The 144,179-nt window shown below is 33.3% G+C and overlaps 3 protein-coding genes across 4 annotated transcripts; all 3 read left to right on the top strand.

Annotated features, from left to right (window-relative positions):
- Positions 1–63,711: 63,711 nt before the first annotated feature.
- Positions 63,712–75,811, top strand: LOC115710256 (probable serine/threonine-protein kinase PBL3). The gene is made up of 6 exons (XM_030638610.2): positions 63,712–64,113; positions 67,574–67,914; positions 68,040–68,175; positions 68,510–68,646; positions 74,420–74,543; positions 75,094–75,811. The coding sequence occupies exons 1-6, from the start codon at positions 64,047–64,049 to the stop codon at positions 75,585–75,587; spliced, it is 1,299 nt and encodes a 432-aa protein (XP_030494470.1). The 5' UTR covers positions 63,712–64,046; the 3' UTR covers positions 75,588–75,811.
- A 14,762-nt stretch (positions 75,812–90,573) lies between these two features.
- Positions 90,574–91,407, top strand: LOC133036181 (uncharacterized). Its single transcript, XM_061112689.1, has 2 exons — positions 90,574–90,941; positions 91,053–91,407. Exons 1-2 carry the CDS (start codon positions 90,574–90,576, stop codon positions 91,405–91,407), a joined length of 723 nt encoding a protein of 240 aa, XP_060968672.1.
- A 25,961-nt stretch (positions 91,408–117,368) lies between these two features.
- LOC115710138 (vacuolar protein sorting-associated protein 29) lies at positions 117,369–120,098 on the top strand. 2 transcript variants are annotated; one of them, XM_030638472.2, is made up of 4 exons: positions 117,369–117,659; positions 117,833–118,008; positions 118,537–118,674; positions 119,625–120,098. In XM_030638472.2, the coding sequence occupies exons 2-4, from the start codon at positions 117,877–117,879 to the stop codon at positions 119,931–119,933; spliced, it is 579 nt and encodes a 192-aa protein (XP_030494332.2). In that variant the 5' UTR covers positions 117,369–117,659; positions 117,833–117,876; the 3' UTR covers positions 119,934–120,098. The 2 variants fall into 2 exon arrangements, with proteins under 2 accessions (XP_030494332.2, XP_030494331.2); XM_030638471.2 differs by having other exon boundaries at positions 117,482–117,682.
- Positions 120,099–144,179: the final 24,081 nt, after the last annotated feature.

The following is a 144,179-nucleotide window of genomic DNA, read 5'->3' as shown; positions in this document are numbered from 1 at the left end:
AATTTCGCCCTTACTTAGTGAAAAATTCACAAATAGACATAGTCTAATTTGAGAATTATAATTGATTAATCAAAACCAATTACATGAGTCTTACAAGCAATATTATCTCAACTAGTGCGGGGACCATGGGTCTATATAACCGAGCTTCCAATAAGTAGATCAAGAATTTAGCACTAAAATTCACTAACTTATTAATTCTTCGTTGAATCCACGCATAGAACTTAGAATTGCACTCTTAGTTTATAGAATGCTCTATATGTTCCACCATATAGACACATCATTAGTTATCCATTGTTATAATCCTAATTTGATCAATGATCCTCTATATGAATGATCTACACTGTAAAGGGATTAAATTACCGTTACACCCTACAATGTATTTATTCCTTAAAACACTTGACCCTGTATAAATGATATTTCAGCTTATGCGAAATGAGTACTCCACCATTTATGTTCGTTTGGTCAAGCTCGAAGGAGATCATCCTTTGCTTACTATTCGCCAGATAGAAGCTATAGATTCCATGATTATGATAGCGCTCCCACTCAATTGCACTACCGTGTTCCCAAAATGTACGTATCACCCTGACCTAAAAGTAGGCTTAACTAACAAATCAAAGAACACGAATAGCCTTTCAAGATTGAGCCTAATCATAACAGTATTAAGAACATTTGATCTAGGATCAACTGGGCGATATTGACTTGAATAGATATTACGGTAAGTTTAATAAATCTAAGTCAAAGTTCAATATCGGTCCCTTCCGATGCATACTCCATGCATCCAACCTGAGCTTTACTTTAACCAATGCTCTGGAAAGAACATAGCACTTCTCCAAATGCAAGTAAACTCTGTTGTAGATTATCATATCAGTAAAACCCTGTGTCTGATAAATCTAGGAAACTTTATTCACATAGTCATGTTTACTTTCCAATGTGTTGACAGCACAATAAACAGGATCAAGTATGTGAAAAGGGTTTCAGATGAATTTATACATTATGTACATATAATCATGACATAAATCATGTGAACCATGCAACATTAAATGTTATTTCTGATCTATATTAATAAGTAAATCTGATTATATTGAAATGAGTTTTATTTAGGGCATAAAACCCAACAGTCAGTAGTCCCGTGATCTGTAAGGGGAAATACCGGGTAAGCTGTGCAATCCCACATAGCCTGGGGAAGGTCAAGTGGGATGATTCAGAGACTGTGTAGGTATGGGACTACACAGTTGAAGAGAGCTTAAATGGATTGATTGGTACTACTTATATCAACAAGGTGCATCTTGTTTTTCGGTAGCCCATCACGAAAGAACTCCACACTTAAGCGTGCTTGACCTGAAGCAATTTTAGGATGGGTGACCTCCTGGGAAGTTTTCCCAGGAAGCGTGTGAGTGAGGACAAAGCACGTTGGAAATACTTGTGTTGGTCTGTTGGGTCAGTCATTAGTCCGTGAAGCAGCTAGAGTGACGCACTCGTGTATAAGAGCCATTCATTCCGTGGGTGTAAGGACCCAATGGAGGCCTGAAGCGGGGACGTTACAATAGTGTTATTTTTGTTGTAATGTTAAGTACTTATGATTTTGGGAAATGTCATAGAAAGAAAGAAAATTCTGCCCAATTTTTTTAGAATTTTTTAAATGTTTCAACATTTAAATCCTATTGAAATCATAAAAGAAAAAATGATATATACTCATCTTTATTATAAATACAAACATATAAAAATACTTTCATTTTAATTAGTTTTAAATTTTTCATTTGACAGTTTGACGACCTATCCCAATGTTGTGAGGAAGAATATCTCGTAGCGCTTCGACAACAGTGGTTAAGGCAATTGCTTCCTTATTTATAAATATTGATCAGTAGTATTTTATTGTATTTTTTTATACACTAGCAATTTATTATGTGTAGTATTTTAGAGAGATTTGTATACAATGTAAAACATTATTTATTAATTTAAGTTGCTAATTATCATTGTTGTTTTTAATAATTATTTAATCATTTATTTTTTAGTAAATTTTTGTATACATATTCAATATAATTATAAATATAAACATTAGATTTATTAATTATTGCAACAATACAAGAATGAAATGCAATAAATTTAAAAGAAAAAAAAATGTGAAACACCTACATTGGATAAAAGGTCTCTTTTTGAGACCTTTTATCCTTTTTTTTTTAAAAAGTGGGATCAAAAGGGACCTTTTATCCTAGTTTTTTTATAAAAACTGGGATAAAGATCCTCTTTTATCCCGGTTCTTATGAGAAAATTGGGATAAAAGGGTACTTTTTATCCCGCTTTTCTCATAAGAACCGGGATAAAAGGGTACATTTTATCCCAGTTCTCTCATAAAAATCAGGATAAAAGGTATCTTTTTATCCCCATTTTTTTAAGGACTTTTTATCCCACTGGCATGTATCTTGGTTTTCATTTTAGCAAAAACCGGGATAAAAGGCCTTAAAAACTGAGATTAAATGCCTTTGTTTGTAGTAGCGAATGTAATTTTTCCACTTTTTTCCGTTCGTAATCTTTACTTTCAAGGTTGGGAATAGAATGATTGACGATAGCTATCGCGTTGAAATTCTAGCTAGGTCGGATTTTTTCATGATCGAAACTATTGGAATTATTTTACCAGGATCTAGACTAACAAGTATGTTTCATTAACATCCTAATATGAATTTCTAAAATAATGAAATAAACACATATAAAGTTTAAGAAACCTTACATTAAGTGCAGCGGAATATAATGAATCCTTCCGTTTAGATCTCTACCCCTTGATTCCTTTCTGTAGCAAAGCATTATCAAAATCTGAACCTGGATCTCTTTCTCTCCTTCTTGAGCCTGATTCTCCTTCTTGTTGATTGGATTCTTCACAGTCTTACACACTATGATTGAGATACAACTTGATGTGTGTGGGCACTCACTCTACCACTCAAGGTATGAAAATATTAAGAAGAAAAGAAGAGAATGTGGTTTCGGCCTAATAGGAATAAGGCTCAGGAAAGTTTTCTGAAAGTGAAATTTCATCAATCTTTTAACTGTGAGCCATCACTATCTATTTATAGGTAAACACCTAGGTTTAGGTTAGATTTATTTGGCATTAAAATAATGAAAAAATTAAATGGTAAAATCTACACTAAGTGGCCGGCCAAGGAATGGATAATGGGCCCCACTTTGCAATTTTGCTATTTTGTCATTTTTCCATCTCATTTTTTCAAAAACACCAATTTTCCAATTTAACCACTTAAATGCCAATTCTAATTATTTAATAACTAAAAATTAATTATTAAATAATATTTTCATTTAATATATTAATTAATTAGACTAATCAAAGTCTCTTAATTAATAAATAAGACCTAGAATTTCTTTTCTTCACATTTAAGCCATTGCTTAGTGAAAATTCAAAAACTAGACATAGTCTGATTTTAGAATTATAATTGATTAACTAAAATCAATTAATTGAGTCTTACAAGCAGTATGGTCTCAACTAGTATGGGGACCATGGGCCTATATAACCGAGCTTCCAATAAACTGATCTAGATTTACTAAGTAAATCCACTAACTTATTAATTCCTCATTGCATCCACTCATAGAATTTGGAATTGCACTCTCAGTCATATAGAACGCTCTATATGTTCCACGATATAGATACGCTATTAATTATCCATTGTTATAATCCCAATAATCAATGATCCTCTATAGATGATCTACATTGCATAGGGATAAAATTACTGTTACACCCGTTCAATGTATTTTATCCTTAAAACACTTGGCCACCTATAAATGATATTATAGTGAACTAATGTAGTCACTCAAATGAGCGCTCTATCATTTATCTCTATTTAGCAAGCTCAAAGGAAATCATCGTTTCACTTCTAAATACCTATAGAAGCTATAGATTCCATATCTATGATTAGCGCTCCCACTCAATTGCACTATCATGTTCCCAAAATGTACGTATCATGTAACACCCTAACTAGCATAGGCGTGTTAACGTGATTTTAAACATACTGTGCAGCTCGTTGCTAATCAACGAGGTTAATAAAAATCGTGGTTAATTAAAATTTTCTTATTTAATTAAATACTTATAGTATTACATACAAAATAATCTGGGATCCCATTTACAAAATACTTTTCAAAAGTATGCTATTCATATACAAAATATTTGTCGCCCAGCGACTAACAACCGAAACCATGATGTCCCGAGAATCGTACACTCTAGGCCTAACCATCCTGACATGTACAATTTCATCTGCTCGTCCTCACGGTTCCTCAGCCTTAGCCTTGCCCTTACCTACACATAAACATAGCAGTGTGAGTCGACAGACTCAGTAAGAAAAGCATAACATAAACATACAAATAACCCGGGTTATAACCTGGTGCCCATACACCCGATCATAAACCTAATCCCCGTGTCCGACACGGTACTGAGTCTATAACGTTCATAAGACAATACCATCGACCATAATGTCAGCCTATACACAATATGCTAGTCATACTCTAGCCATATTGATGTGACAGCATCGATCATTATTCTAGCCAACATACATTTATCAATAATCAGTACAATTCTATGTATACTATTATTGTTATCAATGTAATCTAACAGGCAATAACACATGTACGCTAAACATGTAATAGCATATGCATGATAATATACTAATCTTACCTCAATTCTGAATTCAGGTGTGCCGGTCAACCGAAGTGGAACAACTGCTCGGCGAGATATAGGATCCTAAATCACATCGATTCCAAAACATATAAGTGACCGGCTAAATCACAACCGGGACAAAGGCTTAAAACCAAAATTTAACCTACTGTAACTTAATACAAAAATATCCCAAAATTAGCAGGGAATAAACTGCCTGAAAACCTAAAACTAACACGAAATGACAAGCTGAAAAAACTGGTTTTCACCCCCTGCTGTAAAATCCGGGTAACCGGTTTTAGAGGCACTGAAAACCAACAAAACACAAAATCCTAACCAAATCGTTTCCAAACTCAACCAAATATTTCAGACCTGCATATTATACCCCAATAAACCATTTCCAAGCAATAAATCAACTACCCAAGCTCAAAATCCAAAATCACCATTAAAGCTCTAAGTTTGAGTTCTAAAACTCAAAACTTGATTAAATTTACTCACAACCCTTAACTCATTCTCAAATCAAGATAATCTAACATAAATTAACCTTAGGAAATAATTTCAAACAACCACAGCAAGAACAGCAGCAAAATCATCAATTCATGCAAAAATTCCATTTCTTAAAATTCAAGAAAACTAGAGAAGGGATTACTAGAAGCTTACCTTGGCTTGAATAACACTAAGAGCTGCTAGAAATCGCAGAATTGAAGTAGAAAAATCAAGAACCCTAGCTGGTTCTTGGTGAGTTCGAAGAGAGAGAGAGAGTTGAGAGAAAATGCTTCTTTTTCCAATTTTCTTATTTTGTGAAAAAAAAATGCATAAAAATCAATTTCCTTAAAGATAATATCAGCATGCTTAAATAATCAGAATTATCAACTTAAATAACTCACAAAATGACAAAAGGCTAATAGGGCAAATGACTATTTTGCCCCTCCCACACTAAAAGTCATAATGGGCACTTAGGGGTATTTAGGGAAATTCTAAAATCTCACATATTCCCGACATTCCCAATGTCTAACAATATTGTCCCGCTATACTAAAAATACTAAGATGTGATTCAAGAAGCGATACACCGCGTTCCAATGTTGCTGGGCACCAAAATATGCAAAATTATGAAATTTCTATATGTGACATACAAGTGCATTCTGAATTCAAATAAATCATCATAAATAATTAATTCAATAATAATAAATGATTTTCATAATAAAGCCCTAATTAACTGCTAATTTCTAAATTAAAGCTAAGCGGTCTTTACAATTATCCCCCCCTTAAAAGGATTTTGTCCTCGAAATCTATCCTGAACAACTCTGGATATTGAGCTTTCATGTCTGATTCTAACTCTCAGGTGGCTTCCTCCAGCTTGCTATTTCTCCAGAGTACTTTGACCAGAGCTATGGTCTTATTCCAAAGAACTTTATCGTTTCTGTCAAGGATCTGAACTGGTTGTTCCTCATAGGACATGTCTGGTTGCAGCTCAAGATTCTCATAACTAAGTACATGAGCTGGGTCTGAAACGTATTTTCTCAACATCAAGACATGAAATACGTTGTGAACTTCTGAATTAGCTGGAGGAAAAGCTAAAAGATATGCCACTTATAACCTTCTCGAGAATCTCGAAAGGTCCTGTAAACCTAGGGCATAACTTGGCTCTTTTCCCGAAACGCTTGATTCCTTTCATAGGAGACACCCGTAGGAACACATGATCCCCTACTTGAAATTCTACATTTCTACGTTTCGGATCTGCATAACTCTTCTGTCTGCTTTGAGAAGCAAGCATTCTAGCTTTAATCTTTTCAATTGCTTCATTGGTCCGTTGCACTGAATCCGAACCTAGGTATTTCCTCTCCCCTGACTCATCCCAATGGATGGGAGATCTACACGTTCTGTCGTACAACAGTTCATAGGGAGCCATCCCTATCGTACTCTGGTAACTGTTATTGTATGAAAATTCTATCAACGGTAGGTACTTACTCCAAGAGCCTTCAAAATCCATAACACAGGCTCGTAACATATCCTCCAATATTTGAATCGTCCCTTTCGGACTGCCCATCTGTTTGAGGATGGAATGTTGTACTAAATTTTAGTTTCGTACCCATGGCTTGTTGCAAACTCTGCCAAAACTTGGAGGTGAACTTCGGATAGGCGTGTAAACAACATAGCGGCTCTGATACCAAATTGTAACACCCTAACTAGCATAGGTGTGTTAACGTGATTTTAAACATACTGTGCAGCTCGTTGCTAATCAACGAGGTTAATGAAAATCGTGTTTAATTAAAATTTTCTTATTTAATTAAATACTTATAGTATTACATACAAAATAATCTGGGATCCCATTTACAAAATACTTTTCAAAAGTATGCTATTCATATACAAAATATTTGTCGCCCAGCAACTAACAACCGAAACCATGATGTCTTGAGAATCGTACACTCCAGGCCTAACCATCCCGACATGTACAATCTTCATCTGCTCGTCCTCACGGTTCCTCAGCCTTAGCCTTGCCCATACCTACACATAAACATAGCAGTTTGAGTCGACAAACTCAGTAAGAAAAGCATAACATAAACATACAAATAACCCGGGTTATAACCTGGCGCCCATACACCCGATCATAAACCTAATTCCCGTGTCCCACAGGGTACTGAGTCTAGAACGTTCATAAGATAATACCATCGACCATAATGTCAGCCTATACTCAATATGCTAGTCATACTCTAGCCATATTGATGTGACAACATCGATCAGTATTCTAGCCAACATACATTTATCAATAATTAGTACAATTCTATGTATACTATTATTGCTATCAATGTAATCTAGCAGGCAATAACACATGTACGCTAAACATGTAATAGCATATGCATGATAATATATTAATCTTACCTCAATTTTGAATTCAGGTGTGCCAGTCAACCGGAGTGGAACAGTTGATAGCAATAATTGACCCGCTAAATCCCATCGATTCCAAAACATATAAGTGATCCGCTAAATCACAACCGGGACAAAGGTTTAAAACCAAAATTTAACCTACTGTAACTTAATACAAAAATATCCCAAAACTAGCAGGGAATAAACTGCCTGAAAACCTAAAACTAACACGAAATGACAAGCTGAAAAAACTGGTTTTCACCCCCTGCTGTAAAATCTGGGTAACCGGTTTTAGAGGCACTGAAAACCAACAAAACACAAAATCCTAACCAAATCGTTTCCAAACTCAACCAAATATTTCAGACCTGCATATTATACCTCAATAAACCATTTCCAAGCAATAAATCAACTACCCAAGCTCAAAATCCAAAATCACCATTAAAGCTCTAAGTTTGAGTTCTAAAACTCAAAACTTGATTAAATCTACTAACAACCCTTAACTCATGCTCAAATCAAGATAATCTAACATAAATTAACCTCAGGAAATAATTTCAAACAACCACAGCAAGAACAGCAGCAAAATCATCAATTCATGCAAAAATTCCATTTCTTAAAATTCAAGAAAACTAGAGAAGGGATTACTAGAAGCCTACCTTGGCTTGAATAACACTAAGAGCTGCTAGAAATCGCAGAATTGAAGTAGAAAAATCAAGAACCCTAGCTTGTTCTAGGTGAGTTCGAAGAGAGAGAGAGAGAGAGAGAGAGAGAGAGAGAGAGAGAGAGAGAGAGAGAGAGAGAGAGAGAGAGAGAGAGAGAGAGTTGAGAGAAAATGCTTCTTTTTCCAATTTTCTTATTTTGTGAAAAAAAAAATGAATAAAATCTATTTCCTTAAAGATAATATCAGAATAATTGATTAAAAATAATTAGAATTATCAACTTAAATAACTCTCAAATATTGCCGGGCACCAAAATTTGCAAAATTATGAAATTTCTATATGTGACATAAAAATGCATCCTGAATTCAAAAAAATCATCGTAAATAATTAATTCAATATTAATAAATGATTTTCATAATAAAGCCCTAATTAACTGCTAATTTCCAAATTAAAGCTAAGCAGTCTTTACAATTATCCCCCCCTTAAAAGGATTTTATCCTCGAAATCTAACCTGAACAACTCTGGATATTGAGCTTTCATGTCTGATTCTAACTCCCAGGTTGCTTCCTCCACCTTGCTATTTCTCCATAGTACTTGGACCAAAGCTATGGTCTTATTCCGAAGAACTTTATCCTTTCTGTCAAGGATCTGAACTGGTTGTTCCTCATAGGACATGTCTGGTTGCAACTCAAGATTCTCATAACTAAGTACATGAGCTGAGTCTGAAACGTATTTTCTTAGCATCGAGACATGAAATACGTTGTGAACTACTGAAAGAGCTGGAGGCAAAGCTAAACGATATGCCACTTGTCCAACCTTCTCGAGAATCTCAAAAGGTCCTGTAAACCTAGGGCATAACTTGCCTCTTTTCCCGAAAGGCTTGATTCCTTTCATAGGAGACACCCGTAGGAACACATGATCGCCTACTTGAAATTCTACATTTCTACGTTTCGGATCTGCATAACTCTTATGTCTGCTTGGAGAAGCAAACATTCTGGATTTAATCTTTTCAATTTCTTCATTGGTCCGTTGCACTGAATCCGGACCTAGGTATTTCCTCTCCCCTGACTCATCCCAATGGATGGGAGATCTACACTTTCTGCCATAGAACAGTTCATAGGGAGCCATCCATTGTACTCTGGTAACTGTTATTGTATGAAAATTCTATCAACGGTAGGTACTTACTCCAAGAGCCTTCAAAATCCATGACACAGGCTCGTAACATATCCTCCAATATCTGAATCGTCCTTTTCGGACTGCCCATCTATTTGAGGATTGAATGTTGTACTAAATTTTAGTTTCGTACCCATGGCTCGTTGCAAACTCTGCCAAAACTTAGAGGTGAACTTCGGATCTCTATCCGAAACTATAGACTTTGGTACCCCATGAAGCATTACTATTTCTATATCGTACAACTCTGTTAACTGATCCACTGAATAGGTTGTTTAACTGGCAAAAAATGAGCAGACTTCGTCAATCGATCCACCACCACCCAAATAGAATCGAACAATCCTGTGGTTCTGGGTAACCCAGCCACAAATTCATCATGATGTCCTCCCACTTCCATTCAGGTAGGGTTAGAGGCTGCAACAATCATGCTGGTCTCTGATGCTTAGCCTTGATCTGCTGACAGGTTAGGCATCTCGATACGAATTCTACCAAATTCTTCTTCATTTCGCTCCACCAGAAGTAAGGTTTAAGATCCTGATACATTTTGGTGGTGTCGGGATGTAGGGAATATGGAGTGGTATGAGCCTTCTCGAGAATTTCATTTCTAAGTTCCCCACTATTTGGAACACACAGTCTAGCTTTAAACAATAGCATCCCATTGTTTGACACTGAAAAATCTCTGGCTTGACCACCTGAAACCTCTTCTTTGATTTTACTAACTCTGGATCAGTCATCTGAGCGATTTTAATTCTTTCTAACAGATCAGATTGCAGCGTCAAGTTGTGAAGCTTGCCTACAACAAACTCAATGTTAGATTTGACCATGTCCTCTGCTAACAGGGGTGAGATCATAATCATACTAGCTACCTGACTATGCCTCAAAGTTTTTTTGCCAAGCTACATGAAATAGATTTCCTGAACTCAACAAAAAAATTATTTCTAATTTCCCAAAATGAAAAGCAAAAATATTCTTATAAAGAAGTTCTTCAGTACTTTCATCATGACTCTCGAAGTCATGTGCAGTAGCAATACCGAACCAAATACGACGAGTAGTGGGGTGTTGAGCCCATGTTGTGGCAATTCCATCTAGAAGGTAATGGGTTACTCTTGCAGCACGTCTTTGAAAATGGCTAAGGCTCTTGGCTAAGTAGTAGGAGAAACCTTTAATTTATTATGAGCCCAAACGATGAATTTATTAAGTTCTTGCCAATAACCATGCTCGCTGAAGAGAAACAATAGACTAAAAATCCGTACAAAACGGGCACCTAGGCAAAAGGACCATACGCAAATCATGAAGGACCATAGGGCTGAATTACCTGGGATGCATGTGCCCATACGAAATTGTGAAGCCACTCATTAATAGTAGTGGAACTCTGCGTAAAGTTTTACGGTATTCATTACAATTACAATATCATACTTGATTTTTTTTGAAATATTTTAAATATTTTACCATGCCCAAAATAATTTTGAAATTTTATGAACACGCGTTGTAAATTGAAATATCATGAATTTTGTTGTCGTTACAGTATTCTCCCTTTTTTTAAAAATTAATAGGCTTAATATTGTAACTTTAATGAACATCGTCATCAAAACTAATTAGAAAAAAAAAACATTTGGTATGTGTTTTCAACGCTAAGGTTGAATATTAATTTAAAATAGGAGGTTGACGATAGCACTTATCATGTGTAAAGGATATCTATATTTTTACTTTGGGAAAATGACGGTTGTATTTATATAAAAGAAAAGGAACATTTTAACTTTTTTTTAACTATAAAGTACTAATTTTTTTAAAACAAAAATTAATAATTTATCCTATATTAACAAATATGATTTATAAAATTATAATAAATAAATACGAAAAAATTCTTTTAGATACTGAAATAGGTTGACCCTAAACATTTAGGGGCCTTAGACATATTTAAATTTTGGGTCCCTTTTAAAAAAATAATTAATATATATACATATATATTATATGAAAGCTAAAATTTTTTTGTGAGCTTAAATTAATATGTAATAAGATCAATTCGTTTCAAAAAATATACTACTTCATATGATTATTAACTTGATTTTATTGTATCATTTAAATATAACACGCCTTGCCTTTTTAGATGCAAAAGTACTAATAGAATTTGTATAATCAAGTTTTTCAACCATATCCTTTTCAATGGACAGCATCGCTAAACCACTCAATCTTTCTTGAGACATTGTTAAGCGGAGATATAATTGGATCAATCTCAATTTAGAAAAGCTTCTTTAAGCATTGACAAGAGTGACAGGTATAGTTAGCAAAATTCTATAAGCAATCCAGGCATTTGGATAACAACGATCCACTTCTTTTATATAGATTAAGACATCTATAGTTGTTTTGGTATCATTTGGTACACTTTGATGCATCATAAATAACTCTTGGTATAAGTCTTCATTGTTAAGATTAGAAATCTCACCGTACTTCATTAAATTTGTAACACTAATACAAAAAACTCTTCAAGCTATCCTTATTCGCATCTTTTAGTTTCTCAAAATCAAACTAAAGTCCAAGATTTTCTTCAAAATTCTAAAATTATTCAAACCTAGTTTAACAAGAATTATTTTATTAATAAGATAGGAATAGTAAAGATATTTTTTAATGAACAACATGAAAGTATTCATACCTGATTTTAAATGATGAAATTGTTAGGTTTTGTGCCCTAAATAAAACTCATTTCACTATAATCAGATTTACTAATTAATAAAAGATATGTTGCATGGTTCACATGATTTATTTCATGATTATGTTTAATGTATAAATTATATTAAGTCTAGAACATATGTAAATATGTATATATATATTTGTTCATGATTATAGTGTGGACAACACAGAGGGATATAATCATGATTATATGTTCAAAAAGTTTAATTCCCATGATTTGTCAGTTCACAAGAGTTAGACTGACATGATAATCAGCGATAAGGTATACTTATACCTTGGATAAGTGTTATGTCCTTTCCAGGGTATTGGCAAAGTTTACCAGTATCAGATGTATGGAGTATACATTGGAAGGGACCGATATTGATCTTGGATAAGATATCATAAACTTACCATTATATCTTTCTAAGTCAATATCAATGGTTGATCTTACGTCTATGGATCTTAATTCTGATATGGTTAAGTTCAGCTTAGTTGTATTATTTATATTCTTTGAGTTGTTCGTGGAAGCTAACTTTTGCTTTTGGTAGATACTTACATCTTGGGAACATGGTAGTTTAATTGAGTGGGAGCGCTGATAATATATATGGAATCTATAGCTTCTATAGGTATTTAGAAGTGAAACGATAATTTCCTTCGAGCTTGGCTGAATAGAGATAAATGATTGAGATCTCATTTTAATAATTATATTAGTTTACTGAAATATCATTTGTAGGTTGCTAAGTGTTTTAACGATAAAATACATTGAAGTGTAGAATGGTATATTTGTCCCTATTCAGTGTAGATCATCTATAGAGGATCCTTGACTATTAGGATTGTAACAATAGATAATCGTAACGTATCTATATCGTGGTAGATATAGAACGTTCTATATAACTGAGAGTGCTATTCAATTCCAAATTTATAGTGGGGCAAGGAGGAATTAATAAGTTGGGAATTTACTTGGTGAGTTCTAGATCTACTTATTGAAAGCTCAGTTATATAGGCCCATGGTCCCCTTACTAGTTGAGATAATACTGCTTGCAGACTCAGTTAATTGATTTTAGTTAATAAATTATAATTCTAAAATTAGACTATGTCTTATTTATGAATTTTCACTAAGCAATGACTTAATTGTGAAGAATAGAAATTTTGGGATCAATTTGTTAATTAAGAGACTTTGTATGGTCTAATTAATAAATTACATAAATGAAATTTTATTTAGTAATTAATTATAATTATAAAATAAATAGTTTTGGCATTTAAAGGATTGAATTGGAAAATATGGTATTATTGAGAAGAAGAATAAGTGGTTGAAATAAAGTGGCAAAAATCTAACTAGAAGTTGGTCCTACTAAGTGTACGGCCATAAAGTATTTTTTGCCCATTTTTTTATTCTTTTTTAATTCATGTAATTCAACCCTAAGCTCTAGTTGAAACACTATAAAAGAAACATGATGCTCTTATCTCATCCACTTGACACTTTGTCAAACTAATGTCAAACTTGACTATTCAACCAACCTAGATGAGAGAGTTCATTTCTTAGTGATTTCTCACCTCCTTCATTGTTCTTCCATATTCGAACCCTTAGTGATGACTGACGTACCCACACATAGCAAGTCAAGTACTCAATCATAGTGAATAAGACGGTGGTAACCAAACCCGAAGTAGAGAAAGAGATCCAGGTTTAGATCTTGATAATGCTCTACTACAGAAAGGAATCAAGGGCTAGAGATCTTGAATGGAAGGAGTCATTATATTCCGCTACAATCAATGTAAGGTTTTCTTAAACCCTTATGTGTTTATTTTCATTGTTTCAGAGAATTCATATCTAGGATGTTAATCAACATACTTGTTAGTAAATCTCAATCCTGGTAAAATATTCCCAACAACTGGTATCAGAGCCATGGTAATGATTTACTTTCATGAAATATAGATTTAAAACGATGAATATTATTTTTGTGTTGATTTGGATATGTTCATATTGGTTTATGTGTTATTTGATGATTATATGTGATTTACGAAATTTTTCCATGAAAATAATTTTATTTTCATTCTCAAAATAGTTTATTTGGATTCCTTGTGAAAAATTAAGCAACTTTAGTTTTTACAGAACTCGTAACTAATGAAAAACGACAAAGTTATGAACTTTTGAAAATTTTGGGTACATATGGTCGAGGACCATGCGTGCAGGGCTTCGGACAAGGTGATCCGTGCGCGGATCACTCAGACAGCCCTTTGTCTGATGCTCACGGACAGCTGCCCTTAGACACGATGTGAGGCACACGGATGCTGCATCTCGCCCACAGGAATGCTGCAAGCGCCGAGGTTTGTCGCACAGCTGAGGCTGCCAATCCACCATCCACGTGCGTAAGGAGGTTGCGTGCAGCCTCCTGGTCGGCACCCTTGGTGCTTTGCACCAAAAATTTGATTTTTCTGAGATTTTTCACAAATTTCGAATTTTTACAATTTTCAAACCCTAAAATTAAAATAAAATATTATTTTTAATACATTTAAACTTAAATATAAATTTTAAATTAATAATATTTAATTTTAATAGATTATTATTAATTTTTTGATATTTTTATGTTTAAATTTAAAAATTGATTATTTTATTTTTTAAATTATGGTCAGATTTTAAAAATTTATTAATTTCTTTAATATTCATATATTATTTAATTATAAGATCAGATATTTTAATATTAGTTATATTTTAAATTAAAAGATAACTTTATCCTTTTAATTTGAAATATTATATTAAAATTATCTTATATGATAAATTAAATAATTAATAAATTTAAAATTAACCTAGATATTTTTATAGATATTCTAACCATAATATTCAAATTCAAAATTGGTTATTTAGTTAAAGGCTTAATTTGAGATATTTTGACATATAATTTGGATAATTATTATTTGTTTATTATTTTATTCTTAAAATAATAACTGGCTAACCATATCTATTTTAAAATTGGCTTATTTTGTTATTTTAATTTTGTTTAATTATAAGATTAGAAAATGATATTGAAAATATCTATTTAGTTATTTTTAAATCATTTATCTTATTAGATATTTAATTGAATTTGATAAAATAATTCATATAAACCTAGATATTTTAAAATTTGTTTGAATTTTAAATTTTGAAAAGATATTTTAGGTTGTTTTAAATAACCCTAAATTTTCAAAATAATTGATTAGTTAAAATAATAATTTAATTATATTAATATCTTATTCACATATTGTTACATGGACATTGTTTGTTATATTTATATTGTTTATTCAAATTTTTTATAACACACGTATTATTTATTTGATCTAAATTGCTATGATTAACTTGTTGACAGATCCAATTATCTGATTTTAATCATAGTCTAATTGTCAATAGATCTTATAAATAATTTGTAACAGGTAAATTTTGTATTTTTTTTCATCTGTGTAAACCTAGAAACATGATAAGGCCCATCCAAATCAATTTGACCTGTATGAGCCTATATGTTTGCTTTTGAGCTTAGATGCATATAGGAAGCCCATTTATTTCTAGATATTTAAATGGACTTCAAAATAAAATGTCACCATATGATAGTTTTATTTAGGCCCAATTAGTATTGGGCTTATTCAATGAACAACAATTATTTAATGAATGGTTAAATTCATCTCTTTTGGACCTTGTGTGAGAGTTAAGGGGCCATTAGTAGTGGGTACGACATACTGAACCCAACCCTCCCTCACATGAACAACCCCTATTGTGAAGGCACATTTGCCTTATTTAAATAATTGTACTAGGCTAATTATACTATTTTAACCTAATTAAAATTGAAATAGCAACATAATTAATTTTAAAATAAATGAAGTTAAATTTTCATTGAATTATTTTAAAATTAATTTAGATAAATACACTTAGTTTAATGAAATATTCTAGATAGTGATTTCTAGTAACTAATTTATATTTTCTTATATTTAATTAAGTAGAAAAATATATTTAAGTTAAAAATTAATTTTTTAATTAATTTTAGACCAACTTAAAATAGGATATTTTTCTTAGAATTTAAATAGAATTATTAATTCAGTTGATTTTATTCAAGATACTTAATTATTTATTTTTATTTCATGAAATTTAATTAAATAAGCAAAATATTTTTAAGTTAAAAATTAATTTTTTTAATTAATTTTAGACCAACTTAAATTAGAATATTTTCTTAGATATTAAATTAGAATTAATAATTAAGTTGAATTTATTCTAGATACTTAATCATTTCTATTTTAATGAATTAATTAAATAGAAAATAATATTTAAGTGAGAAATTTTTCAATTTCAGATCAACTTAAATTAGAATAATTTTCAAAATATATTTTATTTTATTTTAAGGGTCATTTCCTACAATTTCGAAATATATTTTTTTTAATGTAGACATTTTGAAATTTTCAATTTTTGAAAATTAGATTAAGTTGAAAATTAATTTTAATTAATTTTAGATCAACTTAAATCAAGTAATTTTCATTAATGATTTAATTAAAATAAATAGACTAAAATATATTGTATTAGAAAATTAGTAATTAGTTTATGAATTATGTAGATAGATTATTTCTAGGTAGACTTTTGGTATTTTGCTAGATATATTTAATTAAATTAGAAAATTAATATTTAAGTTGATTTGTTGTAGAAACTTAAATATTTGATATTTTTCTTAAGAGATTTAATTAAATAGAAAAATTATATTTACGTTGAAAATTGATTTATTTAATTTTAGGCCAACATTAGATTTCGAATTTTGTCATATATATATGTTATACCCGAAAATTTGGTTGGAGGACACGTGTCAAGGTAAAGGAAATGTGAATCGGTGCAATATCTTTTTATGGAATAACTCATTAATTGCGTAAGTATCAGAGTATATTTGTAACCCGCTGACTAAAAGGTCTTAGGCAAGGGATCAATGTACTAACTGGTACTTAGTGTATTAACAAGAAACCATATGTCGCTGAAGGAGAATAGCGAGGCACCGAAGAAAAATAACACATACCTTAGCTTGCAATAAGCAAACTAAGTATAAAAGTCGGATCGACTCGAAGAATAAGAATGCAGGATGACCATCTCGCTACGAGGAAACTTCCTATAGTTTCATCCAACTAACAGGATCGAGGCTCCTAACCCTGACCAGTCTAAACATTTCTGTATACCCGCGATCGACGTAGGACATATCTTGTCGACCTTGGAAAGAAGAATAGTTCCAGCTCGCCATTGGGATCACTACAATCAAGTTTCTGTCGAGACACCTCCTGATTCAACAATTAAAGACGTATTTAATACACGATATTTTTGACCCAGTAAAAGCGGGAAAATCACAGCTATATGATTTTCAAAATCATACACTGGATTTACATTTTGTGATATGAATTATCATCGTGAGGCTCAAATTTAGTTAACGAAAATCTTCATTAACAGTTTGGTGCTTTCATTGAAAGCCTCTGTGAAAAAGCTCAAAAAAAGCCTTCCCTTATTTTAAAGAAAAACCTTCTCCTTTATGGCTAAAAATCCAGAGAATATTAACACTCCACATGAGGAAACTAACCATCGTTCTGGAAAAGAGCCCATAGGCTCTAGAAGATATACCAATCCGCACTCCAGAAGGACCACCCGTTCCAGGAGGGCTCAACCTGAGAAAGGCCCTAGTGCTCGAACCACACGTCCATGGAGAACTCAACCCGATGTTGGTCCTAGTACGCGGACAACGCTCGAGGAGAACTCATCGTGGGAATGGTTAGAATCTCGGGACGAGGGATGAAGAGCTCAACCGTGGAGGTGCCCAATCTGTGGGAGAAAGAACTTATAAAACGAAAAGTCGCCGACTGAGATGCCGTCTGGAAGAGGCGCAGCGTCGAAACGCTGAGTTAGAACGAGAGGCAGCTTCGGTCAGGGCAGCACAGGGGACGAACGCTCAATATCAATCTGAACCTGGAGTGAGAAGACCACGAGGCAGACCTCGTGGCTCATGAACCAGGAGACAGGAAAAGGCTCGGGAAGAACAACCCGGGGAAAATGAGACACCCCCAGAGAATTAGGACGAACAGCCAGAAAGGAGACAACCAGAAACTGATGAATGAGAAATCCCTCATGAAAATGAGGAGGATCTTGGAACTCAGCCGGGAGAATGGAGACGACCTGCTAGGAATCACCAACGTTCTTCCCAAACCCATAGAGCGAGGACTCGTATGTACCCTGATGGGGGAAATACGACAAACTGCTCTCGGGAGGAAAGAACAGAGCGTGAAGAAGCAAGTGTGACTTTGAGGCGATCCAGAACCCATAGCCGATCAACTTGAAGAGGAGAAAGTACTCAATGAGCCAATGATCGGGAAAGTATGGGGACAAGTAAATCCGCGAGCCACTTAAAGACAAAGTCTATGAGTAGGACGCGATCTATGAGTAAAATAAGATCTGCTAGCAATTACTCCCAACAAGATCTGTGAGAGCACTTGAATCGGAAGAAACCTGACCTTCGCCAATAGCTTGGTCCAAAGCAAGAGGATCCAATCCAATTACGGATAAACGAGCTAGAGGACAAGTTCAGGAGATATCAAGTGGGGCAATTAAGGAAATCATCTGGATACGACTCTGACGAGGAGCTTGAGCCGTATCACCCAGATATTATGAATACCCCTTTTCTTACGGGATTCAAAAATCCTCATGTCTCGTCCTATGATGGAACCACAGATCCGGTCTCGCATTTGAATAACTTTAACATGATAATGCGAGCGAGTAACATGACGAACAATTTACGCTGTATTTTGTTCCCCACCTCGCTTGTTAGAGCAGTGAGTAACTTGTTTAACAAGTTTACTCTTCATTCAATAACTTCCTGGGAGCAGCTGTCCAGGGATTTCAAGAAGCAATTTCAAGGCGCTAGGGATAGGCGACCCGAAGCGGCCTCACTAACCAATATAAAGCATCAGCCTGACGAAACACTTAAGGCATACTTAAGTAGTTTTAGCCTGGCCGCCGCTAGGGTTAGAAACTTGGATGACAGCACGCAACTTACAGCCCTTCAGGCGGGGATCTCCACTGATCCATTAACTGCCGGGGGCAAGTTGTGGGATGATTTACAAGGACATCCGGTGAGAAACATCACTGAGTTCAATGAGAGCACTACTACAAAATTCACTATTCACGTCGGTCAACGCGACTGTTCATCGTGTTGACCGACGTGAATAGTACCATATTCATTATATTCGTCATTTGAAAAATGACACAAAAAATAAACAAATTGCGTCGGTTCCATATCTCTCACTAATTACCCAACCGACGGTAAAAGCCAAAAAATTAAAAAAAAATGCAAATATTTCGCGACGTTTTTAAGGCCTCACGAATGCTTTGTGTGGCGTTTTTAAACCGACGGTAAAAAGATTGCAAGTGTGGGAAAACGACGCAAATTCTCCTATTATTCACTTACCCCCAATCCGACTTCATTTTCGAACAGAGGTGTCCTCAGCTCACAGTAGTGGATGCAATTTTACTCTGAAGGGCTCGCGCGTCCTCAGCTTTGAAGGGCTCGCGATTTCGTTCATCGGCGTAGGTCTCCTCTCCCACCTCCTTAGGTCTCTCTCTTTACCTCTCTTTCTCTCTTGCTTTCTCTCAACTAATCTCTCTCTCTCTCTCTCTCTCTCTCAATCTCCCTTTAATCCGAAAATATGGTTTGTAAACTAGGTTATATTAAGATTTGGAATATGATTTGTATTCAATAAATGTTTGTTTGTACGAATTATCAGTAACCATATCTTTCCTGCATTTGTATTTGTGTGGGAGATTTTTTTTATTGCTTTATTTTCTTATCTCAGTTATTATAATGGAAACCATTTTGCTTTAATCTAAAGTTATATTTCAAATAAATTGAGCTGCCATCAAATGTAGTAGATTCCTAATTGATTGTTCATTTTACTGTCTATAATTATATGCTTAAAATCTTGATAAACTGATTTCTTTCAATGCAGAGGTGCTGTTCGATTTTTCTCGAAGGATCCCTCATCGTGCATAGTAGAAGTAAGGTTGGTTTATACAATTCCCATAAAAAAAATTATTGTTTTCTATTAATAAAGTATATGATACCGTTCTCATATTTCTTTCTCGTCTCTTCCTCTTATCTCTTAATATTTCCCTTTCAGTTAATAGTGTCCTACGAAGTACCTCAAATTTTGACTCCAGTAGCATCAGTAAGCAATATTCTAACTCTATTTTTTAATGTGCTCAAATATTTTTTTTTTGGTTTCCTCTACTGGAAATTATAGGAGGAAAATTTACCATATGATGAATTTGTATGTACTGGTGGAGTTTCCTGCACTAACACCTGTTGGGTTTTATGCCCTAAATAAAACTCATTTCAATATAATCAGATTTACTTATTAATATAGATCAGAAATAACATTTAATGTTGCATGGTTCACATGATTTATTTCATGATTATATGTACATAATGTATAAATTCATCTGAAACCCTTTTCACATACTTGATCCTGTTTATTGTACCGTCAACACATTGGAAAGTAAACATGACTATGTGAATAAAGTTTCCTAGATTTATCAGACACAGGGTTTTGCTGATATGATAATCTACAACAGAGTTTACTTGCATTTGGAGAAGTGCTATGTTCTTTCCAGAACATTGGTTAAAGTAAAGCTCAGGTTGGATGCATGGAGTATGCATCGGAAGGGACCGATATTGAACTTTGACTTAGATTTAATTAAACTTACCGTAAAATCTATTCAAGTCAATATCGCCTAGTTGATCCTAGATCAAATGATCTTAATCATGTTATGATTAGGCTCAATCTTGAAAGGCTATTCGTGTTCCTTGAATTGTTAGTTAAGCCTACCTTTTGGTCAGGGTGATACGTACTTTTTGGGAACACGGTAGTGCAATTGAGTGGGAGCGCTATCATAAACATGGAATCTATAGCTTCTATCTGGCGAATAGTAAGCAAAGGATGATCTCCTTCGAGCTTGACCAAACGAACATAAATGGTGGAGTACTCATTTCACATAAGCTGAAATATCATTTATACGGGGTCAAGTGTTTTAAGGAATAAATACATTGTAGGGTGTAACGGTAATTTAATCCCTTTACAGTGTAGATCATTCATATAGAGGATCATTGATCACATTAGGATTATAACAATGGATAACTAATGATGTGTCTATATGGTGGAACATATAGAGCATTCTATATACTGAGAGTGCAATTCTAAGTTCTATGCGTGGATTCAACGAAGAATTAATAAGTTAGTGAATTTTAGTGCTAAATTCTTGATCTACTTATTGGAAGCTCGGTTATGTAGACCCATGGTCCCCCCACTAGTTGAGATAATATTGCTTGTAAGACTCACGTAATTGGTTTTGATTAATCAATTATAATTCACAAATTAGACTATGTCTATTTGTGAAATTTTCACTAAGTAAGGGCAAAATTGTAAGGAAAGAGTTTATAGGGGCATATTTGTTAATTATGATACTTTGTATGGTTCAATTAATAAATATGATAAATGAAAATATTATTTAATAATTATTTATAGTTATTAAATAGTTAGAATTGGCATTTAAATGGTTGAATTAGGAAATTGGCATTTTTGAGAAAATCAGATACAAAAGGTGTTAAAATTGCAAAATTGCAAAAAGCAAGGCCCAATCCACTAAGTGTATGGCCGGGCACCTTTATAGGTATTTTAAGTTGATTTTTTCATTATTTTAATGCCATATAATTCAAATCTAACCCTAGTGGAATGCTATAAATAGATAGTGAAGGCTTCAGGAAAAACACTTCTTCTGATTTCAGAAAACTGAGCTTTCTCTCTCCCTATCTTTAGCTACCACTTCTTCTTGCTTCTTCCTTTGAATTTCTAAATCCTTAGTGATTAGAGTAGTGCCCACACACATCAAGTGATACCTCAATCATAGTGAGGAAGATCGTGAAGAAAGATCATCAGCAAGAAGGAGTTTCAGCATCAAAGATTCAGAGAAAGAGATCCAGGTTCAGATATTGATAATGCTCTGCTACAGAAAGGAATCAAGGGCTAGATATCTGAACGGAAGGAGTCATATTATTCCGCTGCAACCAATGTAAGGTTTCCTAAACTTTATATGTGTTTATTTCATCGTTTTAGAAAGTTCATATTTAGGGTGTTAATAAACATACTTGTGAGTAGATCTAAGATCCGGGTAAAATAATTTCCAACAACTGGCCTCAGAGCCATGGTAATTGATTTACTTACAAGAAATTTGGACTTTAAAACGATTGTTTGTTTGTTTTTGGATGGTATCATGTTGTATTGAGTGTTATTTGATGATTGATTGATGTTTGTAAATTTTCGTGAAACATAATTGCGATTCTGTTTCTGGAATTATTTTTATTGGATAGTATGGAAAAAATTAAGCAAGTTACTTTTTTACAGAACTCAATTTCGATTTAATTTGAATTAGTTATGATTTTTTGAAGATTCGAAAAAATCGAAGCGGTGCTGAAATTTTCCTGCCATCGCGAAAACTGTCCGTACAGCTCACAATTTTTTCGTTTTTCTTCGATTTTTCATGCTTTTTCATGGAATTAACTTCCGATTTTTTGTGTAGTTCTATATTTATACTATTACTATTCCTAATTCAATTCTAATTATCATTATGAATTAATTTAATATTTTTTAAATTTAATTCAAGATATTAGTGTAATTTGAATTTGAAAATAGTTAGTATCTATCTTTTTACTTAATTATTTATCTTATTTTTAAATTAGATTATATCTTATCTTATTTTTAAATTTTAGGTCAGATTTTAAATTTTTAAATTAAACCTTTTCTTAAATAATTTGACCTTATTTAAATTTAAAATAAGATAACTATAATCATGTAATTTTAAATAGATATAAGATATTTTGCTAACTTTTAAATTTTGTTATTTTATTTATTTAAATTACATTTAAAATCTGAAAAAGATATTCATTTATCTTTTCTAATTTTTTATTTAATTTTTATTTATAAAATAACATTTAAATTTTAAAAGTAGTTAGCAAATTTTGAAATGATATTTAGGTTGGTTGAAACCTAATTTTTCAAAATTGTAGGTTTAATTTTAATTTAATTTCGAATTTTTTTTTATTTCAAATTTTTTCTAAATTTTTGAAATTTTTTTTAAATTAATTATTTAATTCGAAATTAATTATTTAATTTAAAATTAAATAAATCCTACATCCAACTATCCAGCTAACCTTGTTGCAGGAGTATGTGTTTTAGCTTGTTTGTAAGTTTTCAAAACCTATTATTACTTGATTGCAAATAGCCATGATTACTTTTTGCCAGATCTAATGATCTGATGGCTCCCTTGGTCAAGTTAATAATTTGTAACAGGTATATTTACAATCTTCTTTCATCTGTGTATGACCTAGCAACATGATAGGACCCATCCAAAGTGTGCCTGTGTGAGCCTATGTGTTTAATTTTATTATATATGCATATAGGTTGCTGTTGCTAAAATAAATTATCATAGTTCTTGATAGAATTTATTTAGGCCCATTTAGTTTTTGGGCCTATTCAATTAATAACAGTTGTTCTTATTAAGGTTAAATTCCTCTCTTTTGGGCCTTGTGTGAGAGTTGGGAGCCATAGTAGTGGGTACGACATACTGAACCCAGCACCCCCTCACATGAACTACCCCAATTGTGAAGGCCCATTTGCCTGATTTGAATAATTGTACTAGGTTAATTAAACTAGTTTAACCTAATAAAATTGATTAGCAACATAATTAATTTCATTTATTTTGAAATTAATTTAAGAAAATTATAGTTTAAAGAATTTTATATTCTAAGCTAAACTATATGTATTTTCTCGTATTTAATTAAATATAGAATTATAACCATCTAGATTCTTTCTGGAACTTAATTTAAATTTTTCATTAAATATTCCTATTTAAGTTGATATTTAGTTATCTTCAACTAACCAACTTAAATCTGAATATCTTTTGAATTCAAAATTTCAAAATTAAGTTGAGGAATTTTAGGCATTGGTTATTAAGATTCTTTAGATATTTTTTAAGTTAATATCTTTTCGAATATTAACTTAAAATGGAATATTTTCAAATTAAGTGGTTACAACTTAATTTTTGATATTTAATTAAATTTAAATTTGAAAAATATTTAAGTTCTAGATTTTTTCTAATACAACTTAAATTAGATATTTTTTCAAATTCTGTGGAAAAGATACTTAGTCAAATAAGATATTTTCTAGATAGCTATTTCTAGACTACTTATTATTTCTAATATTAAATAGGAAAATATTATAAATTGTGAAATTAATTATCTAATTAATTTTGGTACAATTTATTTTAAGTATATTTTTCCTAGTATTAAACTAGAAATTAATAATTAAGCCTTCCCTACACTTAATTATTTATTTCTTGAATTTAATACAATTAATTAATTTGAAAATTAAATATCTAAGTTGATTTTTTTCATCATACTTAAATATTTCTTTTTCATGACATTTAATTAAATAGAAAATTATTTTTAGTTGAAATTTATTTTTTCAACTAAATTTAAATAATTTTCAAAATATATTTTTTCTTTATTTTATTAATCAATTTTCGAAATTGCATTTCTTAAATGCTAGAATTTCGAATTTTATCTTGAAAAATAGATTAAGTTGTAAATTAGTTATTTATTTTAATTAATTCTTGGATCAACTTAAATCAATGATTTTTCCATTTATTGATTAATTTAAAATAAATTGAATTAAAGTATATTATTAGAAACTGAATTAATTAGTCAAAGGAAAATCTAGATAGATGATATTTTTGCTTGAAGTATTTTTCTTATGTATTTAATATTTAAGTTGATTTTCTTCATCATACTTAAATATTTGAAATTTTTATTATATATTAAATTAAATAGGGAAATTATATTTTTTTGTTGTAAATTAATTTTTTTAATTAATTTTGGGCCAACATTAAATTAGAATAATTTTTCCAGGATTTATTTTTTATTTTAATATGCATTTTTCAAAAATTGTATTCTTATATACTTTAATTTTTCGAAATGCAATATATATTTATAGAAAATTAAATTTGAGTTGAAAATTAATTTAAATTAATTTTGTAACAACTTAAATTGAATATTTTTCTAAATATTTATTGGAAATTATTACTATGATGGAAATAATTCATGTTATTTTCATATCCATCTAAGTAAAATTTATAAATATTAAATTAAAATTTATATTTGGAATTTTTCATTCTAAATTGGAAATTTTAATTAAATAAATATATATTTAAAATAAATAGAATAAATAAAGAGAATCAAAGAAAATACAACTCTCTTTAAATAATGAGTTTTATTATTAAGACATTCGATCTCCATTGTGGGTTTTACACCGCGTTTGTTTTAGTGAGTAATCCTCCCTAATGGAGGAACGTTCATTAGCAATTTCGCACCGTTTAACCTCGCATGATAAGTAGTTTGTAAGTGTTTTGTATGGTATGGATCACCCTAATGGTGGCGACCATACTTGACTTGCAAATTATGAAACAATGGTGGAAGCTCATAAGATAGATTGCCTTGACTCTCGCCTAAACGGGACAACGCTGAATTCCAATCTTGATCGAATAAAAGGTTGCTAGAATGTTTAACATTTTAGATGAGCTGACAACTCTATTCAATGGATGATGCTTTGACTCTCGCCTAAACGGGACACTGTATCAGTTTGTTGAAAAACCTTAGAAATTATTTAGGATTGTATGTTTTAGTATTTTCACTTGTCATTCCTACTTGCTATATGCTTATAATTTCTGAATTCGTGTATGAATTTATATTGAACCATGTTATTTTCTGATATTAAGTTGTAGTTTAATTTCGAATCTTCATTGTTGGTCTAACATGTTTGTTTTTCTAATGAGATAAATCCCTAATGGATTTTCACCATTAGACATACGTAATAGTGTTAGATCTCGAAAGATAAATATTGTATATGCGACATCTAGCTGTTCATCAATTGATGACACCTTAGACTAGTATTTTTACAATATGAAACAAGAAGATTACATAAATAAGATTACTTTGTCTTTCGCTAATCGAAGCATCGTTGGATTCTTATTTATAAACGAAATTATCCTAATTCCTCTTAGCTTATTCATTTCGAATTAGCTCAATAATATATCATTGGATGAATGGTCTATAAGTCATTTCATGTCATTATATTTTCTCTAAAGAAATTAAATGACGCATATGATTATAATCCCGAAATTCTATTCCCAATTGATATAAATCCTCAATCTTAGAAATCTCCTACTTGTATGGGAAAATCTGACTTAGAGTTTGTATTAGTAGTGGTGGTCCAAGATAGAATTACTCATTATATTTGGTATAAATTTAAGTCTTTGACTTTAATTTTAGATTCCAAATAGAAATTTTCTTATTTTTCAAATTCCAGAATACAATTCAGTTACACTTTCTCAAGTGTTTAATATCCATCTTCTATTAATGGATTAAAACTGTATGGACTATGAGTTAGGTATTCTGTGACCAGGATCCACTTGCAGTATTCTAAGAACTCTTTGATGTAACTAAACTTATGTCATCAAAAACACTACCACATTTTTTTAATATATGGCATTTGTATCTTGTTCATAGTGGATTTGACAAGATCAATCTCTGCAAAGAGTTAATATGCCTATATCCACTGAAAGTAGTTCATCTCATTCGCAGATGGATGTACATTCAGGGGTGGATCTGAGTTTTTCGTTGTATTCTTCAAACGATAACTCTAGATTCTACCTTTTTGCAAGAAATTTGAAATGTTTGAAAAATTTCATTAATTTCTAGCAATGGTTAAAACCATTAAGGTAAGTGGTTAAAGATCTTGCGAACTGATAGGGGTGGAGAAATAGTTAGTAGATATGCAGTTCAAAGATCATTAATTTGATTTTTGAATTATATCCAAACTTACCTCCCCAGAAATTTCGAGTTGCATGTTGATGATTAGTTACTAGTCGTTGCCTAATTCCTTCTATGGTAATACAATTTCAGAATGATGTAATGGTTGTATACTTAATATAAATCATTACTAGATTCATGGATGACCTAATCAAAATCTTAAGAAAAGCTAGAACTGTTAACCATGGTTTGTTAGCTATTCTAAGTGATTAGGGGTGGACTATCCCATTGTCAATAGATAAGAAAGTGTTTGTTCAAACAAATACTACTTTTCTAAGATAATGACTAAGTCTGAAAAACAAGTAGCAAATAAAGGAGATATTTAATTCTTGATTCCAAAAGTGTTCTATCATCTTACATATGATGATCCCACTGCCTCTGTTGTCTTGTCACAACCAAAGAGGTTAATACCATTTAGTTTTCTTCGACATAATTTTCCGTACCTTGTCGTAGTGGGAGAGTTTCTAGGAACTCACCTTCTTATGACTTGGGAGACACTAGTGATTAAAATCCATTGTGAGTTTAAACAAGTAATGGATTGTCAAGATAAGAAATTAAGACGAAAGCCAATAGAACTATGGTTTAATCCATTCACATGGAATAACCTAAAGTTTTCTATTACAAGGACATAAAAGGAAATTTTAGTTAATAAGTCTATTCTATGGACTTAACAAACTTCATGTTCCTAGTATTATAGGTTTGAGTTTATCTAAACCTATGGCTTGTGGTATACCTGGTAATTATTACTCTAATGCAAGCAACTTACTTTATTAAGATGCTGAAGCATTTTCTTTCTAACGGCAATCTATAGAAGCTTCACAACTTCTTAGACATAGATTTTATTTATCTAAGGAAAAGTCTCAACTATTCCAGAAAAGATAAAGCCATGAAAGAATTTCTTATATCAACAGTGAGAGGTCTTAGATATGCTTTTGTATGCCTTAGACCAGACACCTGCTGTTGAGTGAGAGTAATGAGTAGGTATCAGATTAATCCAGGAGAAGAACATTGGCAGACAATCAAGTAAATCCTAAGATTAAGAAGAGGAACTATATGTTAGTCTATAAGAGTGTGTTTAAAACTCTTAGACTACACCACATCAGATTTCGAAATTTGCCTTTGTGCTAGTAAATCTTTCTGATAAGATGGTGGTTACTCTGGGGGTGGAATAGTGATTTTGGAGAAGTGTAAAAACCTATCTGAAGTCTCTAGGTCCACCAGAGAGAGACTGAATGTTAAAGTTGCAGGAAAGGTACTTATTCAGTCTAAGGAAAGTTCTATACATTTTTGGCATCATTCCAAATTGCCTTAAACTACTAGTGTTAATTTCCTGATTAACCAAAAGTAGTTGCCAAAGATATAGAATCCAGTATCCCAAGAGAGTAGACATATAGAGAGGAATTTCACATTATCAATGATTTTGTGATTAAAGGAAGAGTAATGGTGGAGAAAAGGTTGTGTTTAATTCAACCTTTCAGGTCCTATTACGAGGAGTTTACTACTACTACACTTGATTTGTATATCAAGGTGTTGAGATTATTTGAAACGCACTTTTTGTTTTATATTAGTGCAAGTGGGAGTTTGTTGGGTTTTATGCCCTAAATAAAACTCATTTCAATATAATCAGATTTACTTATTAATATAGATCAGAAATAACATTTAATGTTGCATGGTTCACATGATTTATTTCATGATTATATCTACATAATGTATAAATTCATCTGAAACCCTTTTCACATACTTGATCCTGTTTATTGTGCCGTCAACACATTGGAAAGTAAACATGACTATGTGAATAAAGTTTCCTAGATTTATCAGACACAGGGTTTTGCTGATATGATAATCTACAACAGAGTTTACTTGCATTTGGAGAAGTGCTATGTTCTTTCCAGAACATTGGTTAAAGTAAAGCTCAGGTTGGATGCATGGAGTATGCATCGGAAGGGACCGATATTGAACTTTGACTTAGATTTAATTAAACTTACCGTAAAATCTATTCAAGTCAATATCGCCTAGTTGATCCTAGATCAAATGATCTTAATCCTGTTATGATTAGGCTCAATCTTGAAAGGCTATTCGTGTTCCTTGAATTGTTAGTTAAGCCTACCTTTTGGTCAGGGTGATACGTACTTTTTGGGAACACGGTAGTGCAATTGAGTGGGAGCGCTATCATAAACATGGAATCTATAGCTTCTATCTGGCGAATAGTAAGCAAAGGATGATCTCCTTCGAGCTTGACCAAACGAACATAAATGGTGGAGTACTCATTTCACATAAGCTGAAATATCATTTATACGGGGTCAAGTGTTTTAAGGAATAAATACATTGTAGGGTGTAACGGTAATTTAATCCCTTTACAGTGTAGATCATTCATATAGAGGATCATTGATCACATTAGGATTATAACAATGGATAACTAATGATGTGTCTATATGGTGGAACATATAGAGCATTCTATATACTGAGAGTGCAATTCTAAGTTCTATGCGTGGATTCAACGAAGAATTAATAAGTTAGTGAATTTTAGTGCTAAATTCTTGATCTACTTATTGGAAGCTCGGTTATGTAGACCCATGGTCCCCCCACTAGTTGAGATAATATTGCTTGTAAGACTCACGTAATTGGTTTTGATTAATCAATTATAATTCACAAATTAGACTATGTCTATTTGTGAAATTTTCACTAAGTAAGGGCGAAATTGTAAAGAAAGAGTTTATAGGGGCATATTTGTTAATTATGATACTTTGTATGGTTCAATTAATAAATATGATAAATGACAATATTATTTAATAATTATTTATAGTTATTAAATAGTTAGAATTGGCATTTAAATGGTTGAATTAGGAAATTGACATTTTTGAGAAAATCAGATACAAAAGGTGTTAAAATTGCAAAATTGCAAAAAGCAAGGCCCAATCCACTAAGTGTATGGCCGGCCACCTTTATAGGTATTTTAAGTTGATTTTTTCATTATTTTAATGCCATATAATTCAAATCTAACCCTAGTGGAATGCTATAAATAGATAGTGAAGGTTTCAGGAAAAACACTTCTTCTGATTTCAGAAAACTGAGGTTTCTCTCTCCCTATCTTTAGCTACCACTTCTTCTTGCTTCTTCCTTTGAATTTCTAAATCCTTAGTGATTAGAGTAGTGCCCACACACATCAAGTGATACCTCAATCATAGTGAGGAAGATCGTGAAGAAAGATCATCAGCAAGAAGGAGTTTCAGCATCAAAGATTCAGAGAAAGAGATCCAGGTTCAGATATTGATAATGCTCTGCTACAGAAAGGAATCAAGGGCTAGATATCTGAACGGAAGGAGTCATATTATTCCGCTGCAACCAATGTAAGGTTTCCTAAACTTTATATGTGTTTATTTCATCGTTTTAGAAAGTTCATATTTAGGGTGTTAATAAACATACTTGTGAGTAGATCTAAGATCCTGGTAACATAATTTCCAACAACACCTTATTTCTTGTTTTTCAGTTTCAATATTATCCATTCCTTCCATATCATCGACATCTACAATCTCGACGACGTTGTCACCGTCTCCCAGCTCCATTCCACCATCGCTTCTCAGATCCGCAAGAACTCTCACTCCACCAATCCCAAGGTCTTTCTCTTTCTCTTTCTCATTTCATTCACTCAAACTGTTTTTCTGGCTATTATTATGCTATATTTCTTGTTTGAGAATCATGCCTGTAAACTGTTTGATGGAGTGTTTGTTAGAAAAAATTATGGAAGAAGGCTGTGTTTGTGGGTATTTGTTCTTTCTATTGTCTATTAATGTTTATTGAGAATGTAGTGTAGGATTTGGTAATAGGAGGAGAAAGGTTTTTCAGTTCCTTGCTGTGTCTAAGTTTGAGTAAATCTTTAAATAAATTTAAAGTTCTCGTTTTTATAGAATTTCATTACTTGTAGCTTGTTCTAATTACTCTTAAAATTGCAATGATATATAACTTATTTCTACTTGTTATGACATATTTTCTCTTGGTAAAAAAGACTTGCAGTTGGGTGAGCCATTGTTATTATACCGAATAGTGTCTCTAAAGAGACTTTGAATTGGATTTTCTTAAAACAGAGGCTTCTTTCTTTACACATATATATAAATATATTTTGCTTGCCCAAAATCCCAAAAGAGGCATGTATCAGATTATCACATTGGGTCATTCTTTGTAATGTTTGTTGATAAACTGTGCAGCTTCATCATATATTAAATTCGTTTATGTTGATTGTTGCATTCCATTCTTTTTTCTATTTCTCAACTTGAAAATGTACTTTATTTTGATTATGTCTTTATGGATTTATATAAGGAGATGGCCCCTTTTTATTAACAGAAAATTAATGTATAAAAATTATTGCCAATATATAGAAAAAGAAAATATACTTTAGCAATAATGAGCCACTGATAGATTTTTCGATGAGCTCGCTTGGAACTGAACCGATGAAATTGTTTCCTCTCAAGTCTATGAAATGGAAAAAAAAAAAAAAGTGTTTCTTTGCTCTTCATCAAATAAAATTATATATTCATATCATTATATATTTAAATTTATATAGTAAAAAAACTTACAAAACTTTTAAGTTCTGCAGTTTTGAAAGAAATGTAGGCACCGATCCACTTAAGTTATTGTTTGATAAATCTCTAAATGATACATATATAATTAATGCTAATAAATCTCTTTACTAAAATTTTACTATATAAATTCATTATAATAATATATGAACTTATATAGATTGTATCATAGTAAGATTTGATATATGAACAAGGACATGTAAAATATTGATTCTAAGCCAGAAAAAAAAAACAATCATGCAAATATGAATAACTTGTTTATATTTTAATTATATATACTTTTAATATAATGATTAATATTTTTTTATCTATTGTTTTACAGTTCAAGTTAGACGCTCCCTATAGTAACGAGGAGATCAATGCCGTACGGGATGAGTGGGCCAAATTTGTGAAGCCTCTGATTATAGATTAAGTACTTAAGGTTACTACACTTTTGTTATAATACATGAGTAACATGTTTTATAATTATTGTTATCTTTTGCATATGTTATTAGTTTATATTTAGTTTACGATAAACATGGAATTTAAGTTTTAGAATCGATTTTATTAACAATTTTGGTATTGTGTGATTAGTTAATAGAATCGATTACTAATTTTATGTAAGTTTTAAAAATGTTATTTTATATTTTTTTGTATTATGTATTTAATAATATATAGAGTTATTATAAAATTTGATAATGCAGGTGGGAAAAATTGCATGAAAAATTTGCAATTTTCCCTTACTTATATTTGTGCTTCATTTTTAAGAGACGCAATAGGTTAAAAAAAAGTATTTTCGTAATAGATATGGCATTTTTAAACCGGCGTAATAAGTTTTTTGTGACAGTTTTAAAATGCCATGAAACATTTAGCATCATTTTTTAACCGACGCTTAAAATAAAATAGAAAAGTACGTATTTAGCGTCGGTTTATAAATGTCGAAAATTGTTTTTTGCGTCATTTTGAAAATGACGTTAAAAAAAACTATTTGCGACTACGGTATATACGTCGGTTTTATAAACTGACGTAGATTCTTTAAGTGACACTTAAAGACCGACATGAATTATACTTTTTGTAGTAGTGGAGGGCTCAGGTGTTTGTTCGGAAGGAAGAAGCCCAAAAGGAAATGAACTTGTTGAAAACAAGCTCGGGAGGTAAACCCACCAATGTTTCAACAGGGACTGCTTCCACGAGAATTGATAACTCAGGGGCTTCAGATTAAAAAAGAAAGGATGGAATTAGGGAACCGTCAAAGGATTGAAAGAAACAAACGAACCATGACAAATACGTGCCAGTGTATACTATTTATACCGAGGTTAATCAAACTCGGGAAAATATTTACCTCGCACATGAGCAGAAGGTAGCCTTCGGCAAACCCGAGCCTATGAGGAATTCGAGGAGCAAAAGAGATCCTATAAAATATTGTAAATTTCATAAAGATATTGGGCATACGACCGACGAATGTCGCCAATTGAAAGATGAGATAGAGCGTCTCGTCGCTCGAGGCCATTTTCAACAATATGTGAAAAGACAGGGCCAGAAATACGAAGGAGGCGACATCCTGGTTATTTCAGGAGGGCCAAATATTGCAGGGGAAAGCAATAACGCTCAGAAGAGATATGTGAAGGAGATAAAGAATGAGCAGTCGGTCTTTGCCCCAAAACCTTCCAAGAAGATGAAAACCGAATAACCCCCCATTACGTTCAAAGAGGAAGACGAAAAGAATGTGAGATACCCTCAAATCGATCCACTGGTCATAACCATTCAACTCACCAATAAGAGGATCAAGAGAGTGTTAATAAACAATGGGTGCTCGATAAATATCATTTATAAGAAGACTAAAGAAAATGGGGCTCGAAAAGGCCAAGTTAAGGCCTTGTATGGTGAATCTTTGCAGATTCACTGGGGATAGCATCGCTAGCCTTGGCATAATCGAGCTCGCATTAACTTTAGGTGAGGCACCTTTAACTGCTACTGTTATGCAAGACTTCTTGGTTGTCAACCTGCCTTCAGCTTACAACATATTGTTGGGTCGTCCAGCACTGATCGGACTATGGGCAGTCAGTTTGATCAAGAACCTATCTTTAATGTTCCAAACCCCAGATGGCGTGGGAGTGGTGCGTGGCGACCAGATGCTGGCTCGCGATTGCTATCGCATAGAGTTGCAGCATAGAAAGGTCGGTCATCAGTTGATGACTTTCTTGGCAGGAGAAAACGAGAAGAAAGAGGAAGACCTTGATCCTTGAGTTCAAGATGAAAGAAACCTACTAAAACCAATTGAAGAATTGGAGAAGGTTATTCTCAACCCAGGAAATCCCACCAAATGTGTGTACGTTGGGAAGAACCTGGACGAGCAGCTCAAATAGCAATTAATAAGCTTTTTGAAAGCGAACTAGGATTAATTCGCCTGGAGTCATGGGGATATGATAGGGATCGACCCTAGGATTATCTGCCATCACTTAAATGTTAATCCAAACTACCCGGCGAAGAGACAAAAAAGGAGGCCCTTGGATTCTGAGAGGCAAGGGGCACTAAAACAGGAAGTTGACAAGTTGTTAGTCAACGATTTTATACGCGAGGTATTTTATCCCTCGTGGATAGCCAATCCTGTTCTCGTCCCGAAACCTAACAAAACTTGGAGAACTTGTATTGACTTTTTCGATCTGAATAAGGCATGCCCAAAAGACTATTTTCCACTTCCCAAGATTGACCAGTTAGTGGATGAAACTTCTGGGCACGAGCTCATGTCGTTTATGGATGCATATTCTGGATATAACCAGATAAAAGTGTATGTCCCAGATTGAGAACATACAAGCTTCGTAACCAACATGGGACTCTATTGTTATAAAGTCATGTCGTTCGGACTGAAGAACGCTTGGGCAACGTATCGGCGACTAGTAAATGAAATGTTCACAAGCCAAATAGGGCGAAACATGGAAGTTTACGTCGATGATATGTTGGTGGAATCAATAAAGAGTACGGATCATACCTCAGACCTCGCGAAATTCTTTAAAATATTAAAAAAGTATAACATGAAGCTAAACCCTAAGAAATGTTCCCTTGGAGTCTCCTCGGGAAAGTTTTTAGGATTCATAGTTAACGCGAGGGGTATTGAGGCAAATCCTGAAAAAATCAAGGCATTAATAGACATGTGATCCCCGACAAAGCCTAAGGAAGTACAGGCCCTGACAGGAAGAATGGTGGCACTTAACTGATTCATTTCAAAGTCATCTGATAAATGTGTGTCGTTCTTCAACATATTGCGAGGAAACAAAAAGTTCGAGTGGACAAAAGAGTGCGAAGAGGCCTTTCAGAGCATAAAAAGGCATCTCCCAATGCCTCCACTTTTGGCGAAACCCATAACTGGAGAGACGTTATTTCTTTATTTAGCCATCTCAAAAGATGCGATTAGGGCAGCTATAGTGCGAGAAAAGGGTAAGCACCAGCAAACTATTTACTACGGGAGTAAAAGGTTACTAGGGGCAGAATCCAGGTATCTCCCTGTAGAAAAACTCGCGTTATGCCTAGTCCATGTGTCTCGCAAACTACGGCCATACTTACAGGCTCACCCCATAAAAGTGTTAACCGATCAGCCCTTGAGACAAGATTTATCAAAACCAGATGCTTTTGGAAGATTGATAAAATGGTCGATTGAACTGGGGCAGTTCGACATTGTTGGAAATATTTTACCAGGATCTAGATTTACTAACAAGTATATTGAATTAACATCCTAAATATGGATTCTCTAAAACAATGAAAGAAACACATAAGGGTTTAAGAAAACCTTACATTGATTGCAGCGGAATATAATGACTCCTTCCGTTTAAGATCTCTAGCCCTTGATTCCTATCTGTAGCAGAGCATTATTAAGATCTGAACCTAGATCTCTTTCTCTCCTTTGGGTTTTGTTACCACCGTCTTACTCACTATGATTGAGTACTTGACTTGCTATGTGTGGGCACGTCACTCATCACTAAGGGTTTCAAATATGGTGAAAACAATGAAGGAGGTGAAATCTCTATAGAAGGAACTCTCTCATCTAGGTTTGGTTGAATAGTCAAGTTGACATTAATTGGATGAGTGAGAGTATCATGTTTCTTTTATAGTGTTTCAACTAGGGCTTCGCGTTGAATTATATGGATAAAAGAAGAATAAAATATTGGGCAAAAATCCTTCTAGGTCGTGCACTTAAGTGGACCACTCTCTAGTTAGATTTTTGCCACTTTATTTCAACCACTTATTCTTCTTTTCAATAATACCATATTTTCCATTTCAAACCTATAAATGCCAAAACTATTAATTTAATAATTATAATTAATTACTAAATAAAATTACCATTTATGTAATTTATTAATTAGACCATGCAAAGTCTCTTAATTAATAAATGGACCCCATGAGGACTATGTTTATTTAATTATTCACAAATTAGTAACAAGAATTAGAAAAAAAGGGGTTTAAATGATTAGAATAAAAATAGCAATAATAAAAATTAAAGAAAAGAACAAATTTAAAGTGAGACTACAATATGAGAAACTAGTTAAAGGTTATTCTCCACCCTCAAAAATCATTCATAATTCCTCTTAAAGAACGTAATTTTTCAGTTTCCAATCAAACTATTAATCCCGCAGATAACGCTTAAGCAGTCAATTATCACAATCTATCTATTGTATGTAATCAAGGTGAAGGGCTCAATAATTAACTTTTTTTACCTAAAGCAGTAAATCTATGAAGCATGCAATTTATTTAACTTATATAAAGCATTGAGATTTATGAAGATAGACTAATCTAGGCAACAAATCAATGAAGTATATAATTCATTTAACCTAGTTTCTATTCTTCATCACAAATAAAAATTGTAATTGGTCACAAACACTTAGAATCTAGACTATTAGGTGAATAGTAATCCTAAGATGACGGTAGATTAAAGTAAAACTTAATTTAGTGGTCATCTAAACAAGATTAAAACAATAATCATGACTTTGAACATAGAAGAATAGAAGCAATTTGATATATAATGGAAACTAAAAATTAACATTCAATAATGAAATTAAGAATTCATGTCTCGAATTTTGAAATAACACTTAACTAAAAGAAAACTACTCAAAACTAAACATTATAATGAAAATCATAATAAATAGTAAGAGTAAAAGGAGAAGAAAAGAACTAGAATGAAGAACACTTCGAAGCCGCAATCTCCGTATCTTCCTTGCTCTCTCTCTCTCTTTGAGTTTTTCTCTCTAGTTTGTAGTTTTTGAATTCCTCCATTTGTAGTCTAAGAGGTCTTATTTATAGTAATGAGAAAGTTAGATGAATCCTATTAGAATTAGGATTTTATTCATAGTGGATAGATAAATTCCCTTAGAATTAGAATAGTATTAGGAAATATCTCATTAAAAGAAAAGATAACTCATCTTTTTAAAAAAAGATAAAAAAATCACAACTCTACTTGAAAAGCTATCTTTATTTTCGCTATCTTTTTTCTAGAAATTTCCTGCTGCAACGACTGATAGTATTTTGCTCATAACTCTCTCAATATTACTTGAAATTAAACAATTCAAGATGCTCTAAAAATCTAAGAACGAGATCTTAAACTTTTATGTTGAGCTCCAAGTCCAATTATGCCTCTAAGGTCGTCAGAATTTGCAATTAATTTCCGCCTAGTACAATCGAGCTCGCCGACTTCTACTATTTTTCACCAAAATATGCTAAAATCCCTCCAAAAGACTCTAAATACATGAATAGTCTCTAAAATAGCCTAACAAATTAAAATCACACTATTCAATAATTTAAAGAATCAATTTAAGAATGTTAATAAATAAATTAGCTATATTTATAAGACAAATATGGACTCATCACCTTAATGCTAGAAAGTCTACTGATGAGATGGTGATTATTCTGGGGGTGGAGCAGTGATTTTGGAGAAGTGTAAAACCAATCTGAAATCTCTAACTCTTCCAGAGAGACTGAATGCTAAAGTTGCAGGAAAGATACTTAATAAGCCTATTGAAAGTTCTATACATTTTTGGCATCGTACCAATATTTATCAACTACTAGTGTTACTTCCTGACTAACACAAAAGTAGTTGCCAAAAAGTAAAGAATCCAGTATCCCTAGAGGAGTAGACATATAGAAAGGAAATTCACAGTATCAAGGATTTTGTGATTAAGGAAATGTAATGGTGGAGGAAAGGTTGTATTGAATACAACTTGTCAGATCCTATTATGGAGAGAATACTACATACTACACTTGATCTGGATATCAAGGTGTTGAAATTGTTTGAAATACACTTTTTGTTTTCTATTAGTGCAAGTGGGAGTTTGTTGGATTTTGTGCCCTAAATAAAACCCATTTCAATATAATCAGATTTACTAATTAATAAAAGATCAGAAATCACTTTTGTGTTGCATGGTTCACATGATTTATTTCATAATTATGTTTAATGTATAAATTCTATTAAGTCCAGAACATATGTAAATATATATATATGTTCATGATTATAGTGTCATCAGCACAGTGGAATATAATCATGATTATATGTTCAAAAAGTTCAATTCCCATGATTTATCAGTTCACTGGATTTAGACTGGCATGATAATCAGCGATAAGGTATACTTACAACTTGGATAAGTGTTATGTCCTTTCTAGGGCATTGGCAAAGTTTACCAGTATCGGATGTATGGAGTATACATTGGAAGAAACCGATATTGATCTTGGATAAGAAATCATAAACTTATATCTTTCTAAGTCAATATCAATGGTTGATCTTAGGTATATGGATCTTAATCCTGAGTGGTTAGGTTCAGCTTAGTTGTATTATTTATGGTCTTTGAGTTATTAGTGGAAGCTAACTTTTAGTTCTGGTGGATACTTACATCTTGGGAACATGGTAGTTCAATTGAGTAGGAGCGGTGATCATAGATATGGAAGCTATAGCTTCTATAGGTATTTAGAAGTGAAACGATGATTTCCTTTGAGCTTGGCTGAATAGAGATAAATGATTGAGATCTCATTTCAGTAATTATATTAGTTTACTGAAATATCATTTATAGGTTGCTAAGTGTTTTAAGATAAAATACATTGAAGGGTAGAACGATAATTTTGTCCCTATTCAGTGTAGATCATCTATAGAGGATCCTTGACTATTAGGATTGTAACAATGGATAATCATAACGTATCTATATCGTGGTACATATAGAGCATTCTATATAACTAAGAGTGCTATTCAATTCCAAATATATAGTGGCGCAAGGATGAATTAATAAGTTGAGAATTTACTTGGTGAATTCTAGATCTACTTATTGAAATCTCGGTTATATAGGGCCATGGTCCCCTCAGTAATTGAGATAATACTGCTTGCAGACTCAGTTAATTGATTTTAGTTAATCAATTCTAATTCTAAAGTTAGACTGTGTCTTATTTATGAATTTTCATTAAGCAAGGGCTTAATTGTGAAGAATATAGGTTTTGGGGTAATTTGGTAATTAAGAGACTTTGTATGGTCTAATTAATAAATTACATAAATGATAATTTTATTTAGTAATTTATTATAATTATTACATAAATATTAATGCCTTCATTTTTTCAGGATTTGCCTCCATACCTCTCGCGTTAACTATGAATTCCAAAAACTTTCCCGATGAGACTCCAAAGGAATATTTTTTTGGGTTTAGCTTCATGTTATACTTTTTTAATATTTTAAAGCATTCTATGAGGTCTGAGGTATGATCCTTACTCTTTATCGATTTCACCAACATATTGTTGACATAAACCTCCATGTTTCACCCTATCTGATTTGCAAACATTTCATTTACTAGTCGCTGATACGTTGCCCCAGCATTCTTTAGTCTGAACGGCCTGACTTTATAACAATAGAGTCTCGTGTTGGTTACAAAGCGTGTATGCTCTTGATCTGGGGCATACATTTTTATCTGGTTATATCCAGAATATGAATCCATAAAAGACATTAGCTCGTGCCCCGCAGTTGAATCCACTAACTGGTCGATCCTGAGAAGTGGAAAATAATCTTTTGGGCATGCCTTATTCAGATCAGAAAAATCAATACAAGTTCTCCAAGTGTCGTTAGGTTTCAAGATGAGAATAGGATTGGCTATCCACAAGGGATAAAATACCTCGCGTATAAAATTGTTGACTAACAACTTGCCAACTTCCTGTTTTAGTGCCCCTTGCCTTTCAGAATCCAAGGGCCTCCTTTTTTGTCTCTTTGCCGGGTAGTTTGGATCAACATTTAAGTGATGGCAATTAATTCTAGGGTCGACTCTATCATATCCCCATGACTCCAGGCAAATTAGTCTTGGGTCGCCTTCAAAAAGCTTATTAATTGCTATTTGAGATGCTCGTCTAGGTTCTTCCCAACATACACACATTTGGTGGGATTTCCTGGGTCGAGAATAACCTTCTCCAATTCTTTAATTGGTTTTAGCAGGTTTCTTTCATCTTGAACTTGGAGATCAAGATCTTCTTCTTTCTTCTTGTTTTCTCCTGCCAGGATTGTCATCAGCTGATGACCGACCTTTCTATGCTGCAACTCTATGCGATAGCAATCGCTAGCCAGCATCTGGTCGCCACGCACCACTCCTACACCATCTGGTGTTTGGAACTTTAAAGATAGGTACTTGATCGAATTGACTGCCTCTAGTCCGATCAGTGCTTGAAGACCCAACAATATATTGCAAGCCGAGGGCAGGTCGACAACCAAGAAGTCTTGCATAAAGTAGCAGTTAAAGGTGCCTCGCCTACGGTTAATGCGAGCTCAATTATGCCAAGGCTAGCGATGCTATCCTCGGTGAACCTGCAAAGATTCACCATACAAGGCTTTAACTTGGCCTTTTCGAGCCCCATTTTCTTTAGAGTCTCCTTATAAATGATATTTACCGAGCTCCCATTATCTATTAACACTCTCTTAATCCTCTTATTTGCGAGTTGAATGGTTATGACCAGCGGATCGACGTGAGGGTGTCTCACGTTCTTCTCGTCTTCCTCAGTGAATGTAATGGGGGGTTCCTCGGTTTTGACCTTCTTGGAAGGTTCTGGGGCAAAGACCGACTGCTCATTTTTTATCTCCTTCACGTATCTCTTCTGAGCGTTATTGCTTTCTCCTACAATATACGGCCATGCTAAAATAACCAGGATGTCCTCTCCTTTCACAGGAATAGGTTGTAACCCCTGGTGATTTGGGTTATCAAGATGACGGGGCTGGTTGTATCCCTGGCCCTGTCTTCTCACATACTGCTTAAAATGGCCTTGAGTGATGAGACTCTCTATCTCATCTTTCAATTGGCGACATTCGTCGGTTTTATGCCCAATATCTTAATGAAATTTATAATATTTATTAGGATCTCTTTTGCTCCTCAAATTCCTCATAGGCTCGGGTTTACCGAAGGCTACCTTCTGCTCATGTGTGAGATAAATATTTTCTCGAGTTTCATTAAGCTCGGTATAAATAGTATACATTGGCACGTATTTTTCATGCTTCTTCTGTTTCTTTCTATTCTTTGACGATTCCCTAATTCTATCCTTTCTTTTCGGACAAGAAACCCTCGAGTTATTAATTCTCGCGGAAGCAGTCCCTGTTGAAACATTGTTGGGTTTACCTCCCGAGCTTATTTTCAACAAGTTCATTTCCTTTCGGGCTTCTTCCTTCCGGACAAACACCTAAGCTCTCTCATTGAACTCGGTGATGTTTCTTACCGGACGTCCTTGTAGATCATCCCACAACTTGCCCCCGGCAGTGGATCAGTGGAGATCCTCGCTTGAAGGGATATAAGTTGCGTGCTATCATCTAAGTTTCTAACCCTAGCGGCAGCCGTGCTAAAGCGACTTAAGTACGCCTTAAGTGTTTCGTCTGGCTGCTGCTTTATATTGGTTAGCGAGGTCGCTTCAGGTCACCTATCCCTAGCGGCTTGAAATTGCTTCTTGAAATCCCTGGACAACTGCTCCCAAGAAATTATTGAATGACAAGTGAACTTGTTAAACCAGCTACTCACTGCTCCAACAAGCGAGGTGGGGAACAAAATATAACGTAAATTGTTCATCACGTTACTCGCTCGCATTATCGTATTAAAGTTATTCAAATGTGAGACCAGATCTGTGGTTCCATCATAGGACGAGACATGCAGGTTTTTTAATCCCGAAGGAAAACCGGTATTCATAATATCTGGGTGATACGGTTCAAGCTCCTCATCAGAGTCGTATCCAGATGATTTCCCTAATTCCCCCACTTGATATCTCCTTAACTTATCCTCCAGCTCGTTTATCCGCAATTGGATTGGATCCTCTTGCTTCGGACCAAGCTGTGGGCGAAGGTCAGGTTTCTTCCAATTTAAGTGCTCTCGCAAATCTGATTGGGAGTAATTTCGTCTTACTCATTGACTGCATCCCACTTATAGACTTTGTTTTTAAGTGGCTCGCGAATTTACTTGTTCTCATACTCTCCCGATCATTAGCTCATTGAGTACTTTCTCCTCTTCGAGTTGATCGGCTATGAGTTCTAGATCGCCTCGAAGTCACACTTGCCTCTTCACGCTTTGTTCTTTCCTCCTGAGAGTGGTTTGTCGTATTTCCCCCATCAGGGTACGTACAAGTCCTCGCTCTATGGGTTTGGGAAGAACGTTGGTGATTCCTAGCGGGTGATCTCCGTTCTCCCGGCTGAGTTCCGAGATCCTCCTCATTTTCATGATAGATTTCTCATTCATCAGTTTCTGGTTGTCTCATTTCTAGTTGTTCATCCTGATTCCCAGGGGGTGTCTCAGTTTCCCTGGGTTGTTCTTTCCAAGCCTTTTCCTGTCTCCTGGTTTGTGAGCCACGAGGTCTGCCTCGTGGTCTTCTCACTCTAGGTTCAGGTTGATTTTAAGCGTTCATCCCCTGCGCCGCCTTGGCCGAGGCTGCCTCTCGTTCTAACTCAGCATGTTGACGTTGCGCCTCTTCTAGACGGCCTATCAGGCGGCGACTTTCCGTTTCATAAGTTCTTTTTCCCACAGATTGGGCACCTCCACGGTTGAGCTCTTCATCCCTCGTCCTGGGATTCTGACCATTCCCATGCCGAGTTCTCCTCGAGCGTGTTGTTCGCGTACTAGGACCAATGTCCGGTTGAGTTCTCCGAGGACGTGTGGTCTGAGCACTGGGACCATCTTCAGGTTGGGCCATCCTGGAACGGGTGGTCCTTTTGGACTGCGGATTAGTTGATCTTTTGGAGCCCATGGGTTCTTTTCGAGGACGATGGTTAGTTTCCTCATGTCGGGTGTTAATATTCTCTGGATTTTCAGCCATAAAGGAGAAGGTTTTTCTTTAAAAGAAGGGAAGGCTTTTTCTGAGCTTTTGCATAGAGGCTCTCAATGAAAGTACCAAACCGTTAACGCAGATTTTCGTTAACCAAATTTGAGCCTCACAATGATAATTCAACACCGAAATATTAAAAAACTACTACAAAATAGACTTTTGGTGTCGGTTCGATGGACGTTTTTTTAAAAAAACTGACACTAAAGAACACCTCAACTTTTTGGTCTCGATTTATAACTGACACATATAATGACTTTTAGTGTCAGTTAATAGACTGACACTAAAAGTATAACTGAGACCAAAAAAAATTTAAAAAAATATATATACATACAAATTGAGTAGAGTATAAGTGTCAGTTCATAACCGAGACGAAAAGATTCTTTAGTCTCGGTTATAAACTGAAACTTAAAACTCATATATCTTTAAAACAAAACCCCAAGCCCATCGTTCTAAACATCTCTCTCGCGCTTCACACAAAGTTTTAGAAAACCCAAACAAAACCCCATTTCTTCTCTCTTGTTCTCACGCAACCCAGACCGACAATCGGCGACCCGACCCCCTCTCTATCCTGCTTGGTGACCGAGCCCCCTATCTATCCCGCTCGGTGACCCGGACCCTCCTCTCGACCCTATGTCCTCTCTCATCTCTCTCTCGGTACAAGACCAAGACCCAGACCCCTCTTCTTGCCCTCTCCCCTCGGTTCTCTCTCCCTCTCTCCGTTTGATCAGGGACGCCACCAAATCGGCCGTCCAAGGCCAAACCTGCCCCCTTCTCCATTTCCGTTCAAGTATATATATATTTTTTAAAAGCTGCAAATGTACGTATATATAGGAGCTGGGTCCATCTTCCTGCTTAAGGATCCTTCTACAACAATGTTGTGGGAGTAAATTCTCATTTATTAATATTAGTTATAAAATTATGAAAATCTATTAGATGGCCATGATGTTTATAGATGCTTGTAAAGTTTTTAAAGATTCAAAATTAATTTTGATATGTTTAATAGAATCATCTGTTGGGGTTTGCGAGGAAATTACTTACTAATCTTGAAAGAATTTTGATCTTATAGCTTCTATATCTTCATTGTGAATATGTCTTAGATCGTTATAAATTTGACTATGATCCGTTTTAATCATTAAACATTTATCAGCTGAGTTTCAAATTTGACTATGATCTGTTTTAATCGTTAAACATTTATCAGCTGAGTTTTATATATATTTTTATTATGAGTTAGTCATAGTGTTGTTGACGAAAAAATAAAAAGAGAGAAATGTTTGCCTCCTTAATATTAGTTCCATAAGTTAGACAATCGATAATTTTTTTCCTCTGAAAATGGAGTTGTGTAATTATAATTGGTGCTTGTGGTATAGCCTATTCCTTGTGTAAGTGATTAATTGTCATGTAAAGAGTAAAGGGAATCTGTTTGTATTTCAAGCTTGAAATAATATGCCCTACTTAGTGGTAAGTATACTAGTAGCTTATTGTTGTTTGATGAATTAGATTGGCTATACTGTATTTAATTAGCCTCATTAACATTATCTTTTTCTATCCTTATTTCTTTCTTTTTTTTTTTTTTTTGATAATAATCAAAATGACCAATTTTGGTTCTGTATAATTGCATAACATAGAACAATTTTGATTTTGATAGTGGCCTTGCTAATGAATTATATGGGTCACTATAATATCACTCTATATAACATAAAATATGAGCTAATCTCATGTTAATAATGAAAACAATTTTTTTTTTTTTGTTTGTTGTGCTAAATTATGATATATGAATATATATATTATTAAACATTTATGGCTTGTGACTACAATTACTTTGAGAGAATTGCAGCTTTTAGTTCCTTTTATTTTACTTGATATTGATAAGGCGTTGTTGGCATATACTTATTTTAGAATATAGGAAAGGATAATAAAAGGGATCGAAGCGTGTTTGCTATCTGTTTAGTCTAATAGAAGTATAGTACAGGTAATGCCTCAAAGCACTCCTTATGGAAGAAGACCTCTTCTACCATTATATAACAAGAAAGATTAGCATCATTGTAGGCGAGCCAATTGAATTCAACCTTTCGGAAAATGAGGCAGATGGATACTACCCCTTAATCTCATAGTAGGCTAACCACTCCTGATGGTTTGGATGAGGCAACACAAACATGTCTCTACTCAACAATCTCAGGTCAAATCTGAATTAACCGCCATGGAATGATTACGAGTTCTTAATGGTAATGATGAAAAGGTTTATCTCTCGAATCATTTTATGGAATTGGAATGCATACAGCACTTGATGAAAGAACAGAAGTTCATCGAATGAATGGATTCAGGTGCACAAATGATCATGGGATCGGGATGAGAACAACAAATTTGTGCATGTGTAGTTCTTGATAATTTCTAATCTAAATTTGTGAATTTCAAAAGTTTAACTTGTTGTTTTTGTATAAACTATTTATAAATGGCTTTTATTTTTCCTCTTTGTAATTTATTTTGGTGTTATTTTCTTTAATAATGTTGCTTTTCATTTTTTTCTTCATTATGCTGTCAATATTGTTGTTTTACGCATCATTAATTGTTTTTTTTTATGTTTTAGTCATATGTATGTCGTGTTTAAAAATCCACAAATAAGTCTTTTGGTGTCGTTTTATAACTGACACTAAAGAATCTTTAAGTGTCGGTTATAAAATGACACCAAAATTTAATGGTTCGGTTTTAAATTGACACTAAAAGAAAAGTAGTTATGTATACTTTTAAGTGTCGGTTGTAAATCGACACCAAAAGTTAATAGTGTCTGTTTAGAACCGACACCAAAAATTGACTTTTTGTGACTGTGGAATAAGTATCGGTTCTATGAATTGACACTAAAAGTATTAGTGTCAGTTTAAAACCGACACTAAAAGTATAGTTTGTAGTAGTGAAAGCTATAGAAAAATAAAATATGAACACCAGGTTTTTTACGTAGTTTTGCAGTTAAAATTCTGCATAGTCCACGAGTCAATCTTATTCAAATTTCTGAGTATTTTTTCAGGGCCTCTTGCATAGGAGTTTTTCCGTCCCTTTTTTTGAGATTGTTTGCCACTATTTATAATTGCATAGTGGTAGTTAATTACAAGGTTGACCAAAATGTAATTACAGTCACTATCCCTTAAATCGTGGGATCTGATTACATATCATGAAATGTAAATGCGGTGTATGATTTTGAAACTCATTTAGCTGTGATTCTTCCGCTTTTACTGGGTCAAGAATATCGTGTATTAAACACGTCTTTAATTGTTGAATCTGGAGACGTCTCGACAAAAACTTGATTGTGGTGATCCCAATGGCGAGCTAGAACCATTCTTCTTTTCGAGGTCGACATGATATGTTTTACGTCGATTGCGGGTATATAGAAATCTTCAGACTTGCCAGGGTTATGAGTCTCGCTTCCGTTAGTTGGATGAAACTATAAGAAGTATCCTCGTAGCGAGATGGTCATCTCACATTCTTGTACTCCGAGCCGGTCCGACTTTGACACTTAATTTGTTTATAGTAAGCTAAGCTATGTGTTACTCTTCTCCGGTGCCTCGCTATTCTCCTTTAGCGATATATGGTTTCTCGTTAATACACTAAGTAGCAGTTCGTACATTGATTCCTCGCCTAAGACCTTACGGTCAGCGGGTTGTAAATATACTCTAGTACTTACGCAATTAATGAGTTATTCCATAAAATGATCTCACACTAATTCACATTCCCTTTATCTTAACACGTGTCCTCCAGCCGAATTTCGGGTATAACACATATTATAAGTGCAAATATTTAAAATTAAATATTTAAGAAAAGTATAAATATTAATATTAATTATAATTAATAATATATAAATTTTATTATACATAATTATAATAATATTTTACTGTAATATATATAACAATATATAATAATAATAATAAACTTATAAATAATAATAATTTACAAAAAGTTTTTTATTGTTTTTTTTTTAAAGTAACGTCAATTATATTTTTATTTAAATATATATAATAATTATTACTTATTATAATAATATGTAATATATATAGTTGTAATATTATAATAACTAGAAATAATAAAATTATAAAATATAACTACTAGAAGAATTGTACTAACTTGGATTAAAGTAGTTTTTCTTATTGGAGTTCCTCGACAATGGCGCCAAAAACTTGTTGTGATAAAAAATAGTATGTTTTACATTTATTAACTCGCAAGTGCACGAATCTTTATTGTAGTATAGAAATTGTGAAGGACAAGGTTGAACCCATGGAAATTGCGTGAGATAAAAAAAACATTACTTATTTAATTTAAACTGTTAAAACTCTAATCTAATTTTAAAAATGGTGAGGTTTTTGGTAATAAAATAAAAGAAAGTATTTTAACGATAAAAATGACAGTAACAGATATTTTTAATCATATTTAGGGATATTATTAAGGGTTCAGAATTCACTTAAGTGTATATAAAAATATTTATGTTTATATTAGTTCTCATAATTTAATTAGTAATCAAACCAATTATTTTCTAACAAAAAATAGATTTTCTTTTGCTTTTAAAATTATAATTTCTAAGCATTAAATGTGAAATAATTTAATGTAAATATAAAAAATTAAAGAATATTATTTTTAATAAAATGTAGAAGCAAGCATTAATAATTTTTAACTATCAAATATGTGATATTAAAGATAAAAGAAATTATTTTAAGAAACAAAAATTATAAGCATATATTGTGTTGAGAATCAAAATAAAAATAAATACTTAATTAAATACAGTATGTTTCATCTTTCACCTTAATAACAAGGGAAGTTAGAAACCCATAAAAAAATTAACTAAGAAAAGCGGTAAACTAACACTAAGCGCTTCGAGTATTTTCTCTAAATTTTTCTGTCTGAAACTGTTCTGAATTCTAGAATCCTAAGCTTCTATTTATAGGAAGGTAAAAGGACTAATGCACAATTAAATTTATTATAAATTGTATGTGGGTAAAAATGTAATTACCCAATAGTTGAATTCAGAGTGCCACAAGTCAAGCTTTGATTCGTGGCTTTGGTGTTCAACTTGACACGTGGCACCATTTAATTGGCTGAAAATAATGCAAGGAGACAAAAATGCAAAATGTGTTGCGTGCAGAATAAAAGGAAAAACTTCTTTCTTGAAGCATGGTGACCAAGTGGGGAGAAACCCCACTCGCGCACTTGGAAAGTGAGCCGCACGCATGGACCACACAGAAGAGTGAGGCCCACGCGCGCGTGGAGAGCAGCAGGGGGACAAGGGCACTTGTGCTTCTATTTGTTAGTGGGGACCGCATGGGTAGCACGCAAGGGCTCGACACGTGGTGCGCCAAGAGAGGGGGCTCGGGCATTTGGGCCGAGTATTGGGCTATTTTTTCTCTTTAAAAATATCATTTCCTCTTGATTTGGGCCACAATTTTATCACTTAATTTATTTTCTTTTTACAAATGCTATTTTTTCAATCAAGCACAAATAAAATTAAATTCAAACAAAATATTTTCAACACAAAAATATATCACATTAATTTAATAAAAATATTTATTTAAAGTCTAATTAATTTTTAATTCTTTTAATAAAAATAATGTATTTTTTTATTTCTTATTCTCAATTATGCTATAAATACTATTTATTATTTAAAAATAGAGATTAAATTAATCTAAAATAAAATATTTTCAATATTAAAATATATAACTTTAATTTCATGAAAATATTATTTAAAATTTAATTAACATTGTATTTTTATACCATGAAATATGTAATATTTTGAGATTTAACACCTCCACATGCCCCCAGCCGTTTTGCACTTGACAAGCATGTCGTCCACATACACCTCCATATTGAGACTGATGAGATCTTTGAACATCATATTCACTAGCCTTTGATATGTGGCCTTTACATTTTTCAGACCAAAGGGCATGACTTTGTAGCAGTACATGCCTACATCTGTCATGAAGCTAGTGTGCTCCTGATCTGATGGATGCATCTTTATTTCATTGTAACCTGAATATGCATCCATGAAACTCAGGATTTCATGGCCAGTTGTTACATCTACAAGCTGGTCCATTTTGGGAAGCGAGAAGCAGTCTTCAGGACATTCTTTGTTCAGGTTGGTGAAGCCGATGCATACTCTCCACTTTTTGTTGGGTTTGGGCACCAAGACTAGGTTGGATAGCCATAGTGGATAGAATGCCTCTGTTATAAAGTCATGGGCTCGTAGCCTCTCGACCTCATCGTTGAGCGCTTGGGCACGCTCCTTATCCAACAACCTCCTCTTTTGTTGCACAGATCAGATGCTTGGATCGATGTTGAGTGCATGGGTCATCACGGACGGGTCACTCCCGACCATGTATCTATGTGACCATGCAAAAAGGTCTACGTTTGTCTTCAGAAATCTAATCAGTATTGATTTAATATTTGGCGCTAAACTTTTCCTGATCTTTAGTCTTCTTGTTGGGAAAGTGGGATAAACCTCCACTTCTTCTAACTCTTCTACAAACCCAAATCTTCTTGAAGGATCCCTAAAGCAAGGATCTATGTCTATGTCCCAGCTTTGAGCTGGACTTCATTGCCCTTTGTTGGGCTCATCTTCTGGGCCCTTGGCAGGCATCTTCTCTTCCTTGGCTATGGATAGGGCCAAGTTGTAACACTGATGGGCAGACTGTTAATCTCCTCTCACACATGCCACCCATGCCTTATTTGAAATTTGAGGCATAGGTGGTAGATGGATGTGACTACCTTCAGGTCATTAAGGGTTGGTCAGCCTATCATAGCGTTGAAGGTCGAGGGAACGTTGATCACGAAGAACTACGCCATCAGAGTTCTGGTGGTTGGATTTTCTCCTATTGTGAGGGGTAATTTGATATACCTGACAGGTGCAATGCCTTCGCCAAAGAAGCCATACATCACTTGATTGCAGGGTGCCAGGTCAGTGAGTTGGAGCCCCATCTTTTCATATGTTGACTTGAAAAGAATGTTGGAGGAGGCTCCATCATCCACCATGCATCTTGCCACGATCATGTTCCTGGTTTGTGCAGTAATGACCAGGGGTCATTTTGTGGGAAACTGACCTGACCAGCATCTTCTTTGGTGAAAGAGATTGTGGGCTCTATAAGCTTTGGTTGCTTAGAGCCCATGTCTTCAACAGCTAGGATATCGCTTTTAGGCTTGGAGTGTCCGAGCATGCCGCTCCCTAGCTTTGCTGGTCTTGCTTGCAATGTGGGGTCTACCAATAATGACCCCTAGGTGTCCTGCCACTGATGGTGGCCTTGGATCTCCGTTCTGGGCACTTTGTGACTGATTTTGGTCATTCTACACATAATGATGTAAGTGAAGATTGTTACGCCTTATGAGGTATTAAATCTCCCTCTTCAAATTTTTACACTCATTGGTGTTATGGCCGAAGTCATTGTGATATCGTTAGAACTTCAACATGTCCCTCTTGCTCATCTCCCTTTTGATAAGAAAGGGCTTTCATTAGGGGACTGTTTCCTGAGTGGCCATGAAGATGGCCTCAGGTTTCTTTGTAAGGAGGGTGAAGCAGGTATAATTCTCCTCCTTGTTCTTTTATGGCATGGGAGAAGTGTTAAACTTCCCCTTTTTGTCGGTGTTCCTCCAAGAGTTGTTGGTGTTGCGCTTGTTTCTAGTGTTTTTACCACTAAAAGTTTGGGCAGAGTTGTTGGTATTTGCCTGTGTGCCTGGTAGGTCATGAGACTTTAGGATGTCTCATGACTACCTGATGTTGACGTGGCCCATCTAGGCCTGTCATATGGCTTTTTCAAGCTTGATAAAGCCATCAGCTCTATCAAAGAACTCCTTCATGTTATTGGTAGAGATCCTATGGATGTCTTTCTAGAAGTGACTCAATGGGAGTATGCCCCCCATTATGGTCGTATATCGGCCTTCTTCTGTAAGGCCTTTGACTTTCGTAGCCTTGGCCATGAACCTCTAGATATAATCCTTCAAAGGTTCTCCTTGTCGTTGTTTGACTTCAACAAGGTCTTCTAGTTACGATGGTATAAGCCTTGAGGACGAGAATTGTGTGTAGAATTATCAAGAGAACTCAGCCAAAGAGTTGAATCTTCCTGGGGTGAGTTTGAAGTACCATTGTTGACCTGTTTTTGACAAAGTGGCTGCCTTCTTGTCTGAACTTCGTTGCTCATCTCTTTGACTTCCGACGAAATCAATATGACGAATATGCAGCATCGCACCTCACTAGTAACCTTCTAGAGATCAAGTTGCATCTCAAAGTATTTGATGTGAGCCAACGGGTCTTCTCGCCTAGTATACATTTTCCATACTAGCATCTTAAACTTGGGCAAGGGCAAGGCATTTATGTATGCCAAAAATGGCGATCCCCTTGACCGATCTAATTCAAGATCTTAAGGCTTCAGGCCAGCTATGCCTTGAATCATGTCCCTGAGTTGATCCAACTGTGCTTGCATAGAAGGATCTGTTTCTGTGGGGACTTGATTGACTGGCCCTCCTTGGAGGGGTTGTAGATTCTAGTGAGATAGGGGATGGTCGGCCATACCGTGGGAGAGTGTATGGTAAAGGTCGGCCAGACTTGTGTTCAACTGCAGACCCTACCCGGCCATTCCCAGGTACGAGTGTTGGCTTTGGCCAGTCAGGCCTACACTCGGTTGTTGTCCTTGGCTGGCCACACTTGCATTGGGTAGGGTCTGGCCACCCATTGCTCTTTCATGGCCAGCCAGACCTACAAAGGGCAAGGTCTGGCCGCCCGTGACTCCTCAGTTGACTGATCTTGGTTGTGCGTTGATAAGAGGTAGATCATACCGATTGTTGGAGTTTGGTGGATCTAGGTATTTGAAGTGATCAATTTCACTTCTTAAATTGTTGTTTTGGGTGTTTCCACCCGCTCGCGATCCTTTTCGGTTGAAGATTGACCTTTGGGCGCCTCGCTCCCCTCTGGGAGGAAGTGTTATCCTCTGGCCGACTAAGGAGTCTTCTGTAGATGGTTGGCCAGCCAAAGGCTGTATGATGGGGGATGTTGTTGAGCCAGAGATCCCTGGCAGGCCCCCTATGCCATTGGTTGCTGAGATTTGGTTGTTGTTGCCGTTAGACCTTTGAGGAAAAGTATGTCCTCCCTCTGTCAAGGGAAGATCTATCCTAGTTCCCAAGGAACTAGGTTGGTCAAAATGTCAATAGACCCTCCCTGATCTATCAATCAGTCTTCCTTGAAGTGGATCTCTGATGAGATCCTGGCTCTTCCATCGATTCTCTGGTTGAACCGTCTTATCAGATCGCTAGCCTCTCAGTTGTGGCGATCCAATTTTTCTTGGTGAGATCAAAGAATGTACTCTTGGTCATTCATCCATCTCAAGAATTCACGTCTCTACTGAGCTAATACATTGCAATCAGCAGCGCGTGGTTCTTAAGTTAGGTCACCCTGGCCTACAGCTTCTTTGAGTCTAACTAACTTAAGATCTTCTCCCAAGTCCACATGGGGCTCACCAATCGTAAGCTCACCAACTCCTGGTCTTGTCTCTCCAACGCAATACCGGAGACGAGATCCGGTTGTTGTTCTTGAGGGTTGTCGCCCATGAGTCCTTCCTTCAGTGGGAGGCGCCAATGGTGGGTCTTCCCTTAGAGGCAAAGGCTTCCTATTTGGATCCACTAGGATGCTTGTATCAATTTGGCCAGATGTAGTGGCCAGGCTTGTGGTGCCTGTTGTGGTGATAGGATTTACCACATCTCCAGTGTTCATAGGAATTCTAGATATGGCTGGAACCTGAGGATTTAGATCTGCAGTCTGTGGGTCTTGAGGGAGACCCAAAGATGCAAACAGAGCAACTGGGGTTCTTCTCGTGTTAACCATTACGTTTGATCAGATACGATATCTACGCTCTCAATGAAAGTACTAAATTGTTAACCTCAAAAAGTGATCAACCGACAACGGGGTTGTATGGATCTGATGCTTGCCATGTGTTACACAAACAGAATTAAAAGGTAAGGAACACATGGATTTGTTATAAAGGTTCAACCCCTTTTGATAGTGGGTAATGACCTGATCCCCTTTTCGTTGTATTAATACCTGTTGGGTTTTATGCCCTAAATAAAACTCATTTCAATATAATCAGATTTACTTATTAATATAGATCAGAAATAACATTTAATGTTGCATGGTTCACATGATTTATTTCATGATTATATGTACATAATGTATAAATTCATCTGAAACCCTTTTCACATACTTGATCCTGTTTATTGTGCCGTCAACACATTGGAAAGTAAACATGACTATGTGAATAAAGTTTCCTAGATTTATCAGACACAGGGTTTTACTGATATGATAATCTACAACAAGAGTTTACTTGTATTTGGAGAAATACTATGTTCTTTCCAGAACATTGGTTAAAGTAAAGCTCAGGTTGGATGCATGGAGTATGCATCAGAAGGGACCGATATTGAACTTAGACTTAGATTTATTAAACTTACCGTAATATCTATTCAAGTCAATATCGCCTAGTTGATCCTAGATCAAATGATCTTAATCCTGTTATGATTAGGCTCAATCTTGAAAGGCTATTCGTGTTCTTTGATTTGTTAGTTAAGCCTACTTTTAGGTCAGGGTGATACGTACATTTTGGGAACACGGTAGTGCAATTGAGTGGGAGCGCTAGCATAAACATGGAATCTATAGCTTCTATCTGGCGAATAGTAAGCAAAGGATGATCTCCTTCGAGCTTGACCAAACGAACATAAATGGTGGAGTACTCATTTCACATTAGCTGAAATATCAATTATACGGGGTCAAGTGTTTTAAGGAATAAATACATTGTAGGGTGTGACGGTAATTTAATCCCTTTACAGTGTAGATCATTCATATAGAGGATCATTGATCACATTAGGATTATAACAATGGATAACTAATGATGTGTCTATATGGTGGAACATATAGAGCATTCTATATACTAAGAGTGCAATTCTAAGTTCTATGCGTGGATTCAACGAAGAATTAATAAGTTAGTGAATTTTAGTGCTAAATTCTTGATCTACTTATTGGAAGCTCGGTTATATAGACCCATGGTCCCCCCACTAGTTGAGATAATATTGCTTGTAAGACTCATGTAATTGGTTTTGATTAATCAATTATAATTCTCAAATTAGACTATGTCTATTTGTGAATTTTTCACTAAGTAAGGGCGAAATTGTAAAGAAAGAGTTTATAGGGGCATATTTGTTAATTATGATACTTTGTATGGTTCAATTAATAAATATGATAAATGACAATATTATTTAATAATTATTTATAGTTATTAAATAGTTAGAATTGACATTTAAATGGTTGAATTAGGAAATTGGCATTTTTGAGAAAATCAGATACAAAAGGTGTTAAAATTGCAAAATTGCAAAGCCCAAGGCCCAATCCACTAATGCTATGGCCGGCCACCTATGTAGCTATTTTAAGTTGATTTTTTCATTATTTTAATGCCATATAATTCAAATCTAACCCTAGTGGAATGCTATAAATAGATAGTGAAGGCTTCAGGAAAATTACACTTTTCTTCAAAGACTTTTCTTCTGACACTCTCTGAATCAGAAAACTGAGCCTTCTCTCTCCCTATCTTTAGCTACCACTTCTTCTTTCTTCTTCCTTTGAATTTCGAAATCCTTAGTGATTAGAGTAGTGCCCACACACATCAAGTGATACCTCAATCATAGTGAGGAAGATCGTGAAGAAAGATCATCAGCAAAGGAGATTCAACATCAAAGATTCAGAGAAAGAGATCCAGGTTCAGATATTGATAATGATCTGCTACAGAAAGGAATCAAGGGCTAGATATCTGAACGGAAGGAGTCATATTATTCCGTTGCACCCAATGTAAGGTTTCCTAAACTTTATATGTGTTTATTTCATCGTTTTAGAAAGTTCTTATTTAGGATGTTAATAAACATACTTGTGAGTAGATCTAAGATCCTGGTAAAATAATTTCCAACAATACCGAGGGTTAATACTATTCTAATCACTATAGGTGGGATCTGATAGCACCTTTAAGGATACAAAGTAGGAATCGAAATTGGCAAATCTTAAGTGATGAGAGTGCTTCTATGGGCATGTGAGAGAGAGTGAAGAAGATTTATCAGACTTAGGCTTAGAGCTTGGAGGCTAATATTAGACTTAGAGACTTAGAGCTTGGAGGCTAGTATTAGACTTAGAGACTTAGAGCTTGGAGGCTAGTATAAGGCTTAAGATGAACTTATGTTTCTATGTTAGAGTTAAGGCCTTTATATAGGAAGCCTAAAACCCTAATTTACACTTAAAACCCTAAATATTTGTATATTTAATTAATTAATTACAAAAGACCAAAATGCCCTTGTACATAGATATTATTTAGCTTTATATTGGGCTTTTAGGGCCAAATTTGTAGCCCAAACTACGCAGTCCACGTGTAAAAGTGCACAGGAAACCCTACAGAGCTTCTCTTGGTCGGCCAGACACCTGTAGGGAGTAGGCTGGCCGGCAAAAGTGCAGTTCAGAGGCTGGCCGGCCATAGGGCCAGCCAAGAGTGGTCGACCAGCTTCTGTGAGGAAGCTGGTCTGTCATTTGTTATCCGTTTGAGTGTCAGGGTCCTCGTTTGTTTAGGTACTAACTTGGTCTTCTTATGGGTGAGTTGTACTGCCACGTGATATTGATTTTATCCACGTAAGCACTACTACGTCAGGTGGACAAAAATCAGGATAACAAATTGCATGCTTCATAAGTCTATTGCTTAGTAAAAAGATTTAAGTATTTAGCGTTTTGCTGTAATTAATTATAATAATGAGATCTGAGAAAAGTGATTATTTGCGGAGTGAATAGTTTAATTTTAAAATAAAATATAATAGAAAATTTTACCTTATGACACATTAATAACAATTTATTTACTTAAATCTTGTGGTCCAATTTAATATAAAATATTACATTTTTATTATACTGTTTGGATTTTAATTGTTTTGCTTTTAATACAGCATGTGCTGACATCATCATGTATGTCAAAATTTTGATGGCTTTTATTTATTTATTTTTTATTTTTAAGTAGGAATTATATAATATAGTCTTACTTGAGATAATTTTCTCTAATTGAATCTTTAAAAGATAATTTTGGCCACACCGTAAGTCGTTTGGGCTAAAGAGTGATATTATCACAATTGACATTTTAAGGTGATTATTTTGATATGTAGGAAACATATATTTTATCGTCATCATAACAATTTAAATAAACTATTTAGTTACTTATTATAATAATTACATATGTATTGTTTACCTTTCTACAAAAAAAAAAAAAAATTATTTTAATTAATTAACTCAAGTTAATGTTTAGAAGAAAAAAATTTATTTTAATTAATTAATTGACTCAAGTTTATTTTCATAATTGATTGATTGGTTTATGTTATATGTGAGACATAAATTTGTAATTTTTTTTTAATTTATGGGTGGAATTTAAATTAACTAGTCCAAAAATGTAAATTAAAAATGTAAATTACTTGCTGTTTTGTAAATTTCTTTTCTTATTGGTTAATCAGAATACATTTATATATAATTCACATTTTATGATCATAAATGACTAAAATGTGTATTATATATTTTTTATATAAAAAATTACTATGCAATATATTAAATAGAACCATTTACTATACATGTAAGCTTTATATAATTTATATAACTCATCAGTACTTTAAATAAACTTGAAAGTTAGCAAAATGTATCTTAAATATTAAATAAACTATTTAGTCACTTACGGTACTAATTGGATATTGATTGATTATCTCTCTAAAAAAAATATTTTAATTAATTAACTTAAATTTATGTTTATGTTATGTATATTAAATACAACAATTTATTATGTATGTAAACTTTTTATATTATATTATAACTCATTAGTTTTTAAAATAAATTTAAAATTACAAAAATATATTTTAATTCCAACCTATATCTCAATAAAATAAACTACATGAATAACTAAAAAAATCTACTAATATACAATATGCTTAATAGTTACCTTCTAATAAGCTCTCTCTATATCTTTTAACTTTTAGTAATTAACAAGATTATATTTTTTCTAACTTTTAATATTTTAATTGGTTATAGTTTATTTTAGTGGTAATGTAATAATTCATTAATGCCTCTTTAATTTTAGTAGCTTCTTTGTTAGTTTATTGTTGTGGTTTATATTTGTGAGTTTATTGTAGTAGTGATTTCAGTAGTTTATTTGTTAGTTTACCAAGGTAGTAATTTTAAGGCACAAAATTATCAACCAACCAACTACTTTAATGCTTAGTATCTTAAAAATTAATATCAAGTAACAAAAAACATGTAGCAAGATTAAGATTAACATGCATATTGTAATATATAATGAATAATTACGGTAATTATAGTTTACAGTATATGTTAAGTGTGATTATATTGTTAATGTTAGTTTTCTGATACATTTGATAGTTTATTTTCTGTGAAGATAACGTAAAAAGTTATAACATTAATAACAACAATAAACATGTAGCAAGATTATAGAATTACTATACAAATTCTACTATACTAATGAATTAATTACACTAATGGTAGTTTACTTTACAATGTATGTTAAATGTACATATTGCCAGTATTAGTTTACTGAAGCTATTTATTGTCTGTGAAGATAACATAAAAAATTGGATGTAATTTTTGTAAAATATTTGTATATTTTTATTTGATTGTTTTCTGAGAATTTTATTTGATCAACATTAATTTGATGTGTGTTGTATACTTTAGGGTTTTTTATTTTTTTATTTTTTATTTTTAAAAAATGTGTTTGTATAGTTAAATATATATGTATTTTTCATATAATTAGGATTGTTGGTTGATTACATATTGCTTATTTTTCATATGATGTATACTTTAGTTTTTTTTTTTTTTTTTTTTTTTAATTTTTAGAACAGAGAAATTTTTTGGTTAATTTTTGAATTGTCAATTGTGTTGTTATTTTTCGAGCAATGATTTTGTCACTGTTTTGTTGTTGAGAAATGATTTTCAATTGTTGAGAAATAAATTCGATTCTGAATTCTTGATCGTTCTTGTGGCAATTGTGATCGAAGCTTTTTTTTTTTCGTTAATGGAGTTTTCCTTGGTGAGAATGGTTTCGAATTGTAACTTTAATCTCTTTTGCAAAGTAGCGAATCAATTTTGTAGACCTTGTTAGTTGTTTGAGAAATGACTTTGATTATGAATGCTTGATTTGTATTTTGTATTTGTTTGTGAACAAGGCTTTTTTGTTCGTTATTAATGGTTTTTTTTATTATTATTTTTTAAGAAATATTGGAGTTGTGATTTTGAATCCTAGAGAAGTAAATTTATAGTTTCGTTTTGGTGTTTGTGTTTCACGCGTTGTCGAGATCAAACTCCGTAATTTGTTGAACGATATAGCGTGTTCATAGATCGAGATGGCATGTTTCATTTTTAGACTATGTTATGCAATTTTTTCTTTATTAGGGTAGGAATGTTGATGTGTCACAATATTAAATGCCTATTTAATTAATTAACATCTTTCATGTAATTTTTATATGTTATACATATAATAATAAAAATTTTCCAATGTAATATTCATCATTGTTGTTCTTAATTAATTGTTTGAGGTAGAGAATAATTTTTAGGAAAATTATAGTAAATGGCCCCAAATCATAGGAGTATGTTAGTTTATGTAGGGGTGTACGTCGGTCGGTTTAGTCGGGTTATAACATATTTTTATTAACCCAATATAAATATTGGGTTACAAATATTTAATCGTAACCCGCCCAATTAAAAATTAGAAAAAGTTGAACCCGCCCAATGATTTCGTCGGTTTGGTCGGGTTAACCCGTCTAAACCGTTCTTAACTTTTTTTTTACAATAATTATTCTTAGTTTCTACTATTGAAATAATTTTATTTAAAAAAATAAAAATATATTATTTATATTTTAAGCTAAAAAATACTATAGTTTAAATTAATTCTAAGAACTTTAATATAAGATAAATATAATTGAGTAAACATAAAATAATAAAATAATAAAAAAAAAAAGTAATAATATAGTATAAATTTTAAACTTCAACTTCAATGTTCAAATACAATAAAAATTATTACCTATAATATTTAAGTTTTAAGTTAAACACTAAAATATCCAAACTTTAAATACAAAATAGTTTAACTAATAAATGTAATTTATGTAATATAATATATACACTTTCATTAAAAAAATATATAAGTCGGTTTAATTCGGGTTTATTGGGCGGTTTATAATAATTTGTAAACTACCCAATATATTCATTGGGCGGTTTGAATTTTCATTATATTATTTCGGGTTGTATTTTTTGTCGGTTTATTCGGTTTAGTTTGGGCGGTTTATTCGGATTAGGCGGTTTGTAAATTTTGTTGAACACCCCTAAGTTTATGTCCTCATTTCAAAAAAATATAGCAATGACCCTAAATCATAAGACTATGTTAGTAAATGTCCTCATTTCAATTTTTTTTTCTTTTATTTTTTTAGAATTAGAAGCAAATTATTTAAACATTATGATATATCTATATTAGTTTTGTTAAAATCTTTTTTATTTTAAAGTTATGTCAATTTTTTTAAATTTTTTATGAGTTGTTTTGAGTTGTTGGTATATAGATTTTGTTGTACGGTATATTTCTATTTTGTTGTATGATATATTATTATTTTTAGATGATATTTATTTTTTATTATGATATGTATAATAGTGATATATAATTTTATTAGCATAATACAAATATTTTAATGTATGTATATAATTTTGAAATTTTTACATGAAAAATCCATTTTGTACAATTTATTACCTAAATACCTCTACACGCCTATGTCTACATTTTTACTTACAAAGTTGGTTTTATTACACAAATACCACTTAGTCATCATTCCATCCATCATCAATCAAATCCTACTCTCTTCCCTCTCTTTTTTCATTTTCTATCAATCAATCCATCATTTCACTCTCTTTTTTTCTTCTTTTCTTTTTATTTTTAATTTTATTTCAGTTTTTAATTTTTTATTTTTAATTTTATTTCAGTTTTTAATTTTTTATTTTTAATTTTATTTTCAGTTTTTAATTTTTAATTTATTTTCCATAACAATTCTTCTTTTCTTTTTATTTTTAATTTTTAATTGTAAAGCTAGTTTCTTATATATTGTTGCTTAGGTCTAGGATTGACTTTTATCAATCAATCCATCATTTCACTCTCTTTTTTTCTTCTTCTTTTTATTTTTAATTTTATTTCAGTTTTTAATTTTTAATTTTTAATTTTATTTCAGTTTTTAATTTTTTATTTTTAATTTTATTTTCAGTTTTTAATTTTTAATTTTTTTTCCATAACAATTCTTCTTTTCTTTTTATTTTTAATTTTTAATTGTAAAGCTAGTTTCTTATATATTGTTGCTTAGGTCTAGGATTGACTTTTATCAATCAATCCATCATTTCACTCTCTTTTTTTCTTCTTTTCTTTTTATTTTTAATTTTATGTAAGTTTTTAATTTTTAATTTTTTAATTTTATTTCAGTTTTTAATTTTTTATTTATAATTGGTTATATAAATTTATATATCTATATATTGGTCTGACAATTATTTGCAATGCTCGTCGGTATATTGTTCTCTACTATTACCCCCAAATTTTATTGGCCTCTGCTATTTATGAACTTCTGTCACAAAGAATTACATTATCGCTTAAAAAAATCTTCAAAACTATATATAGTGGTGTTAGAGAGTATTTCACCAAAGTTAACCATTCAGCAGTCATTCCTTAAAATGAGGCAATTGGGTGAAATGAGCCAATACTGATTGAAAACAATTACATTATTACTTAAGAAAAAATTGTTCCCATATAGAGATTTCATTGTCAACGTTTCTGGGAAAAAAGCTAATGTTGGTGCTGATCTTCGAACCGAGGTTTGTTTTCGGTTTCTTTTTGGTTTTCTCCCATATTTGAAATTTTACACCTTCTGTATGTATTTTTTCAATATGTTTTTTATCTAGTTGTTTCCTGTCTATTTTTATATCATCAATGGGTAACAATGAGATTTATCATGGATGTTGATGTTCAAAGAGTTTTTCCTGTATTTTAGTTTGTATACAGTTGTTTTGTAGTTTTATTATAGTTTTGCTACTTGCATATGTTATTTCACTATAAAATTAATATGCAACTATTTGCACAAAACTTACTATGTATAACTACTATTTCTTAGTCCCCATCAAATTAAATTCTTGCATAATATATAAACTATCATAAAACGATAATGCAACTATAAGGCAACTATTTGCACTTGCATATAGTTGTTTTGTAGTTTTATTATAGTTTTGCTACTTGCATATGTTATTTCACTATAAAATTAATATGCAACTATTTGCACAAAACTTACTATGTATAACTGCTATTTCTTAGTCCTCATCAAATTAAATTCTTGCATAATATATAAACTATCATAAAACGATAATGCAACTATAAGGCAACCAAAACAAAAAATAAATCAAAATGTAACTGTATATAACGTAGATGTGTTATTCATGAGGTTTTTTTAAAAATTTTCACATCATACATTGTTTTGAATTTGGTGGGAGGTCCAGATCTGTTTGTTACAGATCTACATTTCATGAATCTGGATTTCGATATTAGGGGGAGTTGTTTTGATCGAATAAAACAGAAAACAAATGTGTAATTTCAGTTTCTTCACAGTTTTTCTGATTTTTTTTTTCGTCATTTTCAGTTTAGATCATTGTAGGTATTTTTTTCCAGTTGATTTTGCTAGAATTAATAGTTGTATTTTTCTCGTTTTGGTTTCATTTTGGTTGTTTTGCGGTTTTGAAACGAGCGCGTATTTTCATCTTCATGGTTCGCTCTGTACAGCTGAAGGCTTAGTGCATGTGGTATTTTTGTAAATATTTGTATGTGGACTGTATAAATGTTTAATGGGCCGGCCCAAAGTATTTTTGTAATTTTTTTTCCTTTTTTGTATTTTTTTGTTTTTTTCCCTATAATTTTATTGCCATGCTACATATATTTAATTATTATTTTTATATTTTTTGATTGTATGATTATTTATTTTAAATAATATTTAATTAGTTTTTATTTTATTATATACAATGGTCATGATATATATATTTTAATTGTGGTATATAATTTAGTTAGTATAGTATACATATATATATTAGTAATCTATATTTTTATTATTATTATTTTTTGTATATATGTTTTGGTGTATGGTATATGTATTTTTTATTATACAGTATGTAATATTTTTAAATAATATTTAAGTTTTATTTTATATTGTACTTTTGTTGACATGATATATAATTTTATTAGCATCATATATATTTTTATTTTTATTTGTTGTTATTATTATATATATTCTTATTGTAAGGTATATATTTTATGTTATATGGTATATAAGTTTTATTGTATAGTATATCATTTTATTTTAGATAATGCATGTTTAGTTTTTATTTTAGTATACATAAAGGTAAAATATAATTTTGTTAATATGATATATATAATTTTTTTTAATAATATTATATTATTTTGTTTTATTTTTTATTGTAGGTATATACGTTTTATTGTATGGTATATGATTTTTGTTGTCTATAATATATTATTTATTTAATATGATATTTAGTTTCTATTTTATTATATATAAATTTTTTGGTATGTATTCATATTTTAATGGTAGTATATATAATTTTGTTAGCATGATATATATATATTTTGAGTATTAATTTAGTATTGTTATAATTTCTTTGTGGTATATAATTTTATTACTACGGTATATTAATTTTCTGTACTACGATATATCTAATACTGTTGTATATATTTAAATGATCTAATATATTTATTTATTTTTGTTACAATATCATAATATGCAATACTAAAAAAAATTATGTAACTTAATTTTGTTATTATATATATATATTTTTTTAAAAAATATGTGATAAATCTATTTTTATAATTTTAATTATCTAATTTATTAGATTTGGCCATTTTTTTAATTTTTTTAAAAAATAGACATTTACTAACTTAGTAACTAAATTGAGAGCTATTTTGCATCTCAACCCTAATTTTTAACTGTTTTTAAAATCGTAATTATCTTTTGTTATTTGTTTTTTTATATTATTTAGTTGCAACTTGAAATTCCTAATTAATTTTTGTTTGAGAGTAAATAATAAATTAAACACAGTTTTAGTAAAATCAACTTATATTTACTGCTATACTAAAATAAATAATAATAAAAAAATAAAAATAATTAATAAATTTATTGTGACACACAATAGGCATCAATTGACAACTATCATAGCAGCCGGACAACTATCTTAGGAGCAGTGTATATGCTCATGTGGGTGGTATGCACACCACTTGACCCCCTCTTTTTTTCAGCCAAAAAGAAAAAAAAAGTGTTTCACCAAAATCATACCAAACAATTTTTTTTTTTATATTCTCATTCCTAAGAATCTAAACTAATAAGTGCATGCCCTCCTCCAAGCTCCGAACCCAATCATCCTCCTTGCATTGCTTCTCTTGACAATGAAATCAATATCACAAGCCAAAGTAGCTATTATGATAACCTTCTCAACTCAACTCAACGTTTCAATTTGAACTATGTCGTCTAGGGTATAAATCATTTATAATAAAATAATAAAAACTCCTTTGGGCACCTGTTATTTTCACCAACTAATACTACGCACATATATGTATTTGGTTTGGTAGTTGGAGTTTAAACTTGAAATATGCGTTAAAAGTCTAAATTACCCTTCATACAGCCACCACACCGCTGCGCGTGTCGTATAACAAGTAAGCGGAACAACCATGGTTGGTCGCAATCCAATTAAATGACTATTATACCCTTAAAATAATCATCAAACTACACTCAGATGATTCATTATTTTCTGAGAATAGGAGGGTATTAAAGTAATTCAATTTCAGAAAAAGCTCACCCGAAATCTGAGAAGGTCCTAACACGTCAACCAGTTTGTTGTTTTCTAAATTTTCAAACCTTTTGACTCCCTCTGGCTGTCTCTATCAACCTTTATAAATTAGATTTATGTAAACTAGAAAATGAACCTCGTTATTTGTGTCGTAACGTTCTTCTCAGGGAGGATGTGGGGAGAACGAAGAAGCTGGATACAGGGGAGAGTTTCTTTTCGAAAAACAGAATGAAGAATTTTATGGAAAAGATCTCACCTTTCGAAAAGGGTTTCTGGGTTTTCGAGTTTAATCCTTAAGCTTTAATGGGAAATTGCTTGGAAGGTCGTTCTAAAGTGGATAACTCTCTCAGTTCTCGAACAAGTACTTCTGGTAAAATTATTGAACCCAGTTCTTCTTTCCTTTCTTTGCTATATATATTGCATGCAATAAAAGTGGTTTTCTTTTATTGTTATTATTTATTTCATTGGGGGCTTGAAAATGGCCAACTTTATGTGAAGAATCCTTATTCATATCTCTATACATTTTGTATTGGGTTTATTAATGAAATGAGTTTTTGACATTTTGTTATTTAAGTATCACCAGTAAGTAGTAGCCATTTGTTTTCTATTCATGTAGTTTGTATTGGTTGTTTTAGAGAATAAACAAAAATTCATTTCTCTTTTCGCTCAAGAGTTGTGCTTTTCAGTTACAGAAAGTTGCCCAGATGTCTTTCGTATTCTGTCTTCATTCATGTGGTGTGCTAACATAAATGATGGCTTTTTTTTTTTTTTTTGTCTAAGAATTATCTTGCTAAAATGAAAATAATGATACATACTGTGCTGTGCGAGTAAAGGTAAGGTTCAATTGTGTCAAAGTTTACAGGTTTATACTGTTTGGATAATGAAGTGACACTATACTTATTGGAATTTGATAATTTTTTCCTATTATTTTAGTAGCTACCTTTATAAATTAATTTTTGCATTTAATGATTGTTTATTTGATTTGAATGCCTTTCTTTCTTTTTTTTCTTTTTCATAACAATCAATTTGAATGCCTAATTTGAAACTTTGTTTTTAGTACTATATATAATAACAGTTATGGTTTAACTATTGGAAGAGAGAGGCTCAGGCTTCTCTGGTTAAATGTCGTTTTGGAGTTATTCACACTATTATGTCATCAAAAGCAAAGACCCCGCCTAGAGTGTCCTGTTTCTCCATTTTTTTTTTTTTTAAAGTTCTGGTGAAATTAATTTGTTATAATTGGGTGGTTGGTCAAGGTACAACTGACAACTTAATTGCAAAAAACAAATTGTGATAACTCATAATTAAGTTCACAGTTGTGCTTGCAGAAACCTTCAATTGCAAAACATTTGATTTTATGGTGTGGTGGTTGTAATGGAGGTTTAGTAGGATGGTCGTCCTCGATGCTTGTAATAAATGTAATTCGCGACATACACAAAGACATTTTATTTTCTGCATATATTTGGCTGACATGGTGTATAGCATCTTGGAATGATTTTGATTGGGAAATATAATTCTTGTGGCCAGGATAGTTTGGCAAGAATTGTAGGAATAGTAATGCAGTAGAAATGGAAGATTGGATTACTTTCTTGAATTCTATGATGATGTCCTTACTTTCATAGCTCACATCTTAGATGCAAATTAGTAGGCTCTAAAATCTTTGATTTTCTTGTATTGACTTTTCAGAACTTGACCAAACACAAGGTTTTGTTTTTTTTCTTAACATTAATTCTTCCACTGGATTGTGGCAAAATGTAAACATCTTTGATGTTCGTTGACCTCTGTAAGTCTTAATGTAAAGTGTGGGTTTTGTTCTCTCTTTATGTGTTTTTAGTATATTTATCTTAAAAGACATAAACATTCATCGAGATGAAGCGAAAGGAAAGGAATGGGGAGAAAACTTAGATAAGAAAGAACATCTGAAGAATATAGGTTAAAATTAATAGCATGGTAAGTGATTTGTGAAATCTTAAACTTCATTATCATTTCATAAAGGAGATAAGCAGTCTTAGTAGGTGTGCGCCTTTTAACCTTGCATGTTTCATAGCAGTTAGAACTAACAATTGACAGATCACTAAAGATAGTTTGGAAAGCTATGGGCCTGGAAAAACATTGGCCAATATGACACAAATTAGAAAACAATCATTGGAAATTTTCCTCTATAGGACCATTACTGTAGACTGTAGAGTGCATATAACAGCCTAGTATTGGACCTATTCGTTATCAATACAAGTAATGTCTCATAGAATTTGAATTACTACAATTCAAGAATTTGTCTTCTCAAATAAAATATAGTGTTTGTGGGGTAACTCTCTGCCTTTATCTGGGTTAGATATCTATCTTATGTGATACTAATGATGCTTGTATCTTTTATCATTGGGCCTAAAACATCCATAGGTTGATAACTACGCACTCTGGTAGCTAAATGGGAAATGCCTTCTATAAGACTTGAAGTTGATACATGCCTCGCAATTTGGTACTTAAATAAGAAATTCCTTCGTAGGACTCACAATTGATTTGTCCAAGGTAATGCTCTACTAAGTCACCATCATTAGACTCAATCCCTCAAATGTTGGGATAATAATATCGCTGGCAATGAAAGAAAATGCTTGAGAGCATAGTTTATGTTGATGAGTCACTACATGAAGATGAATTTCCTTGGAGTTTTTTTTACCCTAAAAGTACTATATATCTTAATGTGTAATTAAAGGGTTAAGAAACATATGCACATTCTTTTAAAAAAAAATTATCTTATAGATTAGAGCTTGTTGTCGTCGTGATGAGTCCAAATACAGTATGTTGTTGTAAATGAAAGAACTTTAAGTGTTGTCGATGCATACAAGGCAGAAAGGTGTTTTCATTCAAGTTAATTCTTTAGGCACTGTGAGAAACATATCATAATTGACTATTCCCCTTGTTCCTAGGTCTTCTTGATTTTTGTGAAAAGAATTCGGGTCTATGTGGTTCGGATTTTCCTCTGTGTGCATTGCTAAGTCCCTAGTTATTATCTACTCATGGCCCTTTCAGTTGCATCGTCATTTGCTTTCGTATCCTTGTTGTCTAAAATCTCAGTTGTTTCTAGATTGAACTACAGTGCATGTAAATCAAACGAAATTACCAAATTGGTTTCTTGAGACAAAAAAGAAGTTAAAAAAATTATAATATTTGAAGTGTGCTTATCCATTTGTTAAGAAAGGTAATGTGATATGAGTAAGAGTATAGTTTCATTAATGCCTAGTTGAAAATGACTATGCTCTGGTAATGTTGGGATACTAAGTGCATCTCAGCATAGTTTATGCACACTAATGTTAGTAATAAGTGCATTGAAACATAGTCACTTGAATTAGTTTCATTAGTGTGCTTATCCATTTGTTGAAAATGCTTGAGAGCATAATTTATGTTTACGTTAAAAATTGTGGTTTGATGGGAAATCACTTGAATTTAGTTATCAAATAAATGTTGGCCCTGAGCTTGCTTTTCTCGATTGATGTGTATTTTTGTGTAAAATTATAATGACATTGACATGACTAGAAGTCAAGTAGCTAAACACAGATCAGTACATGACGAGAGGAGCTGGTGCTAAAAATTTTGGTTGGCTAGACAATCGTTGGAATTTGTTATTCATGTTTTGAGTTATATTCATATGTCACATTGTTGATGTTGATCAAATAAAAGTTTTTCTAGACCTAGTTTTGTGGTTGGTGTATGTTACACTTCATTGCTTAAGTTTAGTGGTTGATTTAGTTTTGTTCTGCCAATTGCTAATTTTCAGCTGTTCATTCTCAAGAAAAAAAAATACTTTATCATTAAATAATACTTACATTTTGCAGGAACCACACAGAGTGCGTATAAAAGTAGCAATTCTTTGAGACTTTCGAATCTGACTCTTCCCACAAACAGCGAAAAATCCACATCAGGAAGTCTTCCCACTCCTAGGTCCGAAGGAGAAATATTATCATCCCCACATTTAAAAGCATTTACATTGAATGAGCTCAAGAATGCTACCCGAAATTTCCGTCAAGACAATCTTATTGGAGAAGGTGGTTTTGGTTATGTTTACAAAGGGTGGATTGATGAGCACACCCTAAGTGCTTCAAGAGCTGGAAGTGGAATTGTAGTTGCCATAAAGAAGCTTAAACCAGAAGGTTTTCAGGGCCATAAGGAATGGTTGGTAGGTTCCCTTTATTGTTTTTAATTGTCCTGTAAAGCAGTAATTGAAAACATTTTACAGTTTAGTAGAAAGCCGGTAAATTTTAAATTAATATCTCTTAATCTGTAATGCTGGTCTGGTTGCAGTCGGAGGTGAATTATCTTGGTCAACTTCATCATCCAAATCTTGTTAAGCTTGTTGGATACTGTGTTGATGGGAGTAACCGGCTTCTAGTTTATGAATATATGCCTAAAGGCAGCTTGGAGAATCATCTATTTAGGAGTATGTCAAACTTTCTTTTTTTCCTTTTATAGCAAGAGCGTTTATAATTAATGTGCATGCTTTAGCTATCACTCTGCTAAAAAACAATGAAGAAAATTGCAAGAGCGTTCCATTTGCAAAGAAAGATACTTTATGGCAACAATAGTTATAATCTCTTATCTAATTAATAATTGGCACACTCCTACTTGAGTTATCAATTTACTTATCCCAATAAAAAGGAATGCAAGCTAGTATATTAATTAATAGATTACTGGTTCTTTCTGCAAGGAAATGTAAATTTCTTTATTGGGTGTGTGTGTGTGTAATCTATAAATGATCTATTTGCACTTCACAGGAGGTGCCAGGCCACTCTCTTGGGCTAAAAGGATCAGAGTTGCTGTAGATGCAGCTCGAGGGCTCTCCTTCCTGCATAATTCTAAGGAGCAAGTTATCTACCGTGATTTCAAGGCATCAAACATCTTATTGGATTCAGTATGTCTTGTTAATTATTAGTGTATGAACTGCTTCCTTTCGAATGCACATGTCCTGTTATAATCTATGTGGGGTGGTGGGGTGGGGTTGGGTGATGGACAAAAGGGAGCAAATAATGAGAAAACACATTCTAAGGTTGCGTTTGGTTGGGAGGAATGAAAACATAGAAATAAGAATAAGAATGGAATTGAATAAAATTTAAAATACATAAAAAAAAAAATTGATAAAAAAATTATTAAATTTTTTCTCATCTTGCATTGCAATGAACTCTCCTTCTATTCAAAATTGAGTACTCATTCCATTCCAATACTTTAAGAATGGAATAAAAATTGATTCTTTTCCATTTTATTACCGCCAACCAAACGCAACCTAAGTTCCTTCAGTCAATTAATTTTTGTTGGTCAGGTTAATTTGTCTTTCCATATAGAATGCAAGGTAATTCCAGCTGGCTGTTTGGTTTTTTTGGATGGAAATAAATTATTGAAATTTTGATGATGAAGATCAACATTTGTCTTCTTTATGGGTAATATATTTTGGAACTTTGAGTTTCACTACACTACTCTCTTGCTAAGGAAACTACGGATGCCCTTTTCTCTTTTATTGTTCTTCGCTTGAAAGACTTGTTATTTACTCTTAGATTCTTTTTGCTTCCTTCCTTTTAAAAGATATGATTGGATTGTATTTGTTATTGTTAGAGTATTAGCTGTATATTAGGTGTAAAAGAATTAGGGTAACTTGTATTTAGTAGTTTCCTATTTTGTTGGTAGTTTCCTATTTCCTAGTCTCCTAGCTTTGTATATAAATATGTACTATTCTATGAAATATACATATAATTCGATTCACTATTTTCTACATGGTATCAGAGCATTGTGATTCAAAATTCGAAATTCGAAATTAGGGTTCTGAAAAAAAAAAAAAAAAAAAAAAAAATTGGGGTTTGAGTTTAGGGTTGTTTTTTCGAAAATCCTATTTGGAGTGAACATTGTTTCTCACCGCCCACATAGGAGGACTGCCCAGCCGCCGATCTACGAACCCCCGAAGTCCGGTCGCCGGATTCCTCGCGCGTGGGGCTCACGCGCCGCCTGAAGCTTCTGCGCGTGGGGCTCACGCGCCGGCGCGTGAAGGCGCGTGTGACGGCGCCTTCGACGACGTTCTGTTGCCGATTCTTCACTGGGTTCTTCTAAGCCCACTCGCATCTGTTCTAGGTTGTAATTCGGTATTTGTTTGTCTTCTTCGTGTTTGGGTGTTCATTCTTTGGTGTTCTTTTGTTCTTTTTCTCTGTCTTTGTGTTTGCTTTTGAGATTATGGCAGAGATGAGATCAGATTCAAAATCAGTTGTTGTTTCTGATGTTGTTCCCGTAATGTCTAAAATCACGGATCATAAGTTGATTGGTTCGAATTATTTGGAATGGAGTAAGACGATTCGACTGTATTTGAGGAGTATTGACAAAGATGATCACTTGACTGACGATCCTCCTGAAGAAACAAACGATTCAAGGAAAATATGGCTCCGTGAGGATGCTCGCTTGTTCCTTCAAATTCGAAATTCTATCGATAATGAGGTAATTAGTTTGATTAATCATTGTGAATTGGTTAAAGAACTAATGAGTTACTTGGAGTTTTTGTATTCTGGCAAAGACAACATATCTCGCATATATGATGTTTGCAAAGTTTTTTATCGCGCGGAGAAACAAGATAAGTCTCTTATGAATTATTTTATGGCTTTCAAGAAAACATATGAAGAACTTAATGTGCTATTACCGTTTAGTCCTGATGTAAAAGTTCAACAGCGCCAACGAGAACAGATGGCTATTATGAGTTTTCTTGCAGGACTCTCATCTGAATTTGACTCTGCAAAGTCACAAGTTCTCTCCGGTTACGATGTCTCCTCTTTACAAGATGTGTTTACTCGTGTTCTTCGCACAGAGACTACCTCTTCAACTCCTCTGAATAGCGCCTTGGTGAGTCGTAATAATTCTGCACCGGAAAGAAACTCTACTCCAAGTGGATTTAAAGGAGGTAATTCACAAGGACCTGATAACCGCACACCAAATTCTAGGAGCATCATGTGCAATTATTGTAAGAAACCAGGCCACACCAAGTTTGAGTGTAGGAAGTTACAATTTAAGAATCGACAACAACACTCTGCCAATATTGCAAGCACTAGTGATGCATCTGACAACCTGGTCCCTTATTTCGCCGATGAATTTGCCAAGTTCTCAAGGTATCGGGAAACACTTAAGTCTTCATCTTCTTCCGTCATCGCGATTGCCGATTCGAGTAACTCTAATGCCTGCCTTCTTTCCAAATCCTCAAAATGGGTCATTGATTCTGGTGCCACAGATCATATGACAGGTAATTCCCGTCTCTTTTCCACTTTTCAGTCTCACAGTCCCACTTCTGTTGTCACCTTAGCTGATGGGTCAACAGCTTCTGTTCTTGGATCTGGCACTATTGTTCCTACACCTATGCTATCTTTATCATCAGTCTTACTTTTACCTGATTTGTCCTTTAATTTGCTTTCTGTTAGTCAACTCACTCGTAATCTAAATTGTTGCATCTCATTCTTTCCTGATCATTGTTTGTTTCAGGATCTTATGACGAAGAAGATTATTGGTAAAGGACATGAATCTGGTGGCTTGTATGTTCTTGACCCACTTCCGCCAACCTCTATTGCTTGTTCGAGTGTTGCTTCCGCTTTTGAGGCTCATTGTCGTTTAGGTCATCCATCCCTTCCTTTGCTCAAGAAACTGTGTCCCCAATATATTAGTTTATCTTCGTTAGAATGTGAGTCATGTCAGTTTGCCAAACATCATCGTGTTAGTTTGAGTCCACGTGTCAATAAACGTGCTAGTGTTCCTTTTGAGTTAGTTCATTCTGATGTTTGGGGTCCTTCTCCTATTTTGTCTCAACCTGGATTCAGGTATTTTGTTACTTTTGTGGATGATCATTCTCGTTTAACTTGGTTATATTTAATGAAAAATTGTGCTGAGATTCAAACTCAATTTAATGTATCTATTCGTACTTTGAGAAGTGATAATGCCAAAGAGTACATGTCTGCTCAATTTCAATCTTATATGACCTCTAATGGCATGCTTCATGAAACTTCTTGTGTTGATACGGCACCTCAGAATGGTGTTGCAGAACGTAAAAACAGACATCTTCTTGAAACTGCACGTGCTCTCTTGTTTCAAATGAAAGTCCCTAAACCTTTTTGGGCCGATGCAGTTTCCACGGCATGCTTTCTTATTAATCGCATGCCCTCCTCTGTTCTTAATGGTGAAATTCCATTTAAAATTCTTTTTCCTAATAAGTCATTATTTCCAGTTGCTCCGCGAGTATTTGGTAGTGTTTGTTTTGCTCGCGATGTCCGTCCATCTGTCACCAAATTAGACCCTAAGGCACTAAAGTGTGTCTTTCTTGGTTATTCTCGTCTTCAGAAAGGGTATAGGTGTTACTGTCCTGATCTCAACAAATATCTTGTTTCTATTGATGTTACTTTTGTAGAAAATACACCTTATTTTTCATCTTCCACTACTTCTACTAGTCAGGGGGAGGATGATGATTTGTTGGTTTATTCTGTCACATCCTATGCGCCTGCTCCATGTTCTGGCGGGTCTCTTGTTCCTTCACCTGCCTCGGTCGTCACCCCCACAATGTCTACACCTCCACCACCTCCACCACCTCTACCACCTCCACCACTCCCTCGGCCTCCTATAGTGTACACCAGGCGCCCCCCTCCTCCACCTCCTGTTTCATGTCCTGCACCTGCATCTTCGTCATCAGATCTGGACATCTCAGATGATCTTCCCATTGCACTACGTAAAGGTAAACGTCAATGTACTTTTCCGATTACTTCTTTTGTGTCTTATAATCATCTCTCCTCTTCTTCTTGTTCTTTTATTGCTTCTCTTGATTCTATCACTATTCCTAAAACTGTTCGAGAAGCGATGTCTCATCCTGGTTGGCTTGCTGCAATGATAGAAGAGATGAATGCTTTGGTTGCGAATGGTACTTGGGTCTTGGTTGATTTACCTTCCGGAAAACGAGGCCATCGGGTGTAAATGGGTGTTCACGGTTAAATTCAATCCAGACAAAGACACGCTTGCTCGCTTAAAGGCCCGTCTTGTTGCCAAGGGTTATGCTCAAACCTATGGAGTGGACTATTGTGATACTTTTTCTCCTCGTTGCTAAACTCACATCCGTTCGACTGTTCATTTCCATGGCAGCCTACTCATCATTGGCCTTTGCATCAGCTTGATATTAAAAATGCTTTTCTTCATGGAGATCTTGAGGAAGAAGTATATATGGAGCAACCTCCTGGGTTTGTTGCTCAGGGGGAGTTAGGGCGAGTTTGTCATCTTCGCAAATCTTTATATGGATTGAAACAAAGCCCTCGTGCTTGGTTTGGTAAATTTAGTCAGGTTGTTGAGAAGTTTGGTTTGTTGAAAAGTAAGTCAGATCATTCTCGTGTTTTATAAAAGATCAACTCGTTGGTATCATTTTGTTAGTGGTGTATGTTGATGACATCGTTATTACCGGAAATGATGCGAAGGCATCTCATCCCTTAAGTCTTTCATTCACACCCAGTTTAACACGAAAGATTTAGGGGAACTCAAGTATTTCTTGGGGATTGAAGTTACTCGGAGTAAACAAGGTATTTTTCTGTCTCAAAGAAAGTATGTACTTGATTTGCTAACTGAGACAGGGAAATTGGGATCAAAACCTTGCAATGCTCCAATGAATCCAGCTGTGCATCTTACACGTGATGGGAAACCATTTGAAGATCCTGAGAAATATCGCAGGTTAGTTGGAAAGTTGAATTATTTAACTGTGACTCGTCCAGATATTGCATTTCCAGTTAGTGTTATCAGTCAGTTCATGTCTTCCCCAACAATTCATCATTGGGCAGCATTAGAACAAATTTTATGTTACTTAAAAGGAGCACCAGGACGAGGTATAGTTTACAAGGATCATGGACATACCCAGATTCAGTGTTTTTCTGATGCAGATTGGGCAGGCTCCAAGGTAGATAGACGATCCACTTCAGGATATTGTGTATTTGTTGGGGGCAATCTGGTCTCTTGGAAGAGTAAGAAACAAAATGTTGTATCTAGATCCAGTGCTGAATCAGAATATAGAGCTATGGCCCAGTCCGTGTGTGAGGTAATATGGATTTATCAGCTTTTGACTGAATTCGGGTTTAAGACTTCTATACCAGCAAAATTATGGTGTGATAATCAAGCTGCTCTTCATATTGCCTCGAATCCCGTATTCCACGAGCGAACTAAGCACATTGAGATCGATTGTCATTTTGTTCGTGAGAAAATTCAACAAGGTCTGATCTCCACAGGATATGTGAAAACCGGAGAACAACTAGGAGATATTTTTACAAAAGCTTTGAATGGGGTGCGGATAGACTATCTTTGTAACAAGCTGGGCATGATTAACATCTATGCTCCAGCTTGAGGGGGAGTGTTAGAGTATTAGCTGTATATTAGGTGTAAAAGAATTAGGGTAACTTGTATTTAGTAGTTTCCTATTTTGTTGGTAGTTTCCTATTTCCTAGTCTCCTAGCTTTGTATATGAATATGTACTATTCTATGAAATATACATATAATTCGATTCACTATTTTCTACAGTTATAATAGGTACTGTTTTGTGCTCAGTAGGAAAATAAAATGACCCCATCAGATATTTACTTCTTTTCCTGCAGGCAGTCCATGTAATTTGTTTTAGTTCTAATTTACGCAGTATTGTTTCATTTCTTTAGGAATTCAATGCGAAACTTTCAGACTTTGGTTTGGCGAAATCAGGGCCCACTGGTGATCGTACTCATGTTTCCACCCAAGTTATGGGTACTCAAGGCTATGCTGCACCTGAATATATGGCTACAGGTTCTTGCTCTTCTTTCAGCTTTTTGTTTTCCTTCTATACTAAGCGAGTGTAATTGCATATGTGTTGTTATTAGAGCATGACCTTATAACAGTCTAAAAGATGCTTCACATTCAGTAAGTAGATTCTTATATGACATGTTGAATTAGTACATGTTGATTCTTGTTAGAGTAGTCTGAATTCCTATTACCAACAATATTTTATCATTTGGTGTGCTGATTGATTGTCTAGATGTTAAAACAGTTTAGGAGCTACATTGAACCAAAATTCTGTCTTGACTTATTCTATGCTACTTTATTAATAATTATAGATTGTTGTTTATAACTATAAAATTTGGGTGGGTCTCTGGTCATTCATCTAGGTTTGAACTTAAATTTCACCATTTGCAATTCTTAATATAACTTGGACTTGTGTATAATAGCTGTGAAGTCTGCTATTCCTGAAAGCTTTTCACTTGAACTGGGACATCACAACCCTGCCTTGTATTCTTGGGGTGTTGTCATACACTCCATTTTACAATTCCTATACTAACATTTGCTGGTGATGAACAAGGTCGATTGACTGCGAAGTGCGATGTCTATAGCTTCGGGGTTGTGCTACTGGAGCTGCTATCCGGACGACATGCTGTTGACAAAACAAAAGTTGGTGTGGAGCAGAATCTAGTGGATTGGGCCAGACCCTATTTGGGTGACAGGCGAAAGTTATTCCGCATTATGGACACCAAATTAGAGGGTCAGTATCCTCAAAAAGGAGCTTTCATGGTTGCAATCCTCGCTTTACAGTGCATTGGTGAGGCCAAACTTCGGCCACAAATGTCAGAGGTTCTGCATGCTCTGGAACAGCTCTCAACTACCAAACAGTCACAAAGTCCATCTCATTCCCGCCTGTCAACTGGCAGCCATAGTCCGGTACCTCCCCGCCTGTCATCCAGCAACCACAGTCCAGTACCTAAGTCCCCACTGAAACACAATTTCCCTTCACCTATGAACAAGAGTCCTAGAGGATCCCCAGTGCCACACCAACTGAAATCACCACGGGGACTGTGAGCTGAGTGGAGTTCTGTTAAGTCCTCCTTAACTAGTACTTAAAAGTTTTGTGGATTATGTTTTTGATGGCATTTAGGTGTACACTGTTTTGACAAATACAACATGAATGCATGATTAATTACAACTACTACCAGGTACAACATTTCATGTTCCCTATCCTATGGGCTCATGTGAATGAAAATAATCACGCTCTCTCCTATATTAATAAAGAAATAAACATATGTATATAAAGTAAAAATCCTGTGGGGACATCATTTTTTTTGTCTCTACAGGTAGAGGTAGAGACGTTTTTACTTTTAGCGCTTATAAATCTTTATATGACTAAATTATAACTATAGTAGGCATTCAACTCTGTAAAAATAAACAAAAAAATAAATAAGCACCAACTAGATTTTCAAACTCTACATGTAAAAATAATTTTATTCTTAATAAGTATGTTAAATTATTAAGAATTTTTTAATATACTTATTATAATTAGGGAAATTTGCTGTAAAAGTCTTTAACAAGTTCAGTTTGATACAGATAAGTTTCCAATCTCGAAAAATAGCGGTAATAGTTTTCAAGGTCATGCTTTTTATTTATTCGTTAATCTTAATTTTAATTGAGTCGTTTACTTTTTAAAATTGCTGCGTGTCGAAATATTATTGGTCCAAACAGTAACCGAAGTCACCAACAACAGCCAAGAAGATTTCTTTCCTAAAATCCTAAAAATTTCCCCAAACACAACAAACCCAGAAATGTCGGTGACGGCAGTGGCAGCGATGGCAGCGATCATGATTTTCTCTTCTCATCATCTCCATGGTTCGGCTAAATATGGAAGCAAAATCTCAAATTGAGCTCGGAGAATTCTCGATTTTCGTCAGCCCTTCAAGGATTATGTACTCTTTATCGAAGAGGAACCAGAGCATTGTCAGATCTCACCGTCGGCCATATCTTTATTGAAGAAGAAGAAGAAGAAGACGATGGTTGTGCTGATTTGGGGTTGGGGTTAGTGATTGATTGTTTATGGCAATGAGAAGAAGAAAAAGACGAAGAAGAAAAGAAAGAAAAAGAAAAATAAAAGATAAAAGAAATTATTTTTAAATAATTTATTTATTTATTTTTATTTTTAAAATTAAAATAATAATAATTTTGACCAATAATATTTTGACACATGTCAATTTTAAAAAAGTAAACGATTCAGTTAAAATTATGACTAACGGACAAATAAAAAGTATGACCTTGATGACTATTAACGCTATTTTTTTGAGGTTGGGGACTTATCTATATCAAACTGAACTTTTTGAAGACTTTCGCTGCAAATTTCCTTTATAATTATAATATAAATTGTTATATAAAAAAATAAAATTATAATATCTTGAAATGCCAAATGAAGAGATGCTCTTACATAGGGAAATATATAAATATAACTATGTATGTAAATATAAATGGTCTATTTATATTTATATAAAAATGTCAGGTAGGGATATTTACTTTTATGGCATGTTTACTTAAAGGGAATGGAAATAAATGATATGGTATTGATTCCCATATAATTGTCTACTAAATTTTGGAAAGAGAGAAAGTAGTGGGATTCACACAAATTAAGGAGTAAACAAAGCGAAAGGTTCTCCCTCTATTTTTATACGAAATACTTCCATTTCCTAACTTAATTTATTTTTATTTTTATTTTATTAATTAAAAATAAAAAAGATAAATATGCTCTTTAAAAATATATAAACAGAAAATAATTACATGTTCTAATAATGGTAATTTTGTCAAATTAAAATATTCTGATTACCTTTCCTAGTTATGTAAACAAAATAATATAATTCTAGTTTTCTTTCTAAAAAGTTTAATAAACAGCATAATAAAATATTATTTTCGATTATTTTCTATTTTAAACTGATTCATTTCTCCCATTGATTATTCTGATACCAATTACCGTTTAATAAACGTGCTATTAGTATTTTCAGTACACGGATAACCCACATTTTTTTGTAGTTACTAGTTCACTAATTTATGCTAATATTAAATAATTAATAAAGGTATTTATAATACTACTTAAATATATGAATTATAAAACATTATTGTATTGGTAATATTTTAGATAGAAATTTATAATTTTAGAAAATTAAATAAGTAATGAAATATATATGTGTCTAGATATTAAATAAGAAAAATCCTAATATTTTAAATATATATATATAAATATTTATATTGTAATTTAAGTGAATAATTATTCTTATTTATTTCACTAACCAATGAGCTTATATAGGTTACAACAAAAGCTAACAAAATATATATATCAACCCATAAAAATAGAAACAGATTAAAACTAATTCTTAAGCATGATGAAACAAGTTAAGGATGATGAAATAAGCTAGGCTGATTCCTCTTTTCCATTTAAACGTTAAGTTAACTCACACTCCAACTTGTATACAAGTAAATCAAATGTAGGTTTAAATACTCTTTTTTGTAAGAATGTCTGTAATTTGATCTTTAGACTTTACAAATAATATATAAATTATTCCTACTTTCATGTTCTCTTTTATAACGTGTCTGTTAATTTTTATATGTTTGGTTCAGTCATGTTGAACATGATTATGTGCAGTACTTATGGCAGCCTTTCTGTCACAAAAAAAAGCTTCATAGGCATACCAATTTGTAGCTTCAGCTCTTTAAGCACACTGTTTATCCACAAAATCTCACATACCCTGTTAGCCATAGCTCTATATTCTACTTCAGCACTACGCCTTGCAACTACACTTTGTTTTTTGCTTCTCCAAGTCACTAAATTTCCCCAAACAAATATGCAATATCCTAAAGTTGACTTTCTAATAGTGATCAAATCTGTCCAATTAGCATCAGTAAATGCTTCAACACTTCTGCCATATCACTTTTCTTGAAGAGAAGACCTCTAACATGGTTACCTTTTAGATACCTTAGAATTCGATAAGCAGCTTCAAGATATTCCTTGTAACGACAATGCTTGAACTGACTTACCATACTCACAGCAAAAACAATATCAGGTAGAGTATGAGATAGATCAACCTCCCAGCTAGGGGTGCACATCGGGTGGGTTTTCTGGGTTTTTGGAGTTGAGTTTGGAATCTTTGGACCGAACCCGCCCGTATAGAGACCAGATTTTTTGGGTTGGCTCCGGGTGCGTTTGGTCTAGGTTGGTCGGGTTTTGAGTGGGTTGCGATCGAGTTTCAGGTTGGGCTAGGCTTTTTTTTTTTTTTGTTAAAAAAAAAATATCACTTTTTTAAAATTTTTGCATAGAATTACATAAAATTTCAGCAACTTTATTATCTCTTAAATTTCTATTTTTTGTCATGTTACAATATAATCTCTGTATTCTTTTAATTTTCCATATTATATAAAAGAAAAAATCACTCTTACTCCAAATCCTTAACTACTAATAAACTTATTAAATTTTTTAAGAAAAGTTGATAGTCCAAACTCCAAAGTCCAAATAACAAAAGTTCATACATATTACATAGTCCAAAGTTCGAACAAAATAAAATCCATATTATAGTCCATAATAAGTTAGAGTAAAAAAATAATAAAATATATATAAATTGGTAACCGAGTTTTGGGTTTTGAGTTTTCAAAATTCTTAAATCTGAACTCAGCCCGGTGCCAAACCGGATTACACCTAAACCCCACCCCCTATTTTTGAAACCTATTTTTTTTTCTTCATGTTTTATAGGTTTCAGGCCGGGTGGGTGGGTTTTCGGGTGAAAATGTGACGCCCTACTCCCAACAAGTCTTTGATAGTGTTTCACATCTACTAAACTTCCTTGGCAAATCTCACCAAGCTTCTTGTTCAGATCAATAAGAGTGTCTATTGGACAACACTCACTCATTCCTGAATCTTTTAACAGATCAAGAACATATTTCTGTTGAGAAATAACAATCCCTTGTTTGGACTGTGCCACTTCCATAGCCAGAAAATATTTTATTTCTCCTAGATATTTTATCTCAAATGCCTCGGAGAATCTGTTTTTCATTGCCTCCAATTCTTCTATGTCATCCCCAGTGAGAAGTATGTCATCAACATAAATGATTAGAGCTGCAATTTTCCCACTATTCGAGTGACCAGTGAACAAGGTATGATTAGATTATGCAACCTCAAATAAAATTAAACCCCCAAATTCCCAAAAATCACATAAGAGAACCAAGCTTAAGATTTTAAAAACAATAAGGAATAAAGTATCTAAGGCTTACCTTTTATTTTGGCTCAAGGTTTCTCCTCAAATCCTTGCTGAAAATGACCTAAATATGGAAGTCTAACCTTGGTCTTCCTTGGTTCTTTTCTAGGGACGAAGGTGAATGAGAGAGAGAAAATGAGATAACTTTAATTTTTCTCCTACTTTCTTTTTTTTCTATTTCCTTGATAAACTAGAGCACTCCACCAGCATAAAACAAAACATGGGAGTTTCTACTAACTCAACTACAAGACAAAATCTCAATAAAAGGACAAATTCTAATTTTGCCCACTTGCTTCATACTTAAGCAACCTATAGGTGTAGAGGTAAAGTGGTCAAAAACTATAACCATGCCTAACCTCGATACTCCAAATATCAACATACAAATATCTTGCTAAATAAAAGGTTCTAAACTCACCCATGTGACTCTACTGGCCATCCATCGCATTTTTTACTGTTACCGAGCAAAAATTATAAAAATTGTTAATTTTGCATCTAGCATAAATAATACCCTTAGAATTTAATAAAATCTCTAGAATTAAGAAATTATAACTCTAATGCCCATTTCTAAAAATAGGACTCACTACAATATAAAATCATATTTAATTATTAAAATGTTAGTAATTAATGCTAATTGTCTTTACTAATCCATAATCTAACATGCGGTCATTACATCATCGTTCCTCCCTGAACATGGTGTTTCAGATGTGTCAGTTCTTTGAGAACCCATAGGTTCTTTGCCAGGACGATAGGTTGTTTCCTCTGGACGATTATCGTCGTGTGGAATGTTATCAGCCATTAATATGGATTCAATTTTGTGTTTATAAGCAGGGATTTTTCCGAGTTTTTATCACCAAGGCTCTCAATGAAAGCACCAAACTGTTAACACAGATTTTTGTTAACCAAATATATAGCCTTTTTTGTAATACGTTTAAACTACAGAATTGAATAATTATAATAATAAACACCAGATATTTTACGTGGTTTTGTATTTAAAATTTACATACTCCACAAGTCCGTCTTATTAGGGATATTTTGTAGAATATAGAGTACAAATCTCAGTATATAAAATAATATAATTTTCTCTCTATTTTTTGCCGTCCCTTTTCCCATGGATTCTGCCCCTATTTATAGGTGAATAGATTGGCAGTTATTCTTATTGGGATCGATTCATTTACAGCTGTTGATGAAATGTGGACATTTCCCACGTTTCATTTATTTACACATGGGATAATATCTAATAACTACCTATCTGCTTTTAATTTTTATCCTTTAAACGGTTATGCTCACTAAGAAGGTTGTTTTTTGTCAAATATGAGTTATCCTTCTTATTCGTTTTGAGAGGAAAAAATGCTAAGTGTTGATTTGCTTCATCCCGCAGTACCCTCATATCGTAGTGATGTCGCGAGATGACTACTACATTGTGTAGAAAGCGAGATGGTTAAGCAGTTACTTTCACCTTGCCTGTGTATGTGAGTCAACGGGTCGTAAGATCTTTGATGTCTTGACTTGTATATCTTTATTACTGTATTTATCCTGAGGTGGACATACTGTCTTGTCAATTATATTAGTTTAACAGTTATTATTCTTGTCTCGCATATGACTAAGCAGTCAGTGAGTTTGAACATTTCTATCAACTTTTAGACAATTTCCACAAGATATTTAAATTGCATTTAATAATACAATTTAATTATAATATTCTTCAAACTGATTCATATTCCTTTAGTAGACACGTGTCAGCTTCTAATACATAGTTGAATTTGGGTACAAAAGTAACATATGACAATATATATTAGTTGTCATCATTTTGTACCATATGTGGGAGTTACTTGTTACTATAAGTAACCTCCATAATTATCACCAATATTAAGTGTATAAAAAGGTGTTACACATCTTAATTTTAAATTCCTAATGCTATAGGAGTTATGGTATGTACATGAGTTACACCTCTTTATTGAGTCCATAACATCCATGAGAGTTTATGAGTTAGAATTCCAAACGGTGGTATCCTACATTATATAAAGATGTCTAAGGTGCTCATATTGTGATGAACCCAGTTTCTATCAACAAATTACTTTGCTAGAAACCGTAAAAGGCTTGATAATTTGCAAAGCTATTTCCATGAGAGTTCCCTTAGTGCTTAGACATAGGAAAAATAAGTTTTTGGACAAAAGTGTAATACCTTGTTTAAATCATGGTGATCCCCACTAATCTACACTTAAGGTTGTGAGTGAGTGTATTATATATATCTTCTTCTTCATAGTATATTATATATGTTGTATATTACATGTGTTGTAATTCATCTTTTCTATCTATCTTTTATATAAAATATATTAGAGTTGTTCATCAAACCGCTCAAACTGCCCGCACTGCAAAAAAATACAGTTTGAAATTCTTTACGGTGCGGTCGCGATTTGAATTTTTTCTAAACCGTGCGGTGTGGTACAGTTTGCGATCTTGAATTGTTAATATGTAGTTCAAACCGCACCGCACCGCATATTATAAAAATATCAATTTTTATATTTATTTAGGTCCAATATGTGAAGGTCCAGCCCAAAGGCCACTAATTGTTGTATTGTTGAAACTGTTGGAAATTATTTTACCAGGATCTTAGATCTACTCACAAGTATGTTGATTAACACCCTAAATATGAACTTCTAAAACGATTATAAATAAACACATATAAAGTATGAGAAACCTTACATTGGGTGCAGCGGAATAATATGTCTCCTTCCACTCAGATCTCTAACCCTTGTATCCTTTCTGTCGTAGAGTATTATCAAGATCTAAGCCCGAATGTCCTTCTTGTTGAATTTCTTTCTTCACGATATTCCTCACTATGATTGAGGTACTACTTGCTGTGTGTGGGCACTACTCTATCACTAAGAGGGTTCGAAACATTCAATGAAGAAGAAGAAAGGAGAGTGGCGGCTAGGTTTAGAGTGAAGGCTCAGGTTTTTCTCTGAAGGAAACAAGATGCAAAAGTCACTTTTTCCTGAAGCCATCACTATCTATTTATAGCATGCCACATAGGGTTAGGTTTGAATTATTTGGCATTAAAATAATGAAAATATTAAATGATAAAACCTACAAAGGTGGCCGGCCATGGCTTAGTGGACTTAGGCCTCACTTTTGCAATTTTGCTGTTTTATCATTTCTGCAACTCATTTTCTCAAAAACGCCAATTTTCAAATTCAACCATTTAAATGTCAATTTCAAATATTTAATAACTATAAATAATTATTAAATTATATTATCATTTATCATATATATATTTTTTTTTGATGAATAAGAATCATTGTATTGCTCATCCAAAACATTTACATTTTACATCACTTTCCTCAATCATATCTCTTATCTTCTTAGTATTCTACTGTAGGTAAGTTGATTTCTATTAATCTATACAACTTCAAACTCAATCAATATATACAAATTCAATCTAATTAATTTCCTAACAACCATTGCTTATCATCATCATTAAGCTTGTTAGGCAGCCCCAAAATCTGGAGTTTACTATCTTGTTGGACCCGTTGGATGATGATTCTTGTATGCCACAGTTTTTGATGCCAAAATACATCATTTCTGGCTTTCAAGATATGGTATACCAGCCCAGCAAGAGCAGTCTTCAAGACACTTCTTCTTGCAGTAGGCACTGTTTTGTTCTTGCTGAAAATCTTTGCTAGCTACTGCATATTTGTTGTAGTCGATCTCCATTGCAGCCAAGTCTTAAGCCCTTGTAAACAGCTTCGGCTATACTCACATTCAAAGAATAAATGGTTGCTTGTTTCCTCTTCTTCTCCACAAAGCATACATGTAGAATCGATGGTTGTGTTGTTTTTGAATATCCTTTCTTTGGTGTTCAATCTTCCCCAAAACACAAGCCAAAGAATAAACTTGTGTTTGGGAATGATGAATCTGTCCCAAACAATCTTGGACCAAGAAATCTTATCCCTGCCTTCAAAAAGAAGTTTATAGGTGTGTTGAATTGTATGTCTCTGCTGTACAAAACCAGCAACATCCACTTTTTGTTTCAACTTGTTCTTCACTCCTACAATCTTTTTCCACGACCAGCAACAATCCATAGGTGGATCATAGTCCCACCAACTACCATGTTTCAAATATACATTATGAATCCACTTAACAAAGAGGCAATCTTTCTTACTTGCTATGTCCCAAACATACCTTCCCATAGCTGCAATATTCCATTCTTTGATGTTTCGAAATCCAAGACCTCCTACAGATTTGGTTTGACAGATATTGTCCCAAGCAACCAAGCCTGGACTTGAAGTCTCTTGTGTGCCCTTCCATAAGAAGGATCTACATACAGCTTCAATGTCTTTCAACAACTTCTTTGGTAAAATAGTGATTTGAGCCCAATAAGTGTGAATGGCCAACAGGACATAATTAATCAATGTTGTTCTCCCCATATAAGACAAGTTCCTAGAACTCCACATCCGAATCCTTCCTGTCATTTTTTCAAGAAGCTCCTGACATTCTCCTCTAGATAGCCTTTTAGAGCAAATAGGGATTCCCAAATATCTAAAAGGCAGTGTGCTTCTAGAGAAGTTTGATGCTTCTAAGATCTAATTCACCTCCAATTCTGGAATCCCTGAACAATACACTGAAGTCTTCTGAACATTAGGCTCCAACCTAGAAGTGGAAGAGAAAAGCTTCAAACCTTGGAGCATGAGCATAGCTGAAATAAAATCACCATTACAGAATACCAATAAATCATCTGCAAAACAAAGATGATTCAGTTTGAGGGCTGTACACCTGTCATGGAACTTGAATCCTGGCCATTCTCTAATCTTCTTAAAAATTCGAGACAAGTATTCCATGCCAAGGACAAAAAGAAGAGGGGACATGGGATCTCCTTGTCTGAGCCCTCTCTTTGCTTCAAAAAATCCACACATAGAGCCATTGAGGAGAAGAGAAAATTTTGGTGTCCTAATACAATTCATAATTAGTTGAATGAACTGTATAGGGAAACCAAAAGCAACTAACATCTCCTCCAAGAAATCCCAATCCACTGTATCATATGCCTTCCTTAGATCGATCTTGATCATACAACTAGGCTTACAATTTTTCCTTCCATAGAGTCTTACCAGGTCCTGGCATACCAAGATATTATGTGCTATATACCTCCCATGAACAAAGCCACCTTGGTTTTCTGCAATAAGATCAGGTTGAATTTTCCTAAGTCTATTGCAAATCACCTTAGTAGCTATCTTGTACAATACATTACAACAGGAGATAGGTCTAAAATCAGCTACACTTTTAGGACAAACCGATTTAGGAATGAGTGTAATGGTAGTGGCATTTATCTCCTTAAGGATTTTCCCAGAATTCAAGAATGATAGCACAGCCTCCTCAGTGTCTTTACCAAAAATTTGCCAACAATCTTGGTAGAAGGCACTACCAAAGCCATCGGGTCCTGGAGCCTTGTCCCCAGGGATTATAAACGCAACATCTTTTACTTCTTCAGCAGTATAAGGAGCAGAGAGAATCTCATGATGAACTTGAGTAAGTTTAGGCCCCAAGTTAACAATAGACTGGTGAACATGTCTCCTGTTAGGCAAGGACTTCCCTAACAATCCCATATAATAGTCTAAAAAAGCCTTTTGAACCCCTTCGGGATTATCTCTCCAAATCCCAGTTTCATCTTCAATGGAAAAAATTTTATTTTGTATTCTTCTAGCTTTCAATGAAGCATGAAACATTGCTGAATTTTCATCTCCATATTTAGCCCAATTAAGCTTAGCTTTTTGAGTGATAAAAAGGGAATAAGCTTTGTGTACCTGTGTGTAATGATGATGAGCTCTATGTTCCTCTTTTATCAAATCTATGTTCATCGGGTCCTTGTTTAATCTTGTTTGTACATTTGCAAGAGCTAACCTGGCTGCTATGTCCTCCTTGTGAATTTCCGAGAAGCCCTCTTGATTCAATTTCCTTAACACTGCCTTCAATCTCCTCAACTTACTGACGACTTGATACATCTTCGACCCCATAATTCCAGGATGCCAAGAATCAGCCACCAGATTCTCGAATTGAGGAGCAAGCTTCCACATATTGAAATATCTGAATGGTTTCTTCCCTGTGTTGTAATCTTTGTAAATAGAGACCAGGATGGGAGAGTGATCAAATGACAATTCAGGCAAAAAGACCGCTTCTGAGCTAGAGAAAAAATTCATCCAACAAGGATTGATCATTGCTCGATCAATTTTTTAATAAATTCTCTCCTCTAGCTTTTGTTTGTTATTCCAGGTGAGAAATGCCCCAGAATATTTCAGATCTTCAAGGTTGCATTGTGAAATACAATCCTTAAATCTCTGAGAAGGTATAGCACGAGCTCTTCTACCAATTCTCTCATTCACAAAGAGAATCTCATTAAAATCTCCCCACACCAGCCATCGATCTGCAATGTTAGTGGCCAAGCCCTCCAATTCAGACCATAATTCTCCCCTTCTTTTTTCATCATTAAAGCCATACACACAAGTAACTTGAAATTTCCCCACTCTCTGTTTCGGAATAACAGTACAATGTATAAGTTGACTCGTGCAGAGACCAATGTCAACAGAGTAAACATTTGGTTGCCAAGCAACTATTATTCTCCCTTTATCAAGCCAAGGGTTATTATTAGTGAAACACCAACCTTGAAAAAGATTTGTATACAACTCACCCATATTCTTATTCTTAACTTTAGTTTCTAGGAGGCTAACAAACCCAACTTGCTTAGAATAAATCATATTCTTGATTTCATTGTGTTTTTTATGGTTGTTAATCCCCCTAACATTCCAACATAGCAATCTATCCATTGGAAGTAGAGGGCTCTCCCCCCTCTCCCATATTAACTTCTCCTTGCTCATTCTCACTGTCCAACTGCTGAAATCTGTTGCAAACTTCAGTTCTCCCTGGTTCCTGCTCACTTGTGCTCTTCATACTCACTTTTTTGCCTTTCATAACCTTTTGAAATCCCTCTGCATCTTTCTCAACCTGTTGAGTAGCTTGTTGTTTCTTTGGAACCCAAACTTGTTTCCCTTGGTCATTCTTACTCTCCTCCTTCCTACAAGCATCGGTGCTATGCCCAATCCCAGAGCAATTATAACAAACTAGAGTAATCCATTCATATTTAACTTCTAATTCCACCTCATGATCATGTTCATCAATGAAAGATATGGTACTAGGAAAAGTTTGTGCCAAACTAACCTGAATTAGTACCCTCGGATATTGCAATCGATCTCTATTCTTTGTTATTCCATCCACCTGCAAAGGCTCCCCAATTTGTGCCACTATTTTGAAAAGAGATGTCTCTCCCCAATATTTGATAGTTAAGCCTTTCAATTGCACCCAGGTTGGAACTGAAGTCACTTCTTCCTTTGTAAAGTCATCAATAGGGTTCCATGGTTTCAGAACCATAGGTTTCCTATCAAAGAACACATAACCTTGTTGCAGCACCCTATCTCGTTGTTCCAAGTTCTGAAACCGGATTATGAATATTCCTTTAGCAAGCAGTCCCACCTTCACTACCATATCCTTCCATAGCCTCTTAGCAAAGCCCTCAAGAATAGAAATTGGGGGATTAGCCCCAATTACATAACAAACCAGAGACGGCTGCCAATAATTCACCTCATCCTCTATATCAGCAAAATTTATTTTAACTTTTAAAGTTGCAGATCTTACCTCAGGTTGCTGAACAGAGTTATCAAAACTAGTATTTAGATTTTGAAGAATACCAGAACGCAGAATCGGGGGAGAAATCTTCTTCCCAGAGTTGACATCCTGAGTAGTTCGATTAGCTACTTGTAACCAATCGGAGAAATCGTGCCTGATTTCACTTCGCCTCTGAAAGAGGGCTTCCGTCTCTTCAGGCGAGTAAATCTTCCCAGCAAGACACTGTTCCATTGCATCAGAGCACTGTTCCATTGATTGCTCGACCTGTTCATCCTGTAAATCCTCCTCTGCTATCTCTAATTCCTTTACTCCAAGCACTGCATCCATGGATCTGGTCTTAATAACCCTATCCGAAGATGTAGGCCCCGTCTTCTTCCCTTTCGAATTCCCTTTCCCAGCCATTTTCCCCCTTCTTGCCATAGCTCCGGTGAAGATACCGAAAAGAGAGAGAATTTTAGGAAAAGATCTTGTGTACAAACGACTCATTTATCATATTTATTAATTAGACCAAACAAAGTATCTTAATTAACAAATATACCCTAAAAACTCTTTCTTTACAGTTTCGCCCTTGCTTAGTGAAAAATTCAAAAATAGACATAGTCTAATTTGAGAATTATAATTGATTCATCAAAACCAATTAAATGAGTCTTACAAGTAGTATTGTCTCAACTAGTGCGGGGACCATGGGTCTATATATCCGAGCTTCCAATAAGCAGATCAAGAATTTATATCCTAAATTCACTGACTTATTAATTCTTTGTTGAATCCACGCATAGAACTTAGAATTGCACTCTCAGTATATAGAACGCTCTATATATTCCACCATATAGACACGTCATTAGTTATCCATTGTTGTAATCCTAATTTGATCAATGATCCTCTATATAGATGATCTACATTGTAAAGGGATTAGATTACCGTAACACCCTACAATGTATTTTATCCTTAAAACACTTAACCCCGTATAAATGATATTTCAGCTTAGTGAAATGAGTACTCCACCATTTATTTTCATTTGGTCAAGCTCGAAGGAAATCATCCTTTACTTTCTATTTGCCAGATAGAAGCTATAGATTCCATATTTATGTTAGCGCTCCCACTCAATTGCACTATCGTGTTCCCAAAATGTACGTATCACCCTGACCTAAAAGTAGGCTTAACTAACAAATCAAAGAACACGAATAACACTCTTGAGATTGAACCTAATCATATCAGGATTAAGATCATTTGAACTAGGATCAACTAGGGGATATTGACTTGAATAGATATTACGGTAAGTTTAATAAATCTATGTCAAAGTTCAATATCGGTCCCTTCCAATGCATACTCCATGCATCCAACCCAAGCTTTACTTTAACCAATGCTCTGGAAAGAACATAGCATTTCTCCAAATGCAAGTAAACTCTGTTGTAGATTGTCATATCAGTAAAACCCCAGTGTTCTGATAAATCTAGGAATCTTTAATCACATAGTCATGTTTACTTTCCACTGTGTTGACAACACAATAAACAGGATCAAGTATGTGAAAAGGGTTTGGATGAATTTATAAATCAAATAGACAAGGAATTGATAAGATGAACCAAAACATACAAATGAATGAAAAATACTTCTGTTTCTTTATTGATATTGAATAAAATGGATTACATTGAAATGGAGTTTTATTTAGGGCATAAAACCCAACAGAAACTTGAAATTTTTTTCATATTTATTTTGAAGCCTTGTGGTATTTTTGATAAATGTTGCTCAAGTTTTGTTGTATTTGTGATAGTTTAATTATTTAGTGATAGTCCAAACGGAAAAAACTGCACCACACTATTTTTTGCGGTAAAATTTCTATGTCTTTTAGTTTCATTGTGCGGATGCCATTTAGGAAATTGGAAAAATTACATGTGTGGGTTGGTTTGAAAAAATGGTCAAAAACTGCACTACCCATACCGTGAACAGTCCTAATATATAGTGTATATATTGTATATATATAGAGTAATGTTTATATTATCAATCTCTTATTTTAGTCCTTGTATTATTTTCACAATTAAGTTATGATTTATCTTAATTTATCTTTTCATTGAGATGTATAAAATCTCTAATAATGTGTGTTATACCCAAAATTTGGCTGCCACCTCAATGAAGGACATGTATCAGGATGAAGGGAATGTGAATCAATGCAATTGCTTTTATGGAATAACTCATTAATTACATAAGAGTCAGAGTATATTTATAACTCGCTAACTGTAAGGTCTTAGGCGAGAAAAATGTACAAGTTGGCGCTTAGTATATTAGCGAGAAGCCATGTATCGCTAAATGCGAATAGCGAGGCACCGGAGAAAGCATCATATATCAACCGTGAAAGTCCTTAGCGTACAATGAACAAACTAAGTGTAAAAGTCGGATCGGCTCAAGAACAAGTAAGCGAGGTAACCATCTCGCTATGGGAAGATTTCCTATAGCTTCATTCAGCTAATGGGAACGAGGCTTACAACCCTGGCGAGTCAAAAGAATTTTTTGTAAATAACTGTGATCGACACAAGACATACATTGTCGACCTCAGAAAGAAGAATGACCCCAGCTCGCTATTGGGATCACTATAATCAAGTTTCTGTCGAGACACCTCCAGATACAATAATTAAAGACGTATTAAATGCACGATAGTTTTTACCCAGTAAAAGCGAGAAAATCACAGCTATACAATTTTCAAATCATAAACCGCATTTACACTACGTGATATGTAATCAAATCCCACGATTTTAGGGATAATTGTTGCAAACATATTCTGGTCAACTTTGTAATTAACTGTCCACTATGTAAATATAAATAGTGACAAACAAGACCTGAAAAGGGACGAAAAATCATACAAGAGAGTTCCTAAAAAATACAATCAGAAATCTGAATAAGATTGACTCGTGGACTATGTAGAATTTTAACTGCAAAACCACGTAAAAAAACCCTCTGTTCATATATTATTTTTTTTGTAGCTTTCATTTTTTCTATGTGAGATCAATATTGTGAGATTCAATTTTAGTTAACGAAAATCCGCGTTAACAGTTTGGTGCTTTCATTGAGAGCCTCTGCGAAAAAGCTCAGAAAAAAATCCTCCCTTCTTTCGAAGAAAAACCATCTCCTTCATGGCTGAAAATCCAGAAAATGTTAACACCCCACATGAGGAAACTAATCATCGTTCTGGGAAAGAGCCCATGGGCTCCAAAAGATCTACCAATCCACAGTCCAGAAAGACCACCCATTCCAGGAGGGCTCAGCCTGAGCGTGGCCCCAGTGCACGGACCACACGTTCCCGAAGAACTCGACCCGACGTTGGTCCTAGTACGCGGACAACACGCCCGAGGAGAACTCAGCGTGGGAATGGTCAGAACCCCAGAACGAGCGATGAAGAACTCAATCGTGGAGGTGCCCAATCTGTGGGAGAAGGAGCCAATGAAATGGAAAACCGCCGCCTGAGACATCGTCTGGAAGAGGCGCAACGTCGAAACGCTGAGTTAGAACGCGATGCAGTCTCGGCCAGGGAGGCATAGGGGACGAATGCTCAAAATTCACTTGAACTTGGAGTGAGAAGAACACAAGGCAGACCTCGTGGCCCATGAACCAGGAGACAGGAAAAGGCTCGGGAAGAACAACCCGGGGAAAATGAGACACCCCCTGAAAATCAGGATGAACGGCCAGATGGAAGACAATCGGAAATCGATGAAAGAGAAATCCCTCATGAGAATGAGGAAGATCTTTGGACTCAACCAGGAGAACGGAGGTCACCTGCTAGAAATCGCCAACGTTCATCCCAAACCCATAGAGCGAGGACTCGTACGGACCCTAATGAGGGAAATACGACAAACTACTCTTGGGAGAAAAGAACAGAGCGTGAGGAAGCAAGCGTGACTTCGAGGCAATCGAGAACCCATAGTCGATCAACTCGAAGAGGAGAAAGCACTCAACAAGCTAATGATTGAGAAAGTATGGGAACCAGTAAATCCGCGAGCCACTCAAAGACGAAGTCAATGAGTAAGACGCGATCTATAAGTAAGAAAAGATTTGCTAGCAATTACTCCCAACCAGATCTGCCAGAGCACTTGAATCGGAAGAAACCTGACCCTCGCCAATAACTTGGTCCAAAGTAAGAGGATCGAATCCAATTGCGGATAAATAAGCTGGAGGACAAGTTCAAGAGATATCAAGTGGGGGAATTAGGGAAACTATCTGGATATGTCTCGTCTTATGACGGAACCACTGATCTGGTCTCCCATTTGAATAATTTTAACACAATAATGTGAGCGAGTAATGTGACGAACAATTGAAGCTGTATTTTGTTCCCCATCTTGCTTGTTGGGGCAGCGAGTAGCTTGTTTAACAAGTTTACTCATCATTCAATAACTTCCTGGGAGCAGCTGTGTAGGGATTTCAAGAACAATTTCAGGCTGCTAGGGATAAGCAACCTGAAGCGGCCTCGCTAACCAATATAAAGCAGTAGCCTGGCAAAACACTTAAGGCGTAATTAAGTCGTTTTAGCACGGCTTCTGCTAGGGTTAGAAATTTGGATGACATCAAGCAACTTACAACCCTTTAGGTGGGGATCTCTACTGATCCATTAACCGCAGGGGGCGAGTTGTGGGATGACTTACAAGGACGTCCGGTGAGAAGCATCACTGAGTTCAATGAAAGGGCTCAGGTGTTTGTCTGGAAGGAAGAAGCCCGAAAGGAAATGAATTTGTTGAAAACAAGCTCGTGAAGCAAACCCAACAATGCTTCAACAATAACTGCTTCCACGAGAATCGATAACTTGAGGGCTTCTGTTCCAAAGAGAAAGGATAGAATTAAGGAACCGTCAAATGATAGAAAGAAACAAAAGAAGCATGACAAATACGTGCCAGTGTATACTATTTATACCGAGCTTAATGAAACTCGGGAGAACATTTACCTCGCACATGAGCAAAAGGTGGCCTTCGACAAACCCGAGCCTATAAGGAATTCGAGGAGCAAAAGAGATCCTAACAAATATTGTAAATTCCATAAGGATATTGGGCATAAAACCGACGAATGTTTCCAATTGAAAGACGAGATAGAAAGTCTCATCGCTCGAGGCCATTTTAAACAGTACGTGAAAAGACAAGGCCAGGGATACAACCAGCCCAGTCTGCCCCATAACCCAAACCACTAGGGGTTACAACCTATTCCGGTGGAAGGAGAGGACCTCCTGGTTATTTTGGGAGGGCCGCATATCGCAGGGGAAAGCAATAACGCCCAAAAAAGATATGTGAAAGAGATAAAGAATGAGCAGTCGGTCTTTGCCCCAAAACCTTCCAAGAAGGTGAAACCGAGGAACCTCCCATTACATTCACAGAGGAAGATGAGAAAAACGTGAAATATCCTCACGTCATTCGATTGGTGATAACCATTCAACTCGCCAATAAAAGGATCAAGAGAGTGTTAATTGACAATGGGAGCTCAGTAAATATCCTTTATAAGGAGACTTTAAAGAAAATGGGGCTCGAAAAAGCCAAATTAAGGCCTTGTATGGTGAACCTTTACATATTCACCGGAGATAGTATCGCCAGCTTTGGCATAATCAAGCTCGCATTAACTTTAGGCGAGGCACCTTTATCTGCTACTGTTATGCAAGACTTCTTGGTTGTCGACCTGCCCTCAGCTTACAACATATTATTGGATCGTCCAGCACTGATCAGGCTAGGGGCAGTCAGTTCGATCAAGCACTTATCCTTGAAATTCTAAAAACAAGATGGCGTGGGAGTGGTGTGTGGCGACCAAAAGTTGGCTCGCGATTGCTATCACATAGAGTTGCAGCATAGAAAAGTCGATCATCAGTTGATGACGATCTTGGCAGAAGAAATTGAGAAAAAAGATGAGGATCTTGACCCTCGAGTTCAACACGAGAAAAACCTATTAAAACCAATTGAGGAATTGGAAGAGGTTATTCTCGACCTAGGAAATCCCACAAAATGTGTATACATTGGGAAGAACCTGGACCAGCAGCTCAAATAGCAACTAATAAGCTTTTTGAAGGCGAACCAGGATCAATTTGCCTGGAGCCATGGAGATATGATAGGGATCGACCCTAATATTATCTGCCATCATTTAAATGTCGATCCAAGTTACCCAGCGAAGCGACAGAAATGGAGACCCTTGGATTCCGAGAGGCAAGGGGCACTAAAATAAGAAGTTGACAAGTTGTTAGTCAACGATTTTATACGCGAGGTGTTTTATCCCTCGTGAATAGCCAATCCTGTTCTCGTCCCGAAGCCCAACAGAACTTGGAAAACTTGTATTGATTTCTCTGATCTGAATAAGGCGTGTCCAAAAGATTGTTTCCCATTTCCCAGGATCGACCAATTAGCGGATGCAACTGATGCACACGAGCTTATGTCATTTATGGACGCATATTGCGGATATAACCAGATCAAGAACATACAAGCTTCGTAACCAACATGGGACTCTATTGTTATAAAGTCATGCCGTTCGGACTGAAGAACGCTGGGGCAACATATCAGCGATTGGTAAACGAAATGTTCACAAACTAAATAGGGCGAAACATGGAGGTTTACGTCGATGATATGTTGGTAAAATCGATAAAAAAATAAGGATCATACCTCAAACCTCGCAGAATGCTTTAAGATATTAAAGAAGTATAATATGAAGCTATATCCGAAAAAATATTCCTTTGGAGTTTCCTCAGGTTAATTTTTGGGATTCATAGTTAACGCGAGGGGTATTGAGGTGAATCCTGAAAAAATCAAGGCATTAATAGACATCCCGTCACCGACAAAGCCTACAGAAGTACAAGCCCTGACAGGAAGAATGGCTACACTTAACAGATTCATTTTGAAGTCAACTGATAAGTGTGTGCCGTTCTTCAACATATTGTGAGGCAACAAAAGGTTCGAGTGGACAAAAGAGTGCAAAGAGGCCTTTCAGAATATAAAAGGCATCTAGCAACGCCTCTAGTTTTGGTAAAACCAATAACTGGAGAGACATTGTTTCTCTATTTAGCCATCTCAGAAGATTCGATTAGTGCAGCAATAGTGCGAGAAGAGGGCAAGCGCCAATAACCTATTTACTATGTAAGTAAAAGTTTACTAGGGGCAGAGTCTCGATATCCCCCTCTAGAAAAACTCGCATTGTGCCTAGTCCATGCTCTCGCAAACTACGACCATACTTCCAGGCTCACCCCATAAAAGTGTTAACCGATCAGCCCTTGAGACAAGTTTTATCAAAACCAGAGGCTTCTGGAAGATTGATAAAATGGTCGATTGAACTGGGGCAGTTCGACATAACATACCATCCTCGAACATCCATCAAGGGCCAAGCTTTAGCTGACTTCTTGATAGAAGGTATAACTCCAGAAGAAATTCTACCTGATCAGAGAGACGCAGAAACCTGGAAGTTATAGGTGGATGGCGCATCCAACGAACAGGGTTCGTGTGTAGGGGTAATATTAATATCGTCAAAAGGCTTTGAGTTTCACTATGCTCTGAGATTCCAATTTGATGATTCTAATAACGAGGCTGAATATGAAACCTTGATCGCTGACTTAAAGATACCAGAGGCATTGAAAGTCAAATATCTCATTTGTCATAGTGATTCGCACCTGATCGTGAACCAGGTCCTCGGGGAGTACCAGGCCAAAGGCTTAAAAATGGCGAAGTATTTAGAGAAAGTTTGGAAGAACTTGGAAAGATTCGATTACTTTAAAATCGAACAAATTCTGAGAGAACAAAACTCCAACGCCGATGCCTTAGCAAAATTGGCCTCATCGAATGACCTGGATGAATTGAATCTAGTTCCGGTAGAGATGCTGAGCGAGCCAAGTATATGTGAAAGTGAAGATGTTGAGATGATAGATAGCTCTCAACCATGGATGAGACCTATTATCAATTATTTACTCGACGGATAACTTCCAAATGAAAAAAAGTGAGGGGCGATAACTATTGTATTTAGTACCTCGCTACACAATGATCAAAGGCAAACTATATAGAAGAGGGTATTTGTAAAGACCGCTTAACTTTAATTTAGAAATTAGCAGATAATTAGGATTTAATTATGAAAATTGTTTATTAGCTTTGAATTATTTATTTATGATGATTTATTTGAATTCATAATGCATTTTATATGTCATATTTAGAATTTCATAATTTGGCATGTTTTATGCCCAACAACATTGGAACGCGGTGTTTGGCTATTAAAATCACATCCTAGTACTTTTAGTATACCGGGACAGTATAGTTAGACATTGGGAATGTCGGGAATAGTTGAGATTTTAGAGTTGACAAAAATACCCCTAAGTGACCTTTTATGACTTTTAGTGTGTAGCTTTTTGTCTTTAGTGGTTTGTTTTTAATTAATTAATCTAATTTTTTATTAATGTGTTGGCTGAGATTAATTTATAATAAAACAAGTTTTATTTCATTTTTACAAAAATTAGAAAAAATCATAAAAAGCTTCCTCTCTCTCTCTCTCTTTCTTTCCTCTCTCTTCGAAAACCCGATAGAACCAGCTAGGGTTCTTTAATTTTTTTCATCAATTGCTGTGTTTTCCAGCAGCTTTTAGTGTAATCCAAGCCAAGGTAAAGTTTCTAGCGACCACCTCTTTAGTTTCTTAATTTTTAAGAAAGTGAAATTTTGCATGATTTGAGATTTTGGTTGTTGTAGTTGCTGGTGGTGTTTATTATTGTTTTCAGAGGATAAATTATGTTTAGAAATGTTGAAATAAGCTTGTTTTGATGGCTGTTAATAGATTTAACAACCTTTTGAGTTTTAGAACTCAAACTTGGAGCTTTCATGGTGATTTTAGATTCTGAGATCGGGTAGTTGTTCTATTGCTTGGAAAATATTTATTGGGGTATAATATGCAGGTCTGGAAGGTTTGGTAAGGTTTGGAGTCGGTTTGTTTGAACTTTGAACTTGTTTGGATTTTCTAGGGAAAACCGAGTAACCGGTTTTTGCAAGTGGGATTCCCAACAAATTCAGGTTGTCGATTCGTGTTAGTTTCAGGTTTCTGGTTGGTTAATTCCCTGCTAGTTTAGGGTATTGCCATTTTAAGTTGCAGTAGATAGGTTTTTGGTTTAGAACCTAAGTCCCGGATGTGATTTAGCGTGTCACTTATCCATGTTGTGATTGATGTGATTTAGGAGCCTATAAATCGCCGAGCAGTTGTTCCACTCAGGTTGACCGGCACACATGAAGTCGAAGTTGAGGTAAGATTAGTATAATGTCATGCATATGTTATTACATGTTTAGCATACATGTTATTTATGGCTATTAGATTACATTGATAGCAATAATAGTATAATAAGAGTTGTACTGATTATCGATAAATGTATGTTGGCAGAAATACTTATCAATGTTGTCACATCAATATGGCTAGAGTATGACTAGCATATTGAGTATAGGCAGGCATTATGGTCGATAGTATTGTCGTATGGGACACGAGGATAGAGTTATGATCAGGTGTATGGGCGCTAGGTTATAACCTGGGATATAGTATGTTTTATGTTATGCTTTTCTTACTGAGTCTATCGACTCACAATGCTATTCTCATGTGTAGGTAAGGGCAAGGCTAAAGTGGAGGAGCCGTGAGAACGAGCAAGTGAAGATTATATATGTCAGGGCTGTTAGGCCTGGAGCGTATGATCTTTGGGACATCAAGGCTTTGGCTGAATAGTCGCTAGGCGACAAAACTTTTGTATATGAATAGAAAACTTTTGTAAATGTATTTTGTAACGGGATCTTGGGATTTTATAAATGTGTTACTTTATGCTTTTAATTAAATCGGAAAAATTTAATTAATCATGTTTTTCATTAACCTCATTGATTAGGAACGAGCTGGACAATACATTTAAAAAATCACGTTAACATGCCTAATTAGTTAGGGTGTTACAATTTGGTATCAGAGCCGCAAGGTTGTCTTTCGAAGATCATCATGACATGTTCAATCATCATCAGCAGTTAGTTCATTTCACGGTTCAGTAAGCTTTTATTGCTTTAGTATCTTATTTTAATAGTATGATTTAAGAAAAGCCTGTTAGGAAGCATGTTAGTAGCCTGATAGTAGAATAGGCGCATATTTTTTATTTCCAAATAAGCGACATTAGTAAGTTTTCACTTGATCACGAACTGACCAGACTAGCTCTTGGTTACACAGGCTGTTCTATTAATATGGACGCCAGGCGAAACACAAGGAGCCAGGGCAATTCGGTTGGATCCAGTGGTGGTCAGGGAGCTCAGATTCCCCTAAATATTAGTGGCCGAGGTAGAGGTCCTAAAGGCAGGGCACGTGGCCGAGGTGATGCTAACCCACCACAGGCTGCCCAAGCTGTCCAAGTTGCCCAAGATTGGGAAAACGGGTTTGCAGCGATGCAAGTCAGGATCAATGAACAAGATGAAGAGATTTGGCAGTTGAGACAGCAGGCTGCTCTTGCAAGCCCTGCTCGAGAAATGCCAGTGGCTCTTGCCCCTGCTGTGCAGACCGAACCTGTAGTTGCAGTGAACCGGATCGAACCCTTGTATGAAAGGTTTCGTGACCAAGCTGTTGGAAATTATTTTACCAGGATCTTAGATCTACTCACAAGTATGTTTATTAACACCCTAAATATGAACTTTCTAAAACGATGAAATAAACACATATAAAGTTTAGGAAACCTTACATTGGGTGCAGCGGAACATAATGACTCCTTCCGTTCAGATATCTAGCCCTTGATTCCTTTCTGTAGCAGAGCATTATCAATATCTGAACCTGGATCTCTTTCTCTGAATCTTTGATGCTGAAACCTCCTTCTTGCTGAAAGTCTTTCTTCACGATCTTCCTCACTATGATTGAGGTATCACTTGCTGTGTGTGGGCACTACTCATACACTAAGGATTTCGAAATTCAAGAGGAAGAGAGAGATAATGGGTTCGGCCAAAGATAGGGAGAGAGAAGGCTCAGGTTTTTCTGATTCAGAAAGTGTCAGAAAAAGTGTAATTTTCCTGAAGCCTTCACTATCTATTTATAGCATTCTACTAGGGTTAGGTTTGAATGATTTGGCATTAAAATAATGAAAATATCAGAGGGAAAAACCCTACCAAAGTGGCTGGCCCTATACTAGTGGATTTGGGCCTCACTTTTTGCAATTTTGCAGTTTTATCTTTTCTGCATCTGATTTTCTCAAAATCGCCAATTTTCTAATTCAACCATTTAAATGCCAATTCTAACTATTTAATAACTATAAATAATTATTAAATTATATTGTCATTTATCATATTTATTAATTGAACCATACAAAGTATCATAATTAACAAATATGCCCCTAATAACTCTTTCTTTACAATTTCGCCCGTACTTAGTGAAAAATTCACAAATAGACATAGTCTAATTTGAGAATTATAATTGATTAATCAAAACCAATTACATGAGTCTTACAAGCAATATTATCTCAACTAGTGCGGGGACCATGGGTCTATATAACCGAGCTTCCAATAAGTAGATCAAGAATTTAGCACTAAAATTCACTAACTTATTAATTCTTCGTTGAATCCACGCATAGAACTTAGAATTGCACTCTCAGTATATAGAATGCTCTATATGTTCCACCATATAGACACATCATTAGTTATCCATTGTTATAATCCTAATTTGATCAATGATCCTCTATATGAATGATCTATACTGTAAAGGGATTAAATTACCGTTACACCCTACAATGTATTTATTCCTTAAAACACTTGACCCCGTATAAATGATATTTCAGCTTATGTGAAATGAGTACTCCACCATTTATGTTCGTTTGGTCAAGCTCGAAGGAGATCATCCTTTGCTTACTATTCGCCAGATAGAAGCTATAGATTCCATGTTTATGCTAGCGCTCCCACTCAATTGCACTACCGTGTTCCCAAAATGTACGTATCACCCTAACCTAAAAGTAGGCTTAACTAACAAATCAAAGAACACGAATAGCCTTTCAAGATTGAGCCTAATCATAACAGGATTAAGAACATTTGATCTAGCATCAACTAGGCGATATTGACTTGAATAGATATTACGGTAAGTTTAATAAATCTAAGTCAAAGTTCAATATCGGTCCCTTCCGATGCATACTCCATGCATCCAACCTGAGCTTTACTTTAACCAATGCTCTGGAAAGAACATAGCACTTCTCCAAATGCAAGTAAACTCTGTTGTAGATTATCATATCAGTAAAACCCTATGTCTGATAAATCTAGGAAACTTTATTCACATAGTCATGTTTACTTTCCAATGTGTTAACGGCACAATAAACAGGATCAAGTATGTGAAAAGGGTTTCAGATGAATTTATACATTATGTACATATAATCATAAAATAAATCATGTGAACCATGCAACATTAAATGTTATTTCTGTTCTATATTAATAAGCAAATCTGATTATATTGAAATGAGTTTTATTTAGGGCATAAAACCCAACACAAGCACCTTTAATTTTCCTGGGAGGTCCCGATGTCATGAAAGTCGAGCAATGGCTAACTGTGATCACGAGAATCTTGAATTTTATGGGCATCACCAGTAATGATAGGGTGGCCTGTGCCACTTAGTAATTTCAAGAAGATGCTCTGGTTTGGTGGGACATGGTGTCCCTGACTCAGGATGTTACCGCAATGACCTGCGAGAAATTCCAGGAGCTGTTTAATGCCAAGTATTACAACGAGGCAATTAGAAGTGCTAAAAGAAAAGAATTCACTCAGCCAACTCAGGAGAACATGAGTGTTACTGAATACATGACTCAATTTGATCGTTTAGCAAGGCTGGCCTCGAGAATTGTGCCAACCGATTTCAGCAAGAAAGAGAAATATCTGGATGGGTTGAATGCGAAGATTAGACACGACCTAATGATCACTACTGACAACAACACCACCTATGCTGATATGGTGGGTAAGGCACTGCGAGCTGGGGGTGCAGTGGAGTGCACCTTAGAGTCTCGAGGGACTCTGGTTGTTGGCGGGGCTCCTACTCCTCCTACATCAGGCTTTAGTAAGGGAGGTAGTGGCTCGGCCACTGATCTGAAAAGAAAGGCACCTACTGCATCCAGCGGCTCAGGTCAGAACAAGAGGTTCTGAGGGAACCAGGGTTGAGGCAATCGTCAGGGTAGCTCTGAAACCCGATACACTTACCTAGAGTGCCCCAGTTGTAAAAAGCACCATCTGGGGGAGTGTAAAGGGCAGCGGTGCTTTCAGTGCGGTATGCCAGGGCATTATAAAAGGGATTGTCCCCAACTCAAGATTGAAGCACCAAAGATTGTAGTGAAACCCACTTCAGCAAAGGTGTTCGCAATAACTGAGGCTGATGTAGAAGCCAGCCCTTCAGTGGTAACAGGTCAGCTCTCGGTCAACAACTCTTATTTCTCTGTGTTGTTTGACTCTGGGGCCACTCATTCCTATGTGGCAGCCAGAATTTTTATTAAATTGGATAGACCGCATGATAGTTACGAAATAGGGTTTGGAACCCTACTACCTGGCAGAGAGTTAGTCATCTCCACAAGGTGGATTAGGTCTATGCCGACCAGAATAGAGGATATAGAGTTGAGTATTTATTTAATAGAAATGAATTTAGCGGATTTTGATATTATACTGGGAATAGATTTCTTGTCCAAGTACTCAGCCATTATTGATTGTAAAAGGAAGATGGTGATCTTCCAACTAGAAGGCGAAGAATCGTTTGTTTTTGTCGGATCGGTTTGGGGATCTCAGATCCGGGTAATTTCAATACTAACAGCTAGGGAATTGTTATGAAAGGGATGTCTAGGGTTTATGGCCATGGTATTGGATACCACTTGGCCTGACTCTGTTCGGCCAGAAGACATCATGGTGGTTCGGGAATTTCTAGATGTTATTCTTGATGAACTTCCGAGTTTACCACCTCAGAGAGAAATTGATTTTGTTATTGATCTGGCACTTGGAGCAGAACCGGTTTCTAAGGCCCCTTACAGAATGGCTCCAGCAGAACTTAAAGAATTGAAAATTCAACTCTAGGGGTTGCTTGACATAGGGTTTTCACGGCCTAGTGTGTCACCCTGGGGAGCTCCGGTACTATTTGTTAAGAAGAAAGATGGGTCTTTGCGTATGTGCATCGACTACCAGGAATTGAATAAGCTAACAATCAAGAATAAATATCCTTTACCTAGGATCAACGATCTTTTTGATCAACTTCAGGGGAAGACAGTCTTTTCAAAGATTGATCTTCGATCGGGCTATCATCAGTTGAGAATCTGAGAGGAGGACATTCCAAAGACAGCTTTCTGCACTAGGTATGGACATTATGAATTTATGGTTATGTCTTTTGGACTAATCAATGTTCCTGCAACTTTCATGGATCTAATGAATAGGGTATTCAAGGATTTCGTCGATATTTGTGTTATTGTATTTATCGACGACATCCTTTTGTACTCTCAATCAGAAGAGGAGCATGAGCAACATCTCCGGATGGTTCTGCAACGACTTCGAGGACATAAGTTATATGCCAAGTTCAAGAAGTGAAAATTTTGGCTATCTCAGGTGTCCTTCCTTGGGCACATTGTTAGCAAAGATGGGATCAAGGTAGATCTGGGGAAGATAGAATCTGTCAGGGATTGATCGAGACTGAAAACAGTGACAGAAGTTAGAAGCTTCTTGGGTCTGGCTGGTTATTATTATCGGTTCGTAGAAGGGTTCTCTAAAATTTCAACACCCTTAATCGAGCTCACTAAAAAGAATCAACGTTTTGTATGGACGGATAAGTGTGAAGCAATTTTTTAGGAGCTGAAACAGAGATTAGTCACAACTCCAGTGTTAGCCCTACCTTTTGACAAGGAGAAGTTCATGGTGTTATGTGATGCATCCAGACAGGGTCTGGGGTGTGTATTAATGCAGGCCAATCGGGTTATTGCCTATGCCTCCCGTCAGTTGAAAGAGTATGAATAGCGGTACCCGACTCATGACCTAGAACTTGCCGCAGTAGTGTTTGCTTTGAAGATATGGTGACATTATCTCTACGGAGAGAGATGTGAAATTTATACTGACCATTAAAGTCTCAAATATTTCTTTACTCAGAAAGATTTGAATATGAGACAGAGCCATTGGTTAGAGTTGGTTAAGGATTATGATTGTGAGATCCTTTCCCATCTTGGGAAAGCCAATGTAGTGGTTGATGCTCTGAGCAGGAAGGGTCCTTGGCAGGTAACTAGTATGGTTCAGATTTCACCTCAATTAGTAGAAGACATGGTCAGATCTAGCATCAAGTTTGTTGTAGGAAAACTTCATAACTTGACGCTGCAATCTGATCTGTTAGAACGTATTAAAGTTGCTCAGCTAATTAATCTAGAGTTAGTAAAGATTAGACAAAGGGTTCCAGCTGGACGAGCCAGAGACTTTACAGTGTCAGATAGTGGGATGCTATTGTTCAAGACCAGGGTTTGTGTTCCTAGTAGCGCGGAACTAAGAAATGAAATTCTTGAAGAGGCTCATACTACTCCATACTCCCTGCATCCCGGCACCACCAAGATTTACCAAGATCTTAAACCTTACTTGTGGTGGAGTGGAATGAAGAAGAATGTGGTAGAATTCGTATCGAGATGCCTAACCTGTCAGCAGATCAAGGCTGAACATCAGAGACCGGCAGGGTTGTTGCAACCTTTGACTTTACCTGAGTGGAAGTGGAAAGATATCACGATGGACTTTGTGGTTGGATTACCTAGAACCACGGGTTTGTTTGATTCTATTTAGGTTGTGGTAGACTGATTCACGAAGTCTGCACATTTTCTACCAGTTAAGACAACCTTTTCACTGGATCAGTATGCGCACTTGTACGTCAAAGAGATAGTGAGATTACATAGTGTACCGAAATCCATAGTTTCGGATAGAGATCCGAAGTTTACATCTAAATTCTGGCAGAGTTTGTAACAGGCTATGGGTACCAAACTGAAATTTAGTACAACTTTTCATTCTCAGACTGATGGACAGTCTGAAAGGACAATCTAGATACTGGAAGATATGTTGCGAGCCTGTGTTATGGATTTTGAGGGCTCCTGAAGTAAGTACCTACCGTTGATAGAGTTCTCATACGATAACAGTTATCAAAGTACAATAGGGATGGCTCCCTATGAACTATTATAGGGCAGAAAGTGTAGATCTCCCATTCACTGGGATGAAACAAGGGAGAAGAAATACCTAGGTCTAGAATCAGTACAACGGACCAATGAAGCAATTGAAAAGATTAAAGCTAGAATGCTTGCCTCTCAGAGCAGGCAAAAGAGTTATGCAGATCCGAAATGCAGAAATGTAAAGTTTCAAGTAGGGGATCTTGTGTTCTTACGGGTGTCTCCAATGAAGGGTATCAAGCGTTTCAGGAAAAAAGGCAAGTTATGACCTAGATTTACAAAACCTTTTGAGATTCTCAAGAAGGTTGGAAAAGTGGCATATCGATTAGCTTTGCCTCCAGCTCTTTCAGCAGTTCACAACGTATTCCATGTCTCTATGTTAAGGAAGTACGTTTCAGACCCTACTCATGTACTTAGTTATGAGAATCTTGAGTTGCAACCGGATATGTGATATGAAGAACAGCCAATTCAGATCCTTGACAAAAAGGATAAGGTTCTTCGAAACAATATCATAACTCTGGTTAGAGTACTTTGGAGAAATATCAGTGTGGAGGAAGCAACCTAGGAGTTAGAATCCGACATGAGAGCTCAATATCCAGAGTTGTTCAGGTTAGATTTCGAGGAAGAAATCCTTTTAAGGGGGATAATTGTAAAGACGGCTTAGCTTTAATTTAGAAATTAGCATATAATTAGGATTTAATTATGAAAATTGTTTATTAGCTTTGAATTATTTATTTATGATGATTTATTTGAAATCAGAATGCATTTTATATGTCATATTTAGAATTTTATAATTTTGCATGTTTTGTGCCCGGCAACATTGGAACGCAGTGTTTGGCTATTAAAATCACATCCTAGTATTTTTAGTATAGCGGGAAAGTATAGTTAGACATTGAGAATGTCGAAAATAGTCAAGATTTTAGAGTTGACGAAAATATCCCTAAGTGACCTTTTATGACTTTTAGTGTGGGAGGGGCAAAATGGTCATTTTGCCCCATTAGCTTTTTGTCTTTAGTGGCTTGTTTTTAATTAATTAATTTGATTTTTATTAATGTGTTGGCTGAGATTAATTTATAATAAAACAAGTTTTATTTCATTTTTACAAAAATTAGAACAATTCATGGAAAGCTTCCTCTCTCTTCGAAAACCTTATAGAACCGGCTAGGGTTCTTTAATTTTTTCATCAATTACTGTGTTTTCCAGCAGCTCTTAGTGTAATCCAAGCCAAGGTAAAGTTTCTAGCAACCTCCTCTTTAGTTTCTTAATTTTTAAGAAAGTGAAATTTTGAATGATTTGAGATTTTGGTTGCTGTAGTTGCTGCTTGTGTTTGTTATTGTTTTCAGAGGATAAATTATGGTTAGAAATGTTGAAATAAGCTTGTTTTGATGGTTGTTAATAGTATTAACCAAGTTTTGAGTTTTAGAATTCAAACTTGGAGCTTTAATAGTGATTTTAGATTCTGAGCTTGGGTAGTTGTTCTATTGCTTGGAAAATGTTTATTGGGTAAAATTTGTAGGTCTGGAAGGTTTGGTAAGGTTTGGAGTCGATTTGTTTGAGCTTTGAACTTGTTTGGGTTTTCTAGGGAAAACCGGGTAACCAGTTTTACAGATACATGTAAAACCGGTCAACCAGTTTTTGCAGTTCGGATTCCCAACAAATTCAGGTTGTCGATTCGTGTTAGTTTCAGGTTTCTGGTTGGTTAATTCCCTGCTAGTTTAGGGTATTGCCATTTTAAGTTGCAGTAGATAGGGTTTTGGTTTAAAAACTATGTCCCGGATGTGATTTAGCGTGTCACTTGTCCACTTGTGATCGATGTGATTTAGGAGCCTGTAAATCGCCGAGCAGTTGTTCCACTCAGGTTGACCGGCACACCTAAATTCGGAGTTGAGGTAAGATTAGTATAATGTCATGCATATGTTATTACCTGTTTAGCATACATGTTGTTTATGCCTGTTAGATTACATTGATAGCAGTAATAGTATACTTAGAGTTGTACTAATTACTGATAAATGTATGTTGGCTGAAATATTGATGGATGTTGTCACATCAATATGGCTAGAGTATAACTAGCATATTGAGTATAGGCTGACATTATGGTCGAGAGTATTTTCATATGAACTTTCTAGAGTCAGTACCGTGTGGGACACGGGGATAGGGTTATGATCAGGTGTATGGGCACCAAGTTATAACCCGAGATATAGTATGTTTTATGTTATGCCTTTCTTACTGAATCTGTCGACTCACAGTGTTATTCTATGTGTAGGTAAGGGCAAGGCTAAAGCCGAGGAGCCGTGAGAACGAGCACGTGAAGATTGCACATGTCAGAGCGGTTAGGCCTGGAGCATACGATCATTGGGACATCAAGGCTTTTGCTGAATAGTCGCTAGGTGACAAAACTTTTGTATATGAATAGCAAACTTTTGTAAATGTATTTTGTAACGGGATCTCAGGATTTTATAAATATGTTACTTTATGCTTTTAATTAAGTAGGAAAAATTTAATTAATCGCGTTTTTCATTAACCTCGTTGATTAGCAACGAGCTTCACAGTACATTAAAAAAAAATCACGTTAACATGCCTAATTAGTTAGGGTGTTACAGTATTCAATGCCCCTACTTCGGTGTGTTCTTCCTACAGAAGCCAATGAAATCATTAGAAAAATTCATGAAGGTTTCTATGGGGATCATGCGGGCTGGCAAAGTCTGTCTAAAAAGATTATTAGAAAAGGATATTACTGGCCAGTGATCAATAAGGACACATATGAGTTTGTCAAGAAATGTGATAAGTGTCAAAGGTTTTCATATATACCTCGCATACCGCCAACAGAACTTAGAATGATGACCTCGCCCTACCCATTTACTATATGGGGGATCGACCTAAATGGGGCATTACCCACTGGGCGAGGAGGAGCTAAGTATGTGGTAGTAGCAGTCGACTTCTTCACTAAATGGACGGAGGTCGAGCCCCTCATCTCCATAACCTGCAAAAAAGTCCTTGACTTTGTCGTCAAGAACATTATCTATAGGTTTGGAATTTCCATGAAGATAGTATCCGATAATGGAACCCAATTTCATGGCGACTTGTTCACTGAATTCTGCGAGAGGAATAAAATTATCAAAAGCTTCTCGTTAGTATCCAGGCCTCAGGCAAATGGACAAGTGGAAGCCGTTAATAAAACCCTAAAGAATACTATCAAGAAGAAGCTAGATGCTGCCAAAGGCAGATAGGTTGACGAGCTACCTCAGGTGCTCTGGGCCCACTGAACTACCGAGAAGACAACTACGGGACACACTCCTTTCTCGCTAACATTTGGCTCGGAAGCAATGCTGCCTGTTGAAGTGAACATATCGACTCACAGAAGAGAGTTTTATAATCAAGAAGAAAACCAAGAACTTTTAAAATTGTCCTTGGATCTACTTCAGGAAAAATGAACTGAGTCGCAAATCACCAACGCAACATACCAGCACCGAGTTACAAGATACTTCAACAAAAAAGTCAAGAAAAGACTATTCAATGTTGGAGAATTGGTGCTAAGACGAGTCTTTGCAAATACGAGAGATGCATCTGCAGGAGTGTTCAACCCGAATTGGGAGGGTCCATATGTCATTGAAGCAGTAGTTGGAGTCAGAGTTTATAAATTGGCTCGACTTGATGGCTTGCTAATAAATAACTACTAAAACGTAGAACATTTGCGACCCTACTACCAATAAATAAATGATGTAACTCGCATTACTGATGTCAACTTTAAACTTCAATTATGAATAAAGAGAATCATTTATATTAAGTAATTACAAAGTTTCGTTCTTTAAAAATTACTTAAGGGGCATTTATGTATAATTAACTGGAATTCATCTGAAAATACATTGTATAATGCAAACCCATCATTTCAATTTTTTTTTTGAAATTTAAAGGTTCTCGACTAAACCTCTTTGAAGAAAGTGGAGTCGAACCGTTATAACTCCCTGACCAAATCTTTTTGACGAGAGACGGGTCCAATCGTTATAACACATTGATCAAACCTTTTTGAAGAAGAAAGGATCAAACAACTATAATTTTTTATTTATAACCTATCCGACGGGAAAGGAAAATCAAAAGTTATAACTCGCGTATAAAACTGAATACTAACGGTTCTCGTGAGCTAGGAAAGTACTAAACCAGGCATCACGACGCCTTGATAAAAGTACTTGAACCTAGGAAATGGAAAGATAATATAACTATTCATACAAGCAAATTAAAGATATACAAAGTGATAGAATTATTAAAGTAAATTTAAGTTCGCTTAAGGCAGATTATTACTGCTATGGCGAGGCAGAATTGACAACTGCCCGAAAATCGAAAAGTTTGGTAGATTACTAACTACTTAAACAAGAAGATTACGAGCAATGGAAAAACCCAAAAGTACTGTACATTTGATCAAAATATAGTTGTTCACATTGTGAATAAAAACCCAAGTAAACACAATTGTATTACGTTCGAATAAAAACAGTACAAGGCTTTTAAGATAAGAAAAAACCCAAAACTGGTTACAAACTTGTCTTTAAAAAAATGCCACTAGGGGCAAACCATTAAGTCATCTTCCCAAACCAAGGATGAGAGAGAAAGACTGTCTACACATAGCTTGGAGAAAGACCGGCTACACGTAGGACGAGAAAGACCGGCTACACGTAGAGAGCCTTGATCTCTGCACAGACCTTATTCTCCTCATGATCATATCCCATTTCCTGAAGCCGAGATCTCTTTCCCAGCCTCAAGAAATTCCTCAATACCAGAAAGAGGATGGTGCAAAGGTCTTTTGGCCCAGGTTTGGGTCCTGGGTTGGCTGGACTCTCTAATAGAAATCACGCCAACTTTCTTCCCAGGTTCATCCGCAACCATGCCAACCTTCCACTTGAATTCTTTATCGGCGTGAGGAGGACCTTTAAGATCGCTCACAAGATCTATACCCCCAGGGATCACTTGTGAGGATCGGCCATGATAGGCTATGGGGTTCCCCTGACTTGGATTGTTCGAAAGCTCCTCGGCCTTGGAATCTATCGTTTCTGGCTCCAGTTGAGGCTTGAAGTCTTTGGGAACAAATGGAAATTGGTTGGTGCGTCTGGGTTGGGTAAGATAAGTTTGGGAGGATGAACTTCTGAACTCAGAAGGGACATTCTAGCAGGAAAGAGGTGATCCATTCTAAAAATGGATTCCACCAAAAAGCCAGAGGTTTGTGGAAAATAACAAGTTTAAGCCGCCCTTTTATACACAAAGTCCAGTGACAAGAAAGTTAAAAATTGGGAAATCTAACGGTTGGAAGATTGAGAGAATATGAAGAGACGATTCATAATGATCCTCAAAACCGTACAACCGCCAGAATCAAAGGATGCGATTTTTCGAAGAAAGGATTTTGGCAAAAATGCCCTCTGTAATTATTAAAAAGCTCCTTTTACTAAAAGATAACTTTTTAAGGGGCAATTGATATACCCAAAATTCGGCTGCCACCTCAATGAAGGACACGTGTCAGGATGAAGGGAATGTGAATCAATGCAATTACTTTTATGGAATAACTCATTAATTACATAAGAGTCAGAGTATATTTGTAACTCGCTAACTGTAAGGTCTTAGGCGAGGAATTAATGTACAAGCTGGTGCTTAGTATATTAGTGAGAAGCCATGTATCGCTAAATGCGAATAGCGAGACACCGGAGAAAGCAACACGTGTCAACCGTAAAAGTCCTTAGCGTGCAATGAACAAACTAAATGTAAAAGTCAGATTGGCTCGAGACCAAGTAAGCGTGGTGACCATCTCGCTATGGGAAGACTTCCTATAGCTTCATTCAGCTAACGGGAGCGAGGCTTACAATCCTGGCGAGTCAGAAGAATTCTTTGTAAACAACCGCGATCGACACAAGACATACATTGTCGACCTCGGAAGGAAGAATGGCCCCAGCTCGCTATTGGGATCACTATAATCAAGTTTCTGTCGAGACACCTCCAGATACAATAATTAAAGACGTGTTTTAATGCACAATAGTTTTGACCCAGTAAAAGCGAGAAAATCACAGCTATACGATTTTCAAATCATAAACCGCATTTAACTACATGATATGTAATCAAATCCCACAATTTTAGGGATAATTACTGTAAACATATTCCGGTCAACTTTATAATTAAGTGTCCACTATGTAAATATAAATAGTGACAAACAAGACTAAAAATGGAACGAAAAACTCATACAAGAGAGTTCCTAAAAAAACAATAAGAAATCTAAATAAGATTGACTCATGGACTATGCAGAATTTTAACTACAAAACCATTTAAAAAACCTTGTGTTCATATATTATTTTTCTATACCCTTTTTTTTTGTGTGTGTGAGATTAATATTATGAGGTTCAATTTTAGTCAACGAAAATCCGCGTTAACAATGTGATTGGGATTTGGGTCACATATCTGTTGAATTTTTTATTATTTTGTTGTTTATTTATTTCTTTATGTTTTTAATAAGAGTCTTATTATTATTAGTTTGGTTAATCCATTTTATTGTCTGAAATGTTCATCACCTATCTTTGATAGTATAATAATTGTATCTGCGTCACAATTAGTTCATGTCACTATTTTAGCGTCCTATTTATTTATGTAACAAATGTTAAATTTAAGAAACTTCTACGAGATTAAGAGTATGCATATTGTGCCATTAATAATATTACGTGTATGTTGTTTAACCTTATATATTTGAGCTTTAAAATTAACCTATTCATAAATAAAATTGTTCACATTTGAAAAAAAAAAAATAATCTATGGTGGTGTTTGCTAACATTTTTTTAATTAGTTTTTTGTTTTTAAAATTAGAAAAGTAAAATATTTTTTAAAATCATGTTCTATAAAAGTGTTTTCACTTTCAATTTTTTAATTGAGAATCAAAATTTTGAAAATAAAAAAAAAAAAATTTAAATATTTTTTTTAAACAGTTTTTTTAATCAATATTTTTGACTCCGACGCGACCCGAACTGGGCCCAAACCCAATCCCGGCCCTAGCACCGAACCCGACTCCTAACCTGGACCCGGACTCGACCTCAGACCTAGACCAAACTTAAATAAAATAAAAATAAATAAATATGTTCGATAAAAATGTTTTCACTTTTTGATGTTTTAATTGAGAATCAAAATTTTGAAAATAAAAAAAAATCACTTTCAATATTTTTTTTAAACAGTTTTTTTAATTAATATTTTGGACTCCGACTAGACCCGAACTGGACCCAAATCCAATCCCGGCCCTAGCACCGAACCCGACTCCTAACCTGGACTCGGACTCGACCTCAAACCTAGACCTAAATATGAAAATAAACTTTACAGAACCCACTTTTGTTTTCTGTTTTCAAAATTAAAAAAAAAAAAAAATTATAGAAAGTATTTTTATTTGTAAAGATTAAATTTTTTAAAAAATTAAAATTGTTATTTTTATGGTTAAAAAATTAGATTACCAAAGTATTACCAAATATTAATATAAATAAGTATTTAACCTCTTAATATGATTTTGGTAACTATGTGCCCCTTGGTAATAATTTTTAATTATTTTTCTGTTTTTAAAATTAGAAAAGTGAAAATATTTTTTAAAAAACATGTTCTATAAAACTGTTTTCACTTTTTTATTTTTTTTAATTAAAAATCAAAATTTTAAAAACAAAAAAAAATCACTTTCATTATTTTTTTAAACAATTTTTTTTTATCAATGTTTTGGACTCTAACCAGACTCTGACCAAACTCAATGTTGGAAAATTGTTGTGCTCCAATAGAAATACTAAACCAACAAGATTACAACTCTATGACAAATAATACAAAGGAAAAAATATAGATTAAATAATGTTACAACACCAAACAAAATATACACATAAAATATAGAGAAGATGGAGAGAAGAGAAGAATTACAACTCAAAGCAATAAGCTACACATGAAACACAATATATAAATAACATATATATATATAAGAGATCGATGTGAGAGCAATCTCAACACCACATACACCACAAGTGTATAATAGGGAAATCACAAAACTTGAACAAGGTCTTACACTTTTGTCCAAAAGCTTATTTCCCCCCTACCACAAGCACTTAGGGAAAAGAAAAGAATGGAAATAGCTTTCTGCGTTTATCAAGCCTATAGTATTTCTAGCAATGTGCTCTCTTGATAGAAACTTGTTTTTTTCAAGGTGAACCCAAGACCTCTATTTATAGTGTTTTGAGGATCACATTTGAAAATCAAATCATTTCATCACATGGCTGTTACAAACACTTTAATTGGTGTTTAATGGGATAAAAATGTTGGACAAGAGAGCTGGAAACAAGCTCAATTAATTTATATACGTTTATGAACGTTTTTAAAAATCTGGTTCTAGATGTTCGAAAACAACCATAAAACAACATAAAAACAACTATTAAACAACTGTTTCCAGAGAACTCAAAATGTAACTCCTCTCCGAGTTAAATCTTTTCCCAACGTCCCAATACCCATTTAAATGATATAATTGAGTATTGTAACAGTTTCTAACAACTAGAAACTTATCCCATTAATTCCATAACTCCCATATGTAACAAATCACATAATTACATATTTATCAATTGTGATCCTTAAGTTACAATCTATTTTCAGATTTTTAACTCATCATATGTTACAATTTTATGTGTATTATTATACTATATATGATATAATATAACCTCCAACACATAATATATATTAATGTCCTATTAATATATAATTTGTCACATTTAAATATTTTAATCTATATTATATTCTATCAAATAATATAACATTCCTCAACTAGATTAAAATTTGTCACATACCATTGTAACATTATTTAATCAATTAAATATTACATATATCCCCCACTTTGATTGAATAAATCAAACACTTTTCTAGAAATCTTGCTTAGATGCATAAAGTAAAATGTCTTTCGACTTGAATTTTACCTTAGTGTAGTTACCACAAAGTTTGTTGAAATTTTGGTTGCCGAAGAATTGAACCACTATTCCTTTAATACAAACTGGTGATAACACACACATCTTTGCTAGAGTTCACTTGAGACCTCATTATATCTCGCTTTTGCACCGTTAATGGCCATGTGCAACATCCATTTCATGGACTCTCTAGAGAATAACTTCCAATTCTCATAAGAGGCGGCACCACCTCTAATCCATATAAGGGGAAATTAGTGTTTCACAACTTCTCTTCAGACACATCATTCCATTAAAAAACTTTTCAGTTTTAACCCTCTAAATTTACCATTAGTACTCTTTCATAGATAGGACTAGTTGAGTACTACTTTTTCACTCTATTGACTTGTTATTACCTATTGAACTTAAGACTAGATTTTCACTAGTGTTAAGATAGGTTACCATGAATGAGTAAAATGTTGGAATTGTTTTACCAGGATCTTAGATCTACTCACAAGTATGTTGATTAACATCCTAAATATGAACTTCTATAACGATTATAAGTAAACACATATAAAGTATGAGAAATCTTACATTGGGTGCAGCGAAATAATATGTCTCCTTCCACTCAGATCTCTAACCCTTGTATCCTTTCTGTTGTAGAGTATTATCAAGATCTGAGCCCGAATGTCCTTCTTTGTTGAATCTGGATTCTTCACAATCTTCCACACATGATTGAGGTACTACTTATTGTGTGTGGGCACTACTCTATCACTTAGGGATTTCGAAACAAAGAAGAAGAAGAAAGAGAGAGAGAGGTGGCGGCTCAGGAATTTTCTGTGAAAGAAATGAGATGCAATTGTGTTACTTTCCTGAAGCCATTACTTTCTATTTATAGAATACCACATAGGGTTAGGGTTGAATTACTTGGCATTAAAATAATGAAAATATTAAATGACAAAAGCTATGCATGTGGCCGGCCACGACATATGGAAATGGGCCTCACTGTTGCAACTTTCCTGTTTTATCATTTCTGTATCCCATTTTCTCAAAATTGCCAATTTTCACATTCAACCATTTAAATGTAAATTTTAACTATTTAATAGTTATAAATAATTATTAAATAATATTGTCATTTATTATATTTATTAATTAGACTAACCAAAGTCTCTTAATTAACAAATATACCCTATAAACTTTTTCTTTACAGTTTCGCCCTTAATAAGCGATAAATTCACAATTAGACATAGTCTAATTTGAGAATTATAATTGATTAATTAAAACGAATTAAATGAGTCTTACAAGTAGTATTATCTAAACTAGTGTGGGGACCATGGGCCTATATATCCCAGCTTCCAATAAGCAGATTAAGAATTTACCTCTTAAATTCACTGACTTATTAATTCTTCGTTGAATCCACGCATAGAGCTTAAAATTGCACTCTCAGCTATATAGAACACTCTATATGTTCCACCATATAGACACGCTATTAATTATCCATTGTTATAATCCTAATTTGATCAATGATCCTCTATATAGATGATCTACACTGTAAAGGGATTAAATTACCGTAACACCCTACAATGTATTTTATCCTTAAAACACTTAACCCCGTATAAATGATATTTCAGCTAATTGAAATGAGTACTCCACCATTTATTTTCGTTTGGTTAAGCTCGAAGGAAATCATCCTTTACTTTCTATTCGCCAGATAGAAGCTATAGATTCCATATTTATGTTAGCGCTCCCACTCAATTGCACTACCGTGTTCCCAAAATGCACGTATCACCTTGACCCAAAAGTAGGCTTAACTAACAAATCAAAGAACACGAATAACGCTCTTGAGATTGAACCTAATCATATCAGGATTAAGATCATTTGATCTAGGATCAATTATGTGATATTGAATTGAATAGATATTACGGTAAGTTTAATAAATCTATGTCAAAGTTCAATATCAGTCCATTCCGATGCATACTCCATGCATCCAACCCAAGCTTTACTTTAACCAATGCTCTAGAAAGAACATATCATTTCTCCAAATGCAAGTAAACTCTGTTGTAGATTGTCATATCAGTAAAATCCCAGTGTTCTGATACATCTAGGAATCTTTAATCACATAGTCATGTTTACTTTCCACTGTGTTGACAACACAATAAACAAGATCAAGTATGTGAAAAGGGTTTGGATGAATTTATAAATCAAATAGACAAGCAATTGATAAGATGAACCAAAACATACAAATGAATGAAAAATACTTCTGTTTCTTTATTGATTTTGAATAAAATGGATTACATTGAAATGGAGTTTTATTTAGGGCATAAAACCCAACATAAAAATCTAAGGGAGTTTAGGTCCCATCCCTCGAAATTTCATGCTTTAATCTTGTACGAAGATTAAGCGATTTGTTATAACCACACACTTTTCGATTCCAAGCGAATCTTGCTAGCCAAAATTAGTGTCCATTGTTACATGGCCACTTTTCTCCTTAAGTATACTTAAACTTTAAAAATTTAATCATAGAAGATTAATTTTTACACTTAATTTCTCACACATTTTGATACCTAGCATATCAAAATATATACACTAACTTTAGACACCAAACATGTCTAAGTTATACTCAAGTCTTAGGCACCAAGCATGCCTAAATTTCACATATCATCCATTCTTTTACCAAATTGCTTGATAAATATTGGATATATCACCCCCCACATTTTCTCACATTTCACTATCAAGATAATATCTTGATTTTAAAATATAGAAGACCACTTTGTCTTTATAATTTCTCTTTAATTTCCTTCTTGAAATTATTTTCACTAAAATTTGACACCAAAATATGTCAAAATTTTCGTATATGCACATAGCCAAAATTGATTTAGAATTTGAGTTCAAAATCAAATAACTAATCAACAATGTCTCATCACATTTTGATTAAGTTTGTGGCTCACCCCCACATTTCTCCCATAAAGTGTATATAAAATATCACTTTTGTGTATTTTTCTCTTGAAATGACCCTTTAAGGCCACTTTGAAAAATATCATTTGACATTTTTAGTTTTCTCAACAAAACTAACATATCAAACTCACATCACAATTTAAAAAATAATGTGATTATTTTTACCCATAATTTTAAGGTTATCTCCTCATTGAGATTAGCCCAAAATTATACCAAAGTTGACAAAATTCTCATTAATTTTGTTCACTACTTTGATTATTTAAGATTCAAAATTGCTTCTCCAATTATGTTATCTTTTCACAATTTTTAAATCCACCATGATTCACTTTGATTTGAGTCTACAATTTCTCTTCCAATTATGACTCATTTTACAAGTTTAGATCCGCTTTAATCTATTTACTCTTTGGCAAGATAAACCAAAAAAAGAATAACTCTCACGCATTAAATTATATATGTTACTATCATCTCATAGATAACATACACATAATATTAATATACATCACAACTATATATATTACATATCTCGTATAACATGTACTCATCATAATATATATCATCTCCACATAATATATATTATATATGTATTATATACATAAATATTCTCATCATAAAATATATATTATCATATGTTCAACATATATAATATATAATTCATATATATGTTATATATTATGTATATCTCACATATACACATTAACATGTAACATATTCAAATATCATATTATATATCACTCTATTGATATATACACCCATACGTATATAACTCATATATATACATATATCTCAATCAATATCTCAATATAGAAAAATATGTGAATATATATATATATATATATTATACTATATAAAAAATAGTAAATCACAAAATGTCATAATTCTTACCCTTGTATTACCACATGTTGATTTCTTACCTTCCGTTGAAGCGAGGTAGGAAAGGATAAGCTTTTGACTGTTGGAAAACTGTTGTGCTCCGATAGAAATACCAAACCCACAAGATTACAACTCTATGACAAATAATTCAAAGGACAAAAATATAGATTAAATAATGTTACAACACCAAACAAAATATACACATAAAATATAGAGAATATGGAGAGAAGAGAAGAATTACAACTCAAAGCAATAAGCTACACATGAAACACAATGTATAAATAGCATATATATATATATATAAATAAGAGATGTGAGAGCAATCTCAACACCACATACACCACAAGTGTATAATAGGGGAATCACAAAACTTGAACAAGGTCTTACATCTTTGTCTAAAAACTTATTTCCCCCTACCACAAGCACTTAGTGAAAAGAAAATAATGAAAATAGCTTTTTGGATTTATCAAGCCTATAGTGTTTCTAGCAATGTGCTCTCTTGATAGAAACTTATTTTTTTTCAAGGTGAAACCAAGACATCTATTTATAGTGTTTTGAGGATCACATTTGAAAATTAAATCCTTTCATCACATGGCTGTTAACAACACTTTAATTGGTGTTTAATGAGATAAAAACGTTGGACAAGAGAGCTGAAAACAAGCTCAATTAATTTATATACGTTTAGGAACGTTTTCAAACATTTGGACGTTTTCAAAAATCTAGTTCCAGATGTTTGAAAACAACCATAAAACAACATAAAAACAACTGTTTCCAGAGAACTCAAAATGTAACTCCTCTCCGAGTTAAATCTTTACCCAACGTCCCAATACCCATTTAAATGATATAATTGAGTATTGTAACAGTTTCTAACAGCTAGAAACTTATCCCATTAATTCCATAACTCCCATATGTAACAACTCACATAATTACATATTTATCAATTGTGATTCTTAAGTTACAATCTATTTTCAGATTTGTAACTTATCATATGTTACAATTTTATGTGTATTATTATACTATGTATGATATAATATAACCTCCAACACATAATATATATTAATCTCCTATTAATATATAATTTGTCACATTTAAATATTTTAATCTATATTATATTATATCAAATAATATAACACTCAAACCCGGCCCTAGCCTTTGTGGCGAACCTAGCACCCTACCCGGACCCAACCCCGACTCAAATAAATAAATAAATAAGAGCAAATAAATAAAAAAAAAAAAAGGAAAAGAAAAAAAAAAAAAAAAAAAAATGCCTATTTGGTTAAGCCCCATTTCCTCGTTCATCTAGCTCATACTTACAAGCAGTAAAAAAAAGTTCCTCGTTCATGCCAGCTTCTGCAACATCGGCTCTCCCTCTCTCTGGTATACCCTTTACGATCATCCAGGTTTTCCTTCTCATTAACTTTGTCTTAATTTATATGCCCTAATTTTCAATTTCTGTAAATGTTAATCTGTAAATTATCAGTATACCTTCATGGAAGATTGAATTGCGATAATTTATATATATTATATTTTTTTGGCGGTTTATTGGGCAGAATTTGTGAAGTGAGATTTTGGTTTTGAGGGCTGAGTAGTGAGGATGGTGTTGGTGTTGGCTTTGGGGGATTTACACGTACCCCACAGGGCACCTGATCTGCCTGCAAAGTTTAAGTCCATGCTTGTTCCTGGCAAGATCCAGCATATAATTTGCACGGGAAATCTTTGTATCAAAGTATGTGATCCAGTATATTTTCTGATCATAAATTTGTTTAGTTAATGGAGCAATTTTGAGCTAGCTTTAATTTACCCATTTGTGGTTTTTCTTTTGAAGTATTATATATTCGTGTGTATGAAGTCAATGCAGGAAAATTATAATTTAGGTTGTATTCCATTCCCTTTCCAATCATTCTTTCTCTTTTCTGTTGATGAGTATGAGGATGGTTTCCACTCAATTAGATCAAGTAGAAGTAGTTGACCGGGTTTAGTTTTTAGATCAACCTTGATTTTGGCTTTACATAACCCTGTCCTGAAAAATGTTCAGTTCATAAACTCGTTTACTACAAATGGAAACGTTTATTCATATCCATTAACTCAGTACCCTTCCTATTTTCACCATGTTTGTAGTGTCATTTATAGTAGTTTTGCACTTTTGCTAAAATTGTGCTTGCATTGTTTGTATTTCTACAATCAATTTGGAATTACTACGTGGCTGGCTAAATCAAAATGCCACTACCTAAGAGTTTGCTGATGCTGTTTTCAGGAGGTTCATGACTACTTGAAGACTCTTTGTCCTGATTTGCATATTACTCGAGGTGAGTATGATGAAGAGACACGATATCCAGAGACCAAGACATTAACAATCGGTCAATTTAAGCTAGGATTATGTCACGGTCATCAGGTTGGTTCTCTTCCCTTTTCAATTCTTAAATGGATTTTTAATCCTTATCTTCAAAGTCAAACACCACGCATCTTGGTTTTCTGATAAACATGAAGAAAAATTATTATTGAGCCTGAACAGAAAAGATGATTCAATATTGCCTTTAATACATGTCCTATATTTTCAAGTTTATTGGATAAGTTCTAATTAACGTGTCTTTGTAATTTGTTAGTTTGTTTGGTTTGCATTTGTAAGTCTCGTGGTTCTTTTCCTGTGATATCATTCATCTGTGTCAGATTAAGATGTTCACTATTGGGAAAGATCAAGGATAATATCTTCGATTAAAAATTTCTTCTTATATTTAAATACTGTTACCACAATTGTAGGCTCTTTTCATTAGAAGGAACATATGTTTATTTATTTATTCCATAAGACAACAATTTCCCTATTTGGTCCAGTGTTTGTTTAAAACACAGCATTCTATTATTCTAGTCCATTGAAAGACTGTCAATTATGAGAACAATGGTAGAATGGTTCATCAATGGTCTTTAGACAGTAAATATATATAAAAAAATCCTTGAACTTGAAGTATCTTCCCCTGTCATTTTACGTAGATTGAGAAATTGCTTACATGCTTATGTATTCCTTCTATCTATTGTTGCATTAAAAAAGGGGGTGGGTCTAAATTAGTAATGAGGAAATATATGTTTCTATTAGGTCCTTTATCCGTCTCCCAGATTTAAATTCCAGTAGAAGGATTTCTAAGCGTGCAAAACCTCTTGCCATTTGATATGGCCATTCTATCTTATGTATCATTAGGCACGTCTACAACTGAAAAGTTCAGAAATAGATTGGATCAGACATTGGATATTATAGTAACCATTACCTTTCATTTAACAAAGAGTTATTTTAATTATTTGATTCTCTCTTTCTATTTGCTACAAATTCATGTATGCTTTATTTTTCCAAAGGTTGTTCCATGGGGTGACCTAGACTCACTAGCAATGCTACAGAGGCAGTTGGATGTGGATATCCTTGTAACTGGTCACACTCATCAGTTCACTGCCTACAAACATGAGGGTGGTGTTGTTATAAACCCAGGGTCTGCAACTGGAGCCTACAGCAGCATCACCTATGATGTTAACCCAAGTTTCGTTCTCATGGATATTGACGGTCTGCGTGTTGTGGTATACGTTTATGAACTCATTGATGGAGAGGTGAAGGTTGACAAAATTGATTTCAAGAAGACAGCAACCGCTACTACTCACCCTGCTCATTGAGCACAATTGTTGACTTGTTTGTTTAACAGACTTGGGAATTCTTCCATTTTCATGTTCTTTTTATGTATGTGATCCACATTGTTTTTATATTTGGGTTAGAGTTGGAAGTTTTCTATAAAGTTCATAGTGATGACCACATAAATAAAATTTTGATGTTGACATTTACTTGTTTCTTCTCTTTTAAAATTAATCCATTTGTGGTAATGTTTCAAGTAATAATGTTCAAGGATATTGGACACTACAAGTGGGAAGTATACGAATATTAATTATATTTATGGGAATATCACATGCGCTACCTTTGCCAAGAACCACCAATGTCATTATCTCTTATTTCTTCAATTTTCATCATGAAACTTTCTCAAATTTGGTCTCCACCATGATCGTTCTCTCACATTTCTCTCTACAGCTTTTGCCAAACAAAAAGTCACGACTGTGTGCTTATTTGCAAGTTTTTGGTAAGTGTTGTTGATTGCCATGACCATATGTTAGGCCTTAGGAACCAAATGATAAGAACCCTGCTGTAGATTAATCAACTAGTAGACAATCTGATACTAAATGATAAGAACCTTGTTTTAATTTAATCAATTACTAGCCAATACAACGCACACAGCCAAGAAATAAGAGCAGAAAAGTATCCAAACTAGTAGTAAATAGCAAAACACAACGACAAGATTATTATATTGAGTATAAGAGAGTATTACAAGTGATGGGAGCCGTTAGGTCGCTTTGATGCAAAGTGTTGAACGAAAAAAAAAAGTTATTATTATTATTATTATAAATAAATTACCTCCTTTATAAGTCATTCAAAATGTAAATGAATAAAATAAAAAAATCATAATAATAATGAAAATAATAATAATAATAATAATAATAATAATAATAATAATAGTATGATAAAAATGGTCAGTCAAGATGAGAGTAAAAATAAGAGATATTCTCTCCACTCTCATTACTTATACGTTGAGTGGGTGGTTAGTAAAAAAATAAAATAATAAAAAAATAAAAAGAAAAGGTCTCTATAAAAGGGAAGAGAGGCAGCATAATAGGGTTTTTGATGATTTTTTTGGACAGTTTCAAAAGTAAACGTAAGAGTGAAACAGGAGAGAAAATAAGAAAGAGAGAAAAAAGGACTTACAATGTAAAGGAAATCGGAATGATGTTTTCTTCTATTTTACTGATATAAAACACTTGCTTTTGTATAAAAGTATTTATATATATCTGTGTTGTACGTTGTGTCAATCGGAAGATATATATATATATACAAATATAAACTTATTTAATATCTTTAAATCTCTATAATTCAAATTGAATTATAAGATACTGATATTATTCGGTAATTTAAATATCTCATACATTATCATATTATTTTAAATCTTAAAGTGATTTAGATTTAAGATATTATTCAATATGGGATAAACGATTATCATTATTCCTCAAATTTTGGAATAATTAATTAAAATATCAGTCAAAGTATCTTTTTATTGCTAAAAATAATAAAAAGATCACAAAACTGAATTTCATCACAAAAAAAATGGTAAAATTCTAAAGTTTATAAGAGATAATAAAAAATCCCCAAACTCAACTTTATCACCAAAAAAGTGGTAAATTTCCAAATCCATATAAAATGACACAAAAATTCCAAATGAGCTCACTAAAATTAATCTTGGAATGTTAAAGAGGTCATTCACCTCACCAAATTTCAAAGAGGTCATTAACCTCACAAAAATCCTAAAAAGGGTAATTTTACCTAAAAATTAAAAAGTGCACTAAAATTCAAAGCCATAACAAATTAAATGGCATTCAAAAAAAAAAAAAGAGAGGTCATTCACCTCACAAAAAAATTAACTTGGAACTACGTTTGACTTGATTCCCATAAAATGATACGTAGGCAACTTAGTTGCTAAGACTAAGTGCAGTCCCCGATACCGCAAAATGGTATAAAAAAACAAATCCTAAAATTCCCTTAAAGGTCATACACCTAGGAATTTTTTTCTCAAATTTTCAAAAGAGCAAAGAATTCTTGAAAGTGGTCATATACCAGAATTCTTTATTCAAATTCTAAAATATACCGTATTCTGAACTACAAATGGCTTGATCCTTCACAAAGAAGGTATGTAGGCAGCTCGGTTAATTATATTGACTGAGTTCAGCTGCAATTCCAAATTTACCCCAAATTTTTCCTAAATTTTTTTAATTATTTAATGTCATTGTAATTGGAATCAAAAGGTATTTCCTTTAAATAAAAGGATTGTAATTAAGAGATTATTCTGATAATCTTGGATGGGTCGAACTTAAATTAATAAACTCTTATGCTATAAATTCAGCATAGGTAAAATTGTGTTTTGCATTTATTTTAATATGTTAAATGTGAAAATTTTTGCTTAACACAAAGAGAGAACTCTCAATACATTGCATAAACCTTCTCTATTCTCTTACTCTCAATACTCAACTCGGTGAATCTTAGGAGCCACAAGGATGTAGGCTCGAGTGGATGATTTATTTGACAACTGTTGCAAGCTTTTAGGACCATCGAAAACCATGGCATTGAATTGAATGTTAGGCCTTAGGATTAGTTGGGTGAGCTAGAAGGTATTAAATAAAAAAAAAAAAAGTGTATTTGAGTCATTGTACTGGGAATGGGTTTGTGAGTGAGAATATGTTCTACATATAGGTAAGTAAGGAAATAATTGGGGTATGCAATGTATGGAGAGTTCTCTCTTTGCATAAAAGGGGCCTAAGGGCTCCCATCTCTTGTAATTCTCTCTTATACTCAATATAATATTCTTGCTGCTGTGTTTGTGCTATTTGCTACTGGTTTGAATACTTTTCTACTGTTATTTCTTGGATGTGTGTGCTGCATTGGCTACTAGTTGATTAATCTACAACAAGGTTCTTATCCTTTGGTATTACAATGAAAGTTTTTGATGATTGCATGTGACTACGAGAATAGAATCAAGAGTGGATGGATCTGATTCAGTATTATCTACGGTGAGGTCGATGGAGGTAGTACTGGATAGATTGGAAACTGCTCGAAATAGAGTTGGTGATAAACTCACCAATTGCCACAGAAGAATCATGGATGTTGGGGAGCGTCGATCTAAGTTTTGAACCTTGAAAATTAAATTACTAGTGTACGACGCTGAAGATGAATGGGCTTACAAGTTTGCAGCAATTGACACCGACAGAAAAATTAGAAGCTGCTTTGAGTTGGTTTTATCGAGAAAATTAGAGACACCCCATTCAATCGTGGAATAAACTGAAATACTTGTTGCGTCGTCAATTTTGTCCCACACATGAAGGTTCAGTGTACAATCAGAGTTTTGTTCTTCATCGAGTGAATATCATGTAAGGGTATCACCAAAAGTGTGAGATTGAAGATGATGAAGCTTCTGAACTTTTGGAGCTCTCGAAGGGTAAAATGAAGTTATTTTGCTCATTATCATTCGAGCTAGAGCACTTAAACAAGAGGAACAAAACTCAATGTAAATAGGAACGAGAGTCGTTGCATGAGAAGAAAGAGATAATGTGGCTGTTGAATGCATCACCTAAGATGTTTGAGGATGTGGAAATCATCTCTGACATAGATGGCATTGGTTTGATGATGTGAAGATCATCTCCGACATAGTTAGTTGTTTAGTTAGTTGGCATTGCTTTGTAGTTAGTTTGGCTAGTCTAATTATTTCACTAACTGATTCTGTTGGTTAAATGTTCTATAGCCTTGTAATTGAACTCCTCTCTGGTACTATAAATAAAGTGAAAGCCTCTTATGAAGGTAAGCTCTTTTCCATCGCTTTTCTGAAATTCTTCTCTATGGTCTTCCCTGTTTCATCTTCTTCATGGTATCAGATCCAGTGACCTTTATCAATGGCTTCTTTTGGCAATAACTCATATCTAGTTGGTGTTGATCCTACTGCTCTTTCGCAAGCTATGACAACTCCATCTTGGAACTGTGGCTAGCTACACCAGCTCAAATGCTGTTTGGAAAGCCTTAGAGCAGAAATTTTCTAGCCAGTCGAAGGATCAATTATTGCAACTCAAGACTCAATTGTCAAACATGGATAAAGGTAATCAATCAATCTTTGACTATGTTGATAAGATCAAAGCTCTCTCTGATTCTCTTACTCTTGCTAGTCATCAAATTTCTGATTTTGAGTTGATTCTTCATCTCCTGGATGGTCTTGGACCTGAGTTTGATTCGGTGGTATCTGGTATCACATCTCGAAGTGACAATTTGTCTCTTGAGGAAGTTCAAGCCTTGTTGATGTCCCATGAAACTAGACTTGAATGACACACAACCATGATGGATCTTTCTACCAAGATGGTAGCCAATCTCACTTTTGGATCAAGAAATAGTGGATTTATGCCTTACAATAATGCTGGTAGAGGATCAATGTCTAAATTTTCCTTAAGATTCCCACTCAAGGAAATAATCCATCTCAACACCATCGTTCTTTCAATCCTAACAAACCTTTATCTCAAGTCTATATGAGATATGGTCATACCGCTCCTACTTGTCACTATAGGCTTGATAAGAATTGGGTTACCCCTAAATCTATTGTTGGAAATCCTCAACCTCAAGCAAACTTTACTAAACAATTTCTTAACTATGAGCCTACTACTTTTGTAGCTCAGAATGTGCCTGATTGTGGTGATTATCAAGGTTGGTATGTTGACATTGGTGCTACTCATCACATTTCTTATAATGAGGTTCCTCTTGACAACATAGTTCCTTACTCTAGCCAAGAAACAGTGGTTGTTGGTGATGGTAAGAAGCTTGTCATTTCTCATATTGGTAAAGCTTTTACTCTCTCAAATAATTCTTCTCCTTTACATTTAAACTCTATCTTACAAGTTCATTCTATCACTAAAAATCTCATTAGTGTTTTCAAACTTACTAATGACAATAATGTCTTTCTTGAATGTCACAAAACTTGTTGTTTGTTAAGGACAAAAAAATAGGAGTTGTTCTAGTCAAAGGAAAACATAAAAACGGTCTCTATCATCTTGGTGATGATGGCTCAAGTCTGTCAAATAATTAAAAAGTAGTATTGGTCTTTTTAATTTTTAAAATACTATTAAAAAATTTACCAAAAAAAATAAGGAGCTCCCTACATTTAGAGAGTCACATATCCATTCTCTATTATATAGAGTTATTTTTTGTATGGTTAGAGTTCGTTTTTTTTAAGTCTCACTCTCTATTTTAGCTAAGAAGTGCGTTTAGAGAGCATAATTAGATGTTGTCTTGTTTGGCTTAGAGGCTATTTGGCTGTATTTTCAGTTTTTTAGTTTTTAAAAACAATTTTTAAAAGTGAGAGCAGAAAATAATTTTGTCATTTTAAAAACCAAATGGTATTTGGTTAATATATTTTAAAAATAATTTTTAAACAACGAACACTGAAAACATGTTTGGATAGTAAAAACATGTTTTTAAAAAGTACTTTTTTAAAAAAAAAAAAAAAACATGTTTATTTTTTTTTTATCCTTTTAGTGTTGTGTTGTTTTTCTTTTTTTAAAAAAATAAATATCACAAATTTTAATTTAATTCAATAAAACATTAATATCTAATTTATTTTTTAAAAAAAATAATTTTAAATAATAAGTGAATATAATATTATAATACTTAAAAATATAATTATCAAATTCCTAAAGAAATTTTTTAATCTAAAATAGATATAAAATAACTATTAGTCTACAATATATCCTTATAAAAATAAATATAAACTTGAATGTACCATCAAATAATAAAATATAATTGACTAATTTCTATTATTATAAACCGTCCACATAATTTGAGCAATACAATCTCGAACACGTGCTATTTCCGCGACAGATTCATCAGACAAATTAACTTCATATCTTGACACACTGGTTTCACATCCTTCTATGTTGTCTTCACTCTCAAGTACTTTTTCTTCCCATTCTCTAAACATATGATCATATTGGGTACGTTGTCGAATAAAATTATGAAGTGTACAACAAGCAATTACTGTCAAAGTTAGTCGACTCAATTTATAAGGTGGCATCATCTTTAATATAGGAAAACGAGCTTTCAGCACACCAAAGCACCGTTCAATGACATTTCTAAGTGAAGAATGTCTATAATTGAATAGTTCTTTCATGCCATGCGGTCCATTACGTCCACTATTGTATTCTTCTAAATGGTATCTTTCACCGCGATATGGTGGGAGAAAACATAATCCAGAATCGAAAACGTAATATCACCTACAAAAGAATGAATTTTCTATAAGCACCATCACTAAATAATAAAATAATAATTCAATTTTAGTTACAAATACCTTCTTTTTAGGCAGGGAAAACTTATATTCAGGTGTTGTAATTGCATCTATGAACTGTTGGAAATTATTTTACCAGGATCTTAGATCTACTCACAAGTATGTTGATTAACATCCTAAATATGAACTTCTAAAACGATTATGAAATAAACACATATAAAGTATTAGAAACCTTACATTGGGTGCAGCGGAATAATATGACTCCTTCCGTTCAGATCTCTAACCCTTGTATCCTTTCTGTCGCAGAGTATTATCAAGATCTGAACCTGGATCTCTTTCTCTCCTTCTTTAGTGTTGAAACTCCTTGTTGAATGTCTTTCTTCACGATCTTCCTCACTATGATTGAGGTATCACTTGCTGTGTGTGGGCACTACTCTAATCACTAAGTGGTTCGAAATCTCAAGGAAGAAGAGAGAGAGAGAAGTGGCGGCCAGGTATAGAGAGAGAAGGCTCAGTTTTTTCTGAATGAAAAGTGTGAAAGTTAAGTGTAAATTTCCTGAAGCCTTCACTATCTATTTATAGCATTCCACTAGGGTTAGGTTTGAATTATTTGGCATTAAAATAATGAAATTATCAGTTTGAAAAACCATCCCAAGTGGCCGGCCATAGTGTGTAATGGGCCTTACTTGGATTTTGCAGTTTTCACAAATTTTATTTCTATTTTCTCAAAAACGCCAATTTTCAAATTCAACCATTTAAATGCCAATTCTAACTATTTAATAACTATAAATAATTATTAAATAATATTGTCATTTATCATATTTATTAATTGAACCATACAAAGTATCATAATTAACAAATATGCCCCTAAAACTCTTTCTTTACAATTTCGCCCTTACTTAGTGAAAAATTCACAAATAGACATAGTCTAATTTGAGAATTATAATTGATTAATCAAAACCAATTATATGAGTCTTACAAGCAATATTATCTCAACTAGTGGAGGGACCATGGGTCTATATAACCGAGCTTCCAATAAGCAGATCAAAAATTTATAACCTAAATTCACTGACTTATTAATTCTTCGTTGAATCCACGCATAGAACTTAGAATTGCACTCTCAGTATATAGAATGCTCTATATGTTCCACCATATAGACACATCATTAGTTATCCATTGTTATAATCTTAATTTGATCAATGATCCTCTATATGAATGATCTACACTGTAAAGGGATTAGATTACCGTTACACCCTACAATGTATTTTATCCTTAAAACACTTAACCCCGTATAAATGATATTTCAGCTTATGTGAAATGAGTACTCCACCATTTATTTTCGTTTGGTCAAGCTCGAAGGAGATCATCCTTTACTTACTATTCGCCAGATAGAAGCTATAGATTCCATGTTTATGTTAGCACTCCCACTCAATTGCACTACCGTGTTCCCGAAATGTACGTATCACCCTGACCTAAAAGTAGGCTTAACTAACAAATCAAAGAACACGAATAGCCTCTTGAGATTGAGCCTAATCATAACAAGATTAAGATCATTTAATCTAGGATCAACTAGGCGATATTGACTTGAATAGATATTACGGTAAGTTTAATAAATCTAAGTCAAAGTTCAATATCCGTCCCTTCCGATGCATACTCCATGCATCCAACCTGAGCTTTACTTTAACCAATGCTCTGGAAAGAACATAGCATTTCTCCAAATGCAAGTAAACTCTGTTGTAGATTATCATATCAGTAAAACCCTGTGTCTGATAAATCTAGGAAACTTTATTCACATAGTCATGTTTACTTTCCAAAGTGTTGACAACACAATAAACAGGATCAAGTATGTGAAAAGGGTTTCAGATGAATTCATACATTATGTACATATAATCATGAAATAAATCATGTGAACCATGCAACATTAAATGTTATTTCTGATCTATATTAATAAGTAAATCTGATTATATTGAAATGAGTTTTATTTAGGGCATAAAACCCAACATGAACACCCTGGAATCATTTGCAGTGCCTTCCCAACCAGCAGATACAAAAGTAAAGAACATGTCGAAGTTACAAGCACATAAAACATTTTGTGTTACTACATTTTTTCAACCTTTGTAACTGACTTGCTTATCTGCAAGGACATGCACTTATATGTGTTCCATCAATTGCACCTATACAATTCTGATTAAAAAAAGTAAATAAAAGTTTACAAAAAAATTTACATTAATAATGTGTGAAAGTGTTATTTATCTTACACTAGATGTAGTTAAATATCTTAAACCATGGATAGTATTTCGAGGAATTAACAATACGAGAAGGTAATGGAGACTGAGTTAGACGAATGATATCTTGTCCTAATTTACATATTGCCTTAAATGTTAGACGAAAATACCTATCAATAGTTTCAAGTTGAAATTGATCTGCTATAAGTCTCATTCTCATATTTTGACCAACAATCATAAGAAAAATAGCAACTGACTCTTCAACTTTAACCATTCTAGTGTCCTTAATGTATTCTTTTTGTTTTAACAAGTACAAAGCTCAACAAATACATTCTTATCCATTCGCAACAATTCGTAACATGTTCTCTCATGATCACCTAATAATTGTTTTACAAAATTCTCTCCACTTAAAACAGAAATAGATGTTCGTTGAGGGATTTTCTCAATAAACTTTTCATTGTAATCACTCAGAAGGTATAGCATCAAAAAATTAGAAAAGTCATTGATATCGCTATCTGTAGAAGATGAACTAGAACTAGAATTATCCATTTGATGGTTCTTAGTCCTGAAAATCATATTAGCATGCAAAATATTAACTTAGAAAAAAAACATAAGAAAAAGATATATAAAAAAGACATATAATGTTTGAAATTAATAACAAAAGCATCCGATGTTCATAAAAAGAAAGAGGTACCAGTTAAAATCATCATGGCATAACAAACTATAATAATATAAAAAAAAATAAGTATCAATAATCATCTTAGCATAACAAACTATAATAATATCAAAGCCTATCTAACCAAGCCTACTTTCTAGAAGTAGACATACTAATAAAAATCTCTCTCCAATCTGAATCTTTGAACTTCTCGACAGCTTTCATGTAAACATCATCATCAACTCCTTTAATTCCTCCAAGGATCTGCATGCATTTTGTGAGAGAAAATTCGACTTCCTCCTACTTCACTTTTACTCTTGTATTTTTCGGCTTTAGCTAAAGTAGCCTCAGCTCTTACTTTAGCTACCTCGGTCCATGCAACAATTGCATCACTCATTTGTTGTGATCTTTGTCTTTTCACTCGCTCTGCACTGGTTGTTGCTGATTATTTTGTTGTACATTTAAAAATATCATCAACAAGACGAGAGCTTATACAACTAGCACTATCATTATCATCAATATCATGTATGTCTACATGATCTAACTCATTTTTCATCTCCCCTTCATCATCAATATTGAGTTGACTTGAAGCAGCTAACGATGGTGAACCAGTCGCAGTTGATTTACTAAAAATTAGTTCTAACAATCTAAAATAATCACATCCTTTCTTTTGATATTGTCCTGCTCTTAGATGTGCCTAAACAAAGAAAAGGAACTAACTTATCACTTTATTTGATTAAAGACTAACTTTTTTATATAATAAACTTAGCTAATTCTTACCCTTATATAATTCTGCCATATTTCTTCAGGAGCAGTCACAATATCGTTTTCACGACTCCATCCAAATTCAATTTGTTTCGACAATTCAGAAAATTCACGATACTTAGTGCGTAACCTATGAAACTTTTGCTTAACTTATTTTATTACATACTTTCGCTTACTTTTACTTTGTAAATCCTCAAGAATTCTTGCCATGTCTTTGAGCAAAACTGACCACATGTCATATTTCCCTTATTCACTTCATCAAACATGATATCAATAAATATTTTCTCTATAGTTGGTCCCCACAAACATGTATCATCATCTATAAATAAAACAAACAAGGTTGTTTGATATGCATTTATGTAACTCAATTCACCAAAATGAAATATTTCTACATTTCTCCTTCCATTAAAAAAGGAATGAAAATATCTTTTATTGGAGACAAGAAGAGTCAAATTTCATTGGAAAATCCATATGTCACATTTCGGTTCAGATATACCTATATAATAAATCCTATCGAACAGAATTTCTAGAGGTTTACCAGAATATATTTTAAAAGTTCTGGTCTATTAGAAGTTTATGATGCAGTAAATGAAACCATATTGATCTCCTAACTTGAGATTCCTTGCCTTAGAACGGCAAGAGTATAATGTGAACCAAGATGAGACACCAGCACAAGACACTAAAATTGAACTTTGTTTATAAGTCAGCTGTTTCGTGTCTATGGTGTTCCTAACTTTGTTTCGGGACTCCAAGAGAGAAACTTTTGTCTATGTTTGCTCTATATTTTAACATATGTAAGATTTTTTATTGAAAAATATTAGGAAGGTTAAAAGTAGTTTTCTATTATGTAATATATTTACCAAGTTCTTGATTTGTTTTAGACACTAAACTTGTCTAACCTTCAAATGGTATAATCTGATTGTAACATTGAAATCTAGTTTACTCTATTTATAGTATTATAATGATTGTAAAATAGGAAAAAAAGAAAAGAATAAAAACCCTTCAAATTTTCCTTTTTTACTTTGAGCAAATACAACTAATTTCCAAGTGATTAACAAACATAGTTCTATTAGACTACAAGTTGATTACATTGAAATTGCACATCCCAGAAAATTATTTTGTCCATCTTTGGCACAATGCATCATAAACTTCTAATAGACCATTTAACCGATTATTATAGTTTGTTATACTCATTTTACTAATATGTATGCATCAATAGCAGGAGCACTAATGGAAGGGCTCAAAACATTCCACTCAATAGCATAAAATTTCTACACTATGTACTAGGGGTGTTCATCCGATCCAATTCGCACTTTTTTTGTCAAACAACATCCAATCCGCCCTAAGTGCGGATTTCATATTTTAAATCCAATCCAATCCAATCTACAATAGTGCGGATTGGATCAGTTATTTTTTTCAATGATAAATTATTTAATATTTCATTAGAAAAAAATTAAAAAAACTATTATTTTTTAATTTTCAATAATAATCTATTTTCATTTTCATTTATATACAAATCAAACTAATATACATATATATCAATATATATGTACTCATCTTTAGATTTATAATAAAATATATATGTATCCATTACTAAAATAAAAAAGCTAGTATATATATTTATATATATTTAAATTTATGTGTATGTGTCTATGTGAATAAGAATAATTTTTCTTGTGTCTTCCATTATAAAACAAATAAAATGCACCAACTCAATATATTACTAGAAAAGATTAAAAAATTAGAAGTTTGTGTCTTTTTTTTTTTTTTTAATACTATTAGAAAATTAATATATATAATATATTATAATTTTTTAACAACATATATAATTAAGTACAGATTTGATTGGATCGGTTACTTTTTGAGGTCAAACAACATCCAATCCGCACAAGTGCGGATTTAAGATTGAGAAATTTACACTTAGTAACTAAAAACTTTTTTTATTTACAAATTTAGTGTGACACGCTTTTTTTTTCTTTTTTACGTTTTGTATTCTTTTTTTTTTCATTTATACGGTGTCAGAAGTATTGTTGACTATCATAGACCCCACTTGTTGCTTTTGGGAGGAAGACTGGCTCATTAGAAAATTTCTATCAATTTTTTTTTTTAACAAATCTTTAAAAGTAAATACTGCTAATAATTAAATAATTAAACAAAAGTAAAAAATGAAATGACGTGTAGGTTGTATCATTGTCATGTGAAAGTGATTGAGAAGATTATTTTTTTTAAAAAAAAAATTAATAATAAAGTGTAAGAATAATTATGAAAAATAAAAAGATAACATGATTTGTCTTTTATTAATAAAATGCTATATTTTATTTACCTTTTTTTAAGAGTATTTTATTTAGCTTTGACTAATAAAATGATTATTTTTTTTTACTACTTTTTAATTTTTTGAAAATATATTTCTGTTAGGTGATGTACAATATTTCTTTTCAGAGTTATTATCAAATTTTTTGTTTGTTGTTATTTAATTATTTAATCAAAAGAAAAATGAGTATATTTTTTATTTTTTTACTGGTACATATACATTTGAGTTAGTGAGCAATTTTTTTATATTTGCTTTTAAATTTTTTATTTATTTTTTATTTTTATTAGATTATTGATGTATGTTTTATATTTATTATTTTTTTTATGTTAATGCCAATTTAATTTGAATATTAATTAACGTGGAGTTGTTATACTGTTGTTTATTTGTTGTTATTTAGTTGTTCAAGCATGTATTAATATTTTTTGTATGTTGTTAGTTAAAAAAAAAAAGATTTTACTTGTTTTTTTTTTTCCAAAATAAAAAATAAATATATCTTTTTATTTTATTTTTAAAAATGGAATTTTCTCTTTTTCATATTTTTTCAAATGTGCCACAAAAATAATTTTCTTACAAAAATATTTTAAATAAAATTATATCACATTAACATAATTAAATTTTAAGTAGAAATAGCTTTATTTTGATTTCTTACATAAATAAATATGCATTTTTATGCACTTAACACAACTCCTAAATGACCTATTGCTAATCTCTAAAAATTCAAGTGAATAAAAAAAATTACTAATATAAAATATCAAATTAAATTGTACTAAATGAATTTATGTTTAATTAAAATATATTTTTGAGTTGATGTACAAGTAATGTGTGTTATTTTTAAGTTGTTTAAATTTTTTATGATTATTTGTGTGTTATTTTTTTAAGTTGCTGCAATGTGTTGATGCCTAATTAATTTTTATATTAGAGTGTGGTTGTTATCGAGTTGTTTATTTATTGTTATTAAGTTGTTTAACAAAAAAAATATATTTTTTTAAGTTGATGTAAAAGTATTTAGTAGTTGCTTTTAAATCTATTTTATGAATTATTGGTATTTTTTTTTCTTCTTGGGTTGCAATTAGTGGGATTGTTTTATAATACCTATTTAATTTGCATATCACAATTGAGTTATTATACAGTTGTTTATTTGTTGTTGTTTAGTTGTTCAACTAAGAGAAAACAAGTATATATGTATATATTTTTAGTTTTTCATGGGAATACATATTAAGAATATTATTGTTGTATTTTTTTTTTTTTTTGTGTATTTCACATTGTTAAAAAAATTGATTTCTAGTTGATGTTCGTACGTATTATAGTAGTGTTGTCCAATATAGTTTTGTTGTTGTTTCTTCGTTGTTATTTAGTTGTTTAATTGACAGAATACGAATATATATATATATATATTTAATTTTTTATGGGTACATACATTAAAATTGTTGTTGTATTGTCTTCTTTATTTATTTATTTTATTTATTTTGTATTTAAGATTATCAGCAATAAAAAAAAAAAAATGTATTGATGCCTAGTTAATTTTCGTATGTATTAAAGTAATGTTGTTGTATAGTAACTTTTTTCTGATATTTAGTTGTTAAGAAAGAATAATCTAAAAGTCTTTTACTAGTAAAATAGATTATTATATTTAAAGTAACTTTTTTAATAATATTTATTCAATCATTTTCTAATAACGTAACGTAATATAAATTGCATCTAATTTATTTCTAAAATCTAGTTATTTGGTTAGATATTGTATTACAATGAGCTGATTTTTTTGGTTGAGTATTTATTTTTGTTAGTACATGAATTATTGTATAGGTGATTTGTAGTTGTTTTTAAGTTTCGTTTGTAATTAAGAGGTTAGTTTGATATTGTTTTTAAGTTTCTTTTGGGTTGATTAATTTGCATATTATAATAAGGTTGTTGTTTAATTATTTACTTGTTGTTATTTAGTTGTTCAAATAAAAGAGAAATAATTATATGTATATTTTTTAGTTGATGTTTATATTATTTCTAATAGACTATATATATTATACATTGAGTTAAATAAGTAATTTGTAGTTGGGTTGTCAAACTATATTATAGCAAACATACACATTTGATTGTTTTTGAGCTTTCATTTAGTTGATATTTAGTTGTATATAAACTTCCTAATGTTGTTTTGTAGTTTATTCTAAGTTGATTAGTTTATTTGTATATTGCATTAGATTTAATATCTTATTTTTTAGTTGTTTTTCAATATTTTTTTATTGCTATTATATAGTTTATTTATAATTGATCTCTGGTTGATTTGGATGTTACAGTGTGTTTGATGTCATATTATTTATCTGGTATTTTTCTACAATATTATTTTAAAATGAGATCTTTGTAATTTTACAACATTAAAATTATATTTAGAAAAATTAAATTTACAAATAAAAAAAATATGGATTGTTAAAATGTAAATAAAATATTTTAAAAAAAATATTTATGTGAAAACCCTCATTGTTACACAAGTATTTTGTAGTTTCTTTAAAACTTTTAATTTAATTGTGTGTTATTTTTGAGTTTATCTTGAATTGATGTAATGTATTGATACCTAATTATTGTTATTTTATATTAGAGTTGTTGTCTAATTGATTGCTCATTGTTATTTAAATTATTAGTTGTTATTAAATTACTCAACTTAGATAAAAAAATATATATATATATATATGTTGGAAATTATTTTACCAGGATCTTAGATCTACTCACAAGTATGTTTATTAACATCCTAAATATGAACTTTCTAAAACGATGAAATAAACACATATAAAGTTTAAGAAACCTTACATTGGGTGCAGCGGAATAATATGACTCCTTCCGTTCAGATATCTAGCCCTTGATTCCTTTCTGTAGCAGAGCATTATCAATATCCGAACTCCGGATCTCTTTCTCTGAATCTTTGATGCTGAATCTCCTTTGCTGATGATCTTTCTTCACGATCTTCCTCACTATGATTGAGGTATCACTTGATGTGTGTGGGCACTACTCTAATCACTAAGAGAGGTTCGAAATATTGAGGAAGAAAAGAGAGAGAGAGTGGCGGCTAGAGAAGAGAGTGGAGGCTCAGGTTTTTCTGATTCAGAAAGTGTGTTATTTTCCTGAAGCCTTCACTATCTATTTATAGCATTCCTCTAGGGTTTGATTTGAATTATATGGCATTAAAATAATGAAAAAATCATTTAAAAAAGCTACAAAGGTGGCCGACCATACACTTAATGGATTGGGCCTTGGGCTTTGCAATTTTGCAATTTTAACACCTTTTGTATCTGATTTTCTCAAAAATGCCAATTTCCTAATTCAATCATTTAAATGCCAATTCTAACTATTTAATAACTATAAATAATTATTAAATAATATTGTCATTTATCATATTTATTAATTGAACCATACAAAGTATCATAATTAACAAATATGCCCTTATAAACTCTTTCTTTACAATTTCGCCCTTACTTAGTGAAAAATTCACAAATAGACATAGTCTAATTTGAGAATTATAATTGATTAATCAAAACCAATTACATGAGTCTTACAAGCAATATTATCTCAACTAGTGGGGGGACCATGGGTCTATATAACCGAGCTTCCAATAAGTAGATCAAGAATTTAGCACTAAAATTCACTAACTTATTAATTCTTCGTTGAATCCACGCATAGAACTTAGAATTGCACTCTCAGTATATAGAATGCTCTATATGTTCCACCATATAGACACATCATTAGTTATCCATTGTTATAATCCTAATTTGATCAATGATCCTCTATATGAATGATCTACACTGTAAAGGGATTAAATTACCGTTACACCCTACAATGTATTTATTCCTTAAAACACTTGACCCCGTATAAATGATATTTCAGCTTATGTGAAATGAGTACTCCACCATTTATGTTCGTTTGGTCAAGCTCAAAGGAGATCATCCTTTGCTTACTATTCGCCAGATAGAAGTTATAGATTCCATGTTTATGCTAGCGCTCCCACTCAATTGCACTACCGTGTTCCCAAAATGTACGTATCACCCTGACCTAAAAGTAGGCTTAACTAACAAATCAAAGAACACGAATAGCCTTTCAAGATTGAGCCTAATCATATCTGGATTAAGATCATTTGATCTAGGATCAACTTAGGCGATATTGACTTGAATAGATATTACGGTAAGTTTAATAAATCTAAGTCAAAGTTCAATATCGGTCCCTTCCGATGCATACTCCATGCATCCAACCTGAGCTTTACTTTAACCAATGTTCTGGAAAGAACATAGTATTTCTCCAAACACAAGTAAACTCTTGTTGTAGATTATCATATCAGTAAAACCCTGTGTCTGATAAATCTAGGAAACTTTATTCACATAGTCATGTTTACTTTCCAATGTGTTGACGGCACAATAAACGGGATCAAGTATGTGAAAAGGGTTTCGTATGAATTTATACATTATGTACATATAATCAAGAAATAAATCATGTGAACCATGCAACATTAAATGTTGTTTCTGATCTATATTAATAAGTAAATTTGATTATATTGAAATGAGTTTTATTTAGGGCATTAAACCCAACAAACTCCCACTTGCACTAATATAAAACAAAAAGTGCGTTTCAAATAATCTCAACACCTTGATATACAAATCAAGTGTAGTAGTAGTAAACTCCTCGTAATAGGATCTGAAAGGTTGAATTAAACACAACCTTTTCTCCACCATTACTCTTCCTTAATCACAAAACCATTGATAATGTGAAATTCCTCTCTATATGTCTACTCTCTTGGGATACTGGATTCTATACCTTTGGCAACTACTTTTGGTTAATCAGGAAATTAACACTAGTAGTTTAAGGCAATTTGGAATGGTGCCAAAGATGTATAGAACTTTCCTTAGACTGAATAAGTACCTTTCCTGCAGCTTTAACATTCAGTCTCTCTCTGGTAGACCTAGAGACTTCAGATAGGTTTTTACACTTCTCCGAAATCACTATTCCACCCCCAGAGTAATCACCATCTTATCAGAAAGATTTACTAGCACATAGGCAAATTTCGAAATCTGATATGGTGTAGTCTAAGAGTTTTAAACACACCCTTATAGACTAACATATAGTTCCTCTTCTTTATCTTAAGATTTACTTGATTGTCTTCCAATGTTCTTCTCCTGGATTAATCGATACCTACTCATTACTCCCACTCAACACAGTGTCCGGTCTAAGGCATACAAAAGCATATCTAAGACCTCTCACGTTGATATAAGAAATTCTTTCATGGCTTTATCTTTTCTGGAATAGTTAAGACTTTTCCTTAGATAAAATCTATGCCTAAGAAGTTGTGAAGCTTCTATAGATTGCCATTAGAAAGAAAATGCTTCAGCATCTTACTAAAGTAAGTTGCTTGCATTAGAGTAAGTAATTACCAGGTATACCACAAGCCATAGGTTTAGATAAACTCAAACCTATAATACTAGGAACAAGAAGTTTTGTTAAGTCCATTGAATGGACTTATTAACTAAAATTTCCTTTTATGTCCTTGTAATAGAAAACTTTAGGTTACTCCATGTGAATGGATTAAACCATAGTTCTATTGGCTTTCTTCTTAGTTTCCTATCTTGACAATCCATTACTTGTTTAAACTCACAATGGATTTTTAATCACTAGTGTCTCCCAAGTCATAAGAAGGTGAGTTCCTAGAAACTCTCCCACTACGACGAGGTACCGTGAATTATGTCGAAGAAAACTAAATGGTATTAACCTCTTTGGTTGTGACAAGACAACGTAGGCAATGGGATCATCATATATTATATAAGATGATAGAACACTTTTGGAATCAAGAATTAAATATCTCCTTTATTTGCTACTTGTTTTCAGACTTAGTCATTATCTTAGAAAAGTAGTATTTGTTTGAACAAACACTTTCTTATCTATTGACTATGGGATGGTCCACCCCTAATCACTTAGAATAGCTAAGAAACCATGGTTAACAGCTTCTAGCTTTTCTTAAGATTTTGATTAGGTCATCCATGAATCTAGTAATGATTTACATTAAGTATACAACCATTACATCATTCCGAAATTGTATTACCATAGAAGGATTTAGGCAACGACTAGTAACTAATCATCAACATGCAACTCGAAATTTCTGGGGAGGTAAGTTTGGATATAATTCAAAAATCAATGTAATGATCTTTGAACTGCATATCTACTAACTATTTCTCCACCCCTATCAGTTCGCAAGATCTTTAACCACATACCTTAATGGTGTTTAACCATTGCTAGAAATTGATGAAATTTTTCAAACATTTCAAATTTCTTTGCATAAGGTATAATCTAGAGTTATCGTTTTAAGAATACAACGAAAAACTCATATCCACCCTTGAATGTACATTCATCTCGCGAATGAGATGAACTACTTTCGTGGATATAGGCATATTAACTCTTTGCAGAGATTGATCTTGTCAAATCCACTATGAACAAGATATAAATGCCATAGATTAAGAAAATGTGGTAGTGTCTATGATGACATAGGTTTAGTTACATCAAAGAGTTCTTAGAATACTTCAAGTGGATCCTGGTCACAGAATCACCTAACTCACATTCCATACGCTTTTAATCCATTAATAAAAGATGGATATTAAACACTTGAGAAAGTGTAATCGTATTGTATTCTGGAATTAGAAATTTAAGAAAATTTCTATTTGGAATCTAAAATTAAAGTCAAAGATTAAATTCAACCAAATTTAATGAGTAATTCTTTCTTGGACCACCACTACTAATACAAACTCTAAGTCAGATTTGCCCATACAAGTAGGAGATTTCTAAGATTGAGGATTTATATCAATTGGGAATAGAATTTCGGGGTTATAATCATATGCGTCATTTAATTTCTTAAGAGAAAATATAATGACATGAAATGATTCATAGACCATTCATCCAATGATATATTTGAAAGCTAATTCGAAATGAATAAGCTAAGAGGAATTAGGATAATTTCGTTTAAAATAAGAATCCAACGATGCTTCGATTAGCGAAAGTCAAAGTAATCTTATTTATATAATCTTCTTGTTTTATATCGTAAAAATACTAGTCTAAGGTGTCATCAATTGATGAACAGCTAGATGTCGCATATACAATATTTATCTTTCGAGATCTAACACTATTATGTATGTCTAATGGTGAAAATCCACTAGGGATTTATCTCATTAGATAAACAAGCCAAGTTAGACCAACAATGAAGATTCGAAATTAAACTACAACTTAATAACAGAAAATAACATGGTTCAATATAAATTCATACACAATTCAGAAATTATAAACATATAGTAAGTAGGAATGACAAGTGAAAATACTAAAACTTACAATCCTAAATAATTTCCAAGGTTTTCAACAAACTGATATCAGTGTCCCGTTTAGGCGAGAGTCAAAGCTACCATTCATTGAATAGAGTTGTCAGCTCGTCTAAAATGTTAAACATTCTAGCAACCTTTTATTCGATCAAGATTGGAATTTAGCGTTGTCCCGTTTAGGCGAGAGTCAAGGCAATTCTATCTTATGAGCTTCCACCATTGTTTCATAATTTGCAAGTCAAGTATGGTCGCCACCATTAGGGTGATCCATACCATACAAAACACTTACAAACTACTTATCATGCGAGGTTAAACGGTGCGAAATTGCTAATGAACGTTCCTCCATTAGGGAGGATTACTCACTAAAACAAACGCGGTGTAAAACCCACAATGGAGATCGAATGTCTCTTGATAATAAAGCTCATTATTTAAAAAAAGTTGTATTTTCTTTTATTCTTTTTATTTATTCTATTTATTTTAAATATATATATTTATTTAATTAAAATTTCCAATTTAGAATGAAAAATTCTAAATATAAATTTTAATTTAATATTTATAAATTTTACTTAGATGGATATGAAAATAACATGAATTATTTCCATCTTAGTAATAATTTCCAATAAATATTTAGAAAAAATATTTAAGTTGTTACAAAATTAATTTAAATTAATTTACAACTCAAATTTAATTTTTTATAAATATATATATTGCATTTCGAAAAATTAAAGTATATAAGAATACAATTTTCGAAAAATGCATATTAAAATAAAAAATAAATCCTGGAAAAATTATTCTAATTTAATGTTGGCCCAAAATTAATTAATAAAATTAATTTACAACAAAAAATATAATTTTCCTATTTAATTAAATATATATAAGAAAAATTTCAAATATTTAAGTATGATGATGAAAATCAACTTAAATATTAATTTTCTATTTAATTAAATACACTAGAAAAATACTTCAAGCAAAAATATCACCTATCTAGATTTTCCTTTGACTAATTAATTCAATTTCTAATAATATATTTTAATTCAATTTATTTTTAAATTAATCAATAAATGAAAAAATCATTGATTTAAGTTGATCCAAGAATTAATTAAAAGAAATAATTAATTTACAACTTAATCTATTTTTCAAGATAAAATTCGAAATTCTAGTATTTAAGAAATGCAATTTCGAAAATTGATTAATAAAATAAAGAAAAAATATATATTTTGAAAATTATTTAAATTTAGTTGAAAAAATAAATTTCAACTAAAAATAATTTTCTATTTAATTAAATGTCATGAAAAAGAAATATTTAAGTATGATGATAAAATCAACTTAGATATTTAATTTTCAAATTAATTAAATGTATTAAATTCAAGAAATAAATAATTAAGTGTAGAGAAGGCTTAATTATTAATCTCTAGTTTAATACTAGGAAAAATATACTTAAAATAAATTGTACCAAAATTAATTATTTAAATAATTAATTTCACAATTTATGATATTTTCCTATTTAATATTAGAAATAATAAGTAGTCTAGAAATAACTATCTAGAAAATATCTTATTTGACTAAGTATCTTTTCCACAAAATTTGAAAAATATCTAATTTAAGTTGTAATAGAAAAATCTAGAACTTAAATATTTTCAAATTTAAATTTAATTAAATATCAAAAATTAAGTTGTAACCACTTAATTTGAAAAATATTCCATTTTAAGTTAATATTTGAAAAGATATTAACTTAAAAAAATATCTAAAGAATCTTAATAACCAATGCCTAAAATTCCTCAACTTAATTTTGAAATTTTGAATTCAAAAGATATTCGCATTTAAGTTGGTTAGTTGAAGATAACTAAATATCAACTTAAATAGGAATATTTAATGAAAAATTTAAATTAAGTTCCAGAAAGAATCTAGATGGTTATAATTCTATATTTAATTAAATACAAGAAAATACATATAGTTTAGCTTAGAATATAAAATTCCTTAAACTATATTTTTCTTAAATTAATTTCAAAATAAATGAAATTAATTATGTTGCTAATCAATTTTATTAGGTTAAACTAGTTTAATTAACCTAGTACGATCATTCAAATCGTGCAAATGGGCCTTCACAATTGGGGTGGTTTGTGTGAGGGAGTCGGGTTCAGTATGTCGTACCCACTTCTATGGCTCCCAACTCTCACACAAGGCCCAAAAGAGAGGAATTTAACCTTAATAAGAACAACTGTTATTAATTGAATAAGCCCAAAACTAAATGGGCCTAAATAAAATCTATCAATGACTATGACATTTTATTTAGCAACATTAACCTATATGCATCTATAATAAAATTAAACACATAGGCTCACACAGGCACACTTTGGATGGGTCCTATCATGTTGCTAGGTCATACACAGATGAAAGAAGATTGTAAAATTTACCTGTTACAAATTATTATCTTGACCAAGGGAGCCATCAGATCATTAGATCTGGCAAAAAGTAACCATGGCTATTTGCAATCAAGTAATAATAGGTTTTAAAAAACTTACAAACAAGCTAAAACACATACTCCTGCAACAGGGTTAGCTGGATAGTTGGATGTAGGATTTATTTAATTTTAAATAAATATTTAATTTCGAAATTAATTAATTAAATAAATAAAAAAAATTAAAAAAAAAAATTTCGAAAATTTTTAAAAAAAATTTAAAAAAAAATTCGAAATTTAAAAAAAATTAAAATTAAACCTACAATTTTTGAAAAATTAGGTTTCAACCAACCTAAATATCATTTCAAAAATTTGCTAACTACTTTTAAATTTTAAATGTTATTTTATAAATAAAAATTAAATAAAAAATTAGAAAAGATAAATAAATATCTTTTTCAAATTTTAAATGTAATTTAAATAAATAAAATAACAAAATTTAAAAAATTAGCAAAATATCTTATATCATTTAAAAATTACATGATTATAAATATCTTATTTTTAAATTTAAAATAAGATAAGATATAATCAAATTTTAAAATAAGATAGATTTTTAAGCAAGAAGATAAATACTAATTCTATTCAAATTCAAATTACACTAATATCTTGAATTAAATTTAAAAAAAATTTAAATTAATTCAAAATGATAATTAGAATTGAATTAGGAATAGTAATAGTATATATACAAAACTATACAAAAAATTGGAAGTTAATTCCATGAAAAAGTATGAAAAATTGAAGAAAATTGAAAAAATTCGAAACTGTACGGACAGTTCTGCGATCGTGAAACTATCAAGACAAAATTTCCGATTTTGTCAAATCTTCAAAAAATCATAACTAATTCAAATAAAATCCAAATTGAGTTCTGTAAAAGGCTAACTTGCTTAATTTTTTCCATACTATCCAATAAAAATAATTCCAGAAACGAAATCACAATTATTTTTCACGAAAATTTCACAAACATCAATCAATCATCAAATAACACTCAATACAACATGATACCATCCAAAGAACATACAAACAATCGTTTTAAAGTCCAAATTTCTTGCAAGTAAATCAATTACCATGGCTCTGATACCAGTTGTTGGAAATTATTTTACCAGGATCTTAGATCTACTCACAAGTATGTTTATTAACATCCTAAATATGAACTTTCTAAAACGATGAAATAAACACATATAAAGTTTAAGAAACCTTACATTGGGTGCAGCGGAATAATATGACTCCTTCCGTTCAGATATCTAGCCCTTGATTCCTTTCTGTAGCAGAGCATTATCAATATCTGAACCTGGATCTCTTTCTCTGAATCTTTGATGCTGAATCTCCTTTGCTGATGATCTTTCTTCACGATCTTCCTCACTATGATTGAGGTATCACTTGATGTGTGTGGGCACTACTCTAATCACTAAGAGAGGTTCGAAATATTGAGGAAGAAAAGAGAGAGAGAGTGGCGGCTAGAGAAGAGAGTGGAGGCTCGGGTTTTCGATTCGAAAGTGTGTTATTTTCCTGAAGCCTTCACTATCTATTTATAGCATTCCTCTAGGGTTTGATTTGAATTATATGGCATTAAAATAATGAAAAAATCATTTAAAAAAGCTACAAAGGTGGCCGACCATACACTTAATGGATTGGGCCTTGGGCTTTGCAATTTTGCAATTTTAACACCTTTTGTATCTGATTTTCTCAAAAATGCCAATTTCCTAATTCAATCATTTAAATGCCAATTCTAACTATTTAATAACTATAAATAATTATTAAATAATATTGTCATTTATCATATTTATTAATTGAACCATACAAAGTATCATAATTAACAAATATGCCCTTATAAACTCTTTCTTTACAATTTCGCCCTTACTTAGTGAAAAATTCACAAATAGACATAGTCTAATTTGAGAATTATAATTGATTAATCAAAACCAATTACATGAGTCTTACAAGCAATATTATCTCAACTAGTGGGGGGACCATGGGTCTATATAACCGAGCTTCCAATAAGTAGATCAAGAATTTAGCACTAAAATTCACTAACTTATTAATTCTTCGTTGAATCCACGCATAGAACTTAGAATTGCACTCTCAGTATATAGAATGCTCTATATGTTCCACCATATAGACACATCATTAGTTATCCATTGTTATAATCCTAATTTGATCAATGATCCTCTATATGAATGATCTACACTGTAAAGGGATTAAATTACCGTTACACCCTACAATGTATTTATTCCTTAAAACACTTGACCCCGTATAAATGATATTTCAGCTTATGTG

Source organism: Cannabis sativa, chromosome 3 (genome assembly GCF_029168945.1).
Source record: "Cannabis sativa cultivar Pink pepper isolate KNU-18-1 chromosome 3, ASM2916894v1, whole genome shotgun sequence".
Lineage (NCBI taxonomy): Eukaryota > Viridiplantae > Streptophyta > Magnoliopsida > Rosales > Cannabaceae > Cannabis > Cannabis sativa.
Note: the sequence above shows the minus strand (reverse complement) of the source record. Positions and strands in the feature narration are given on the sequence as shown.

What these genes read in the sequence shown, in the direction of transcription:
- LOC115710256 (XM_030638610.2), top strand. Translation starts at nt 64,047, where the DNA reads ATGGGAAATTGCTTGGAAGGTCGTTCTAAAGTGGATAACTCTCTCAGT. An exon ending in AGGGCCATAAGGAATGGTTG is followed by an intron (nt 67,915 to 68,039) that starts GTAGGTTCCCTT and finishes GTCTGGTTGCAG; the next exon opens with TCGGAGGTGAATTATCTTGG. An exon ending in GGAGAATCATCTATTTAGGA is followed by an intron (nt 68,176 to 68,509) that starts GTATGTCAAACT and finishes TGCACTTCACAG; the next exon opens with GAGGTGCCAGGCCACTCTCT.
- LOC133036181 (XM_061112689.1), top strand. Translation starts at nt 90,574, where the DNA reads ATGGCTGAAAATCCAGAAAATGTTAACACCCCACATGAGGAAACTAAT. An exon ending in GCGCAACGTCGAAACGCTGA is followed by an intron (nt 90,942 to 91,052) that starts GTTAGAACGCGA and finishes CCCATGAACCAG; the next exon opens with GAGACAGGAAAAGGCTCGGG.
- LOC115710138 (XM_030638472.2), top strand. Translation starts at nt 117,877, where the DNA reads ATGGTGTTGGTGTTGGCTTTGGGGGATTTACACGTACCCCACAGGGCA. An exon ending in CGGGAAATCTTTGTATCAAA is followed by an intron (nt 118,009 to 118,536) that starts GTATGTGATCCA and finishes TGCTGTTTTCAG; the next exon opens with GAGGTTCATGACTACTTGAA. An exon ending in GATTATGTCACGGTCATCAG is followed by an intron (nt 118,675 to 119,624) that starts GTTGGTTCTCTT and finishes ATTTTTCCAAAG; the next exon opens with GTTGTTCCATGGGGTGACCT.